The 118,230-nt window shown below is 44.2% G+C and overlaps 1 protein-coding gene across 1 annotated transcript; it reads right to left on the bottom strand.

Moving 5' to 3' along the window:
* Positions 1–55,424: 55,424 nt before the first annotated feature.
* Positions 55,425–105,629, bottom strand: FNDC1 (fibronectin type III domain containing 1). The gene is made up of 20 exons (XM_037391826.1): positions 105,509–105,629; positions 102,426–102,635; positions 100,697–100,795; positions 98,724–98,838; positions 97,318–97,505; positions 96,561–96,668; positions 93,188–93,376; positions 90,015–92,387; positions 88,122–88,243; positions 86,280–86,391; positions 84,970–85,347; positions 79,867–79,932; positions 77,794–77,955; positions 75,574–75,804; positions 74,093–74,201; positions 64,996–65,075; positions 62,257–62,286; positions 59,871–60,032; positions 58,704–58,826; positions 55,425–57,233 (listed from the first exon to the last, which is right to left on the bottom strand). The coding sequence occupies exons 1-20, from the start codon at positions 105,627–105,629 to the stop codon at positions 57,118–57,120; spliced, it is 5,094 nt and encodes a 1,697-aa protein (XP_037247723.1). The 3' UTR covers positions 55,425–57,117.
* Positions 105,630–118,230: the final 12,601 nt, after the last annotated feature.

The following is a 118,230-nucleotide window of genomic DNA, read 5'->3' as shown; positions in this document are numbered from 1 at the left end:
ACAGGTTTCTCAAGGGTGAGACAGTGAATGTAGTTAAGACACAAAAGCTGATTTGAGCAATGTTACACTCGCACATAAGTGCTGTTTTGATAAGGTGCTGGAGATTTATTTAAAGCCTAATGCTATTAAAATCCTAAGTGACCACATACATCATAGCCTGACAACTACATATCATTTATCAGTAGACTTTCAAGGACCTGTACTATTCCCTGTCTTCCTGACATATATCAAAACTAATGCTTGCCTTGCAGACCAAAGCATGTGTTCAAAGCAGACTATTGAACTTGCATAGTGGTGAAAATGCTCTTTGTCCCCATCCCCTCAATACTCCGAAAGGGTCACAGAGAATTTGCTCTTATCTGAGCTCAGGACTGTAAAGCTTTTCTCCCAGAAGATAACTTTGGAAAGTTAGAGGTCACCAAAGATAATGTCTCAAGAGTGGAAAAGCTTAGACAACCTTAGACAGCCCATATCATCAAAGCAAGCGTTCAGAGATCAGCCAGCACTGCAAGGGACGGGCATGCCCTGCTCCCTGCTGTCCCCTGCATTGTCAAGCCTCCACCACCTTGCACACCGCAGCCCCCTCCCTGCTGACAGGCCGAGGTCTCCTGCAGACATCCCGGGGCTGGCTGGGTGGCGGGGCTGGGGCACCCCCAGCCCTTGCTGGGTGGCAAGCAAGGAGGTGGGCAGGGCGTACTCGCTGGGCCAAAGCAATGGGCTGCACCACTACCCACCAGCCTTCCAGTCCTACCAGTGCTGCCCCTAATCCCACCTTCCCAGGCCTGTGGGCTCTTTGCCTTGCCAAGTCTGCTGTCTTCGGTTTCACAAGCTTCTCAATCCTAAACCTGCAGCTATCTTGCACCTTATCTACCACACTTCAGCTTGGATAATTGGTTTTGCCCCTGTTTTGGTCATTGTTTTATTGCCCCCAGAAGAACATAAAACAAAGCTGAAAAGGCATTTCCATAAAACCATTGGGGTGCGTGTGTGTGTGCCAAAATCCTCTCAACCCCAGGTGTCTGATCTGTCTGTCAGCGCCCCAGGAAAGCCGAGACCCTTGTGCCCGACCAGTCTGTCAGCGTCCCGTTACAGGGACCCTTCACTGAACAGTCCCGCTGGGTCGGAGGGCAACTCGACTGCCTTGTTCAGGGAAACACCCCAGCTGCATCAGGGGGACCCTCAGCGGGTCCTCCCGCTTTACCTGAATGTGTTACCCACCGCTGGCAGCTGCTAGCGCCCGCAAAGGGCTAACGGTAACAGGTTACGGAATAACACTCTTTATTAATATAAAATCATGACAAATTAAGGTTAGTGATCACCGGTGACAGGGACTGTCTGCAAAAACAAGCTTGAAATCGTATACAACCAAACTACATACAACTAAATTATAATCATTAATAACAGCTAGTGTGAGTTAGTTATTCAGCATGCACAAAACAAAATTCTTACCCAGTAAGCATCCTTATGGGGGAGCAGACAGGTTCAGCCCGTCAGCTTGTTCCCAGAAGTTACGATGGAGTCTTCCCTAACTTCTCCCCTCATCTGTCCACTTATACTCCATTGCATATTCATTTTTCATACACAGGATTGGTTACAAGTTTTTCGCTTCTGATGCAACTCAGTACGCATCCTCAGATAGCACTGCTGAAGTTCTCTGCTAACTGCGCATGCTGCTCAAGTGGGGTTTTGCCCTCTTCTGGGGGGGCTATTTGAGCTGGAGGTTATGATCTCTCAATACCACAATTATTTTCGTCTTATTTTCAATTAATTTTCTGTTGATGTCAGTGGATTGCAACACCTTATCATCTTGTCTTCTCTCACAACCAGAACTTGCTTCACTTGAAGGCTTCTTTCTGTGTAACTTAGGTAATGGTGTCCTTTCCACCATCTGTCCTTTGTTTCTCATCCTCCCCAAGGCTGACTACCTTGATTAGAAGTCCCTTCATAACAACTTTAGAGAGTGAGTCAGCTTGACCTAACTTTGTGAACACTGAATCAGCTGGGAATTTAGACAACAATTTCCCCACTTTGGACTTATTTCAGACCAGGACTAACCCATTTCCATCACATTCAGGTGGAGCTGGAGTGGCTCTAGTCACACATATTGTTGTTACCAACTGGTATCACGTGCCCAGTGAGGTGTGGTAGTGCCTTGGAGGCAGGTAACTTTGGGGTGGAGGTGTGCGTTGCTATTACAGTGAGATCATTTCATCTGAGGAAAGTAATTCTGCCACAATGGCTGGCTCAGCAGTGGACATCTCATGGATTCTGCATGTGACAGCTGCTATGCAGTTTCAGCTGTGGGTGCCATCAGGTTCCCACCCCTGCAGGGAGCACAGCAGAGCCTGGCCGTGGGGTCTCCACTCCGCTCCACCCTCCGTCACTCCCACCAGCATGTGCTGAGCTGGCAGGGTGTGTTGCTTAGGGAGCTGTGGCGATGCAGATTCTGTGCATGCCAGCCATCCCGAAGGTGATAGCTGTATTTTACCCTAAAAAGCTTTCTGTAATACTACGCTTCTGTTAGGATCCAATTTTCTCTAATTCCCCCCTCCTCAAGGTGATTTTCCCACACCACGTATCCACGCACTTTGCTCAGGGCAGGATGAGCTCCATCTACTTTCTGGCCTCTAATCAGGGTGGAGATTTCACAGCCCTCCTAGAGAATCTGTTTCAGTAGCTGCTGGCCTTGCTTTGAGAAAATATTTCTTAATATATAACTAACCTCAAACTTCTTGTCCTTCAGTTTCCTCCAGTACTCCCTATCTTACTTAGAGGGGGCACAGAAAAGAGCCAATTCTATTTCTCTGTGCAGTTTTACATATCTGAATACTGCTAGGGCATCTCCTTTCAGTCTTCTGGCAAGGCTCTCACTTTTCTTTCAACCTTGCCTAATTTTGCATGCCTTGCAACTATTCTACCTACACATCCCGGTAAAATATATGGGTTTTTTCTGCAGCAATCTGATGCTGTTGATTCAGGCAACCTGATACCGCGTGTAATCCCCAGGTCTTCTTCTACGTGCCTACTATCTTATCAGCTTATCCTGTCCTGTACTGAACCAGACAATTTTTTCTACCCAAACATGGCATTTTACATTTTCCTTCCCAAATTATCCCCCTGTTCCATCAGTTCAGACCTCTGCTCCAACTTGTCAAGATCATTTTGAACTCTCATCCTATCTTCCAGCATTTTGAGAACTTGGCAGCAGATCTGAATTTAATAAGCACGCTCTTTCTTTCATCTTTCCAGTCATTGAGGAAAACCAAATACTGCTGTCCCGAGGAGAGCTTTGTTCAGTACCTGACTTCCAATGCAATACTGCACCACTGACAGCTGCTCTTTGTATATGGCTTTGCAACCAGTTTTGGACCCACTTATTTCCTGTTTCCCAAGCTGTCTTATAAGGGTATCTTGCAAAACACTGGGGCAAAGCCTTATAAAGTCAGGATGTATCACATCTCTGCTTCACCTTGCTCTCAAGACCTCTTACTCTGTTCTTGAAGGGATGAGGAGAGATTTGAAATGACTTGATATTGAGTTATCTGTGTCAATTGCTTTTCATCTACTTTTCACCTTCTAGGAGCCTGAAAATAAATAATTTGATAATTTCTTTCATATTCCCCTGGTTAACTAAAATAGTATTTGTTAGTTTATAATTCTCTGTCTCTCTTATCTCTTCCTTTAAAGGAAGGGCACCATGTTTGCTCTTCCTCGGTCTCCAGGAATATAGTCTGTCTCCCTCAGGCTCTGTTAGTTTGGTGTGTCTCTGTCTTGCTTCCTGGGTTGCTCCAGACTGAGTCTGTGGCCTTGTGCACAATATGACCACCATGTCTGGGATTTGTCTTCTTGTCATTTGGAAGCCTATCTATGGGGCTAGATTTATTTTCTTTCATCCTGAAGGCTGGAATCCCACTCCTACATATGATCCTGCTTTGATAATTCAAAATATGCATGGGTATGATAGCTAAAGTATAATGATAATTTCTGAATTCTTGATCTCTCTCTGTTTCTTGCTTTAAGGTTTAAAAAGAAATGTGTTTTAGAATAGTCTGATTGCATCTCTGAATTCTGTTTCAAGTCACAACACTCCAGTGCTTCTATCTGCTCTTTCAAGGTGTTCCAAGCGTTTCTGCAAGCATCAATGCTTCATTCACTTCCCTGTCTTGATCATCCCATATAGGAGATAGAAAAGCGCTTTCCTTGCATTTTCTTTACCGGGCCCCGCAAAGTAAGTTCAATAAATAGACCCAAGCCTTGCTTTCAGTGTGGTCATGCTTCAGTATTTTTTTATCTGGGCAAACACCTTTCTTGGTGGTCCGTGTATCTCATGCTGTCTGTTCCCATCTGTCGCTTTGTCCATTAATCATACCCACATCCCTGCGGTGGGGCTCACCAGGCTGGTGGTTACCAGCATGTTCCATACACTGTGGCAGATAGTGCAAGGGAATTTTAATCTTGCAACAGTTAAACTGACTTTTCAGTGAGAAGAAAAATTTCCAGAGATGTTATGATCAAGCTATCACTCTGAGCAAGTATACACAAGATGACTTCCTTGTCTCCCAATAAACTAATGCCATCTTGTCCCACCCTTGAACATTTTATCCAAGCTGTTATGTTCAAGAACGGCCCAGAAATGCTTGAGTGCCTTCCAGTCTGCGGTGGCCTCATGTTGATGTCCCTTGATTTGAACCAGCTCCTCTGGTATTTGATTCCATTTTGCACTATCCATCCATGGAGATGGTTGAGAGAGTTTGTGCACAGGAACCTAAGACAGTCCTAAATCATATTATTTGCTATGGAAATACTCGGTGGCTTCAGAGTTATACAGACAGCTACAAAGGAAGACAGTGGGTCTGATGCCTAAATAAATAGCCCTCTTAAATATTTCACTCACTCAGTTCCTTGGGATGGCTCGGGTTCAGCAGTGAGCAGTTTTACAGTCACTTCATAAGGGAGGAGGGAGGGAAATGGTAATTAGACCATCTCCTTTTGGCAGCACAGCCCCTGTCACTCAAACTAATGAGGAAGTTTGGTGCCAGATGGGAAAGCGTACTGGGAGCACAGGGTTTGCCACACTCCCCTGGCACACACAGCCTGCATATACCTTCAAAGGACAGGCTGTACCTGAGCTGAGTTCAGCCCCTCTTCTCCTCCCCTGCTGAGCCCAAGGAAGAAGCAGGTGTTTGGGCTGTGAAGGGGATGAAAGTCTCTAACATCCACACATGCACACTTCCAGCTGTATGGGGAAGAGCTCTGTACAGCTACAGTTGTGGCCTGGCTCTCCAATCTCACAATTATTGTATAAAATTTAGAAGATATCGAGCTTCAGATATTTGCTTTTCTGTCAGAGAGCTACCAACAAGCTGACAAATGTTGATCAGGCTTCCAAGAACCAATGTTTCACTTGTGCTCTTCTAAACCCCTGAGCTAGAAAAGCCCTGCTCCCTTCTTTGGAACCCTGCTTCCAAGTCAGCCTGACCTCTGGCCAGCTCTGGGTTACAGCAGTATTTTGGTGGCTACACAAACCAGTAGATATGGAAATGTTTGACTGGGACACCAGTAGAGCCAAACCTCTGCATGGACAGCCACTGGGGCTCTCTAGGGGCACAGGGCATCACTGCTTGGACAGTATTTGCCTGAAGGGTGTTTGTGTCCGGGCTGTATGGACCTGTGCCTGGAACTGCAACCAGCATCCATCACAGTCATGCCTGACAGCACTCCCACAGGAATTTCCTCTTGGACTTTCCTTCGTTTACTAATTCTGCCTGGAAAGCTTTTGTCTTCACCCAGAATCGCTCACTATGCTCAGGATCACTCTTTCTACTGAAATAAGTCGACACTGTTTACCAGCAGAAGCTCAGTGTGTTTTTTGCTTTCTGTTTGTGTTACCAGCTGAACCAGCACTGCTGCAAATCCAGCAAGGGAAATGAGCACCCATTCCACTCCTCTTTCTCCTACTGCTGTGGCTTGTCCGAGCCTGCTGTGCAAGCCAAGCCCCAGTGCCCAGAAACTGTAAGTCAAGTTAGTTTAGGAAATCATGGGATTTCAAAAATGATGTATGTGGTGGGTTTTTGTGGTTTTGGGTAGGGTTTTTTTGCCTCTAGGTTTTTGAGCCTTCAAGACTGTGTTTTACTAGCCTGCGTTGTTCTGGATCCTTTTTTAATGAAAATCAAGGCCAGCATTTCCTCACTGTCATGGAACAGTGTCTTGAAGAAATGTCATTGGATACTGCACTAAAGTAGTGACTGCTCTTTCTCTTTACTCCATTCATTTTCCACTGTGGAGTTGAGGGACGCATTTGTGGAAGACTACTCACATTTTTCTAGTCACCTGAGACCTCTGATATTTGACATCATTAGCATGGTGGAAACCTGAATAAAGTCAGCAAAAAGGAAAATCTTTGTTCTGAGAGCTGCACCCAGAAAACCAACCTAATTTACTGCGTCTGGCTTTCCTACTAAAACAAAAGAAAAAGACGTTTCCAGCATTTCAGTAACAAGTTTATCCAAAAAGCACCAACTAGTTTTTGCTCTATGATAGATTACCTTGTCTCTGACTATTCCAGCACACCCTATCATTCCAACAGTTTGTGCAGCCCAGTCAGCACCCCTGGTTCCCAAATGATTCTTGTTTTAATCCTTATGGAGTGGGAACACTGGCTTTATTTCTTGGCTGCAGTCACAGGCTCTGTGGTTTTAGAGACATTTGAGTACCAATGTTGGTTTTCTCTTTAGCTGTTGATGCTTTCCAAAGACTGTATATACAGTTAAACTGCCATTAAATGTAATATTTTTCAAATCTGTCTTGCTCATTACACTGTAAGATACAATCTGAAACCATATTCTTAATGAGAAGTCTGTGTGTCTTCTGGTATTGGGTAATGGGCCATGCTGAAGATATTTCCATGTTGCCAAAAACAACAATAAAACTAAGAGACAGTGTGTCGCATTTCCCTTATAGACAGATCCAGCTGTTCTCAAATGCCTGGAAAATCACAAGAGTGAGCAGCCACAATAGTTAGTTCGTCAACACTACTTATTTGGCTGCCAGCACCAGCCTATATGAATCTTTGGTACTTCTGTTTTACAGGCAGGGATCTGAGGAGCAGTAGCCTAAACTGTTTTGGGAGTGCACCATTTATCTCCAAGCCAGCCTGGGTTTCTTTTGCATGAAAACAAGAGCAGGGAGGAACGGGTACCCATTCATTTTGCCCCAGTCTGGCATTTGCCTATGGACAGCCCCACTTGAGAAGAGCTTTTGGACTTCTCTGTGGTGGGTTGAGATTCTTGGGGACTCCTGAGATCCAGGGAACCATACAGTGTGTGCTGACGTGATCCTTGGTTCACATCCCTGGGGAAGGACCAGCAGAGTTTACATTGCATGCTGTTTTCAAGGCATATCCCAGACTGCAACAGCAGTGTTTAGTGTTTGTACCTCTAACCTGATTTTGAGGTTTAACCCATACTCCAAATGCCTTTTCTCTTTGGGGCAGACCTTTCAAGGGCCTTCTCATTCCACAGATTGCCAGGAATTTTGGCAGCATACATGAACTGCAGTGTCCTTCTGCCCTCCTACCCCAAGGCTCTTGTTGTCAGCAATGTATTTGTACTTACAGAGGTTTTGCAGCCAGTGGATTAGTTCTGTTACATAGCTGCAGTGGGACATCAGGTTTCTCCTTCCCAACATGAAGCAGCAACAGATACTGAAGAAATGTGCCAGGGAAAGTAGGGTCTCCCCGGCTGGATGACGGCTATGGTTAGCAGAGTGAGTGGTACAGCCTGCCAAAGAGTCCCACCCAGGCTCCTGTTAGAGCAAAGCGTCCATGGAAAGGCACAAGGTGAGGATGCTCTTTCTTAAACTGGGCATCCACTTTGCAGCAAGCTATGAGTTGCCTTTGTTGGCAGACCTCTATGATATAATCAGCATTATTCGGACATGCTACAATTCCCTGCTCTTATTAATTTCCTTCTTTCTTAAGTTTTAAGAGACACTTCACCAAGGAGCTGTCAACCATCACAGAAGGTCAAGCAGCAGGCTTACCACACCCTTGAGAAAAGACAAAGTTGGACACAGTCATGCATAGTTACCAATATATCAAGAAGAGGCATATGCGTTGGAGCTTTTTAAAAGAAAAGTGCTACAACCCAGATTAGCTAGTTCTTCATTTAGTTTCAATTACAGTTGGAAACCAATTCAGACTAAACATTTTAATTGATGAATATATTGATGAATGGAATTTCATGCCAGAAATTGCCTGTAAACAGACCATGACTTCCCCAGAAATACTTGCTATTAGCTGAATTTTTTCCACAAGTAAACATCTGTCTGTGACTGACTCACGAGTTGTTCACCAGAGCTATTTTTTCACATATCTGAGATCAAATATTTGAGCTATACAATTTGTTATCCGAAGTCATATGTTATTGCATATCTTTTCAGCCACCTCTGAATGCTTACAGAGCAGCTTGAGCAAAATGCTTGTTGAAAATACTGTATTTACATGACTATTCACCACTGCCTTGCAGCAAATATTATAAAAAATAAAAGGTCTCCCCCCTCCTCCCACAGGTCAGTAACTTTGATATTTCCAAACATAATAAAATCAGAACACATTTAGGATTGCCGAAAATCTTTCAAGAATTCTTCACTCAATCTGGTTTCAGCCTAGTTGCCGTACCTTTAGCCTATGTTCATAAAGAACTGAGGTTTCTGTAATCACGGTGTATAGGTGTATATCTTTGCACATATGTCCTTAATAAGTTTTAAATATTCTAACCAGTTGTTCTCATATTTGACAGGAGAGATGCTGATGTTATGTTCCTACCATGTTTCAGGTAAAGAGATGTCTGTACAGAAGCTGCTGAGCCTATTAGTGCTGCCAAGTGAAGGGAAGACTTCAGCACAGCCTTTCTCTTACTAGACATCAGAGCCCAGAAACTCCAAGGTTCAGCCTCAGAAAATTAAAGCAGATTAGGTGTCATGGTTTAAGCCTAGCTGGCAACAAAGCACTATGCAGCTACTCGCCCACTCCCCCCACGGTGTGATGGGGGAGAGGATCAAAAGAGTAAAAGTGAGAAAACTCGTGGGTTGAGATAAAGACAGTTTAACAGGTAAAGCAAAAGCCGCGCACGCAAGCAAAGCAAACCCAGGAATTCATTCAGCGCTTCCCATGGGCAGGCAGGGGTTCAGCCATCCCCGGGAAAGCCAGGCTCCATCACCCGTAACCGTTACTTGGGAAGACAAACACCATAATGCTGAATGTCCCCCCGCCCCCTTCCTTCCTCTTCCCCAGTTTATATACTCAGCATGATGTCCCATGGTATGGAATATCCCTTTGGCCAGCTGGGGTCAGCTGTCCTGGCCATGTCCCCTCCCAATTCCCTGTGCCCCTCCAGCCCTCTCGCTGGCAGGGCCCTAGAACCTGGAAAGTCCTTGACTGAGTATAAACACGACCCAGCAACAGCCAAACCCATCAGTGTGCCACCAACAGCGTCCTCACACCAAATCCAAAACACAGCGCTGCACCAGCCACTAAGAGGATAAGTATCCCAGCTGAAACCAGGACATTAGGTTTCATTGGCACTATTACCCACCAAAGCATGAATCATCTAGATTTGCAGCATACAAACTAGGTGGGAACTTAGTGGACTTAATTTAGAAGGGGAAAAAATGTTCAGTTTCAGATTTTTTTGTTTGAGTATGCTGCAGTCTTTACATAATTTTTTCACGTACCCTCTCATTTACAGACTTTCAGCAATGTATCTTGCAACAATCTTGTAATTTGTCTTTCTGGTCCTTTCAAGTGCCATAAGCAGAAGTTGAAGGAATACAGGTATGAACCTATGTGGTCTTGAAGTATGGGTGGACCAACCTATGTTTCAGAAATTATGCTACAGGTTTGGAGTAAAATGTTGAGTAATTATCAACTTTTTGAGGGTCTTTTCCATGCAGATGTCATCTGTTTTTGTCATTAGGAGGTGCAAGTCAGTCTTTATTGTCAGACTAACTACACTTGTTTTCAATCTTAATGATTGAAATACACAATTTTATAGTCTGAAGGTAAGAAAGTCTATTATTTTCCTACATGGGAACCCTGAAACTGAATGCTGGAGAAAGTATGAAGGGCTTTTCAAAAGCCTTGTCTGGCTCCAATTCATTTTGCGTCAAGATGCAATGCAATACAGGAAGGAACTATGTTAGATCCAGTTCAAGTAATTTTGAAAACCTCACCCAGATTTTTATAGCATTACTTTATATCACTCCAGTTTACCCACAAACATGAAACAACTTTTTGGTAATTACACAAGTCTCAGGACCTAATGACCTACGAAACAAACATTTGAGCATTCTTCATTGTTAAAAAATTGCCTTTAAGGACTTCTTAAGTTTCATGTTGAAATCTGATTTCCCAGTTTCCCAGTCGTCTTTAAATATTACCATGCTTTTTATACATGCTTAGGGTGCTAATAAGGCATAAGATATTCAGACAGGATTTTTGAGTGGTTTTCCTGAACTTCCTGGAACTGCCAGTACCACAGGCTTGGATTTCTCTGTCCTTGCAGTCTATGTCCCGAAAACAAGAGTTTAATTTGGTTTACAGGGGACAGAACTGTGCCCCTTCCAACCCATTAAAGCTAATAGGACAGTTAATGATATCAGAGAAGAACTCTGCCCAGAATTTGCTTATTCAGCAAACTGTTTCAGAAAGAAGGTAGCTCATATGTTTAAGACATTGTTACCCAAATTATATGGAGGCAGCACCTTCTAGGAATATTCTACTACAGTTGTGCAAGAAAATGTATATGCTGATGTTAGCATTTGAGGGGAAAGGTATTGCAACACTTCCAGGGCAATGGTTTTAAAAATCTGAGTACAAATTGGACCTCCAGCTTCCTCATGACTAAGTAATTAGGAGTGACCGTTAGTAAAGCTACTGTTTGAAACATAGCAGTTTTATTTGGGAAATTTTCCTCATTTTAGTATTCACCTCTGAAAGACACTGCGTCAATTGCATTTACATTTGAGGATGTATAAATCTGGAACAAATCTTGGAGAACTCTGCAGAGACATGTCTCCAGAAGCCCACAGTAGCAGGACTTGACACTTCCCCTAGAGGCATACTTTTTTGTTTTGTTTTGTTTTCATTTTTTCTAGGTCCCCTTCCCATTCCTTCCATACCCGTGAGGGTAGTTGTCTCTGAGTCATTTTGAGAAGTCTGGTTTTCAGTTGTTAAAAGTTTCTGTTCTTTATCCTCTGAGGGCTTTGCCAAGATGCTGGCAGCCTGAAAGCCAGCCATGTAACTCCACAATTCTGTTCAGGTTCAGTGTCAAGAGTATTTTCCACCTATAAGGCTATGGAAGTCCAAACCACTCAGGGTATGGAGCCCGCTGAACTTAAGAGCACAAAAGCAGGGAAATTGTGAGGACATGTGAGGACCAAGACAGTTTTCGTTGCATGGCATAAAAAGGTGTTACAGATGGCTCACATCTTTTGTTGACTTGAGTGTGAGAGCAGTCCCCTCTAGCCTGGGGTGTCCCCAAGGGGCATCTACAAACCCATTATTCACTGTTTCTGCTCTCCTTGGTCTGAGAAGGGCGCAGGCAGCAACACATGCTCTCACAGCCCCATTCACATGTATTCAGTAGCTCCTGCTGCAGGAAACATCCCCCCACTGCCCTGCCAGCTGCTCCAGGAACCCCAATGCGATGGGAAGTGAAAGTCACCTGAGGGACAGCATGCCTGCCTAGCTTGAGTGGGCAGAGGGCAGCGGCCTGGCCCCAGCCCTGCTGCTCCTCACCTTCCCTCTCACTGCGGGGGCCATAAGCGTGCCCAGCCATCCCCACAGATCGGAATGTACAGTGCACTGAGTTTTGCGGTGAGCTGGGTAAATACACTGTACTCGGGTGACTCAGAGCACATGTCATCTGTGGCACCAAAAATTGTGTTTACTGAGAGACACTGTCCAAACCAGCATCCTTCTGGAGAGAACTCCCTGGTTTGGAAAGACACTTGCAGTAAGCCTGGGATGCCACACAAGAATGTGTTAAGGTCCTCTCTGATCTCCATTTAAGCTGTGGCTTTCTGTTGAAGTGATGAAACAGTCAGGCTCTGGGGTTTATTAATTTTCTGGTGCTGGATACCACCACATGCATCATTCCATCCCCTCCTGCTTTTTGGCAGGTGTTTCACTAGCATCTGTTGTCTTAGCCCCAGAGGACCCAGACCCCTTCATCAAAAGAGAGCAGCGGGAAGCAGACAGTCATATGCTCTTTTAATGACTCAGACATCAGCATGATGTCCATGGGACCATGGCTGTTAACAAAACAATTAATAAGGATTGAAAGAGAATGAGGGGATAAAAAAACATCAGCATGATCTTGTCAAGAACTGACTGCCTCGGAGCAATCTAGTTTCTTTCTCTGAAGGGATAATTCACCTGGAGAATAATGGGGAAGCAAGCAAGATTATCTTGACTTGAGTCTCTTACACTCTCCACTCTGGTTTTCTTTTGTGAAGCAAAGTGAAATAGTCTCTGTGGAACCACTGTGCACAACTGGTTGCATAACCATGTGCGAGGAGCAGTTCTCTGTGTGTCATGCTCTCCAGCCCAGCAGATTTATCCAACAAGGAAATCCAAAGATCTGCTCCATATCTTTTTTTATTTACAATTTGGACCTGGGCATAGGCAGAACTCCTGTAAAATTTATTGAAAAGACAGACAAGAGCAGGCACCAAATCTAAAATTATTTTAATAAAACAGAGACAGTACCAAAATTGCATTATTGCCTCATTTTTATTTTTAATTTTGTATAGCTATTTGACCTTTGTCTGTAACATTCCTGTCTGGCTGACTGTTTTCCTCTTTATATCTGTGAGTTTGACGTCTGCCTTGTAGCACTTGTCATTTCTCTTTCACCAGTTCCCCTACATAGCTTAAAGTGGAGGACAAGAATTAAACCACTTTGCAGCAAAGGAGGTTTCAGATCAATATGAGGGAAGATTGTGATGGAGAGATGGTGGGCCCTTGTCTACTGGAAGCTCTGAAGAGCAGATGTGATGAACATCTGTCAGGTCTGATCTCCCAGCACTGAACTAGTCCCATGTTGCTATGGTTAACTTTAAGACAGCAGCTGTGGATCCCACAGCTGCACCAAGGACATCTGTTTCTTGAAGACCCAGAGCTATTGACTATTTTATAAAATCTACACCTGGATTTGATTTTAAAAGACAATATTTCCAATCTCTCCCTGCACAGAGGCAAACAAGTCATGCTGTGTCTCTGCTTTGGTCAAAGAAAAACGTTCTTGTATTCACTTAGAAACTCTTCAAAGGCATGTCCATGTGTGTATCTTTGCTCCTGGCACCTCTGGTTGCCATGTCAAGAGCAATGAAGTGGACATTTTGCGTGCCCCATTGATCTTCTCACACAGGAGAGCTGTAGAGCCAGAGCAAATCAGCTCAGCCAGCATTTTCACTAGCTGAACTAGTCATGCCAAAGCTTGTGAAGGGCTTCACAAAAGTGGAGGAAAATTGAAGGTGGCTGCCCCAAGGAGGGACAGGTCTGAGTCCATAAGGCCTATCATGCCTGTCCCAGTAGAGAAAAAGGGAGGAAGAATGGCAAATGACAATCCCCACAGCTGTCACCTTCCCATCCCTCCTGTCCCATCCCTCCAGAGGTGGCAGACCCAGCACAGAAAAAATTCACAGTGGAGCCATGCCCACTTGGTTGTAATCAGGTGTCTGTTGCTCTCCATAACTATCTCTGGAGCAAGACCAGAGTCTTATTTGTCCTACTTTGCTTCGTTGGTGAATTATGATTTATTTCAATTACACGTTGTTAAAATCCTCCTGGAACATTTGTATGAGCAGAGCTCAACTGCAGGTTACAGTGTTGAGTGCTGGCTCTTGGGAGAGCCCTGCTGGGATGCCCCAGCCCACACCAGCTGTAGGAGCTGGGAACTAACTCACCCAAAAGAAGTGCTGCAAATAGCATGATTCCCTGCATGTGATGTGGTGCCTGGCTGAGTAGCTTTCCTACACTGTCTCACGCTCTGGAGGAATGGTGTTTCTGCACCGGAGTGTCAAGCCTGTGCCTTACTGATAGGGTGAGGTGGCCTCAAATGGGAAATCCTGGAAGCAGCACATTATCAGTGACCTGTGTCCTGGGGGGCGGCAAGAGCTCTGCCATGCAGGAAAAACTCCTTTTTGTCACTGTGGAAACAAAGAATTCTTTTATTTCCTGACATGGGTCCTACTCTGCCTGTCGAAGCGTCTGTCAGGGCTGTTTCAGAAGGCGTGAATACAGATCACTGTCATTTTACCACTCATAATGGCAAACCATTCCCATGCTGCTAGGAGTGACAGGGTATAAAATCCCATAAAACTGAGTCATTGCAACAACACTGATAAGGCTGTGAAAACCATGTTCAAGTGTCTAGTTAAGTCTATAGTGCAAGAAAACAGCCTTTAGAAGTATGAATCCCTGTATTCCTACAATTAACAAAGGCTTCATTTATGGCTTGGACTTTTATGGATCTGGCACTCTTGTAGTATTAATCCTTCCCGGTTTTTCTACATGAGCAAAATTCTCAAGAGGCTTTTTAGAAATGAGAGCAAACTGACTGAAGGAAAGCACATCAGGCCAATCTCACTTCTTAAAAATAAGTTTTCCCTAGAACTTGAAAATCTCAAATACTCCTATACAATCCATTTTGGTATCTGAAGATGTTTGTTCATTCACTCAGATCTAAGCTTTTCAACTTAATAGCAAGTTTGGCAGCACCCTAAAATGATCTAATTTTATGGCATGTCATTCCTGGTCTGCCAGCACGAAATTTAAAGAGGCTGGCGTCTCCGTGGCTGTGCCTGTGGGTGACTGAATGTCTCAAGGGTCTTGTCAGCAGGTGACAAAAAAATCATTGTATTTGGATGTCAGCTCATCGCTGAGGCTGGAGTTAGGGGAGGACCATTCCATAGCTGTCACAGCCTGGAGGAGCGCCAAAGATGATGAAGGAATGGTTTGCAGGAGATTGTGTGGGATTTGGCAATCTTTTATTCACTGTAAGATAAGCTACCAGGAGACACGCTAACTGCTGTTTATGCAGCTTCTTGGCAAACTTGGCAGCTCACCCTGCACCAGTCCTGCGAGCCGACAGCCCCTGACAGAGGCAGGATAAGGTCAGCCTCAGTCAGTCATGGTGCTGCATGCATCCCCTCCCTTTGAGACCATGGTGGTGGCCCTGCTCCTGCCTAGCCAAGAGCCACCACCAACAGAGACGGTGGTGGCTGTGCACTGCTTGTCATCCACTGCTTCAGGTTTTGGAGCCCCACATGCTTGTCTCTCTCAGTCTCTGAGGTTTTTGCAAGCTGAGGCCAAAAGAGACACTTGGAGGGAAAGCTGTACCCTGCAAGCCCTAGATAGGGGAACAAATTGCACAGCTTTCTTCTGAAACAACTGTCTTTTGCCTTTTCCTTTCACTCTGTGGTCCTTCACATATGGTTTGCAGGAGCTTATTACCACAAGGAAGGCATTTCTCATATCCAGCTAAGCCACCTTCAGCACATCCTTACACTCCACCCCAGCCGCATGTTTCCCCTCCATTATTCCTCTGGTATCAGCAACTGGAAAGGTTTATAGAGGGCTGTGGCTGGACCTGACACACAAGCCGTCTTATTTTAGTGGGCTGCTATAATTCTGTGGTTCAATACTGGCAGCCAGACATGGAGACAAAAATTGAGTATTATTATTTCCAAATCAATTCCCAGGGGTGCATTCAATTAGTGAGGTTGGGTTTTGATCTTTCACAGGCTTTATTAAAGTCCCTATCACTTTTTCAGAAAAAACAATTTTGAAAACAGATGGGAGTAGATGAAAAATTTATGCCTGCAATGCCACACAGACCAAAATGAGCAGTCTTGAATGATCTCTGCTGAGTACCAGTGTGCGATTAAAAGGATGTTTATGAAGCCTTCATACTGTGAAGTAAATATACATTTATTGCCTACAGCCTACTGGGAACTGACTCATGAGGGAAAAAACATACGCTCTATTAACTCAGCTGGTATGGAGTTTTGCATGTAAACTATAGAGTGTCTTAAAAAAAGGAGTTTATGGAGGCTGATATTAATCACTATGTGATGATACAAAGCAGGAAATACAGGAAAAAAATATTCCTTAGAAACAGCTTTATAAATACATAGGAAAACTCAGAAAAAATAGGAAATAGATTTGGGAAAGACCTGAAAATCTATTTCAGGGGCCTAAAATCTGAGAAGTGCTGGAGGAATAAAACAGCTGCTGTCAGTTCAGTAGTGCAGGACAGTATTCAGAAGAGGTTCCATTACTTACAAACATTAAATACTCCTTAATAGGCACATGTGATCCTGTATTATTTTTTAACCCAGGTGTGACTGCCTAAACTCCTTTTGGGTTTGGCCTCAAGGCCCTTCTGATATCTGGAAGAGTTGTTTTCCAGCTCATAGAGATGGAATGTTTTCTTGGAAGCACTATGCATCCCACCTAGGTGGTGCTGTGTGCTGTGCCTGTTACACACTCACGACTGAGCAATGCTCTCCTGAGTGTATGTCATGACAAGCTGCTGTCACTGAAAGTGAGCTGCGACCCACCTCCATTTCCTCACTTTGAGACGAGCCTAAACCAAGCAGTCTAGACAGGGAATAAATTTAGGCTAGGTTCCTTTAACCCATTTTATCTCTTTTCCTATCATACACTCTAATTAATACCTTGTTTATGTAATAAACTGTGGCAGAAAGAATTAATGTCATTTGGACCAGCTCTGCTGATAAAACTTGCTCTAAGGTACTTGAAATGTGAAAGTGAAAATGGTCACAGTCTGCTGCATTTCAGGTAACTACAAAAGAGCTTTCAGATGTCAGAGCAGGACCAAAATGTGGCTTTATTCCATGTGGAAATCAGGTAAATCATGTAAAACCAGGTGAGTACTGTGCAGTCAGGTCTCAACGAGCAAGTTCAGAAGTTCAGTGCTGCATCGCACAGTTCTTTCTTGTGCTGGTACTTGATTGTCCACCTATTCTTACACAAAATACTTTGACCTTTGGCCACAAAAGGAGCATACATCTCTGCAGCAGCTTCACATACAGAGAGTGGATGATGCTGATGCTTTTGTCATTAAGGCCGCTTGCTGTAGACTCTCTGCCAGTGAGCCTTGCCATTTAGTGTTAGTACACAGGCAAGATGTGTCTGAGTCTTCCGCACTGCAATAATCATGATTCAATATTTTCTTTTCAAACCACAGTCTCTGAAGTTACTCCTATTCCCCCCTCTTTCTGAAATACTTGTAAATGGCCATCTCCCCACACCACACTGGAGAAGTGAGTACCGGTTATCAACAACACAGGTGGTGACTCTGCTTTACTGCAGGTGATAGGGGTCTGTACCACAATGCCGCAGGCTGGGAGCTCCCAGGCAGGGCATGACTCTCTGTGCCTTCCATGGTAAGGCACTGCCCAAGGCAGGCCCCCTGGGAGTCTTGCTCAGATGAATTAATCTGTGGCTGACTACTGCACTGAAACTATCTACCAGAGGCTGGAGCAAAGGCTGTGCATTTTGCTTGTATAGTCTTTGAGTCTGTGAAGAGTGCATATGTTTAATTGTCTGGAGAACATATGAATCAATTTCCTTGTACCCAGCTGCTTGCTTTGTTTCTTTGCAAGTATTCTTTTGGAGTCATTAGTGCCCATATGATGGAAGGCTCAGCTAACAATATGACTAAACTGAACTTCATCTGGAATGAGATTAAAAGCAGTTATTTTATTATGCCAGTTGCAGTCTATTTCTGCTGGGTGAGAAGCATGATTCTTCTGTCACGACCAGCATTAGATCACACAGTCCTATAACTCTTGACATTTTCAGCTGTGTACAATTCTAAATGTCAATTCCAACTATAAATAAATAAATAAGCCCAAGACCATGTCTTCCTATGGAAAAAGACACTTCTTAACATTTGGATTTTAAAGATCTTCAGTTTATTTAATGTGTGAGCATGTGAAAATCATTCCCTGATCTATGACTTTCCCTGGGTACTATTACAAATAGTTCTTAAGTGAATTTTAACAGTAACATTTTTAGAGAAGTTAAGAGAACAGGCTCTAGCACGTTCTTCTGTGGCCATTCACACCAAACGGACACATGTTCATCTGTATATAAAAAGTCACCTCTTCCTGAAGGGCAATCAATGACAGGGAAGAAGGAAGGAGGAATATTTGAACCTGTTTGTGCCAGGCTGGCACTTGCAAAAGGAGTCTTCTTAAGCTTATAATGATTTCCTACTGCTTCTTAATATCACCCTTTATCTTTTAAAAGAAAACAAACAACAATAACAAACATAAGCTTACAATTGACAACATTAGTGAAATCTGCTCCTCTGGAGACACCACAGGCATTCACTTCCTCCCTCAGCTCTGCAAGTGCTCAGAGACTTTCTGCCTTCTTATGTGGTCGCATGTTGCTGATACAGGGCTGCCCAGGTGCACAGCGCACTACAGCCACAGATGCTTTGTGTTGTACCCCAAATTAAATTCCCAAGACCTTTCTCAACATGTGTGTCTCTGGTCCCATAGATTTACCCCAAGGAGAAAAATCTGCAGCTGGGTAAAGCAGCCCTGGGAGAATACCCTTGCTGTCCTCAATGGATCCATCTCTAGCCTTGGCACTTCTCTTCAAAACTTTTTTCAGCATATTCATTGTTAGGCCTTTGTGTGTCAAAAAACATCCAGCAGGCAGGAGATTTGAAGAGAGGCATTAAAAGATGCACCTAAGGGTTTAGAGGGTACCAGGTCAATATTAAAATTTGAATTACTAAATTACTTCCTATGCCATCCCCATTTCTTTTCAGAGCAGCATGTGTTACAGTTTAAGAAGGGACACCAGCCACAGCAGAGCAAGAAAAGAAAGTTGCTTGTTGTTAGCTGAAATTAGCAATTAAAACTGGGAGAAGATGGAAGGGATTTCTAGAAGAAACATGAATTGCCTCTGGTGAGACCCAATCCCCCAGCTGCAGGCGGGTTCTCACTGAGGTAGGCAATGTACCCTTGCCCATGGCTGAAGTTAATTGCTGTGATGATTACTACTGCAGGCTTTAGAAACTTTAGCACAGTGTCTTCTCTTTGAGGAAAGCACGTGTAGCAAGTAGAGATCCAAAGTTATTTAAAGGAACACTATAAAGAGGAGGAAAACATTTACATCTGTACATACAGCCATTCAGCTGCTTCTGTTTACGTTAGCCAAGACTTTGGGGAAACACCTAAAAATGGAGGTTTATAACTGCATTAAGTCCAAGAGTGTATCAGTGAACAGCATAAAGTTATTAACACTTCATACCAGTGTTTTCCCTCCTTTGCATGCTTCTTCCATGCGATCCAGAAGCTTTGGGACAATCACTATAATTCAGTTTTTCAAAGAGATGACAGGTTATATGGCAATGATATTATACTTTTTATTAAATCTCTGAAACTGCCACATTACTTGCTGTTGACTCATTTAGTAACTCTTGTCTTGAACTAAACTCAAACAGATGGAATTAGCACAAATATGGTGTTGTTAAGTTTCAGCACTTGGCAAACAAAGGTGCTTTGTTGCTAGGAAAGCAATTTCTAACAGCACATTTTTAAAACAGAAATTAATGTTTTACCCTTTACATGTTCTGATCCAATGTCATGTGTCTCTAGTAATACACTTCTCAGAGCAAAAAATTCCACTTCTGGAGTCCAAACTTTCCTGTCTGTTCAGGAGCTATGAGAATACAGCATGCAGGAAAAAGTGAGGCTCATCCAGAAACCAGCCATTCCCCAATGTTAAGAGCTGGATATTGATTGTCTCCATGCTGAAACACCTCTGCAAAAACAAGCATCCTTTGTTAGTGAGGAATCCAAGCCCTGTGTCTCTGATCCATGGGTGTGTTGCTGGGATAACTATTAGCCCATTATCAAATGTGGCCAACAAATTGTACTTGTGAGAAGAACTGGAAGAAGTCATAATACTCCATTCTGGACCATTTGGAAAATGACCATGAAAAATGCACAGGTCAAATCTGATTATGCTCTACAGAGCTCAGTACAGCAAAGCTGCTGACAAGACATGACAGAGGCAGGAAAGTGCTCACGATGCACCAGCTCTGTTGAGAAGGAATCAGGTTAAACAGACATACCCATGCATGAGATTTATCTCAGAAACTGGGGATCTGACTCCAAAACTGCCACCAGAGGCACTGCTTCGTGATAAATTACTGTCACTAAGAGGCAAAGCTAGTCACTCAAATGCTTTCTGAAACAAGTCCTGCTGACAGGTAGCAACATACCTGTCAGCAAATTAAAAACAGAAGGAAAGATCATCTCCCATAACACTCATGCAATGATGCCCAAGTTGTGGTGCAAGCCTGCAGAGCTGAGGTGTTCACTCACTGACCATGGCAGGCTGATGTGCAGAGCACCTCACTGAATGAGGTTTCAGCATCAGCTACAGCTCAGCACAGGGACCCCCCACTGCCTAGCTCACCGGAGCTGGCTTTGCTCCCCTGCACAGCCCTGCCCCAGGGGCACCTCAGCAGCCAGCAAACTGAAACTGGGGGCAACCTTCTGCTGCCCCTCAAAGTAAATCCCCCATCTCTGTTTTCTGGTGGTAAGGTACCTGTTGAGATGGAGAACTGCAAAAAAAATTAAAAAAGCTTACAGGGACTGGCAAAACCAGTGCATAGGGGGTTGCTCCAACCCTGTCTGTCACGGAGCAGCTCCAGCCCACAGTGCCACCACTGTGCATGCAAAGAGCACACTCACGGTTTTAGCATGTGGATAGAGGTTTTTGCCTTATCCACCAAAGTGGAACAGGACAGGTGTGGAAAGGGCTTATTTCAAGAAGAAACATGGTCTGTTCCTGGTCTGTGGGATGGCTGGTACTTGAAAACTGAGGCACTTCTGTGCATGGCCAAGAGTGCCAGCCTGGGGACCCCCGCAAACCTCAGGAGCACCAACAGGACATCCCAGAAACAACCACCCTGTCACTTGTGCAAGTTCTGCATGGGACAGCAGTGAAATCCTGGCTGCTTCATACCATCAGGCTTGTGTGTGACACTGCCTGTAAAATGCCTTGCCAAGTGAGACAGATAGTAAGCCCCTTTCCACATCCCCTCTTTCTCCCTGACTCCTGGTTCATCTCTGTTCTTTGAAGTCCCAGGGGCTTGAGCAGCTGCACCTGGCAGCTCAGCCATCACTTTTCATCTCAAAGTGCCCATGGATCCACTTACTCCAAAAGTGCAGAAGCTGTAATGCAAAAAGCCTGCCGGGGGCTTAGACTCCACAGGGGTATTTCCATTACACTGTCATGATACAAAAGTCCCAGAAGAAAAAAACCAGAATTAAGCACGCTGCATGAGCCCAGTAGACATGCTGGAGTCTCTGCAGGCCTGTGGCGAGCAGCAGCCTTTTAATGCATTTGCGTTGTTATTGCTGAGTTCAGAGTGCCTGAGCAAACCAACCAACAACAGGTCTCAGCACTGAGATTGCCAGGGCTTAATTTAACAAAGAAATCTGCAGAATGCCTTAAAACATCATGCCCAGCAAAACTTAACACTAGTCCCATAGGCAAGGAGCAGAAACCAGCACCAACCAAATTAAAACAAGCAATAAAACCAGTAGCCCACAGACACACCATGAAAGCTGCAGGTGCTTGCAGCCTCTGACTGCAGAGCAGACCCTGCCTGCTCAGCTCTGCCTACAGCCCCATGCCTCGGCACTGCCCCGGTTGTTTTCTGATGCAAGGCAGCCACAAATTTGACACAGACCTGCTTCATTTTGCCACCCCAGAGCAGAATAAAGCACAGCTTTACAGTGGGCCCTGCGTGTGAAATTACCTTTTCTGCTCTGATCACCTGCTCCAAACAGTTCAAAACTTGTCTTTCCTGTCAGGAGTTCTCATTTACCAAATTCATCTCAAGGCAAGCAATCCCCATGAGGGGATGTGCTCGACACGGAAACACATTGATAGCAACAGGAAGTCATACATGCCCTGATACTTTGCAGCTTCTCTCTGAGACTGTATCCAAGATGTCACAAGTTTTGTAAAAGAAAGTTGGCTCCATTTTGCTGAGACCTCTTTCTTTGCTCTCATGAAGTTGCACAGTTTGAAGCCCTGAAGCAGCAGAATACTTAATAACTTCCCTAACACAAAATACCTGTGTAGTGCTGTACTGAGCCTTGGTAGGTGGCTTCATTCAGCTGAAACCATTTTCTGCACTTGGAAAGGTTTCTGGCCTTCCTTGGCTGTTGCTTGCTTAACAGTATGAGTCTTCCCTGCTGTGGAGCTGTGCCCGTGTGATTCAGTCAGATTTAAAAAATGAAGGCAATTTGAAAGTGTACTCAGACCGATATCTCTCATTCGACTGACCCGGCCCTGCAGGCCATGGTACAACCAGCACCCTGCCACTGCTGCATGTCCTGGCCTGGGGCTGTGCTGCGAGAAGAATGGACTAGGACTGGGTGGAGATGCTGTCTGGCACCACCTGGGAAAGGGACTAGGGGAAAGGATTATGGCAAGATAGGGGAAGAAAGCACCATGTGGACCTCCACGGTAGGACAAGGAGGTACCTGGAGCCAGTGAGGAGAGAAGAAATTGAAGAAAATCATAACTGAGACACTGGGAGGTGTCTGAGAAAGGGAGGTCAGTTTGGCAGGCAATATAAAGACCCTTTCTTTTCCTATCCAATTACTGGCTGCTTCTACAGTCCAAAATTAACTACTGTAGTCCAAGACAATTACAGGCTTCATTAAAGCCATGTGAAAATGAGCTGTCAGACTGAAGAGCTGTCAAGCCTTTTCATCTAAAGAAAAGAGTGAGAGGCTCAGGCCTGGTGCAAACCACGCTGCAAGCAGCCTCAGCAAACAGGTAGGGTTTTGCTCTAGTGATGGGCTGGGAATGTGTATTGGAAAGGCAAAGCCAGGAGTATTTGTGCCTAACATGGGTGGTAGCTCAAGCTTGACAAGCTGCTGGGCTGGTAGATTTGGGAACAGCAACTTCCCTAGGGTTGCATGGCAAGGTCATGTGAGACAGCCTCCGTTTGTATAACTGGTTCTCACTTTAATGGAAACTGTCCTCCAAATTACTACCTCCAGTCACACCAGCTGGACAGCGCGGCTGGTTGGGCAATTCAAGGCAATGCCTTTCAGAGGCATTTCAGCCTACAAGAATAGCTTTATGTACCTTGGGTGGGGAGGGGAAGGCAGGACCGATCACATATGTCATGCCAAGAATAACTGAGATGTGCAAATAGGTAGCTCTGCGTGTTGGCATGAACACGCTCCGGTTCAGCCAGTCTCACATCAGCCAGAAGCTGGTCCCATGGCCTGCACCTGCCAGATAAGATGCTCAACAGTGTGTACTCAACATCATATCTCTGATTGCCTAGGGTGCAGAGGTCTCCTTGCAACCAGACTGCAAGTCACCCGTTCCATCTTCTCCCTTTTCCCAGTGTTTGGCCTGTGTATACTTCCTCTTCTCCAGGACATGGAATGGGATTTGAAGACTATTTAATGCTTAAAAAATCTGTGCAACCATGTTCTGTTTAACAGAGAAGGTTTACATGGAAAATGTGTTGTTTTTTCCATTATGTTAACTTCTCACAGCTCTGCCTGCCAGTTGTAGCTCCTTGATTTCAAGCTACTGATGAGCCTCAGCATCTGTTCTTCTGGGCATCCAGGCCATCTGCAGATTCTTTAAAAGCAAAACCCATGAAATGTTCTTTTTGTAAAATGACTGGATGTCTTCCAGGGTTGGAGTCAATTAGTGAAATGGGCCCTCAATGTATTGGTGACATGATGTTGCAAGAAAAGTAGGTTGAAGGCTTGTCCATTCACTCTAAGGCTACCACAGCCTTCTCCTGTGCTAACGCTGTAGAGAAGTCAGCCCTTCTAGTAAATGGCAAGTCGGAAAAATCGTTTTGAATACTGCTGACAGCCTAGCTGCTCTTTAAATCTGTGTTAGAAAAAGTCTTCTGACGTGGAAAACAAATCAAACTTTTAACAAGACAAAACTGCAAGCAAAATCTCTGGATAAAACCCTGATGGTTTTCCAGCTTGTAACACTAGAACCTTATGTTTTATGGCCGGAAAGAAAAGTATTCAACAGCTGTCTGGGAACTAAGCCAAAATTTTGTGACAATGATTGTCACTGCTTCATTATCCAGCCAAGTTTTGCCTGTGGAGCGTTTCAGTGGTATTGTTTTCAGTCTTTAGTGACTCTTACACAGGGAAAAGCACACCTTATCCATTGCTGTTAATATCCAGGTAGGCAGGAGAGCCCACCATAAGAGATAATCTATTGATAAGCTTCTCTAAATGAAGGCTCAGCATTTCTTTTGGACAGTGGAGCTGAAGGTTTTCCCAAGCAATGCTCAGAGCTCTGCACTTCCATTGCTGCTGAGGTATTGTTGGGCGTCCCATTTTTTCATACTAATGATAACTCTGGGAAAGGCACAATATCATGCCTAAATGTGACTGTGAAGCAGTTTCCAGTGACTACAAAGCAGTTTTCATTTCATCATTTGCTGTGGCAGTGTTGTCTGTTCATCCTGGGTCACAGTCACTTCAGGGACACAAGGAACTGGGAACAAGAATGTCGGGAATGGGGACATAACACTAAGGTTTACCAGGGCCCTCTTCCCATCCCTGTGCAGATCCCTCTTGTGAAAGCCATGGGAGGACAGATGGCAGGGCAATATGTATCTGTGTAACCACCTTACTGTCACTGCTGGCACAGCAGCAGTGTGCACACGGCATAAAGTAGTTAAGCCCTTCCTTGATGAACTGAATGTGCATCAAAATGGGAAGTGAAGAGGAATGAATCAAAACACTTCTCAGTGTATCTATCCCTTGGCTTGGATATGAGTCCATTAATCAAGCTCTTTTTTCTTCTTTTTTTCCCTTTTCATCAAGTTAGTCTTCAACAGACATTTTGTTCCTCTCCATTTTCCCCCTTTTAATCACAGTAGTGACAACAGCACTAAGATGTGTTTACAGACTGGAACCGGGCTGGTATCTCAGATTCCTCTCTGCTGCAGACAATTGCATGACTTCACCCACTGGCCACACAGCAGAAGGCGGAGGGGTGCCAGCAATGTCAGGCAGTGTGCAGGCAGCAGCAGCTCCCACTTCACTTCTGGCACCTGGAGAGCTCGAATGCAAGGGACACAGATGCGGCATGCCTCTGGCAAGAAGAAAACCATGGGGAGCAGGCTGGGGATGGCCTGTGCCTGTGTGTATCTCCACCCTGCAGTTCATCTGGCTGGGGGCAGGTTCAGGTGCACATGGCAAATCTGCACCGTATCTTGCTTGTGGGTAGCCACAGCCTGGCATGTGTGCACACAGTGTGTGTGTCATACCCTGCCCCGGGGCATTTTAGTGTGGAGTAAAGTCTTGCTCCTGATCGCTGCAGGACAGCCCTGCCAACTATTTCTGACCTCTGAAGTGAAGCAAAGGAAACAATCCCCCTTCTGAACAGACTGATGTGGCAGGCAGCTCAGCGAGCACTGGTAACGCAGATTTGCTTCCTCCAGGTTTCAAACTTAGAAATGGCAGAAGAGCAACTCCAGCTGTTTTACAGTTTCCTTGCAACTCTGGAGCAAGGTGAAATGCCCATATCTATTTTAACTTCACAAATTCTCTGCTGTTGCATGGACTGAGGACACTGACAGTACCTTTGCCTTTGCCTTCTGCTTTCCTGAGGCATATGGTCATTTTTCTGGCTTCTGGCTTCACCTGCCGAAGGTCTGGAGTGTGCTGTAAGGTCTTGGGCAGTATGCTATGGCTGCTGGTCTGCAGCACATGTGGCCTGCCAGCCCTTCCAGTGCAAGCATCTCCCTGGCCATCGGCCAGCCCCAAGGACAGGGCCCAGCAGCTCAGGTGATCTTTTCAGCCCAATGTTGCCTAATTGTCCAAGCTAATAGCAGATGTGGGATTCACTAATAATTCGGGCTGCCCCAGAGACTTAAGCAAGGCAAATCAAGTTGCTTGTTGCCATCCCCATTTGGGAAAAAGAAGACAATTTTATAAAGGGCATTGTTTTTCTCCCACAGCTTTCTTTAGAAATGTCCTCTAAAGCAATTTCTCATTTCAAGTAGTTTAGAAACAACCTAGATTTCATCTTTTGTTTTCAGACTCTTCTGCCTGCCTGGGAGAATATGATGAAAATTGGTTTGCATTGAGTCAAACTCAAACACCTGAAGCAGGGATTTTTGCTGCCTCTAGTAGATTTCCCCTTTTGCTTTCCTACCTATTTCTAAGAAAATCTCAATGAAACATGATCTTGAGACAATTTTTTGCTTGGCTTTTCCCTGCTGATTTTGTGATCATTCATAGTTGTGGCAGATCTGTGTACTGGTAGTGTATTTCACCTCCTTCATTTAGTGTGACGTGCCGCCTTGGAAGCATGTCACTCACTGATAGCCGGTCCCCTCACATACCTGACTTTTTGAAACTCTGTCTCTTCCTAAAGCTGAGTCATGACTCTTGCAGTGCCCACTGCTTGGACAGTGCTAGGCCAAATGCATGTTTCAATGGATATCACACAAATGTAGAAGTTAAACCATACTAAATTATCAAATGGGGTGCTGTCTACTCCTTCCAGTACTAGATTTAATGCTGAATGTGGTGTGTGAAAACATGAAACAACCACAAAGAGCAGAAACCAACAGCTTCCTGCAGATGTGTACTAATAAAAAGGCCAAATCTGAGATGCAGCTTTGCACATCTCTCTCTCAACTTCTCTTACAGTCTTTTAAAGAATGAGAAACACCAGTGGTTTCACTTGATAAACTTCTGCTTGTCCTAGGGATTTAAAGTGGTCACAGAGTGTGTTGTAGAGGGACAGAACAGAACACAATTAAATGAGATATTTTGAAAGAGGTTTTTTTCTACCCTGATTTTTCCCCACAGGAAAGCCAGTGCAAATGGGGAAGTAATGAAAAACTGAAATTTTGCACAAATAGATGAAGAAATAAATCTAAGGGAGAGAGATGCCTGGAGTCAAAGAGCTACAGGGCTATGTGGCTTTTCATAGAACTTCCACCCACTGAAGTGCAGAATCATCAGCTCCACCCACAAGGGCAGCTAAAAGTGTTTACAAACCGTTTCAGTACTAGGGAACACAGAGCTCTCATGCAGAAGAGGTCAGATCCCAGCATGAAAATCCTTGATAGCACATTGTGATCAAAGTAAGTATCTATATAAAAATGTGCATAATTCCAAATTGTTGTACATGTCAACAAATGATAGACACCCTGCTGATAATGTCTTTCCGGTGCCCCTGTAACAAAATGTAATTTGTCATTTGAAAGAGCACTGCCATTTCCAATCCAATTTCCTCCAAGTTTTCCTTTCATATTCAAAGTGTAAAGTGAGAAGGATTCAAATCTGGGAAAGCAGTTTCTTTTGTTTTGTGTACTTAACTTTCTCATCTTTGCTTTAGAGACCCAAATCCTAACTGCTTTGCAAATGGAGATTCTTACATCTTTAAAACAAGTCAGATCCATAACTTAGTGAACTACATGATGCTGTTTTGACTGTGAATGCCACAAAAATGAGAGATGATGACCAATATTCAAATGTGCTTAAGTGACTTAGTGATGTCAGCTTCTCAGGAAAAAATCTTTAAGTTACTGTTGACAAATGTTTCTTGATGGCAGAAAACATTTTTGATGGTTATGACCATGGCGTACGTTTGAGTAAGACCTTTCCTTGCTCTGCATTTAAAAGTAAAGGACAGATGTAAGTAATATACTGCACAGACCCAGCAGCTTGTGCCTAATATTCTAGGAGTAGCGGTCTGATTTGTCAATGGCTTTGAGTACTAACCAGGTTAGAAAGAGATTAAGCCTCAGATGTCTGGAGAAAAGAACTGAAATGTTGCAGTCTGCTCTGTAGGCTCAATCAGCACACTAAGGTGCTCCATTTAGACTAAATGGGGCAAAGACTGTAGTTTCCAGCTCAGTCTCTACCATTGGTTTAAACCTGGTTTGTGTCAGTTTGAGTCCAGTAAAATCCCTGGCATCCATATAATGAAATATCCATAAAAACACTGTGTGGATTTACCTAAACTTGATTGATATCACTGGCCTGTTTTACAACAGTTTTTTTGTAGTCAATTGACAACTCTTCACATCAGACATCTATAGAGTATGGACTTGGACTTATTGAAAGGTACCATATTTTGTAAGGGATGACTCTTCCCCCAAGATTGACCAAATAATAACAAAATTCCAGCTTGTCATTACTGTCCTATTCTCTGTATTACTTCCTTGGCACTGGCATGTACTTTACAGTTATGTCAGCAGGTGACAGCAGCTTTGGCAGCAGGTTTGACAGCAGGTGAACATTCAGAAGGATCCAGCCTAGTCAATGAAAGGCCCCTAAATAATACAGAGCTCTGGAGGGGGATGAACAGTTCAGGGTAGTTGGAGTTCAGTGCAGATGAGCTGGTCCGAAGAGCACTCCTAGCAGTAAGGAACTTGCCTGGTCTGTCATTGCATCCTGTAATTACAACACTTTTCAGGAACTTCAATGTAAGGTCCCCAGGGATGTTTACACAGAAAGGACTGATGTCTGCATACTGGCCTCTGCTGTTGAGGAAAAGGCTGATGGGACTGAAGCGGAGTAGGTTTGCCCCACAGCCTATGGGGAAGAGGAAGACATCTCAGTTAGCTTCACCTCAGCCAAGCCAGGCATCTGCAAAGCAATCAATGTGGAACATCGTGCTGCAATGGCTGCACTATTTCTGGTACTCAGGTCACCTTGTTCAAGGCAAGTTTATGTATCTCTGCACCATATTGTGGCCCACGTAGATGTTCCCCTGGAAATCTAATTTCCTGACTTAGGAGAACAAAAATGGAAGCCAGACTAAAACTTTCTTGCAATTTACTCCCTGGCTATATTTAGTTCTGCATTAGCTTTGCAAAAACTCAGTTGAAACTTCAGTTACACCCCACCATCCCCCTCAAGGAAAAGAAGCCAATCCAGAACCTTAAATTATTCTTCAAAATTTCTGTCCCCTTCAAGGGTTTGGCAGGGCTAGGCTTGCTTGTGAAATGTAACAGTATCCCAGTGGGGGACAGCTTACTCATTACTACCTTCTCCTCTGGGATTGTGAAATGTTTAAAAGGATCAGGAAAGTCCAATCAAGATCAAGAAATTTTTGTTTTTCCAGTGTTAATTTCCTGTTCTTTCATGTGAAAAGCTACCTGGACAAAGCACAGTGCATGACTTGCCTGGTGTGCCTTTCCACATTATTGTAGAATATAATCAGACCACAAGATATTCAGGGAAGTTTAATACCAACCAAAAAGTAAGGTTTACTGTGGAGAGCATCCAGTAGAAATTTCCTTTTTCTCACCACAATTTTATATGGGATTAAAATCATATTCATCAGCACTTTTGCAAATGTTTTTCACTGACATTGCAGCTGATGTTTTCTTGTGCTATTTTAAACAGCTTGATTGATTACCAAGCACAATTAAGTTCCCCGTAATTCCATCTGTGTTATAAGAAGGAAGGTGTTTTACCAAGGTTTGGAAGTCTCTGTTTACAGCAGCCATCTGTTCAACAAAACCCTCCCAACTTTTGGAGCCACAGTGGTTCATTTTCTCCATCCCTGGCAGGCTGCCTGGTCAGATTTGTGAAAAATCAAGGTTTGGAGAATGAGGCTCTGTCTAAGGGTGTAGTATGGTTTGTGCCCTCCGCAGCCCTCCTACACCAGGCAGTTGACATGCAAAGAGGCTTCCTTGCCTGGGTCATCCTGGGCAGTGCTATTCTCTGCAGATCATCCCTTCAGCATGGGCACGAGCATGTTGCTTATGGTGAAAAGAATGCCAGAATTGATCCTGCAATGTGCAAAGCTCAACATGTATCTGCTTTGCGAGGTCTGGAGCACAGTAGCTAACTTTAAATTCTAACTGGTGATTGGGTACTATAAAATGGAGTGAACAGCAAATACATTCCCACTGTATAACACTGGCCCTCTCACCCTTTGTCTTTGGCTTTCACCCATCTGTCTAGCACCCCTGAGCTCTCCTGGGCATTTGCACTTGCACACTGGTCTCATACACCCTGTGGAGGATCTAGCCAGTCCAGTCTGCCAGTTTTTTACACCATCTCCCAAATCCACACATGGTTGGTCACTGTAGAGCTTCTCCATACTTAACAGAAAAGAAAACAACTCTTAGATAAAAGGGTTTACCTTATGCAAGTTACAACCCATGCTGAGTTCAGAATGCTCTGCCTTCGCCCAGGTAAAAAGTGGTGCCAAAGGGTGAATGATACTACTGGGGTCCAGAATTTCCTTTACTTACTCTGATCCTTTATTGCACAGATAATTCCCACGCCAGTGACATAGCTTTAAAGATATGTTCTGTGAGGACAGATGGTGGTATTAAGTGAGGCATCAAAGTAGTCTTCATTGTCTTCTGGGAACTTTGTCAGGAAACTCCTGTCTCTTTTCTGGGTCAGATGCCCAAGGTTTGATGGAATGAACACCCTCACCTCTCCCTTGCCCAAGAAACCCTGAGTTCCACTCCTGAAATATTCCTGTGTAATTCCTCTGCCAGATGCTGTTGGCTGCAGTTAAGGCTTGGCTAAAATCTGTCTTTAAATTAAGCTGTGACTTTAAGTCCTGACCCAGTATTCACAGCCTCACTATATACAATCTCAACTTGTTCTTTCTACACATTAAGGTCCTGTAAAAGCTAAATCCTGACATGAAAGGACTTTGCAATGTAGAAAAGAAAGCATGGATGGACCTAGTAAAATGAAGCACCAGTCTTAATGAATAATGGCTTAAACAGCCTTCCAGAGTAACTTTGAGTTTGTTCTCCATATACTGGACTGGATGTGCATAAATCCACATCAGTTGCCAGCACACCACCTCCTACTGCCACATCCACTGCAATTCCTGTTCCTAGTTTTGTGCCAACAGGTAACATAATTGCTGTATTGTCTCTTCCTGACCTTGGGAAACATTTGTTCATCCTTGAGATTTTGGTAAAATAGCAAGGAGAAGAAAATGTAATGGTAACTGGGATATGACCACCAAATCCATAAGTGGTTTATTGTTTTCTGGTGTTACATATCAAAATATGACCTCAGGTTGTTGACCACTATTTGCAAACCATAAGAACAGGAAAATGCTCAGGGATGTTACAAGAGCTATCCAAAAGCAGTGAAGAAGGTTATCGTGATTAGGTGTGGTCATAAACAGCCCAGGACTAAACAGAACCTCTCTCTGCTAACTACAACCACCTTCTAAAGGAGAAGCAGGTTTGGCTTTTGACTTCTTTTCGGCTGCTTCTAGAGATACTTTTCCCCTTTGCCACCCCACAGCCTTCAGTTGCTTTGGTCAGTTTTCCAAACATTTCTCAAATGAAAATAAGATGTATTTTTGATCTATAAACATGAATCTTGAGAGGCGTGGAGCAAGCAGCTTGATAATATATCATAAACATGGATGTGTATGAGTTCAGGCAGCACGAAGTGGCCAAAGACAGATGTAAATCAGGCCTGGCTTCTGGTTTGGCCTAGGGAACCAAGCTGGATCTAGTATTTGGCATCCAAAGTGCTGTGTGTCTTCAAACCAGCATACTGGACAGCAGGCTGCAAGCTGAGGTCACACCAGTCTGGCTATGACCTCATTTGAAACCATCAAGTGTTATGGCTCTGTGCCCTATGCTGACATCCTGCTATCCAGCAAAACTGGCAAAAACCATAAAATTGAATGGGAAAGGGTTAAAAGGAGATGAATGATCTTTTGTGTCCTTCTCATTCCCATTGATGGTCTGGCTTGATCTAAAACTGGTCTAAACAAGGCAGCTTGCAGATGGTTGTCATTTACCTGCATTTGCCCTTCAGGCTATTCTGCAAGCTGGTGTCAGAGGGCACATGGGCACACCATAGCTTCATGCTCTCTGCCCCCACCATGCCCCACACAGTTGTTAACCTCTGCAGAGCTTGTAAGTTTGTAGCTGCAGCTTTGGATCTGAAGTGATGCAGGAGTAAGCCCTGTGTGGCTTTAGGACAGCTACTGTTCCTTCTTCTGTGCCTCTGAAAGTCAGGGGCAAACCCTGACCCTCCTCAGCTGCTCTTGCTTTGCATTCCCCTTTCTGCCCTGTGAAGATGGGGGACAAGGTGGAGAGCAGTGCAGAATGATGGCTGCAAAGGGGGGCTGGAGATCACCATCTGATTCCCAGCGCAGAAGGGGGCAGAATTTGTGTTCCCCTTTGGAGGCAGACCCAGAGCAGAGGAGTTATCCCTGCATGGGGGTAGCCAGCAAGGCCTGTGAGCAATGGAGGCCTCTGGCTGGCACCGGTTCATTTCTGCCCTGCTCACCAGCACCTCAGCCCCGGTGCACCCCGCGGGGGTGCATTAGTGCTGCTGTTCCTTTGTGCTCAGTATCTGACCAAAACCCTGAGCCCTGCGCTTCAAGCACAGTCAGGGTTTGTTTTTTTGATTCCCTTCTTTTCTTTTTAATCCAAATACCACAGGGTTAGCAAAGTATCGATTTACTGAGCGCGCAAGGGGATGCTGCTGTAAAAACAACCGGATGGTGCCGAGTCTCTGCAGGGCCATTGTCAGAACATTTGGTGCAACACTGTGAAACACCTCAGCCAGATGGGCCTGCACGGCTGCTTGGTGGCCATCTGGGCTGCACCCCGAGCCCTGTCTGTCACCGTGCCCCACTCGCCAGAGAGATGTGGGCCCTGGGCGGTGCAGCCCTGCCGGCCCCCCTCCCCGGCCAGGGCTCCCACCAGAGCCACCCTGCAGGGCCTCGGCTGGGCGGCAGGGCACGGGTGTCGCAGCCCCAGCCCACGAGGCCGGCGCTCCTTTCTCACCCAGACTGATGTGGTGTGAGAGCACTGTTGGTGGCACACTGATGGGTTTGGCTCTGGCTGGGTCATGTTTATACTCAGTCAAGGACTTTCCAGGTTCTGGGGCCCTGCCAGCGAGAGGGCTGGAGGGGCACGGGGAATTGGGAGGGGACATGGCCAGGACAGCTGACCCCAGCTGGCCAAAGGGATATTCCATACCATGGGACATCATGCTGAGTATATAAACTGGGCGGGGGGTTGGCCAGAGTGGGCTGATAGCTGCTCAGGGGCTGGCTGGGTATCAGTCAGCGGGTGGTGAGCAGTTGTATTGTGTGTCACTTGGGTTTTCTCCCTTCCCTTGGGATTTTATTCGTCTCCCCTTCTCCCTCCTTTTCATTACAACTGTTGTTGTTTTTATTATTATTATTGGTTTGAGGTTTTTCCCCTTCTATTTTATTTCATTGTAATTATTAAATTGCTCTTATCTCAACCCTTGAGTTTTACATTCCTTTCTGATTCTCCCCCACACCCCTTTTGGGGGTAGGGGGGAGTGAGCGAGCAGCTGCGTGATACTTTGTTTCTGGGGGTTAACCCACAACAGCAGCTCACTGCCCCTGCCATCACTGTTAAGGCACAACTGCCATGTGTTATGCCACGTGCTCTGTGCAGCCTACCTGTCTCCTGCACATGCAGGAATGGATCCAAAACCTCCTCTGGAGTTGACATGGATGCCAGGGATTTTTTCAACCTTCTTTGAGTCTTCCTTGTGTATCTCTTACTTTTTTTTACTGACTGTATGTTGTGTCCCCCTCTAGCCACACTGCATTCCCCTGCCTCGCCATTAACAGGCAACTCTGCTGCCTCTCCCTTGATATTTCTGCTTGATGTTATACATCTCCGGTAGTCTACCAGTCTCTACAGTTCTGTGGCAAAGAAACAGCAGGAGCAACAGGGGCAATGTTTCCTGGGGGAAAAAAGAGGCCTTTTGTCCTGTGATTGTCCAAAATAACTCACTAAGAAAGACACTTAACTCACAAACGCTCATATGGCTGCACCAGCTTCAGCATAGTCAGGACACTTTACCACAGGTGAAGAAGAACAGTCCTGATAACCAATTGATCTGAGGCCCAAGGTGGATCTGGCTTTCAGACTCCCCATGCATACAGCACATAGTGCGCAGGGGGTCGAGTATCCCAGGAATGGATCGCAGACTGCCAGTAAGTCAAGCAAGGCATCCTCAAGGGCAGTATTTTCAGTGTTCAGTTTCCAGATCTAGACAGCCTTCTACCACTGAGCACTGTAGTAGCTCCTAAGTAGCAGATATTTTCTGTGTGTAGACCGAAGTTGAATGTTAAACCAAAAAAAGCAAGAACAATTGGTTGAACTTAAGTATGCATACATGAAAGACTTCCTGAATAAGGTGAAAAACAAGAAGAGGCAGAAGTGGCTGGATAAATGAGGAGTATAAAGGTTTAGAGGAACACACAGACAAAATAGGAGCTCAGGGCCAAATCACGAGGTCAGAGAAGAAACTCAGATATTTCTGAAAACAAAGATAAGCATAATAAAGAATGTCCGAGCATAAGTTAAGTGAGACAAAGAATATTTTAAAGAGCTATAAAACATACAGAATATCCCTTGATGCATCTTGCGTATTTAACAACCATAAGTGATCAGAAAGGGAGTAAGCTTGGCTATTATTTTAATGCAAAAATGCACTGGCCTTTCACCTGTAGAATTTGTTTCTAAGCATCTGAAGTAGTCTGTTTGGGACAGTTGCTTCTCAGTGGCCATGTCAAGAGAATGTGAAAGTGTGTGGTATGATTTCCACTGCCACCAGCAGCAACAGCCAAATGCCTGGCTTCACTTCTGTTATCCAGAGGGATGTGTGCCAGGTTTACTCTCCATCTCTGTGCGTCAGCCTGTATGGTTAAGGCACACCAGTTACACTGGGTATCTGAAGAAGCAAAGTGGCTGCTCTCCTCCCCTTCTTCCAGCTTGTGTAAGATGATACTCACAGTTGGGTCAGACTTCAGGACAGCTTCAGTGTGAGGCATATTTATGAGAGCAGGTTGGAATGCATGCTGTGCTTCTGGCTTTCCACTACATTCTCCTGGATGTTGAAATATTTATGGGGAAAACAGTCTTATGAGTTGAAAGAAAGATAATGAGCTACAAAACTGCTAATTGCCATAAGGATTCATCCTCCTTTGGCACACTTGAGTTTCTCCCATTAATTTGCAGAGATAGGCTTAGTCTTTCTGGCATGGAAATGACTGCAGTCCAAGATTTCACTTGTTTGATGAAATGGGAATAAACACCTCTAAGGCAGTAGCTCTGGACGAGGTTCACTGTCATCATTGTCCCTCCCAGTTCAGAAGGGTGGGGTACTGAGATAAAGACTGGGTGGGCTCTCCTTAAACCTTTATGCATGGTTTCCAAATCACAAAACTTTACAAATTTGACATGCTATCCCCTCAATATTTTTTTAATTTATTTTTGGGTTTTTTCTGGTGGCAATAAAATAGTCCTCTGATTGACAACAGAAGCTAGGCTCAAGGTTCTAGCCATAAATTCCCTGTGGCAGCCAAAACCACCGAGTAAGGGAGCCCAGTTTAGAAGGATTTAGGGGAGAGAAGTTCTGGGAACTCAGATTTGGGATGCCTGGAAGGTGCTGGGAATGTGGTGCAACTGAGAGCTTTCAAGCTGTCATGAGCTGTGTTTCAAAGGAGGTGAGCTGGAGAATCATTGCTTTTCTGATAGGCAGGTGGGTAAAACCGGCAAAGTTGGTTTAAATATCAGTCTGAGATGCAATCCTAAAGCTAAGGAATCTTATCCTAGGATCAGTTCAGAAAGTCTCTCATACCATTAAAATCCATCAGATGGCTACTTTTCCCCAAGAACCGAGAACCTTTGCACAGCAGCTCCACATGGTCCTGCAGGCTGCCAGACCATCCCTCACTGATTTTCTCTCAAATTACACAGTGGCAGGCAGCATGAGCAAAGATCAGAGAAGCCCCCATCGCTACATGGAGTGAATATGTGGGCCATGGCTGAAAGGAACAGGAGGCAACACTTGTCTTTTAAGAAGGATTGATGTGGTCAGAAGCAAACTGGAACGAAACGGGACTGTTAAGGACCATAAGTACCTCCAGCTGTCCCTGCTGACACCCAGCTACTAGAAGGAGGACAAGTACATATGTGTTACTTCTTTCTACATGCATCTTTGATGTAGTTGTGATTTGTTGAGGTGTGCTTTTCTAGCTGTCATCCAGCTAGCTTCCAGCTGTAACTGCACAGTGCCCCTAAATGGGCTTTAGGTCAAGACCTCACTCACACATACCTTCTGCATGAAGTAGGAGACTGCTCGGGTAGTGGGTGCGGGTCCTTTCAGGCTGGCCTCTGTGGGAGTAGCCAACACCAGCCTGACCACAGGAGCCATGCCATGGGCAAACTCCTGCCACTCCCTGCTTGCAGCCATTCCCATGCCTTGCAGAGCAGCTGTCATTGTGCAAAGCTCTCACACTGCACAGAGTTCTCACACCTATGTATGTCCCAGTGCGAAAAGTTTGGGTATAGTTGAAATATTTGGATGCCTCAGCATTCCAAGGACTCTCTAACATTGAAATGGCATTTCCCTTTGAAAGGTTTGGTAAGTTATTTGAGAAGAAAAAACATTTGGAAACATTTTTAAAAGGTCAAAATCAAAATAAACATTCAGAAAATAGAGAATCTGCTCACCCAGTCTGAAATGTTCATTTCCTTTGGATTTGCTACACATTTTTTTTTTTTCCAGGGCTTCAACGTTTCTTCTTTTCTGTTCAGAAAAGAATGTCAGATCCTGACAGTCCTTGTGGGGCTGGAGGAGCCTCTCCCACTCAGCCCTTCTGTGCATGCATCATTCATATGAGAAATGGGCCCTTGGACCGTAAACCAATTGAGCAATTTGCTTCCAAAAGGAAACCACCACCAGAGTAGAAAAAGATGTCGAGAACAAAAGTTATTGTTTAATGTGATAAAGAAAATCAGTGTTGAAAACAGCTTCCACTGTATCCCATTTCCTACGGCTTTGTCATTTGAAAACAATGAATCTACTCTCTCTCCTTTGTAGGCTCGATCTAAAGCTTATCTTTTTCCCAGCTATGTGTCACTTGAATTCTACCAGTTTTACATTCCCTGCAGTTTCTCTGATTTTGCTTGTCAGGTCCACAGGGCAGGGATACATTTGTTAGCCACTTTCCAAAGCACAGCAGGCTACTGCTCCCTGATGCAGGCACTATACCAATACAGATAATAAACAAAGAGGAACGTGCCAAGCCATACAAGAATTAGAACTTTGAAGATTTATCTCCTTCTGTTTTCCTCATTGCAATTTTAATGTAGTTATTTAGAAGTCAATATATTTCACCCTTGCTGCTCACTAAATATTCTCAGACCAGCAGAGATGTGGAGCTGCTGAACACGCTTAAAGCAAGAAGAAATTGCCAAACAGATGTAGAACATCATCGCTAACTTCTTGTTTTTCATCATTCCTCTCCAGTCAAGAAAAAATCAAATAATTGAAGTTTGAAACTGGTAACAAACCTTACAGCATCTGGATTCTGAAATGAAAGAGAAACCCTGTGTCTGCAGTCATCTGGCAATTTGTCCTTCAGCCTTAATGTGTTTGTTGTCCTTGGCATTATTTTTAAAACATCTCTATCTCAAAAGTTGTCTCTGACAAGCGGGGATTTCTAAGGTATTGGTGGTGACCTCTCTCTGACCCTGTGAAGGCAACAGCCTGAGACAGCTGGGACGTCCCTGGATTTCACTCACGGGGCCATCGGTGAGTACAGGTTCACTTAACCTGCCTTAATTCTCACCATGTGTCTAATATCCTAAATGCAATGAAGCCGTGACAAATGCTTTGCTCCCGCTATAGCACAGGTTTCCAGATTCCCAGCAATGCTCCCTGCACACTAGTGATGCCGCCAGACAGAACTTCAGCTTTCAGATGCCTTATCCTCTTACTTCTGCAATTATTGTAAGAATTTCTAAATCCGTGGCATGTGGCAGGGTTTCAGAGCTGCACCGAATGCCCAGTGTCCCTCCCCAGCAGAAGGTATCCTGTGTCCACCACCCTGACAATGCAAAGGGCCCCACAAGCTATCGGCTTTGCTTGGAATGCACGAACTCTTCTAAAATAATAAACTTGAGTGTCCTTCTGCGTGGCCAGCCTCTGGCAGCCCACACCATTCACTTCAGATTGCCAAGGTCTGATCCCCAAGCATGGAGGCTATGACCTTACCTGATGCTGAAGTGACAGCTAACATTAAAAACGAACTGAAGAGAAGCCAGCTATGGGCTGTGCAGTGATATGGCAGCAGCTGCTAAGAGGAGCCATGCCCAGGTTAGCTTCCAGTTCCCGAGGCTGCATCCAGGGCCTTTCCCCAGCTGTGGAAAGGGGCTGAGGGCAAGGTGCCCCAGAAGAGCTACCTTGTCCATGTAGTCTGCATTGCTCCAGGCCTGGATCAGGACCTGATATAGAAAGAGTTTGACCCTAGGTCTCCTCAAAAGGCACTCATCCCACCTAACTTGAGTCATCTGCTACACTGCTGCCTAAAAGTAACTTGGCACAACATAACCTGCCTGCATAGGGCAATAGAAACCAGCAGGAAACCTTAGGATAAGAGCCGTCTAACCAAGTTAGGCATCTACAGAGGGATTTATCTACAGATATGGGCACCTAAACGTTTGTGTCCCCATGTAAGTGCCTCTGGTAACATTTAAAGCCTTGAGCAAAAAGCTACCCCATGGAGCCAGCAAAGCCTACAGAGCCATGCAGTTCACCTTCATTCCCTTGCTTAAACATAGGTGACTAAGGGTAGGCACCCCATGGGGCTGGCAGGTACAACACAAGACCTGTGGGTGACTCACAGCCTTCCAGGGTCATGTCAAGGGACTGCACAAGGTACATGTCAAGGGACTGCACAAGGTACGCTATTGCATCTCCAGGAGAGAGGTCTGTGTTTAGGCAACTGAGTCCCACCTCTAGAAAGCATGTAGGCACCAACACTCAGGTGTTTGCCTAGAGCTATATCACTCCAATGTTTCAGGATGAGCTGAGTCTTTCCCTAAAAGTGCCTGTTTCTCTTCTCTGACTGTACAGGAAATCTGCCCAGCTCTGCTGGAGACCCCCCACCTAAAGGAATGCAATGATGACCAGCACCACTCCAGGTGAGCATTGAGGGGCTCTTCATGTTTGTATGAAAAAAAGTCCTTCAGAAGTATTGGCTTCTTTTCAAGGAAAAGTTTTAAACTTTTGCGATGGGGAGAAAGGAGGGAAATGGTTTTATTTGTTCTAAAATGAGTATCAGGTTGACGGATTTCTTCAAACTGGCTAGCATGCATTTCTTGCCCATTTCAGGTTTTAACTCTATTGAAACTTTGTGGCTACACATTGATTCCTCAGAGTGATGCTAAAGGCAAGCAGCACTACAGGATGAAATCTTGTCCAGCCAAAAATGATGGAAAGTCTCCTACAAACTTCAGAAAGGGCAAGATTTTACCCCTAATTTTTGTGGTCAAAGTATTTCCATGGGCTTTTGTTCTTCTCCAGCATACGATCCCCAGCTGGGGCAGATCAGACCACCACAAGGAAAAATTCAGACAAGTGGCTCTGAGATCTCAAAGTGGGGCATAAATACTCTCAAATGCAATGCACTTGCCCAGGGATGCTACATGGGATTTGCAAGCAGCTGAGGAATGAAGAGCCAGAGAAGGCTTTCAGGAGTGGAAGTGGTTCTGGAGAAGGTCAGAGGAAGACAAGGTGAAGATTTTTCTCTGAACTGCATGAAAGTACAGCTTGAAACTGGGTGAAAGTTCAGGACTGTGCTGCCTTTATCCAAACCAGACATCATAGCTTTGCTCTCTGTGTGCAGGATTATTTTTTAGTTATTATTTCCTAGCTTTCCTCTTGCTGTATGTAATCACTCCGAGGAATGTTCAGCTATTTTCAGAACTCTGTGCTTCATAATCAAGGTGGATTTTGGAGAAGGCCATGGCTTTGTCTGCACCGACAGGCAGTGCAGCATAGTTGAAATAGGTCTATGGAGTGGGTCCTCCTGGACCTGGGACCTGCCTCACACTACCCACCCTGGGGGCTTCTTCAGCCCAGCTCCAGCCTGGACCAGGTGTCCATGAGGAGGTGGCACACACTACAAGCGCTCCCAGGGGCCACTCTCACTCTGGTTTCACCTGGCAGGAGCCCAGTCTGAGCTCCTTGAGGCCAGTCTGCAGCACAAATTCTTTCAGGTTGTGCATGGAGAAGGCAGATACTCACTTCAGAAATGCGCTCCTGCTCCAACCAAGTGCTGGTATCAGCATAGCCCCAGGTAGCTGGAATACAGGGACAGCAGAATAACTCCCCTCTTTGCCTCGATCAGAGCAGAGTGAACCATGGTGCTCCTAGCTACAGCAATCCCGTTTGGGAAGTGCCATTGTGGCACCAGATGGGAAAAGAGCCTGCAAGGCCAGACATGGCCACTATCAAGATATTAAATACAGGCAGCTCCAACTTTTTTTCTCTCAAGCCACAGCAAACCATGCTGATCCAACCCATCCAGAGCTCCTGGGGGTACAGAAATGGGTGTGTAGGAAGTGGTTAAGGAGTTAAACACTAAGCTGGCATTAAGAAAGGGAGAGAGAGAAGGATCCTTTCCAGCCACCTCTCCCTAACCAGTGCTAACAAGCAGGGCTAAAAGGCACCAGCTCAGCTTGTGCTCAGGTGCCGACAGCTACCTGTTGGGATGTGAGTAACACCTGCCAGGCTGCTTGCAGTTCATCCAGCCTGTGAAAATATAAATTGCTTAATGTCTGGACTGTGCTTGAAGGGGGTCACTAGTTCAGGATCATTTTAGTTGTCCTTTATATGACTATTCCTTCCTGTAGGAGCAGGCAGCAAAGCGGGGAGGCACTGAAACCCCCTCCTCTCTGTGACTGATGACCCGCCTCTAGCCCTACAAAGGGGACATGCAGTTAGAACAGTGCAACACTGAGTGGCTCTGCAAAAGCACAGTACTGCCCAGATGCAGCACTATCAGCTCTTTGAGGGCAAATTTGCCACTCTTTGAGGGCAATTCTTGCACTGCTTGGTGTTCTGCTTCCCCTGTAACTTCTGAAATCAAGGTAGCAGAAAAATACCAGAGGTATTCTATTCCTTGAGCCCAGCTTCCGTGATCTGAGAGGAAACCTTGAGCAAAATGCTCCAACTCAAAAATGGAAATGAATAGAACTCTTAATTTGCAGTTTAAGAAAATACTTAATTGATACAACTATCTTTCAGGTGAGAAGTACAGTGGTACACTTGATGATCTGGTGTGAGCTGCAATAACTGAACAGCACGCTCTAAGGCTGAGGGCTAGCTAAACTCTTTCTAACCTTTTTTCTAAATTAAGTCAGTATCTCCCACGTGCTTGTTGCCTCCTCATCCAGGAATGGTTTCTTATCCCTGACAAGGGTTCAAAATATTAATCTTGAATGACCCAAAACCTTTTCCTGGATCCATGAAGACATAAGTCTTGGGTTTAAGTGAGAAATTTCTTGAATGCAAACCAAATATTTCATGATCTGATCCTGCAAATGCCCATAAGTCAATAAATCTATGGAAGTTGCTCATGCACGTAAGTGTTTGCAGAACTAGTCCCCAGAAAGGATCTATTTAGCAATGATCAGCAAAATCCCTAATGGTTAGGGGTCCAGTGCAGAGATCTGGATGCTTGTTACACTTATGTAAACCTTCTGGATCAGTAACACTTGGCTACAAATACAAGGAGTAAGACAGTGGAAAGAATTGTAGTACTTCTACCATTAGTCAGACCCCCAAAGAGCAGAGAGTATCATGAGGAAGAAAAAACACTGGAAATGATATTAACCAAACTTTGCTGAAATGGCAATAAAAGTCTGTTGCAGATGGAAAGAATATGATACATTACCAGAAGCGGCTAACCTTTCCAGGTCCGTTCCAGTCAACCCTTCAGTGGATTTGTAGCTTGAATTTTCATGTTTCCTGAAATGCAACATGTCACCGCTCCAGGCCCCTGATCGCAGTAATGTTGCTGTCAGTATCCTGCTGGCTGGTGGCATCTGTCCTCCCAGGCCTGCAGGATGCTGTGGGCAGCTGACCTCGAGCCAGTGCAGATATTTCGCAGGCAGTACCATGATCGTAAGTGCAAAGTATGTGAAGGAGGAATCACAGAGATAAACAGGCAGCTCAGCTTAATGAACCATGAAAGTTTCACATGTTGCAATAGTGGATACAGCTTCAGTATGACCAGGACTTTGTACAGGCAGGCATCTGGGGACATGTCCCACTCGTAAGGGAGCACAGGGGCCCCACAAAGCAGCAGTTTTGAGGAAATCTAGAAGGGTTGTACACATCCTGTAAGTCCCAGCAAACTCATGGCTGGTGTTGTGCGCGTTAGTCATATGGGTGTAGGAAAATGGATGAGCAGTTAAAGATTCAGGCTGAGAGCACCGTGGGCTTTGGTCTGGTGCTAGGTGGGAGGAGGTGCCTGGCCAGCAGGGTCTCGGTGCAGGACTGGGAGTTGGATTTAGCTGTATAGATCAGATAAACAGAGGTTTCCTCTACTTTTATCCCTTGATGTTTTAGTAGTTAACAGTTTAAAATTTCATTGAGTTTTGTGGTTCAGTGTATTTTAGTTATTATTTAAATTGTTTTCTGCATTTCTCTGTTGCTCTCCTCAGCTCACGATGGGAGACAAAGCTCAGGTACTGAGGCTGAAAGCTATTTAGTCTGGTCCAGGTTCTCCTCTCATGTCCACCAGGATAAGATTAGTGGCTAATCTAAGTGTGAGCAAAGTCAAGACTGTTCTCTCTGCCCTTTCTGTCCAAAAGCAGCAAAGAAGGCCAGCAGCTCCCTCGGCTGCATGAGCAAGAGCACAGCCCACAGATCAAGGGAAGAGACTGCTCCTTCTACTCAGCACTTGATAGACCACATCCAGAATACTGTGTCAATTTTTGGGTGCTCCAATACTAGGAAGACATCAATAAACTGGAGAAATTTCAGTGGAGGGCCACTAGTATGGTCAGGGCTGAAGCACTTGCCTTGTGAGGAGAGGCTGAGAGAGCTGGGCCTCCTCAGCCTGGAGGAGAGACCATTTTGGTGAGACCTGACAGCAGCCCCTGGTACATACAGGGAGAGCACCCTCCATCAAGGATGGAGCCAGGCTCCTCACAGTGGTGCACAGTGGGAGGATGAGAGACAATGGGCATAAGTTGAAATGAAGAAGGTTCAGATTGAATATAGAGAGAACCTTTTTCACCCTGAGGACAGTCTGGGAAGTAAACAGGCTGCCCAGAGATGCAGTGCAGTCCAAAGCAGGTTGAGGACAGAGTGCATTCCATCAATGGACTGAGAGACCTACAGGCTGACAGACAGGCATGTTGCTAAAGACTTGGACACCAGTAAAGTCCTTCATTCCACATACGTGCAGTGCCTTTACACTGAGGCAACTCGTCTCGGGTACAGCATCAAAATCTTTGAAAAGCCAGCTGTTTCCACTGTTCCTCTAATGCAGGGTAAATAAGCAAACACTGTTCAACTCCGTGTCTACACAGATTTATTTCATGTCTGTGCAACTTCACTTAAGCTTCAGTAGAAGGGGAAAGGAAGGTACCATAAGCCATTTGTATATGATCACGTGCCTACAGCTGACATATGGCACATACATACTTCACATACATCGGTGGTTTTGTTGCTCCTTTTGCAGGTATTTCTCATCTGGTGCTTGCATGATAAATGACTTCTTTCCCAATGGAAACAAAGTCTTCTGACACAGACCTGAGTGCAAAGTAACACAAGCTTTGGGCCAGAAAATAGTTATACAGTAAATAAAATGTTGCCTTCTGTTAATAAAAGGGTTGTTCCCCCCACCTTAATTTAGTATAATTACATATCAGAAAATACTTTATAGATTAAGCTTTTAAAATTAGCCTGGTCCATAGGATGCTGGGAAGCAGGGATAATATTGTTCAGTAGGACAGCAACAGCAGAGTCTTTTGGTCTGATTTGTGGAGAGCATGGGCGACCAGGTTGGCCAGGGGACAGCTACAACCTCTGATATCATTCTTACGGTCCCCAGCCACCTGACTTCCCTCCATGCTCATGTTATTACGTTACTGGAAGCCAAGGTGCTTGGGTCTATTCAGCTCTCAGCAAGGAAAACGTTCCTCACCCCTGCTCTGAAGGAAACATCGTATTTCAAAAGTTTTCAGATAGCTCAGCATTTCCTTGTCAGAAGATGCTGAACTTAGATCACATCTTTGGTAACCAGTGCATTCATAGTGAGACTTAATAGAGACAGGGGTGCTGGGGCTCTACTGGTGGTCGCTGTGCTCTGTGAAGCTCTAAACAGCTTATTATACTACCTTGAAGTGCCAGACAGGGTATTTAATGTGGTCTGCATTTCAATGGCATTCTAGTTTCTGCATTGTATTTATAAAGTGGAAAATGAGCTACAGATGTAGAAACTGCTTACTTCAGAAAACTTAACCTGTGGCTTGCAGGAGTCAAGGGAGACCTGGAGTTAGAATAGAATGTCTCAGTCACAAAGGAAAGCGATTTGGCTTGAAAAGCACAAGGTTAGAGCTGCCCCATGCCAGTCTGTGCTGTATTGGCAGTACAGAGCACACACAAACTCATCCTGGACAGCCATGTCTGGATGCAACATGTAGGTACCTGCCTCATAAATATTCTGGCTCTGCTAGGACTTTGGGCTGCCTACTCTTGGCCCTTTCTTAGACTTTATATATTTCAGAAGAGTCTTTAAAACATGGGTGGGTGAGGGAGTAGTGCTCTGGCAGTGGCGTTAGCAGGAGCTGTGTATTTTGGAATGCCTTCTCAGCCCAGGCCAAATAGTGAAACCGCTGAAACCCCAAACCAAGCTGATGACTTTTCATTTCTTGAGGAATTTCTGTCCCTGTCCCCAGCACCCTGGAAATGGCAGGACTGAGGAATGTAGGTGGGTTTTTTTTCAGTTAAGATTTCCAGGGACTTTTGCAGTGTTCTTTAGAAAAAGATTGTTCTGACACTCCAGTGCTTTGAAAGCTTTATTGGTGGACAGTGCGGGGAAAAGAGCAAATATTGGCATACGAATAATGTGTGAATTATAAAAATGGTAAATATAAATTGGGTTAAATATTTTTTCTTATCTTCAGCTGACTGTACTTTTGTCCTCTATCCAGCTCAGCAGAACTTCTAGCCAGCTCAGATGTTTCCTCAGAGACCCATAAAAGCTCTACAGCCCAGAGCAAGCCCCATAAAATAAGTAAAACCTCCCAGTGTGAAGTTCTGCCTCCCTCCCACTCAGCAATTAACTCTTGTTCCTCCCACTTACATCTAAGTTGGCTTCCCACACGCTGAATGCCAAGTTTTCTGCTACTCCTCTTTCACACCAACCTCAAGAGAAGGGGAAAGGATTTTCAACCATTCTGTCCTGCGGTTCTGCTGGGTTCTTCTCATCTCCAGGTCTCTCACTGGACAGCTGCAGTCTGTTACGGGCCTGTCTCAGTTTTATTAGCTATTGAAGGACACACTAATCTCCTTGCTTTCAACCATTTCTCATATGGGAACATGACTTACCCATACCTGTATGCCTTCATCTCTCTTACTACCATCTGTGATACCAACTTAGAAAGAAACACTCTGGCTTGTAAAAGCAAAGTTGCAATGAAGGTCTTGGAATGTGGCAGCTCTTTTACCTTGTCACAGGAGCATGGAGAGGTTACATTACAAAAAAGCCCCATGGTTTCAGATAACTCCCACATCTCCCTGTGACACAACCCCAGCACTGTCCTAGCTTACATCCCTCCTTCTCTATCGATGGCAGACCTGCAAAAGGTCTCTTTGAACACACACATTAGTCTTCTTAATTTTTTTTTTTGCCCTTTTTATTTTCTGGAGGATGAGAAGTCACTTCTATACCCCATTTCCTTCTCCTGCAACTCTAGATTATAATTACTTACAGTCTGAGCCTGTTTTGTCAGAAACTCTGAAAGTACAGTGCAGTTTGTTTTAAAGACCATTTGCAAGAGCAAAATATCAAATGTTGGTAATGGTGCCAACATTTATTATATGGAGTTCCCCCTGTAGCTAGTTCATATGAAGTATTTATCGTATAACACTGCAAAAAGGATATGACTGATTGACTGACTGTTTTCAGAATCAGCAAAGTCTCGTCTATAGCTGGCTTCCAGGCCCTCTACAGCTGGCTAGCTTCTGCTAGTTTCAGAGGGACAAACTGGATAAGCAAATACATGTGTCTGAATGTGGCCTATTTAAGCTCTATATAAAAAGCTGGAAGCTCTGGAAGACAAGTCTCAGCAAGCAAGATAGGTTCAGATATGGATGCACCATTCCTTGAGATGCTTTCTGGAGTTCAAGAACAGGTTAAGCTGTCCATGTTGACACAGCCACAACTGGAGCATCTGCACAGCTAGGGAGCCAAATGTAAACCTGGCACTGCTCTGTTGCCACCTCTGTCATTATTCCAGATATTAAGATCCCCATTTCCTACCTAAGTAGAAGAATTGCAGTTAATTTGGGGTTTGACTGTCTCTGTCAAACCATGGTCTGAATGTTCGGTCATGTATTATTTCCCATCAGATCTATTCAGATGTTGAAGGAGAACTACTTCCCAGTTCAACATCATAAAACACTAAGAAACACAACAGTAGCCAAATAAACAATTCTCATAAAATAGGGAAATGCAGTGATAACATGCATATAAAGAGAGCTCCGTTTTCTGTGTGACTAGAACAGACTCCTAGAATCAGTTGGAAATGGGGGAATTGCCAAACAAACTCTTAAATGGCACTGTTTACTCTTCCTAAAATATTAAGTTTTCTATAGTCACTTCCAACCTTAAAAGTAATGAGCCTTACATGGAGGACAAGAGAGACATCTCTGCTGATACACTGTGTGGGTATATTGTCATGGCTGCTTTGCCCTCCTGGCAGCACACAGAGGCAGAAACTGCAATGTGACCCCAAACACAAGCATTTAGTTTATTGCTTCTGTAAACAGTTCTCCAATTTTATATACCGATTTATTATTCAAGATCACTAAATACTCTTCTCCTGAGGCTGACAACTGCAGTGAAACCGTAACTTGTCTCCAACCCAGTACTGAGGCAACCAACTACTCCTAATTAATGCTATTTTTTAATAGGAAACCTCAGGTTTCAGAAGGCAGATTTTACATTTTCAGGAAGTTAAAAGGTTTCTATTACAATCTAGGGAAGGACGTGGGGATTAACCCATTGGTCTGGAGCCTCCAGCTCCAGTCTGTTTCCTTGCAGCTGTTAGCAGCTGGCTAACCCACACCCTGAGTAGCCAAATGATGGAGAAACCTGCAATTCTTGCTGTTAGTTGAGGCCCTGAAAAAGGTTTACACACCCATGTGTGTGAAATATGTGGATCCTGTACCAAAGTGGCTTTTTACAAATTTTTTTAGGCTCAGTGATGACAACAGAAACAAAAGGTGGTGGAAAAGACACAGGACTGACAACAAGGCTCCATACCAAGGAGATTTCCCTATAACAGGGCTTACTACACACTGCACAGATCTCCCAGGGACAGTGAAATTTGGAGAAACCCATGGCCAGATTTTGACTCACACTGAGAGATCCCCAAGTTATCTATTTGAGTCCAGCCCTGTGAAGCATCAGGAGTCAGTGCAGATTCCAGAAGGTCCCTTTTATACTTCTGTAACTGCATAAAACAACATTAAGACAAGGATAGTATTTATCAGGGAATTTTCTTATACAGCAAAACTCCAGAGATGGCTTCATCGACAGCCGAACTGACCCCAAGCTGTCTGGGGTCACTGACAGTAGCAAGGGACATCCAGCCTCTTGAGATGGCCACAGTAGGTGGACCAGTGACAAATTTCCAAATTTTTTCAGAATTTTCCAAGTTCTTGCAGCCTGCATGCAGGTTTCACATGCACTATGTCGCTCTCCCACTGTTGACATTTAGTGTGTCTTTCTCTTGTCTAAGGAGGCCATTCTTTCCTCCTGCTGCTGGGATTCTAAAGCAGGCCCAATAACCTTGCAAAGTCTGCAGAAGTGTGTTATGGTGGGTCTTCAGCATGACAGCAAGCCCATGCCCTCACTCTGTCCTGGGACACAAACTCGGTCATGGGCAAAATGTAGAAGCATCATAAGTCTCCTAATACCTACTTATTCCCCTTGTTAGAAACATTAGCATATCACTAAGACTCACTAGGAATTTGCTATATAGCAACGTGTTGTACATCCACTATATGCTTCAATGCCATGTATTTTTCTCCTCAAATGCAACTCAAACCATCCTTACAAAGCTTTTGTTCTCTGTATCTTATAAGATGGCTCTTTGAAACATTCCTGTTTTCAGTCCAGGTTAACTGAATATGATGTGATATATTGATTGATGTATACAATATTATAATACACTCCAGATATACACAAGAATTCACTAACTGTGCAACACGTTTTTTCTTGTTTCTGAACCTTTGGACTTCTAAAGAAAAACATTCCAAGCAGATTTCTCAACACATATGATTTCAGAATAATTTTCAAATGAAAGTTTCAAAAGGAAGAAACCAAAGCAGATTTTTCTGGAACAAAAGATATTAAAGCACATTTCTAGCACTACAGCTGAAAATCCAGAAAAAATAGTATTACCTTAAAACATAAAATGAGAGCTGCAGCAGCAGTGAAGGTAACTGGGAAGAGGCTGGTCATTTATAAGAAGCTCCAACCTAACTTAGACCATTTTTGTGCAAAAAGCAAGTGGCAAAGCTGGGAATCACCAGTTTTCCCACCACAGGAAGATTCCCCATCACCTTGAAAGTTATGCTGTTTGTTGAAAAGATCAGTTTTGAGCCTTTGTAGACTGAGGACTAGTAGAGTACCTGGGAGGAAAGGCGATAGGCTGCAGCATGGCCATGGACACTGTGAAGGAGCCCAGGCTGGCTGATGCAGTACAGTGGACAAGCTTATCAGTGCAATTTTGAAAGGTAAACATTCAGAGTAGGATAGAACCAAAAGATGAACAGTAGAGGTAAAAAAAACCCATAGTGCTACTTGGAATTAATGGGTGAGTCCTCACTCTGGTTAGTTACTTCTCAGTTTTGTTTAGGTTACTTTGCCTAAAGCCAGTGTTGACAATACTCTTCATTTTGTAAGTCTTGGTTTTCCTCACATTCAGGGAGAGGAAACGGTAACATAGTCACAGCTTGGAACCGTTGTCTTTTGTTTGTTCACTGCCGATTAGCAGCATAAGCTAAACATGACCTCAGCTGACTTCTATTTACATTGCTGTTTTGGTAGAGAAGACAAAAATACATAGTGTATTTGCTCTTTGCAGATTCTCATCTGTCTGTTCATGCCTTTAGGCAGCTCTGCCTGTATGGGTCACCATGTCACACAGGTTTGGGCTCTCACCCTGTCCTTCCCTGGGGGCCAGGACTCCCAGCATCTGCCCAAGGAGGTCTGGCGGGATGAGGGGTTCAGCTCTGCAGTTGGCCTCTGCCTTTCTCAAGGCTGTCCCAACCAAAAAAGCAGGGCAGCCAGGACGCTCTGAGGAGCCATTTGGAGCAGCACCTTCCCTCCTCTCCGCAGCTGATCTATGAATACTGACCTTCGAAGACTGGCCAAAATGATCCTCATCAGTGTGATGGCACATGTAACCTAGAAGGAGGAGGTGACTCACTAGTGCCCGAGTCCAGCCCATGAGCTCGCCACAAGCAAGAAACACAATGCCAGCACTCCTGCTCAGTAGGGACACCCATGGGCAGCATAAGAAGGGCTCAGACAGGAGAAGTTTTGCAGCCTGCGCCAGGCAGAACAGGGGCCAGCATGAAGACAGAGATGCCGGGTGAGCCAGAGGAGTGGGGAAGCTTCAGCCCCAGGTTCTCTCCTGTATTTTATTGCCTCCATTTCATTTCCTCATGATGCTACTGACCAGAGAGAAGGGGGAAAAGCTGCTACTGGTGTTTTAGGAGGACTTACAGAGCTGTGGCATTAACATATCCTCTGTTTATGGCAGGAGAGAAATGTGTGGACAAGGCAGGTTAAACATCTGCTAGAAGACATGGAGTGGGACAAGACAGATGATGTTTATGGGTGCCAGGGAGGAATACCAACCTCTGAGTGCTCCATTGTAAGCATTTTTGGACATACCCTAGACTATACTTTCAGGATACAATCAGTGCTTCAGTCAGCTCCAAGAAAGAATCTCCAGTTACAGAGGGGAGAAGGTCAATGAAGGGAACAAATGGAGGTTAGCAATGGAGAATCAGTAAAAGCTTATGGGGATTTTATTAGCAGTTTAAATAAACACAGCCCATATTTTTAATGGATGAAAAGGATCTGTAGCTCACAGAACAAAGACCTTCAGAAAGATGAAGTGTGGAAAGCAATTAGGTAGGAAGAAACACAATTGCAATTACATTCAAAAGGAGTCTGAAAGCCTCCTGGAAATAGTCTGTAAAATGTAAATGTAAAAATACTCCTACTGTGAGATAAAACTGGTTCTTGCTGCCCACAGTACTCTCAGGAAAATCACAGTGCCTTAATTTTAGGAAAAGTATCTCCTGAGAAAGCGCAGCAGAAGCACATTGTGTATTTGCACTCTGTCTGTATCTACTTATAACCTTCCAAAGCTTTAGACATAACAGATGGCAAGTTTTGCCTTGTGAAGGACGGACTCCTTCCTAGAGATTCTCTCTGAGACCTGGGAATGGAGTTTGCTGCTCCTGAACAAAAACTGTGCTCTCATTAAAACAATTTTCTTGCTATGTGTGTGCAACGCTGAATGTACATGTCATCTGCACTCCTGTCACTCATCCCCTGCTGTAGGGGCCTGCTGCAAGGCCTGGCCAAACAGCATCTCCTGCCATCTAGAGGCTTTTTGCATAAACATGAGGGTATCGCCAACGTTCATGTGTGACTTGATCCTCAGATGCAGCTGTGAGCTGCACAAGTCACATTTGGAAAGCATGTGCAGGAACTACTCACAAGAAGAAACCAAGGTCAGAAATTCTTCATGGGAGTCGAGGAGACTACACTCCTTCTCTCGCTTGCCCTCACAGCCTCCCTCACTTCCTCACAAAGGGTCATGCTTTTATCTGAGCGCCAGCTTGAAACTTCCATTTAGGGAAAAGAAAAAAAGAAGAAAAGAGGCATTTTTTTAAAATGAAGGTGTTTATTTCCAAAAAGTTGATCCTTCAGCTGTATTCAGCACCAGTGAGGCCACAGCTAGTGTACTCTGTGTTCAGTTCTGGGCTCTCCAGTACAAGAGAGATATGTACATAATGGAAAAAGTCCAGTAAGGGTCACAAAGATGATGGGCTGAAACATCTCTAATATAAGGAAAGGCTGATAGAGCTGGGACTTTTCAGCCTGAAGAAGAGAAGACTGAAAAGGGATCTTATCTCTGATGCAGGGAGTAAAGAAGATGGAACTAGGCTCTTGGTGTCCAGTGACAGGACAGAAGTCAATGGGCACAAACTGAAATACAGGAAATCTCATCTAAACAAAAGAGAAAAAAATTATTGTGGTATGGTGGTTAAACACTGGCCCAGGTTGCCAGAAAGACTGTGGAGTTTCCATCCTGGGAGGTATTTAAAACACGAGAGGACATGGTCCTGAGTAACCTGCTGTAGCTGACCCTGTTTTCAGCAGAGAGGATTGGACTAGGTGATCCTCAGAGGTCCCTTCCCATCTCAGCCATTCTGTGCATCTATGATCATTTTTGTCAAATAAATAAATAAATCCACTGTGAAAATTTCCTGGAGTTTGCATTTTGCTTCTGTGAAATTTTGGTTCTGGTTTTGTCTGGCTGCATGATGCAGTGATTGATGTTACTCACAGACTTGTATGCTTCTTCAGGTTGGAACAACCTTTGGAAGTCAGGTCCAACACACTGCTCAAAGCAAGGCCCACATCAAAGCTAGATCAGGGTACTCGTGTCCCTCCCCAGGCCAGTTAGGAGCGCTTTCAGGGATGAAGTTTTCCACACCTCTCTGGGCTGCTGTCCCTGTGCTTGATCACCCCCATGATAAAAACGTTTTCTTGATATTTCATTGGAATTTCCTGTGTGGCACTTTGTGTCCATTGCCCTTCATCTTTTCACTGTGAGTGTCTCAGAAAAGTGTGGTTCTGTCTTCTTTACAATCCCATTAGGTTGTTGAAGGTATCAGTCAGATCCACCACTGCAAGCCAAGCCTTCCCTCCCCGAGGCTGAAGAAACTGAGCGCTCGAGTCCTTGTACATCCTGTGCACCAGTCTCCTAACCACTGTGGTCACCCTCTCCTTGATCCACTCCAGCTTGCCTTGTACTTGCCAATAGCACTCCACGTGCAGGCTCACCTGCGATGAAGTGCGAAGTACGTCACTGAGCCCACTGACTGTGCCCTTCCTGATGCAGCTCAGTCTGTGGCTGACCTTCATTGCTGCAGGTATGCGCTTCCTCGGCACCTGCCATGTGGAGGTTCCCCCAGCTCTTCTTCTGCTGGTCAGGTTGCGTTTGGAGCTGGGTGACACAACTGGCACTGAGGAGTTACGGCAGCTGTTAGCACCCCAGGACCCGGCCCCCAGGCTGCTGCCTTTGACACAACTTCCCAATGCTGACACCATGATTATCACACTCAGCTATGATTCTGGCCTTACGCTGCTCTGGGTGCTCATTCCCACCAGGGCCACACTTTTCACTGACTTTGTGGCGCAGCTGGCAGGGTGATTGGCACAAGTCCTGCGGGAGTGCTTCCTGCTTTATGTGACATAGAAGCATGATGAGAATAGGAGCAGCAGTACAAGGCATGGCTTTGTTTTCAAAACCAGCTAAGGGCCCTCAGGCAGACTGGCTGCTCTCCAGGGGTGGGAGTTTTTAGACATCGTGGATGTCAGCTTCGCCTTAGGAAGGAGAACCGGGCTGCTGCAGCATTTACCTCATTCCCTTCTGCATTTACCTCATTCTCTTCTGCTGGAGGGAGGCAGCTCTTCACACGAATAACATCTGCCTGGTGAGAAAAAAGGACATCGGTTTTGGGGACAGAAACCATATAGCTTCTTGTAGGGAGGAACCACAAGAAGCATTTCACATTGTTCAGTGGGTTGGGTTACCTCCCGCAAAGGCCTTCAATTATCTTTCCAAGCAACACCCAGTGCTTCCTTCATCACCAAAGAGCTCTTCTGTTCGCATCCTGGGTCCACATGCTGGGCTTTGGCTGCCCCCGCGAGCCCTTGGCATTTCTCACATGCTGGCAATTGTTCCTGCTGCCTTTGAGGCAGAAATCCCAGTTCTCACAAAAATATGGTACAGTGATCAGAGATTAGCATCTGGAACTGACCAGGGCCAGACAATGCTTCAAGCGACTTCTTCGTCTGTCTTTTCCTCCCCACCCCTTCCCCTGTTGTGTTTTTCTCCCTTTCTTTTTCAGCTCTGTACAATTCCCCACCAGGCAGGACCCTGGCATCCCTCCGCCCTGGAGAGGCTTGGACCAGAAGCAATGCAGGCACAAGCTGTGCAGATTGTCCCTCTGTGGGGATCCGCCCTCTCCTCCATACCATTCCCTCAAGGATCACTCCAACAAGAAAGGAGGGTTGGTGCAACACCCCTCAGTGTCTGAACGGACACAGCATTCTCCAAGCTGGCACCAGGGGCTTGCCAGATGAAGATGTGGCTTTGCCAGCTAGGGGGGCATGGGAGGAGAGCTGACAGGCGGAAAGACCCGTCCCTCTCCCTTTAGCACCATGCAGAGCCACATGATGTCCCCTGGTACACAGCACAGTCACAAAGCTGTACAGCTATTTCAGTGAAGATGGGGTTTACCTCCAAGCAGGCACGCTGCTTCTCCTGTGGTGGCACAGCAGGACCACTGTGTCGTAGGGACAGCAGGGAAAGGGGGAAGGAAAGGAGAGGGTAGCCCATTGGTCAGGGCACTGCCAGGGCCTTGGAGAGAGGATCTCGATGGGAATAGCTTTCCTGACCCACAAGGCCTTAGTTCCCTCTTTAATCCCACCACTCTTAGATAAACAAAGAGCAAAAATAGTATCATCTCTTCAATGAACCACCTATTACCATGATAATGTGTTATCCTGCGCATGGGGCAAAGGACGCAAATGTGTCAATCAGATCACCTCAGACAGCACAGAGGACTTGCCCAGCCCAAGCGAAGGGAACAGACTGCACACCATTGTATTTCATGTGTTCCCCTGTTGTATCCTACTGCTGACTCTGCCCTGGCTCAGTTTAGCCTCAGCGAAGATTTACACTGGAGGAGAACAATGTGCAGTGCCCTCCACCTCTGCCCCCAGCACCCCCTAGCTGAGGCTGCAGAAAAAACGATGTCCTCCGCTCTTCACCCATGGTGACATCCTTGAATGGCACTGTCCCACCCCAAGGGTATTTCCAGCAGGGAACGAAGGAACCACGTCTCTGCAGATGAACAAATCAAAACCCACCTGTGGTGTCTGAACGTGAAAATGCATAATGCATTGGCCGTGGAGAAGGAACACCCATCTTTAAGCAGTAGGCTAAACCATGACTGGTGAAACCAGGCCCTGCTTTACAGCGTCAGTGGCACAAGTTCCACTCACATGTGTTAAATACTGAGCTCTGGACCAAGGCGTGTCTTTGATTCAGTAAAAGAAAAAACCCCATTTTATTATTGGATGCCTCCCCTAGAATCATAAAAAGTCACTGAATAATTTAGGTTGGAATGGATCTCTGGAATGCTCACATTCAATCTGTTGTTCACAAGGATTTCCAAGTCCTCTCATGCAAAGGTGCTCTCTGGACAGTCACCCCAGCCTGCACTGCTGCAAGGGGCTATTCCATCCCATGTGTGGGACTTCTCACCCCTTTGCTGAACTGCATGAGGTTCCTGACAGCTCATTTCTCCTGCCTATAATGCTCTGATGAGCAGCTCTGCCCTCCAGCACATCAACCACTCCCCAGCCCCCATTTAGTATCAGCCACAAGTTTGCTGATGGTGCACTCTATCCATGCACTCAATCCCATCGTCCAAGCCGTTAGATAGTATTGGCCCCAGTACTGGCCCCTGGGGTGGCTTGTAACCAGCTGTCATTTGGACTTTGCACTGTTTTTGATCACAACCATTTGAGCCTCACGACACAGCTGATTTTGCATCCACCTTCAAGTCCAGCCATCCAAGCCATATCCCACCAGTTTCGCTACTGGTTTCACTAGTGGGAGAACACACCAAGAGACTTAACGCAAGGCAAAGTCAATGATATCCACTTTTCTCCCCTGGTGTACAGAGCCATCCATCTCAACAAAGAATGTGATCAGGCTGGTCAGGCATGATTTGCCCTTGTTAATTCCACACTACCTGCTAACCACCTTCAAAAGGGAACAACACACTCACATACTTCCAAACCCTTAGAAAAAGTCGATACCTGCTCCTTTCCCAAGGAAGACTTTTTGAAAGCTAGCAATTAATCACTTTGTCAATTTACTTGACACAGATGACCAGAAAGGATGAAATAGAAATGGCACCATGTATCATAGGTTTATTAGGGAAAAAAGTTATACTTCGAGACCATATATTTGGCACTGTACTGAAGCAAAAGTATGTGAGAACAATTAAAATGTTAAAAACCAAATTACCATGAAAAATAAAATGCTCTTTTAATCACTTTAGTTCCTTTTTTGTCCCCAGACAATTAACAATAACTACAGGAAGCAACTGAAAAGGTATTAGACCTGTACTACACGTGAGCTGGAATGAGAGTGAGAGGATGGAGCAGAGACTGGATCTGTCCCCCAGGTATACTGCTACTCTTCCAGGCCGTCAGAATGGGGGAGTCTTACTAACAGGCGCAAAGGCTGTTGAGATGTTGCCATGAAACAGTAAGACCATGAAAATTACTAAGTAAACATTAACGCTAGATTGCCCAGAAGGACTACTAAAATCCTATGTTATCGTAAGCTTCCAAAAAAGGTTGCTAAAAATTATCATCATACCTTTCACCCATGTCAGCTTTTGCTTTCTGGTCTGGATAGAAGACATTTCGGTAGTATTTTAGAGGAAGTGTATCCCGATTTGTCTTCAGGACGGATCAAAGTCAAATGAGTTTCCTACTAGCTGACTCTTGCATTGGTGGCTTGGGTTTCTTTTTGGAGGGAAAATAAGTTAAAAGCAGTTTCTAATTTGCAAGTTACTTATCCCATGCCTCCACACAGTGAAGTGAAAGATACTGACAAGGAATAAATAACATACCAAATAAGATGTAATGGATTGAAGAAAAGCTCCACTAAAACTTTTAACTAGTAAAGGATAGAAAGTTTAACTGATGCTGATAAACTGCTGAATATGTGTTTTTGCTGGACTTCACAGTGCCACTCTAACATGGATAGAGGGGAAAATTCCCATTGAACGTCCAGTCCAAAGGCTGTCAAGGAAGTGGGACACAGGTCTTTGATCAACAATTCAAATGTTAGACCAACAGTACTCACAAGAAGAATACAGCTCTTTCCTTGGTTAATATATTGTGCATAGCAATATCTCAAAGAATTAACAGCACCTTTTACATAAAAATTCCAAACATATTTATCTAGTGAACAAGAAAATCTCAGCATCCCTAAGCAGTACTTCTGCAGATGTACAGTACTGTATTTATATAGATATAGATATAGATATCTCAAAGTGAATTTACACTGTGACCTGGTGATTAGTCCAGCAGTGGGTGAACCCACAGGGGAAGTCTTCAGGAGAGTATATTGCCTTTGGTGGGCGGCCAGTTACACAGCACAATTGCATAGGGGAGCCCCGGCAGGCAGCAAAGGGCAGTTTAGTATCCCATTAAGCAAGCACAGCATGCTTAGGTCATTCCTGCAAGATATAAGAAACTTCCAAATTTTCATGGCTAGTAACAGTTCTAGTTTTCACAGGTTGTACACACTGCAACTGCCTCTCTGTGCCTTAAGGACCCAGAGGAGGAAGGTAGGACACCAAACTTATACCCTGTCCCTGCTTCCAAGCAGAAATCAAGCAGCACCACAGATCTAGGCTGGTAAAGGAACCATGTTTGGCTTCATGAGGGTTTCTTGAGCAGCTGGTTTCCACTGGTTTGCCTCATTTTTTATTTTTTATTTTCTTTTCCAAATCAGTTGCTCACAGTCCTCTGGTAGGAATCATTTGAAAAGCATGGTCTGCCTAAGACAGGAAAGCAGACTGCTACCATTTCCCTGGGATGGGCACACCGCACTCATACCAGCCCACGTAGTAGTAGGGTGTTGTGTATCCAATGCGCCCAAATGATACAGGCTCCTGACGGTACTGGCGGTAATATCCTGTTGGGAGAAAAACACCCGTTTGCATTTCAAACCAAAGACCTAGTAATTTAACAAAAGTAACAGATGCAGCAAGAGTCAATCCCACAGCCCAAATGAAAATTTAGAAGCTGTCTGGTAGGGAGTTCTTTCAAAAGGGTATTTGCTAGCCATGGTATTTGGCCTAGATCTTTCCTGAATGATTTACTACTGGTTCTTTATATTTCTTATAGTTTTCCTTGGGTTTACTGTTCAAAATCTCTTGAACTATTCTGTAATGTTGTGGTCTGCCAGAGCACTTCTGCATTTCCCTCCAAAAGGTGGGTATATTTCAGCTGTGTTTATGAAGTTTGCACGTCAGTTTAAATATACAGATGACTCCGGAGCAAAAATTGTATTATAGGGCTCAAGAGACTATCAACAAAAAACAGCTTTGCACAAAACAAAAAGGTATCATTTCATGCAGTAAATATGGAGTTAAGCCTTTCTCCCCCTTTTTCTTCATCTGCAGAAAGAATGTGACTGCTTAAAGCATTAGGAGAGGTGCAGCATTCTTCTCTGCATAGCTCGTGCATTGGAATATCTGAAACGCTCACGTCTTATGCCAAGAATACAATTTCTGTGTGCTCTCTATCTCTGTCTCCTAGACCTAGTAATACACATCTGGATTAATCATCCCTCTTTTGAACTGAGAAATGCAGTGCTTCCCAGTGATGTATAAATATTAGTGACTATTTCAGTTTCTTCCTGGTAACGCCACCATGAAATGAATATCAACAAATAATTTGACCTAGAAACCTTTAAAGCTAACTGAATTATTTAAATCAATAGACTTATTGAAAAGATTGGCTGACTTTCATGATTGGGTTCATTTTGCGAAGCAAGCTGTCCCCCTCTTGGCTTATGTGAGCTGAGGAGTTTACTCAAAGGAACTCCTTCAAGGTGAAAATTTTTACTCAGTGAGATATTGACCAGGCCAGAATAAAAGTCCTGCAGTCCGACCTTACATCACTAGACATACTCCTATGTGTTTTTCATTGAATGAACTGGTCAGAAACTGTCCGCAAAAGCCATATGTGCAAAGATGTAGCTGGACCTTTGCGGCATGTGGAAGAGTTTTTGCACCTTGATTCAATGAGGCAGGTCTTATAATTAAGAGAAAGGTTTCATAAACCTATACAATTTTTTTCTTTCTGTTTTTTGCATTTTGTTCCTGTAAATTATTTGTATTATATGCCCCTCTCTTTCATTCTGTCTTCTTCTCTCTATCAACACCCACAAGCCCTTCTGGGACTTTCATAACCTGTTCAGCTAGGCCTGAGCACCACATCACCTCATTGCCTACTGCATCAGCCGGACACCTCAGAGAGCTGCCAGCCGCTGGGACAAAGAGCCCCAGTCTGCGCTCCGCTCCCTACCCCTTAATCCTACAGCTGGGCTGACAGGCACCTGGCCAGCATCCCGCTCCCCCACTGCCGTACCCTGCCGTACCTCGGATAGTGGGCAGGGCTTCAATGTACGACTGAGGTCCTGTTCTTCCATCCAGGTGTGAATCCACAAACTGACAGTGGTCCTCGCCCCTTCCCCAGCTATCCCCAATGCTGTAGAAGGTGTCTGAAAAGTGATACAGACAGATTATGTGACTCAGTATTACTTTTGTTTGGGACGCACTTTACCACCAAGAAAATAGATGTGGGAGAAAGCAGAAGAAATCTTACATTGACAAACACAGTGTTTATTACCAATTAACAAACTGTGGCTGGAAAGAGGGAGAATGCTACCTTGGCAGTATGGAAGGACAAATTATGGAAAACAGAAATGGGTTACAGCTCCGTAAACAAAAATCCCCATTTTGCAAGTCCATGGGCACTGCACCGCAGGTGACAGGCGGAAGGACTTCCAACTACACCAGTCATTTCAATATGTCATGAGAAAGTAAGAAATGCTCTGATTGTCAATACCATTGGTTTGATTGCAGTCTCAAATGAAAACTAAAAACTGTGGAGCTCTCCTTCTCTAACAGAGAAGGTCAGTCCTTGTTTGTTTCTTATTGCATATTCAAACACTATCTTTAAACTATACCAATGCACTGCAATAAGAATTAACAAATCAGCATAATCTGAAAAGCCATTGAGATAATCCCAGTACCACAGATCAACAATATGGAAAATTTTGTTCACTATCTCTCAGCAAATACATCTATATATGAGCTGCTGTTAACTCTTAGGAGTAGTGCTCACCCAGCTGCTGTAATACCAGCCTTCCCTTCACTGTTCCCCACTTCAGCCCACCCTAGGGATCCCTAGGGTGTATTGCTCTGTCTGACCATGCATAGCTGGGGCTCACCAACCCTTGGAGCAAGCGTAGGACTTCCCACAGAGACGTGTGGGGAGCAGCACTCTGTTATCACAGTACAAAGCACACACAGGCTTTTCAAGGGAAACTTCCTCCTGTTCTCTGTCTAAAGAGTTCTGCTTGAAAGCTAATGTCCAGGGTGTGAGCATAACACAAAAGCAGGGCAGTTCAGCTATCACATCAGACTTTCTCGAGAGGACTCCCAGATAGCTGTCACACAATTCTTCCACAGATGAGGTGAAGAAAGAAAGAAGATGGAGATCACAAATAATCATATATCAGGAAATGAATCTTGATGCCTACCTTTCAAGTCATCACTGAGGTAAATCTTGTACCTTAAGGAGTTGCAGAGAACCACTCCTACAAACTTGCGGTACCAAGTCCGTTTCACATACTGCTTGCCACTGCAGTCTGAATAGGTGGGGTCGTATTTAAAAGTGAATGGGATCCAGATAGGCTCACCACCTTGAAGGAAAAAAATAAATCAACATTAAGGACAGACTTCAGCATTTCAGTCTAGAGTTTTGCTAAGGTTAACATCTGAAAATATGTTTTAAAAGATGTGCTGCAGCAGATTAATGCCTGACTTTTTGACACCTGGAAATACTAATTCAAGCACAAATACAAAATAAAAATTAAAAAACAAGGGACTTGATTAAATCCCTTCTAGGCAGTAGACAATAACTGTAAAATTATGATTTCATGTACTGAACCCCAGTTTTAAGTAAACAATCTCACTGGTTTTAGTAAGACATCTTCTCTAACTAGTGACTCAGTTTCTTTTCTCAACAGAGCCTGATCTTAAGTCTGACAGTGACACCACCTAAATACCATCACTTGCATTTTAACACTAAGCACAATACTTAACTCTTTTGCTAAAGAATAGATGTTAAGAATTCTGTGGTGACTAACAGCCTGTAACGTGAAGTGAAGTCTATCCTTGCTATTTGGTTAAAAAGATCAAATAAGAAATGTACTTTTCTGTTCTCTTTTCCCACATCGCATCAAACCAGACAGAGTTTCCAATTGAGACCTTTCCTGGGGAACTCCATCCAGAGCACTACCGCAGAGGAAACTGTTTAATTGTATTGCAAAAGACTAAATGTTCCTACTGGCTAACCTAAATGTTTGCTTTATACTAACCAGGACAATATAATTCCTCTTGAAATTGCTGTTGTAGTAATGCACACAGAATCACGCAAAAAGCTTCCAGTGTGGTAACTGGTGTTTTCCTCTCTAGCTACAGCACAAAGCCCTGTTTTTACTGCGCTCTTTTGAGGTGGTTTACAAACAAGATTGAAAGTTTTTTCTGTTAGTCTTTTTTCCTTCCTCTCACTAGGGACATGGACCAAATCCTACAAACACTTGCACATGAGAAGCAGTCACTTAGCAGCACTCCTCAAAACTCCACCAGTATGGACACAAATGTAACCAGGCTGACTTTACTCAATTTAGTCACATGGTGAAAGGATTGCAGGATTTTGGCCATTGTTTTCTCTTTAGAATAAAACAATAAACTACCTATGTCTTGAATGCAGTTTTACTGCTGTGCATAGTCTGCTTTTGTCCATCACTTTTGCCCACCTCCAAAAGTCCTGAAGGAAAAACTTAGCATGTCCTGTAAGAGGACATGCTGGATGTTCAGAAGCTTTTCATTTCCACAAGTTCCCAGAGCTCTGCCACCTCTCCTTGGTCTATCCTATCGCTGCTACTGCAGCCACACAAAAATAGTTTCTTTTTGTCCATTCAAAGCAGAAACTACAAGCGCAAAAGCTATCACCTTCCAACACCTCCTTTCCATGAACAGACCCACAAAATAACTGACAGCAGAAAACCTGAAGGTGACCGGGGACATGGGAAGGCCACCACCCTGAGAGGCCTCCCACAGTGACTGCCAGAGACACAGTGTGCTCTGCAGTACCTGCATCACCAGAGACATCTGAGGGGACATGGAAAAAAAGACTAACAAGCATAATAAACACAGAAGGGAGGGACATACTGGACGCTGTTTTCATGAACCATGTAGTCAAAAAGCCCCAGAACCAATGATTTGAACTGCTTAGGAAAGCTGACAGAGAGTAATAACCATGAGGTCTTTTTTCCTGCATCTCTTTCAAGAGCACGTACTGCCTGGGGTTGCCCTACCAATGTACATGTCAGCAAGGTTGGTCCCAGCACCAGGAAATCAGCTCTTCTGGTTAGGGGCTGAACTGGTTTATTGCAAATTTGGAAATGCAAAGCAAGCTCAACAGCTTCATGGCATATCATTCAGGTCAATAACAAGTCGTTGATTTTTTTTAGTATTTATAAAGGCGATCATCAATACAGATGAGCTGGAGACAGGAAAGCCTGATCCCACTGTTCAAGCAATGCTCAGGCAACTGAAGGACACAGAGAAGCAATATATAGTGCTTACTACTCAGCAATTAAAGCTGTTGTACCAAGCAAAAGATGGGCCAAAATCAAGTGCTTCTTCTAACATATCTCTACAAGATATATTTTGAAAGACCAGAATAAGGAGTCCTAAGACAGAAAATGTTTTTTGCATTATCACAATTAATTATACTACCTGTTCCTGCTTAGAACTGTTAATTCAAACTGCATGTTACAATGCTTCTAACATCTATATTGTAACTGTTTTGCCCAGGTTTTATGCAATTCACAAAAGGAACAGCAGAATAAGACTTACCAGGTGGTCTGACAATGAGGAGTGGATTGTCTAGAAGAATGAAATAAATAAAAAACTTAGTATTTTGTTCCAAACCTTGTTTTAGCATATGAAACATACAGTGTCACTCGAGAATGCCAGTTGCAGAGTAACTGCCTTTAGTTACATTATGAACACGGGATTTACACGTCTCATCAATTTGCTGAGCTAATGAGTGTTTATTATCTCACTGTTTTTCTCAGTTGATGAAGCTTGCCACAGGATTGTATTCTGATACTGTAAAACTCTGCTGAGATTAGTACCATAGTTCAAAGCGAGCTTTTAAACAGATTTCCTTTTCTCAGAAGGTTTTCAGAGTAGGAGGATAGTTTGACCGTACACTTCCGAATATATAGTGTAAGTTATACCTGCAGGCCTACCTTCCAAAAGGAAACATAGCCTAGCTCTTGTATGCAAATCTCGGTCTCAGACATCCACCATGCTTAGCACAGTTATTTAATGCTATTCATAAATATGTGAGATTTTTGTCATAGTGGCAGAACTTTTGCAGGAGTACCCTGGGCAGCACAAGGAGCACTGCCCACTACCTCAGGAGCTTCTTCTTGTATGAAATACTCTCTTTTTTAATTCAGAAGGATGAAATATGTGTGGAGTAAGGATAACAGAACAACATGATCTAATGCATTAGTTTGTCTGTGTTCATTACACTGCAGTTCCTCTCATCTCTTAGCTAGTCCTTATTGTACACAAAATAACGTGACAACAAAGCATGGTGCTTGTCTACCAATGGGAAAGAAAACTTCCAGGGAGTTTTATAGTTTGATGAAAAAGAACAACCGTTTTCTGTTCTCTTCAGTGAGTTACCAGGGGTAAGATTGAACATTTTCAATAAGCTGCTTGATCCTACAATAGCATTCTTTATTGACATAAGCTCAAACCTTTCAGTTGCACTAGAACGCTCTGAACTGGTAATTTTTATCTTTTCTAACCTATTCCATCACTGTAACTATACAATCTGGCTTCAGATTTAGTAACCGCTTTTGTACTTCTGGTAGCTGGAAGGTCACCTCTGATCACATGACAAACAAAAGATCTGTGCTGAAAATAAAACTCTAAATTTGGTGGATGTAACCTGTAATACAGAGTTCACAAGGCAGCTGATTTTGGATGGGAAAAGTAGGTATTCAGGGCCATATACTGGGAGCCAGCTGATCAGCAAAACTCCCTGCGAGATACAGCGTAGAATCACAGAATAGTTTAGGTTGGAAAAAAACTTGAAGATCACCGAGTCCAACCGTTAACCCAGGCCTGCCAGGTCCACCACTAAACTACGTCCCTAAGTGCCACTTCTACACGGTTTTTTAAATAGCTTCAGGAATGTAAAGTCAACCACTTCCCTGGGCAGCCTGTTCCAATGATTGACAACTCTTCGGGTGAAGAAGTTTTTCCTAGTATCCAATCTGAATCTCCCCTGGCACAACTTGAGGCCATTTCCTCTTGTCCTGTTGCTTGTTACTTGGGAGAAAAGACCGACACGCACTGCGCTACAACGTCCTTTCAGGTAGTTGCAGAAAGCAAGAAGGTGCCCCCTGAGCCTCCTTTTCTCCAGACTAAACACCCCCAGCTCCCTCAGCCGCTCCCCATCAGACTTGTGCTCCAGACCCTTCCCCAGCTCCGTTGCCCGTCTCTGGACACGCTCCAGCACCTCAGTGTCTGCCTTGCAGTGAGGGGCCCCAACCTGAACACAGGGTTCCAGGTGCGGCCTCACCGGTGCCGGGTACAGGGGGGCGATCACTGCCCTCGTCCTGCTGGCCACGCTGGTTTGGATACAGGCCAGGATGCTGTTGGCATTCTTGGCCACCTGGGCACACTGCCATATTTGTCCAATGTTAAATATTATGCTTAGATTTATACTTGAGCTTCTTACTTCTTTAGAAAAAATCTGAGTATGTTATGCAGGACCATTTACTTATCTTGCATTTTTGTCTCCCTTCTGTGAAGACTTATTTCCATGGTTCTTAACAGAGCTGCTGAAGCAAGCACTACAGGGTGAAGTCAAATGAGCAAAGGCAGAGACTGCATAAACCCCATGTCATCAAAAGGGCAAAGTTTCAAGAGACAACGAATCTTCGCTCAAGTAAAGACTGAAAAATTCGTTCTTTATTATTCAGTGGAGTCATTGGCCTCTGGCTCAATGGAACAAGAAGAAGAAGAAGTAGAAGACGACGACATGGGTAAATATAGCTCATTTAACATACTATTTTTAGAAGAGGGTGTTGCTCTTGAATGCACTATTAGCCCTATGAAAGAGCAGCATGCCTTGTCAAAAACGGAACGGAGAACTTTGCCCGTCTGATGGAACAATTGTTTCCTATATTTGTTCCAGAGACAACCGCTTCCAACTGTTCAGCTGTTCACAATTATGAAGCTAATTTACTAACTGTTTGGTCAATCTACCAAAGACATTAAACTTCCCATTGCTTCTGTATTGTTGAACATTAATAGTCTTTTGTACTTCAAATTCAACTTCCTGTTCCCCTGAAGCTCACTTTAATGTCACTTATATTTTCACAGTGGCATTAGGATTGCATATTATTTTCCTACCATTACAGAAAACAAATAATTAACCATAAAAAAAGAAATCTCAAAGCAGCAAGTTCAGGATAATCACCACTATTACTGTGCCGGTTTCAGTCATTGCCCTGCCACATCTATTATTAGGAATTCAGTTTTGAGATGAAAATAAAAAGCAAAGCATACCAGATTCTGTGATAAACGAGACTGAAGAGCTAACAGGTCCATAACCAAAGGGATTCTTTGCTTGAACTTTAAAATAATATCTGAAAAGAAAAAGAGGGGGAAAATAAGATTAAAACATTGATTCCAATGCAATGACTAATTTATAAATAATACTAAGACCAGGTGAGAACCAAACCAGCAGAATTTCGCTGAGTTCAGGTGTCCTTTGCGTTAAATGGAGTTGGATACTGAGCCAGGTATGAGCTGGCTGTTACAGATAAATTTCTTCTTTTTGCAATTGCTCCCATGCATATTTTTGGATCATTCATTTGTATCATCCCTGTCCACAAACCACACACAACTACACCTACTTTATATAAAACAACCAATAGCAATAGACTAAAATAAAAAGTTGCAAGGAAATTAAATTCTGATCTCACAAACTGTTTTAAACCACGTTAACTCCTATGAAAGCAGTGGTGTAAACTGCAAACTAAAAGCGGATCAGATTTATATGAGATCAGAAGCTAAGCTTTTGACCTTTCTAGCAGCATTTGACCTCTAGCAGCATTAATATCACAGTACTTGAGTAGTATGAGAAAGCTTCGCATGTAGCCTTATTGATTCCCCCAAAGTATTTCAATCACAAGCTTAACTCGAAGCACATGACTCATGACTTGCCACTAGAACTCCATTATTTGCTCGACAGAAGCAAAATTATCCTCACCCCTAGAGAAGAATATGTGTAAGCACATATTTTGTTCATTTCAAATACAATGATTTCTAGTTGATGCCTACCCTGACATATTTTTTCCCCAGATTAATGTTTTCTTCTTTCCCTTTCATCTTTGTATCCAGTCCAGCAGAAACCAATTAGAATGGAAGATTACTGTAAAAATTTCCAGCACAGCATTTTTAAAGTGCCTGAGTTTAGGTTTGTTTTGGATTTTTTTGCCTGCTTGCTAAATTCCATTCTTGTAAAGAAATTAATAAAAAAAAAAAATTACTGCGCCTCTGTAATATCAACATAGAATTTAGATCCTGATTGAGCCTCTCATCCCAAAAGCAGATATCTCCAAAACATCCAAATCATCCAACATCTCCATAGACAATTCACATAACAAAGCAAGCGCTTACTTGCAGCGATGGTTGGCACTGGGCACAGAATTACCTCCCACGGCCATGCCCCATCCGAGTGGCAGGCCTGATGCTCCTCAGCTGGTGAAAGTGAGCCTGCCCCATTAAAAACATCAGGCTTCTCTTGGTGGCAAAAGTCTCCCTATCCTGCACAGAAACTTGCCGGTGTTGCTCTGCTTGCATGGCTCATGCTGGGCTGAGAGAGTGTGGTTCATAGCAAAGGTGGTCTGATGTCCCTGGCAGCTATTGTCACCTGGTGCAGTTTTTGCACCAAGTGTGGACACCATCCACATTAAAAACTTCACTCCCCTGTCTTCTCTCTGTCCACAAGAGCTGACAGTGGCCCTTGCAACGTAAGTTGTTGCAAGTGCGTAACGTGGTTTAATGTCACATAAGATGCTCGTGCTTTACAGCCTACCAGGCAGAAGGAAAATTCAATGCAATCCTGTTGCAAGAACTTTGTTGTGGTTTAGTCTGCCACTCAATTTCTATTGTGTCCACTGTCCTGTACCATGAGATGTATCTGTTCCCCAAGGACTTAGCCACAGAGCAGATCCTGGAGGTTGCTCCTGAAAGGACCCTCTTTGGCCTAAGCACACCTAAGCACATACAAAGCTATTCACTACAACAAACCAGAGGGGGGCTGGTCGAACCAGCCCTTTGGCAAAGGTGACTACCTTTTTTCATTAAAAGGAATGCCTTTTTTCCATGCAAAGTGATCTGCTTTGCCTTGAAATCCAACCAATCACTATGAAAAGGCTGAAAAGGCATGCGAATAACATCCATTTCTTCAGCAGGAGGGTGTCAGTCATGTGAACACGAGGTTTTGCTGTGAAGCAAGACTGTTATCTCCAGGGTACATGCCAGGACATCTTCTTGTTCACTCCAAAACAATTACAGACGGGTCCTCTTGGTGAGATCAATGTGGAAACTACAGGAATCGAAATATTCTGGGCTTCATCCATGGCATGAGATTTACCTCCTATCTGTGCCAGACCTGGAGCACTTGCATGCATGGTCAGACCCTCTGTGGGACACATTCCCACCCCTGCAGGGGGAACATGTCCCCTGTCCCTGCTGTGTCCCACAGCTGACACCAGAAACCAGCTTCACTCCTGCTTTCTGCAGCCAATTCTGCCTGTAATTAATGACTACACAACGTTCACAAATGACTCACAGCTTTTTTTAAAAGATACACACTGTGGCAAAAAGAAACCACATTAAGTAGCGCAATTTAGCAAGGCTATGCTTTTTGCTCATGCCTAGCACAATCCTCTTGCTCTTGACCACAGCTTCTGAGTGTTTAGCGTGAGTGGAGAAAGAGGACAGGGGAGGCAAAAAGCCTCCCGTATGCTCCTCTACTTCTGGCCACCTGAGCAGAGCACGGCAGCCTGAGAACTGCTTTAATCCCCTGAGTTGCCAATGCTCTCATGGGACACCTGCATCCATCCACACCTCTGTCACCCACTTGCACCTTCACCTGCATCAAGGCAGGGGCCAGTGGCACAAGCCTGACCACAGGGCAGCGATTCCTCATGCTGGCTCCTGAAACAGCCACAACACAGTACGAAGCTGTACTAACTTAGCCCAGCACTTGGTCTAACTACTTCAGAAGAGCAGGAGAAAAATCTTTACAGCCCACATCTTTTCCATAATGCTTTAAAGCACAGTGAAAACATCCCTATAGATGCCTGTCTTCACACTGCTTCCAAAGAGGTATAATTAAGACACAGTTGCACCTTCTGAAAAACCCTTTCAATGCACTTAATCTGTGTGCATTAATGCTAGCTTCAGAACATTCCCGTGAGATACGTAAGTGCGATGATCCACATCTGAAATAGAAGAGAGCAGCCCAAGAACATCGCGCACCTATTTAAGCGGGGAAAAACATGCAGGTTTTTCTAATGCAAAAAGCAGGAACTGATAACCTATGCAATCAGGTCAACCACGTGTGCAGGTGACCTGATACATACATAGAAGCCCGCCTGGGACACATCTTTGTTCAAGTTGCCTGTCTGAAAAAAACAGGGATGAAGTTATGAGTACATTTTTCTTTGCTAAACTGGAAAATTAATTCCTAAGCTTTTATATACACAAGAAGCTTCTAGCTGTGCCAGAAAGAGAGCCAGGTCTCATGACTTGCTGACCTGTGATTTAAACATAGATGATGCTATGATTGCTGTATTAAGAATGTCAATAAAACAATGCAGTCAGGATATATTTTTTCTCAGACATGACAAACAAAAAAGAAATTGCCAAAGCCTTTCTAGGTCCAAACATCTGACGTTTTCATTAGTCAGAATCCTTCAGCTGATGAATTTGCCAGAAAATCTCAAATCAGTATAACTAAACTGTTCTTCATCACATAAATACATGAACAAAAATGGAAAAAAAAGTAATTTATAAATTCATCATGCTTTGAGTACCCTTTTTTCTGCATTGCAGAATTGCAATGAATTGTTACTGACAGGCACAGAAGGCAACAGATGCAATACTGTTCACTGTTCGTTTTCAATACACACAAGAAAAAAGCTTTTCCACCTAAGAATAAACCTCCTTTGAGATTTTATATACCACTGCTCCTGACATGACAAGAAAGGACATAGTAGACTCTAATGGGGCAATGACTATGTAATATTTTTATTCACTTAGACTTTATGACTAATTGTATCACCATACCTGTCACTTAGAGCAAAATGATTTTATGACTTAATTCAAGTTGTCTCCTTTCTGTTTGAATTAAATAGCTCGTACTCACAGCCACAAATTGAGATAATCACTCAGCATACTAATTAGGGAAGCAGCTGGTTTTTTTAAAAAAAATTAGCTGTAAAATCCTTTTTCCAGCCTCTCCAAAGGCATGCCTGCACGGACCCCCGGCCCCACACCCTGTCCAGTGGCAGGCTGAGATGGTGGCATGCCAGCCAGCTGTGGGACGCACAGCGGCACCATCTGCATGCGCTGCAGGTGGCAGGGCAGGAGCCATAGCACCGCAACCACAAGCCAGCCACGGGAATGGTGCAATGCCTGCTGCTGCACCTCCATCAGCACTGGCTGAGAGCCAGGATGGGTGTGCAGAGGGTACAGGCTGCTGCCTGCAGGAGGGGAACTGGCCTGCCTGACCTGGTGTCTGGGAGGGAGACACACACGCTGTCCAGGAAGGGGAGGAGATGAGCTGATCCAGCAGGATCAGTGGATGAGGGGAATAAAAGGCTGGAAGGGGTTGGGAAGGACAGGCAGGTTTCCTCCCATGAGCACATGGAGAGGGCAGCAGGGGCTGAAACTCTCCTCCTACAACTGCACCATCCCTTCAGAAGAAAAACACGTAATTTAGCTGCCTGCAGATTCACAGGCTAGTGCAAAGTGTCTCCCTCCATCAAAAATGGCTTAGCACTACATCCATCATGAATACTTACAACAAATATAGTAAGACACTAGCGCAGAGCTGGAAAAGGAGCTTCCTCCACAGCTGGTGTGAGGTAGGTATGGACCACACAGGTCTACCACTTGCACAGAACAAAGGTTTCATTGACATCTTACCTCTTTTGTGCTGCTCTGGTGATACACAGCAGCCAGCTGCGGCTGATGCTGCTTGTTGGACAATACGGCAGCTTTGCTTTAATGGAGATACACAAAGGAAATAGAAATTTTCAGTGTATCTGGCCCCCAGAGCTAGAAGATCCAGTCATGAGCCCTGAGCAATTATTTGGGAGCCACCTATGAAATGCTTTTGTCATGGTTTAACCCCGCACAGCAAGTAAGCCCCACACAGCTGCTCGCTCACTCCCCCGCGTCAGGATAGAGGAGAGGATCGGAAAAGGAAAAATGAGAAAATTCATGGAGTTGAGATAAAGACAGTTTAACAGGTAAAGCAAAAGCCACACACACAAACAAAGCAAATCAAGGAATTAATCCACCACTTCCCATGGGCAGGCAGGGGTTCAGCCATCCCCGGGAGAGCCGGGCTCCGTCACCCGTAACCGTTACTTGGGAAAACAAACAGAGTCACTCCAAATATCCCCCCACTTCCTTCCTCTTCCCCCAGGTTATATACTCAGCATGATGTCCCATGGTATGGAATATCCCTCTGGCCAGCTGGGGTCAGCTGTCCTGGCTGTGTCCCCTCCCAATTCCCCATGCCCCTCCAGCCCTCTCGCTGGCAGGGCCTGAGAAACTGAAAAGTTGTTAACTTAGTATAAACACGACCCAGCAACAGCCGAACCCATCAGTGTGCCACCAACAGTGTTCTCACACCAAATCCAAAACGCAGCACTGCACCAGCCACTAAGAAGAAAATTAACTCTGTCCCAGCTGAAACCAGAACGGCTCTGTATAACAATGGAATTGGTAGCAGGCACCGTGGGATCAAAATATCCCTGGAGGGAACAAAACTCAAATGGACAGGGAAGAAGATTTGATGACACATGGAGACATGGTGCTAAAGGACAGGGTTTTTTTAAATTATGAGACTATCCAGGCACTCCCATCAGGCACTGACACAGCTTTCCTGTAAAAAGGCAGGAAAAAGCCTACCCATGCTCAAGAAGGAGACTGAAATATTTACAATTAGGCTTATAATGTTTGTGACTGCAGGAGACTGGATTTAGTGGTTGAGCAGATGCTGTCCAGCTCTTTCCATCAGTTTTCTATGATGGCTGAGAATTAAGGTTAGGGAAGGGACATTGTCAGGTCTGCTGTTTTTAAGATTTAGTAAGGTTCAAGTTAATTTTAGCATTTACATTCACATGTCACAAGGAAGCAGCTCCTGTGCCCATTGAAGCTGACCAGAGTTTTCCAAATGGAAAAACACTTCTCAAATGAGGTTAGACCTGGCCTTGGAAGAAAACTTATGACACGGGTTAAACATAGACTTCCATTTTGTTTGTAAAACCTAAACACCAAGCAGATGTTTTCCAGGATATGTTGACAGCTTCAAATCTTCTCTGGGGCTACTTCTGCCAAGATGCCAACCCATTTCTGATACGCTGTGCATGCCGCAAGATTACACCACCAATAGCCCCTCATGGGACACCCAGAAATCAATAGCATCTGCATACAGTAAATCCAACTTAGAGATTTCTCATAAAATGCACTAACAACTCAAACACACAATTTTTAGACTAACTTCAGATTTCACGCCATATTTTCTTAGTTAGGCATGGGTCTTTTCCCAGTGGTTAGGGAGTTACTTTTAAGACAAAAAATATGCAACCAACTCAGTCTGTGGATTTGGAGAATGTAAATGAGACTGGCCAATAGAAACATTTCCTCTGTTGTAAAGAACCCTCCCTCTCTAATACAGACCCCACATGAAGCTTTTATTGCCTCCACAGAACATACAACAAAGGCCAATGGATTATACCATTCTTCAGTAAATTGCTGGGGAAATAATATGCTTGAAACAGACAGCACTTGCTTGAACTTCCCTGCTTGAAAACAGAACCTTAATATTCAGCATTCGACTTACTAGGTTCGTGGAGATGCATGAACCTATAACCTTACTGTTCCTACAGAAGTCCATTCAAATACAGATAAACTGTGACCTTCTGAAGCCTGGAGTTAATGTACGTCTCAGCAGAGGTATCACAGGTTGGCAGCTCAGTTCCCACCAACTCCCCTGCACCGAGCGTGGCCAGCACAGTGGCAGCAGGGCTCCTGGGGGCTTTCACTGCAATGACCTGGAGCCCTGGAGATGCTGGGCACAAGAAGTGGAGAGCTATCACTATCACCGGCCTTCAACACTGTTCTTGGGGCAGCAGGAGAGGGAGACATGACTGAAAACAGTGAAGAGGTGAGGAGCTTGAAGGTGGAAGTGGCAGAGAAACAAGAGACGGAGGACCTCAGCCAGGGGAAGCTGAGGCATACAGGCAATGCCTTCCCAGCCTGCATGTGGGACAGGGTGAGAGTGGAGGAGCAAAAAGTGGTGTGGGGGAAAAGGGCTGGGGATATACAGGAGTCTGGGATGTGGGGACAGGAACTGGGAGTAGTAGCAGGTGGAGAGAGATTTAAGGAAAGAGTGTCTTCAGGTCACAAGGACATGGACATACAAAGGCAGGAGGGTCTGCACCCGCTTCCCTGACTATCTAGGAACAGAGTTTAGGAAAACTCAGACCTCTTCCATCTTGTTATAACAGGTGAAACTCACAGATATGGTGTCTCATACCTCCCTTCATACATTTGTAACAATGATGTTTTATAACAAGGGCACTAACAGATGCAAAGCATACAACTGCAGTTCTCTACTGTGCAAGTAATATTGCTTTAACATGTCATGAACCACTCTAATGGACTTGCACTGAATTTTAGACTATTAATCTTCAGAACAGGTTGCCTTTTTTATCTCTTGGATATGTAAGAAAAAGCCTCATGAAGTGTGTGACTGACAGCATTGTAGACACAATAGGAGAGGATAAGATGGCACAAAGTTTCTCCTGTAACATCTTATTTCTGGGGGTTTAACTCTTTGGGTGTCCTGTATGTGCTTGCCCTGCCTCTCCATATCCTTTCTGCTTGCTGATTTCCTGTATCTTTGGCACTGCAGGTGTCCTCTGGTGGACACGTCCATGGTGCACCTGCCTAAGGAACTGGTGCTAAAGTTGATCCAGTGCTGGCTCTCCCAAAGAGATGCCATGTCCTCAGAACTCTTTGGCCAGAGGGAAATCTGTGGAGAGGAGACAGGGCAGCAGCATCCCCTTTTCCCTTCTTGGTGCCTGGGTATCTCAGGATATCAGCAGGAGCAGCTGCAGGGGCAAAGTGTGGGTGAGTCTATGCTATAGTCAAGGCTGTGTGGAGAAGCACTGCAATGAAGTCAGAAAAAATAATGTCTGGTTATATTTAAGACCCAAATGCTATCTATACTCACTTTTCACGATTTATTTATCTTGTTTTGTTATTTAATCTGTTAAGATTTTAGATAAAGGTCATACGCAATTGTCTGTTTTCTAGGTTGAGGCTCTCAATCAACTGCTTTTAATCCACAGAACCTTCATTTTTTCTTTAAATCATCTTGGAAAGAAAAGGTACTTTAGGTGGCACCATTTCTCTCTTCTGTGTTGCCCTGGCACAATCCCTATGTGCCTGTCCTAGGAGGGGATGCTCTGATCTGTAGCTTGTCATCAAGTGAGGTATGCTAGTCCCAGCCCAAAACCCTGGTGCACCTCCCGTGTTACCAAATATGTGAGCAACACTTGTCACCAGTGTCTAAGAGACTGTAGTCATGCAAGTGAAGAGCAATCACCCAACCCAAGGCAGCACCAAAAGTATTTTGGACTCAGAATTCGGGAGGAAACTATGAGATGCACTGAGCATCTGTCAAAAGAAGTAATTTAAATGTACTCCCTTTGTGGCCATTTACTTCCCACCCAATTGCCATTAATTATTCTAATATCACGCAAAGCATGCATTCTTGTTCTGCCATTTCAGTGAGATTTTTTGCAAGCTAAAGATCTAAAGCTCCTGCCAAACTGACTTCTGAGCAACTGCCACAGCCTCATCATATACCACCAAGCCTTCTCTTCCAGCACAAGTCATGTGAACACACAGCAAAAACAGACCAGAGAGTGGCACATCTCCCCACCAGCCTTAGGTGTCAAATCTTGGCCACACCATTACGTGGGAATGGCCACATCACATCATACCAAACATACACTTTAGTATATTCTTCCCCTCTAAATTTGATTCAGTTATGCTAAGACTAGAAAAATGCATTTTAAAAATAAGATTTTCTCTGTTACTGATATGTGGTTTAATATACAAAAAGACTGTATGCATGTACACACAGTCATCTGCTCCAGGGTTAATAGGGTAAAGATATAATGTAAGCAAGCTTTGTGGTTTATAAAACAATTTGCTGCCAAACAGAATTAGTAAAATCTAGATCAGATGTAAACATTTATACTAAGGCCAAGAAAAACAACTGACAATTCTCAAAATTTGCTTTAGTTCCCTAACAGAACTGAAGGAGAGCAGATCAAATCTTTACCGTGTGTTTGGTTTCAGGTTCTCAATTGGCAAATGAGTAGACCCTGCAGTCCTGGTTGACCACTTATTCTTCAAAAAGTCATCATAGGAGGCACTGTAAACCAGATAGCCTGCAAACAGGAATAAAAAAATCATTGTGACAATCCTAAATAAATTTTAAATAAATTATATCCCTAGGTATTGTAGTAGATTTTATTAGTTTAAAGGAGTGGAAGCAGCTTTGAATATGAAAGATTTGATGCCTAACTCTCCCAGAAAATCCCATTAGATAATAATGATGAAGCATTACATCAGAGAATGGTACTGAGGTGCAAATTCCGACTTAAAACACAGTGAAGGCAAGAAGATGATAGAGGCAACCCATTCATTGTTTTAAGTGGTACACTGGGCAGAAATTAAAATAGTTAGAAATACCAGGATAATTTTTGGGAAAAAAAAGTAAAGTTATGAACTGTGTTCAGTAAGGTACTGGATCAACAGCTGTGAAGAATCAAATGCTATGGGACAGACATGACATAGCCTGTTCAAGCGCTACCTTCTCCCTTCCCAACCATTATCGCTGCTTTGGCTCCACCATCTCCCCACCCTGCTGCCAAGGCTATCAGCTGCAGAGCTGGGCGAGGCTCCTCAAAAACTGGACGTTAGCACCAAGCAGTGGCCTTTTCCAATGCTTACTTCAGATCTTTCAGGTCCACTGACAAACAGGGGTTGATTAATTTCTAAAATATTTTGGTTATTTACTCCAGTGGTTTTGCAGCAACTTTTGAGATTCATTCTCAAAGTCACTTGGGCTTCTCTCTGGCTCTCAAAAGGTCTAAAGACATTAGAGGAGATCTAATTTAATACATTTGTTCAACATCCTACCCATCCCTGAACCTCGCTTGTCAGACTGATATTTGAGCAAAATTTCAGTTAAAAAAGGTAAGCGTAGCCTGGGCCACAGACTCCACTGGAGATAATGAGCTCATACATTCTTTTCCTACAAAAAAAGTGGACTGCCAAGCCAGAAGCCCCTCTATAGGCAGATAGCTCCTGTAGCCACGCTCACAGCCAGGCGGGACCTAGACCAGGTCCAGCCATGCAGCCGCCTTTGCTCGGAGCAGACTGAAGGTGATGTGACAGATGCTCCAAAGGCAGGCTTTGGAGGTGCCTGTGGTAGAGCTTGGGGTACTACCTGGCAGCAGAAGAGCTGAGTTGAGCAAAGCGCTTTCACAGTTACTACCCAGGCAAGAAGCGGTGCCTTCAGAACCACTGGCACAAAATCAGTGCCAAAATTTTGAGATATCTGGACCAACATGGGCTGGTCAGTCTGGCACTGAGGGATGACAGAGGGACCTTTCTCACTCCCTCAGAAAATTGTAGAAATTGTAGAGGAGTGAGAACTACAGGCACTGTTGGCTCAGTTTAAGGTAAAAAAGGTCATTTAAGAAAACTTCCCCCTTCCCCACTGCCCCATCAGGTGGGCAACCCTCGGGAGAGTACCTGTTACCATGTCTCCTCGAGCAGGTTTGGCCCAGTCCACAATGACAAAGGAGTGACAGCCTTCGACTGCCACAACAGTGATGTTGTGAGGGGCTTTCAGGGGACGCAGATCTTTCTCTCTGAGGTCATTAGGGATGATTTCATCAAGGCTGTCCACTTGGAAGTGCTCCAGGGCCTCTGTCAAGGAGCAGGGGGCTGCTGGATCTTTATTGAGATAGGTCACATAAGGAGCTGGAAAAGACAGGGACGGGTGATGTTTAGTTAGCAGTTTGGAGGTACTGCAGAGTAGCACGCAGGCTGGCAATTTCCTGAAAAGAAGAGTCAAGTTTTGTGATGCATTTTAAAATTCCTCACCTTCCAGCTCAGAGACAGTTCATTGCTGGCAACAAATCATGTAACACTCAATTTGATTGATAAGCAGGGGGAATGGGATACCCCACACTCCCACCTGTACTCAATTATGCAAAGACAGAAGGATCGTCTTTGCTATGAGGGGCAGAAGAGCGTGGTCTGACTGCAGGACCCCCTGCATGCTACCTCCAGCTGCTCTGGAAGGTGGGCTGAAAATGTCACCCAAACTCTGCCTTTCCACATGTGGGAACAGATCCCTGCCAGGGCCTTAGATTGCCTAAGACTTTACAGGTCTAAGTGGTTTGTTCTTACACAAATATCCTGAAACTGGAGTGAAACAACAGAGGGAACAAGAAGAGTAATTCCAAGGTGAAGTCCAAACAGGTTAAACAAAGGGATTATTGCTGTGGTCCCCTGGGTACTAAGGTACCAGGAGTCATGAGTCCCCTACCTTATAGGCATGTGCTCCCAACCTGTAACTTCTATTTTTAAAAGCTTTTACTGACTGGAATTGCACTTCAGTTCAGGAAAAGATTAAACCATCTTTTTATTGCCTTAAAAGTTACTGTAACATTCAAAGGACTATAAAACTTGCTTTGGAAATGTTTATTCAGTTGCAATAATACAATTCATTGAATGGTAATATTATTTCCCTAGTGCCTTGAAATGTTCATAAACCAACATTTCTTGGTTTATCTTATTGGATTTCATGCCCTAAAGGGATTCTTTCCAGATCTTGCAATGAAGTTAATTTTAGCCTTTCCAGCTAAATGAATCAAGGAGCACTGTCAGTGAGAGAGGCGAATAGAAACATCATGAAATTGTTTGGACAGGGAAACTGAAGATGCACTGGAAAGTCTTGGCATATATAAAACCAATTTTTTACTCAGCAGCAGAACTCCACACTAAGCCACGTGAAGCTTGTGGATATTGGAAGGGAAGGCAAGACATGAGTCAAAGCTGACTCTCCATCCCCTGAACTCCCATCTGAAATGCCAGGTGAGCCAGCAGCTGACCTGACCTCGGTTCAAATGCCAGAGGTTTGTAAAGGGCTGCAGGGGAGGCACTAGTCTGGGGTGAAGGCTGGAATGTGTTGCCCTGCCACCTCCAAATCCCTCTGGTCTGGCCCCCAGTTGCTTCTCTGACAAAGAAGCAGAGCAGCAATAAAGTCAGAGCTGCAACACCCACCTACACGCTTGAATGGCTCACATACACAGGGGCCAGCCTCATGGCTCATGTCAATGTATTGGGAATTCCTTCACCAAGCTCCTTCTACAGAGCAAAGATACAGATAGCAAAGTCAAATTTATCTTTATTGGGTTTACCTTTTGGAAAGTTCATACCCAAAATACTATGCATTCCTTGACCTTGAAGCACACCCTTGACATATATACTTGCACAAGGTGGGTAAAACCACTGGGGTTGCAAAGGTCAGTGGAAAAGAATCGAGTCTCCCAGAGGAAGACTCACACCTGCATGGAGACGCACTGATTGAACTACTGGTACAAACTTAAAATGATGCAGTTGAGCCGAACTGAGCACCAGAGCAGATACTCTTACTCTCTTAATGACTTCAACTAAACCAAACACAATGCAGAATACCCAGCAGAACACTTACACTGACAGAGTACACAGAGGTTTGCACTGCTTCAGTAAAATCAGTGTTGGTCCACACACAGAAATGCAAGCACTGGAACCAGAAACAAAGTCCTGCTGTTTGGGTTTCCCAGGTGGCAGCCTTTACAAGGACCACACACTACTCTGTTGGACATATTTGCATAACAGTCTCAGCTTAAGGGCTGACCTTGCTAGAAAAAGAATTCTTTGCAGCACAAGTAGTAAGCTACATAAAACAAAGGACATCCTCACCAGTGAATCGCTTCTTCCCAGCAATATCATATTCTGACACAGGGCCGGTGCCAACAACGCTAGTCTCCGGATAGTCAACTTCCAATTCTGTTGTAGTAGAAGCGGTTGTGGTGGTGACAGTGGTGGTAGTTGGGGGCAAAGTGCTCTCAAAAAATTCGTAGTCTTCAGAGGAAACAGAAGATTAAAATGTTAGCTTGTTTCATGCTATTTTTGCTTAACTATAAGAAGGGAAATATTTCTGTCACCAGCCATAGTCCCAAAGGAGTGCCATGCACCCTGCCCTAGCTGCCACACACTCCTAAGTCAGGGCTGGTCACACCTCAGTCTTGCAAGGGTTTCTACCAAACTGATGGACAGTGAGCACAAAGTCTTTGCCTTAGAATACTAAAGTTGTTGCATAGACCTCACTCACACAGTTAAAAAGGATGGCAATGAACAAATGTATTCATACAGCAATATCCCGAATGGGCTTTATTTGTCACCTCCCCTCACAACCCCCAAGAGAAGACAGCACAGTAACTGACTATTCAGCCATAGCCCTCAGATGCCAAAGGAAGGAGATAAGAGAGTGAAAAAACCACCTTTTTAAGAAATCTCTGTGTTATTATTCAAAAATGTTGGAGCTGGTTCACACTACTGTCAAACTTTCCTGCAACTTAAGAGGCATGGAGTCTTGTACGTGCCACTCATGGTTCCATTAGCACCATGAGGGAAGGAAAACTAGCCCACATAAACCTCCTGATATTCAGTCCTCCTTGACATTCAGTCCTACTAAATCCAGTGCTGTTTGAAAAACTACTGCACTGCCAGACTGACACAAAATTAAGGGAAAGAAGCACTTGACATCCCTGCTGTGTCCTCCTGCAGGTTGTGGGACTCGGCTCATGGCTTTGAGTGTTTTTTTGCTTGAAGTGCTGAAGCATTTGTCTTCTGCAGGTCACCTGCACCTAAGGGGAGGCCTGGGAAAAGATCTGTGCACTAAGGATATTCCGTTTTTATGGAGATGTAGAGAACATGGGATGTAGGACCTGTGCAGTTTTCAGTTCATCCTCTCCTCTCCACATTCTAAATGGTGGCCTTAGTAAGAAGTGATCAGAATAAAAAGCACAGAAGTCTATGATATCTTTCTCTCAGCTGCTGCACTCTCTTTTTAAATGCTTTTCTGTTGTTTGTTTGACTGAAGATCCCAGCACTGTATCCACAAAAAAAATTGCCTTTTATTATTCTAGAGCCATAGATTCTACTAAAAAGCTTTGAGTTTAACAGAGTTCCGTACTTATCCGCTTAATATGCGGGGGCAGGAGTAGGAATCTGAGGATTAAAAGGAGCAGAACATCAGAAGTCACTGATGGCAGAAAGTGAATGCTAGTTCCAGTAACTGAGAATTTGCATTCCCTATGAAAACTTATAATTAAATGCTGGGACTTGAGGCTTCCTCTTCAGCCAAGTTTTGTGTGTCCTGGATTATAATATCAAAATGGCATGAATATAACTCTGCAAAACCCCTTTTTAAATTCCACATGAATTCAGCAGATCATTTATTTTATATGTAGGTGATCTCATTCAGTATGAGCACGTTTTATAGTCTAAATGCAGACTACACATCAAAAAAAAAAAAAAAAAGACAAACAAATACATTCACACTGCTGTAGAGTGCTAAAAATTACAGTATTTCAAGTTTCCAGGGCACAGTTATTATTTGGATTTTCTATTTTAGAAGAGGTCATTGACTTTGACTGGGCTGGAGTTAGAAACTGTGCTGGAGAAAGTAAATCTAGTAAATCTAGGCTTGAAGCAGTGACTGTATGACCAAGCTCTGAATGTAATTTATTTCTGCAGTAGGTTCATGTTAGATTGCAGGACCGATAGAAAGGGACTTTCATGCCCAGAAACAGTTGCATTTGCTCTTCAAATGTGATGCAGGACTCTGGAAAGCTTTTTCAGCTCACCACTGCTTGCTTAAGCTCTCATTCTCCAACCCTACCCCTTGAACCAAATTCCAAGGAAAGAAGACAGGGAAAAAACCAACCCCAAACATGCCACTTGCAATAGACTTTTAAAGTTAAACAGTACCATCATCATATATCACATATGCCTCTGGAGTAGCTGTCACATCTGAATCCAGTCCTGAGAACGTATCTATTGAAGGAGAAAGAAAAAACTGCTATAAGAATTCAATGGTCTCATGTCCACCCTCCCAGTAAAATACTTCTGGAATAAAGCTTAAAATTAAAATCTTTAGCCCGTTGACTTGTAAAGAAATAACTGCCTAGTTTTCAGATAACACAGTGACAGTCCTCTCAACATATTCAGAATAACAGGTGAGTAGCTAACTGCAGTAGTGAGTTTTTCTGGAGGAAAATGGGTTCAGGGCTTGTAGAGGAATGAAGCTGGGTTAATTACCATTGATAATACACAGCTGTGGGCTGGCTTCAGGGGTGGCGGGTTGGCCGATGTAGATAAGGTGCAGCTGAGGCTGGTTAAGTTAAGTGGTTGAGAGGCAATGAAGAGAGAGCAGCTGAGGAAGAAGCAAGAGAAGAGGGAGCGTGCCCTGGCTGGGGTGAGGAGACGTAGCAGAGTGGAAGGTATGAAGAGTGTGCTGGTGTGAGATGTTAAATGACCTTGTTGCAGCTGGCTAGTTTGGAGAGTGCTGTGATAAGGGCTGCTACTCAAAATCAAGAGTAATGCACCTTTCAGGAGCTCCGTCCCAGGCCCGAGCAGCTCTGGAGCAAAAGCAGGCTGCTAGCAACCATGATACACTCAGGTCAGGATTTGACAACTTTATAGTCTCAGGAGCAGCAAATATGAGAAATCTATATGCAAAAAACCAACCAAGCAATTCCAATAAACTAAACACTTCTATTCAAATATTTTTGCAGGGGAATAAAAATCAAACAACCCACAGAGCCATGACATTTACAGACTACATCTATGCTAGCAAGTAATGCAGCCCAAAAGAAATGGATTTAGAGAATGAAGTAACTGGTGCTGGATTTTTTCGGGCTTTTATTTAGCTCTAGTCTGATCCTGAGGACTGAATGCCCATTACAGGTTGGTGCACATACATGTCATCCTGAAGAACTGCTTCTGCTTTAGTTTTATCCAACAGGAATTCAGTTTGTCCACACCGAGATTGCTCTGCGATGCAAACAAAGTATAGCAAGAAGAGATGATTGTGTGGTGCACATCGAAAACACTCTCCTGATTCACCCCAAAAACCAACGCAAATGCATCCACAGACTTCCCAGGTGCCTATCCCTACATATTATCTCAGTATCTCTACAGGTCACACACACAGCACCAGATACATCCACTATCAAGTACCTCATCTTGTGAATCCTGGACTTCCCTGCATGCTCCGAGAAATGCATTTCTCCACATGCTATTCAGAGAAGCCAAAGAGTACACAAAGCTCAGATTAGCCATGAAAAGCAATGCAAACAAAGCAAAAGCATTGTGCTGGAACCCACTGCAGGTACAATCAGAAGTCTTCAATTAAATGCTGGGAGAGAGGCCAGTGTGTGAACAAAAGACAAGAGAAAGACAGCTTTGACCTCAGGATACTAGACGGAAGCTGGGAAGTTCCTGTAACACCTGATATGAATGCAATAACGTTATTTTTACTCAGTCAGTAACAATGCAAAATTTCAATTGCCAATGTCAAACGGTTCACAAATATAATCCGAATGACATTTTCATTTTGGAGGATTTTTTTTGTTTAGAAACAACAATTATTGTACAAGATTGATGTTTTTCTACTACAATAAGTTTCTTTTAAATACACAGTAGTGATTTTAATGGCAAAATAAGCTTTGAAAACACAGGAAATAGGTTAATTCTTCAGACTGTCATATAGCAAAACCTGACATTTTCCCATGGTAGACTTCTGCAGCCACTCTTCAGATGATCCCTTGGAAGCTACTTGACTTATCTGAGGGTAGTCAGTGACAAAGCAGATCCTTTGCTGAATTCTGCAGATCTCACCATAGTTGGCCAGCACCAACTAACATCTATAATGTATGCATTTACCTTGGACTACATACAAGTAAACAAAAGGCTCAGATGCACAGAAATCTCAAGTCTTTCATGGGCAGATATCAGCTCATTCACACCTAATAGCTAGTCAGCCTTTGGCCTACTACGATCTAGCAAAACCAAATTTTATTTTCTGTTTTTGTACTTGTTTCTCCTCTACTTCACTGTCTGTGATTTTTTAGCATCAGCTGTGGCTTGGCGACGATGGGGTACTTCCCAAAAGTTCTCTCACTTTATAATTTTCTGTACGCACACCAGCTGCAGTTCTCCAGCTTGCTCCATCACCCTTTGCTGCAGCTCTTCAGTGAACCCTGCCTGTATCAAATGAGGTTGTCTTGCTATGACTGCTTGCCATAGTCTTTTGACATCTGTAAGGACAGCAGACTGTACAACCATCACTCAATTTTATCACACATAACATGTAGTTAAGACTTCACCTTCTTTTTCCTTGTGAGTTCATGATAAAAGTTTAGCTGATTTCACTGACAAATCATGCTTATGTGGCCAAACTCCTTCTTGAAAGTTAAAGACTGCTGAATCTAGTGAAATGTTGACAATAAATTCTGCTGGGTCGAGCAAAAATCCTGCCAGAGAGTAAGCGAATTTGCCAAAGCCTAAGTAAAACATTTGGCGGTGAGTTTTGGCGCTTGCAGCCCGCAGCTGTTTGTGAGTAAAGCACTTAGCAACAAATATCAAGCTTTGGCAGAAAAACTATTTCATTAAATGATCTGGAGTGTTTTCCAGATTCAGATTAAAGGGAAAGACAACATAAAAATATGATTTGGAAACGGTCAAGGGAAAACTGCATTAAATGCTTTGATAGTTCAAGTAGTAGTTGTTTATTCCTCTTGAAATAGACGCTGCACTTGTCAAACAAAACCAGCCATCATTAAATAAATACCACCAAGATGCTCCCTTTTCAAGCAAGTTCCTCTGTGGAACAGGCAGGTTGTTTTGCTGTGTTTGTCAAATGTTGAGGCCAGTCACCAGGTTGAAAAAAAAAACAAACAAACAAAAAAACGCAATCAAGAAAATCCTAATAATTACTCTTCAGAGAAACTTTCATAATTGCCAGGTAGAGACTAATACTGCTCAAGCTATATAGCAGGTGAGAAGTAGAAATCCAGCCTCATCTTTGTCTTTTCAGTCTTCCACTGTGATGCATTTGCAGACAGTGTCAAAATGTCATACAGTTCAGGAGTGACTTAAGGGCCATTCTCATTGAACACGCAGCCTGTGTAAAAAACTAGTTTTCATTCAAGCCTCAAAGTTCAAGGACTCAGCAAGACCATCTGGTTGAAGGCAAAAAACCCAAGCAGAGAGTTTTTAAATGTCCATAAAATCACATGAAAATTCCCCAGCCCACAGCTCTGCTAAAAATAATACTGCAAAGCTTTTTGCTGTCCAGCTTCTGGAGCCTATGCTCAGATTAACCCCAGCCATATTTCATGAACTCTTACTCTTCTTTTAATATGTATTCTCAGAAGAAAACCTTCAGGCATCAAATCGCACAGGTCAAAGAGGAAACACTACAGGATATAAGCAACATTTAACTGTAACATAAGTTACATTAAGAAGTAACTAAAAGGAACTGGAGTGATTGGAAAGGACTCTTAACTCTACCAAAAATCATGGTCCCTTTTAGGCAACTTTGAAAATACCAGGGTAGCCATATGTAACAATATTTGTAACACTTTTGTAAATACAATTAAGAAACAATGAAAGCACCAAAGGGAAAATAAAAAATCTTCAAAAAAATATTTACCGATGACAGTCATTGTTATATACATATGTTTATGTGTGCATATATCCATGAATATTGTAGATATGCAAGCACGCTTCTATAAATACACACTGTCAAAGATGGGTCTAATTGCTCAGTAAATATTAACACCTGTACAAAAATTCCACCTGGACAAGGCACTGACATCTCTGGTTCGTTACTTACCCAGGGTAGCTGGTAAGGGAATTTTCAGTCTTCTGCTTCTGAGATCCTTTCCAAAGACGCCATCCTTAGACTCCCTGTCAGTTGCTGAAGCCACATCTTTCCATATCTCTGCACTCTTCAAAGTGATAGCTCAGCTTCCTAGGCCATGGTTACATGGCCTACTTGGAAATCTACACTTTGGCTTCAGAGATACAGGTGCATGGGGGGAAAGTAAGGGCGTTTCATTACCCATTAAAACTGGCTACTGCAGTTAGCAGATGTCTCACTGCCAACTTGTTGTTTTAAGTCATGGCCATGCTGCTACTTCCCATTTGTAGACTCACTTGGGAATTACCTACAAATGGAAAGGATAAGGACTACCATGGTGTTCCCTGATCTGGGCTTGCAAAATAAGCAGCTAACTGGTTTCCAATGCAACATTCAAGAGATGAAAGGGTAAAATGTGGTAGGAACAGGCTCAACGCCAAAAGACTCTAGTGCATTTATATTTGTTTACTTTGGATTTCATTTTGGCACCACATCCTAAATTTGTATAACTGCAACAGGGAAATAATGACAGGCACCAACACTGTTTTACATTTTCAGACGAGAAAGAAATTAGTGTACAGCCCTCTGCCCTATCTATGCAGAGCCAGGGTTCTCTTTCCCGAGCTTCATCCGTGCTGTGCTACATTCCTGCTACACAATCTCTGTCTCCGAGGGCTGGCAAGAGAACAAGAATCTCAGTTTGCAAAAGCTGGTTCCACCATGGCTCAAAAGACAGTTTTTTCAGAATTTATTGTGAGAAATGAACACAAAATAGACAAAATATATAGCGCTTTAAGGTCCTTCCCTGGCCTGAACTGCAGTGAAGACTTCCTTATATGTGAGTGCTTTGACCACAAAACCACTGCCTATACTTGTGTTCACATGCGTGAATATATGTGACAAGACTGGATACAATAGAAGGTAAGAATTTTTCTGAAATCAACATATTTCCACAAAAAAAAATTCAGCTTTGGGGAAAGTTGACATTTTCCAATGGAAAAAACATGTAACACCCAAACACTTCTCCAGCTGCTCTAATCTTAGCTCCTACCTTATCACATGGACCAAAATCTTCAGAGGCAGATTCTTTGCTGCTTTATATTTGCATAACCACGCTGTACAAACAGCACAACCAAAGAAGCTCAAACAGCACAAAAGGAAGTTACCTTCTGCATTGCACTCTGGCAGGCCATCGAATCCCAACAGCAGGTTGCCCTCATCATCATACTGTCCATAGGTGCCTGGAGGACAGGTAGGGGGGGGTTTCTCGGTGGGTGGTTCAGTGGTGGTTGGTTCAGGAGTGGTGGTGGTAGTTGTAGCAACAGTTGTTGTAGTGGTTGTAGTAGTTGTGGTAGTTGTTGGTGGTATTGTTGTAGTAGTAGTTGAGGGAGTGGTTGTTTTCTTAATCATTTCAAGACCAATCAGAGGTTTCCCTCCAAGGCTTATTATTGGTTTATCTTGTGCACTTGCTACAGGTTTACTAAATCTGCCATGTCCAAACAAAGGTAATCCATCAGGACTCACCATTGGGGCACCCTTTTCATCTAGAAGAGAAGAACAAAACCAAAAAATCTCACCATTAATCCATTTCAGGCTTTTAGCATCGTATTTATCAACAGTAGATAGATAGAAAGTGTGACTACAGCCTCCTGTAACTAAGCTGAAGGAGAAGAAGGTTGTTATCTAGGAAAGAGCCATGACTAAGGAAGATGGGAAATGCTTCAGAAGAACCTCAGATAAACCACAGCAGTGTTCACTTATCAACTGTTTGATAAACATTTCTTAGGAGGACTTCAGGGAGGTTTCGCTTCAGGGTCACAACATGCAGACAGTACCTGCACTCTGAGTCAGTCTCATAAATGTTGATGAAAGGTATGATGAATCCATATTCTACTCCCTAAAGTCAAACATGTGCAAGGGAAAACTGGGATAAGCTGGTGAGATGCTGTCACTGCAGATAAACTTTTGTGCCAGATTCTGGATACTTCAAATATTCATGGCAACCAGTTTAATTCAAGAGATCTATACAGATGGACTGATACGCAAACAGCAGTGTTTTCACAGATCACACACAGGGGTTTTTACTATTTGTGGTTGGTTTCAGAAAAAAAATAATCACATGTATATGGCTGGTACAGTGCTAGTGGTGAGGAATAATTATTTCTATGTATACAAATACATAAACCAGCATCAATCCTTATTCCGGCTCAGTCCTGCAGCCTGCTCTAATGCTGATACAAGTGAGATGGACACGGGGTGATTCTTGCTGCCTCATACTCCAGAGCCCCACAGGATGCCCCAAAGTCTCCCAAGGTCCTGCAGTGTGCTGACTGGCTGATGGAGACCTGGGGTAGAAGCAGCTCCAGGTGACTTGCATGGAACCTGGGGATGCCTGAAGCATTCAACAGCTCTAAGACTTGTACCATATGCACAAAAACTGACACTTTTTTTCTATAAGAAGGAAGTTGTCACTTACCAACAATTGTACGTCCATCCCCTCCTAATTTCACTCGGAGAGGGTTGCCTTGGGAATCTTGGAGGTATTTTCCTTCAACATTTAACACTAGCCCTCGGTCAAGATCTACAATCTAAAAACAACAGATGGACTCAAGTTCAGCTAACACAAGAGGAGGTGAAATGAAATTTCACAGCAACAGAAATCCTAGGGGAATTCAGAAGCCAAGTGTGATAGAAAGAGCTACAACACCCACAGATTTTTAAAAGTGAGTTACTAACTGTCTAGCAATCACTGAAAAATCACTGCTGCAAAAAGTAAATCCCCAAGAGCTGGGCTCCAGAGTTGCACAACCGTATTGATAATGCCTCCCGTAGCTTTCATATGCAAAGGAGCAGATCCCTTGATTTTCCTGGGCTGTGCAACTCCTAAGGTAGATTCCTGTAATATTGCTTTGAGTGTGACCCTGAGTCCCTTTGAAGACAGGATTTTTTAAAAGTATGTCTACTAACCAAAGGAAAAGGAAAAATTAAACCAGTTAATTTAGATTGAAACAGCAGTGAAAACTAAGTAGCTAGGACTTTAATCGGGGTAGGAGAAAAGACTCGGTCTCATAAAACAAATCTGACAGCTTGGATTGAATTCAAGAGGTAACCGCAGTTAAAATCCAGTTCTCATTGCTATGTCAACCCAAAATGCAATTCAGAATTGCATGCTGTTTTAACCTGAGGTAACAGACAGGAACACTGAATACCGAATGCAAAAGTTGTTAAGTGCCGGGAGGAAACTGGGAAGAGGATGTGAGCATCAGTTCCAGGCTGGCAAGACAGACTTACATTTGGTACTGGGGAAAAGACTGCAGCAGGAGGCCCCAGATGTTGACACAGATCCTCTTGCTTTACAAGGTGTTCATCCTGCTTGCAGCAATGCCCTCCTCTCATGAGGCAGAGAGAGCTGTGCTACAGCCTCACAAGGACCTTTCTAGCCCACTTTCTGGAAGTCTATTGAAAGGGCTTTGGGCATACTTTTCAGAATGGCTGCCTTCAATGTGACATACCTGATGCACCTTTTCATGTTCCCCTAATGCAAATGGTAAGACTGAAGTGGCCATAAAATAAATGTCTTTTATGTGTCACGCCATGTGTGAGCAGCTGTAGTGATTCCTGAGAGGCTGTTCACAGTCTCCTCCAGCTCAGCATTTGGGCAAACATGCAGGAAACACCAGTTCCTTCCCTGCATTGATTGGTTATAAACTCACTGGAAAGGATTTTAAACTACAAGGTCTGGGCATGTAGGCACCTAGTGGGGCTTTCCTATCAATGGCATCTGAGCTCTTCTGAAAATACCAGTAGAAACATGTCTGTACAAATGGCGAAATGCTTAAAGATACCTGTGTATGTGCTTTTAAAGCACTGTGACACCTATGCAGTAACTTTTTATTTTGATACTCTTGCTCATGAGCTTCTCCCTGGAGTGTAAGTCTGGGAGAAGCCCTGCTGAAGACAGCTTTCACAGCAGCTATCCTGAGCAGTCCTCACTCACACTGCACAGCAGAGAAGCCCTGAGTCACTGGGGAGTGTAAGTCCCACTGACTTCGAGGAAAAAATGTTATACTAAGTTTATGGAAGTATTGCTATATTTGAAAATTCAAGCCATCAGGGTTTAAACCAGACATTTAAAACATTCTAATAAGGAAATGCAGAATCTGTCATTAGATTTCAATGGAACAGTGGAAAATAGTTCACTAAGTATGACCTCACTTTTACAGCTTCATTGACTGAGGCTACTGTTCTCTTTCCTTAATGAAAATGTAAGTACAATAAAGGCCACAGCATCTTGAATTTGGAGAGAAGGTCACCCTACCCACTTTGTTCCTTGTGGGCCATTGATTACTCTCTGTCCACTTGGTTTTCCATTATTACCAGGCATTATTTTTCCATTTCCGTTTCCATTTTTCGTTGTAAGATTAGGTCTGCCATTGTAACCTGAACAGAGAAGAAAACACACTATCCTGAAGAAAGCTGTGCAACCTACAAACCACATTTTAAAATGCAAAGAAATGCATTTTCTGACCAATCTGGACATAAATGAGAGCAGAAAAAGCCCTCACCACACTCAGCACACCAGGCATTTTATTTCTGCTTGGAGAAACTGTGGTGACACTGTTAGATCCCCACAGCTGACATAAGCATCTGGAATGGTTTCTTCTGAAGACGTTGAACACTCATGGTTTGTTTCTACCATGTTTGCTTGGTCTCTTTATTCCCTCTTAGTTTTTTTTAAGAAAGCAGGGCAACATTTCTAGATGGTACTACAGCCATTAAGATGTTTGTGACTTTTGTAAACATTCAAAGAGTGGGGTGAGGGAGAAGACCATTATTAAACAAAACCACTTGTTCATTTCTATCCTTAAATAAAGCTGAAGTGACAAACTGAAAGGAGAGGGGATGGGAATTGCCTTCTTTTTATTTTTTTAACCTGTAAAAGGAAGGATTCTCCTTCTCTAGTTGAAAAAAACACTGCTACACAGAGGCAAACTCATCTCAGAAGTAGAGAAGCAGTAGCGCTGAGCTGCAGGCCCCCCAGCTCAGAAAGGGCAGCAATTTTCACATCCTATCTGAGAGACTTGCCTCCAGAAAAACAGATATTAACTTAAAAATAATAATTACATAAATCTATTAACAGAACATTCTTTGGCTATTAACTTCCCAACGGCATGGCTAGCAGTAAGCTGGTATATAAACTCCACAGAGAAACCTAGAGAAACCTGTTATTCTGTCATGCCATGCATCTCATCCTCCATGGTATTATTTAAGGTCCACTCCCATCTTAAAGCTCTGCAAGCTGGTGGACCTCTACACATAGCAAATACAATAGCCCAGCTGCATGGTCCTCACTGTATAACAATGAGACCACACTGAACAAAACATTGTTATCTACATATAGCACAGAAGTTATTTACTAAACCACTCAGGTTACTCAATACTGTTTTGGATGTCCATGCACTGGAGGGAGAAGAAATAATTCTACCTGGCAAAGTCACTGGTACTGTCTGGGATTTTCCATGAGGAATCAATAGGTGACACGCCCTGATGTGTAGCGGACGCTCTCTTCCACTACTTAGGGTCAGCAGACATTCTGCCAGAAAGCAAGCCTCTAATATTTGTGGTAAATCACAGCCACAAAGGAATTAGAGGGCCTGACTGTGATGTGAGCAGTTCCTCAATAGGAACACGCAACCCTGAGCTGTCACTTAGAAAAACGAGGAAAGTGGCTTAAAAACTAATTAAAGAAAACAACGCCAGGACATCATGAGAAAACACCTTACTGCCTAGGCATGGGCAAGGTAGCACTATATAACCTACAAAAGCATTTCAGTAATTGGTACGATGAAAAGCAATATACGTGAGAGGTTGTCATATTCTGAGTACAAATGTGCTTTCATTGAGCTTTCAGTGAAGACACCACTCAGTAAGGAATGTCACCCTTTTTCCAAGTTAGTACCTAACTCTGTCATCTCCTGTGCGCATCATGGGATCCTGTCCGGATCAGGCCACAGGACCAAAGGTCTGGGGCACCACATTGCACTGATTAGGCAACATCCTCAAAAACTGGGCTTCCTGAGAACAACCAAAACAAAAAGTAATGCATGACACTAAAAAACTGAACCTGCATTCTGATGGAGGACTTTTCATCTAACTGCTGATCTTAGAAAAAACACATTTCAGTGAGATCACTACAACAAAGACAAGATACCTTGTCTATAAGGAGGTCTAACAACTTGCCGCTGGGAAGGGCTCCGTAGCCTAGAGTTCAATAGTCGCTGGCGAGGGGACAAAGTGGAGGAAGAAACTGTTGGAGAAACAGTGCGTGCGGTGGTAGATGCAGAAGAATGTGGCCAGACAAAGCTGGGTTTAGATGGGGTATGCTTGTTAGAGGACTGAGTAATCCGTGATACTATGGCAGAGCTTCCTGGCGATTCAGCAGAAGACATTTTTAGTGTTGGAGTTTCTTCCTTCTCTTCCTCTTCAGAGCTTACTTTGTGAGGTAGAATAGTGTCCATAGATTTCCTTTTATTGCCAGTAGTGTCATCATATGTGTTTTTGTTACCTCTAGAAAGAGAAGGGGACCATTTTGCTGCCAAAGATGTGGTTTTCTCTTCCACTTCTTTCTGATCATATTCACTGTAATCATCATCCTCTTCATTAGAAACTGACTGATGAGATTTAGATGAAGAGGAGGAAGAAACTTTTCGGGGAAGTTCGGCTTTGGACATTTTTGAGGGCAACAGGCCATGCTTTTTCTCTGTTTGGGACACTGTTCTTGTAGCAACCCTTGAGCGAGTAGGTAATGAAGGACGAGCTTGTCTTGAAGAAGTGGATGACAACCTTGGATTATACTGCTTGTCTTTTGCTGTATCACTGGCAGAACTGGAGGCTGGTTGAGTAAGTTTTGGTTTGTAGGAAGGTACCTGAGAACCTGGTTGCTGTTGCTTTGATAGAGATGAACTTGAGCTTCCCTGAGAGAAAGATGCAGGTAATCCCCTAGAAGAGAACACTTCTTTAGGAAACACAGAACGGCTGCTTGCTCTGTCATTGCCTTCTGTTACATCCTCATCATCGTCTTCCTGCAATTCTTCGTTACTCTGGGATGAGACAGGAGACGGGAGGCGCCGGCCCCTTGAATGCAGTAAGGAAGGACTTGTTTGTGCCCTCTGTGGAGGATCTGAGTGGGAGGTCTTCTCCAGTGGAAGATGAGAGGGGAATGTCTTTTTAGGCAAAGATGCACTCGGTTTTGATCGAGCAAGCATTTCTTTTACCTCTTGACTGTCCTGCTCTTCAGGCTTATGTTTGGAAAGAGAAGACTGCAAAAGAGAATGCTTTTCTGGAGCCGCCACTCGACTTCGTTGTTCTTCTGAGTCAGAGTGGGGTGACTTTTCGCTATGTGTCCCTCTGAGCTGAGAATCAGAATCGGCATGAGGATTTCTTCTCTTGGAATAAATTGCTGAAGAAGACTGCCTGGAAGAGGGTAGAGAATGAAATAAGGGGTTTGCACCTTGTGAGTCCTCCCTAGAATTTTTATCAACATCCTTTCCATCAGATCTGGCACTGGTGGAGGAATGAGAGTGAGGTGAAGTGTGACCAGAAACAGCAGACCTCGATGAGACGGCCACTGCAGCTAACTTCAAATCCTTCCATGTGCGAGAACTGGAGCCTGGCGGAAGCCTTGTTTGCTGTGACCTAGAACTGGGCTGTCCTGCTCTGTCCTCTGCTTCTTCACTATTAAACTCATTATGACTGTCACGAGCATGGGATTCTGCTGATTTGGAAGATGATTGATGTGAATGACCCAGAGATCCAGACCTACTGGGATGGCTTGGGACAACCTCATGAGAGACAGCAGACTGACGATTTGATGGCAAAGCTAGGTGACTAGGCTCTGAAGTTTTAGAAGACACTTTCACCAGCATGGGGTCTGGCTTTCCTTCCACATTATCCACAAGATCATTATTTTTGGATGGCAGAGGACGGGAAGAGGTTTTAGAAGGCACATTAGCGTTGCTGTGTCTCAGTTGCTTTGTTTCATTATCTGTGTATTTAGGAACAGACGAAGTAGAAGAGTGTTGTGCTGCCGATGGTAACAGTGCTGGTGGCTCACGTTTCTCTGTGCTCATCTGCCGTGACACCTCTGATGTGTGGGTTCGAACAGAGGTCCTTCCTGAGGCAAGGACAGGGTGGACTGGCCGACTAGGGGACAAGGGTCTAACATTCCTCCTCTGATCCTGGGCTTTTGGTGGCGTCGTTGGAGCTTCTTGGGAGGAATCGTGATCATGTGTCACTTCAGTGGATTGGAGATCAGGTTCCAGCTCTCCTGTCTTTCTAGAAGGTAACTGAGATTTACTTAGGACCCCTCGAGTCAATATTTTATTCTTATATTCAGAAAGAAGATTCTTTTTATCACTAACATTAGGTGAACGAACAGACGACTGCTTAGAGGAAAGCGAAGGCTGGACTTTTGAAGAAACAGACAAAGTTTGAGAAGGAGATGAGCCAGCGTTCCCATTTTTTTTAGCCTCTGAATTATCTTGAACATTTGTTTGTTGCTGAGCAACTGAATCCTCATGAGCGGCTGAGGGGAAAAAAACATTGTTTATTCACAACCACAGAAGCACAAAAAACTGACCAAGAGAAGAAAACAGCCAGGTAGCAAGAACAAATCAACTTATGAGAATATGACATAATAATTATTTCTGTATTAACCAGCCTGTGGAGTCCAGCTGAGTAAGTTTTGGTTAGTAGGTAGGTACCTATATGGAATTATTGTAGCTTGGGTAGAAGTTAGAGCAATTAAAATCAAGTATCTAAAAGCAGGAACTGCATCATCCTATCAGTGGAACCAGATCTGCAGCAGAACTTAAGTCATGTTGATGGAATGGCGCTGCATTATCCCATCTGAGGCTGTGGCCCACATTTTTAGTTAACTCAGCAAATCTCTTGTCCTCACAACAGCATCTTTTTGGCAAGAAGCAAATGCAAGTAGTATCTGAGTAAGTCGTTCTAAGTGACTTTCAAGAGCAGGATTTGTCAGGAATAGTGCAATCAAAGACCCAAAGCACTGTATTCTTTGGCCTTTGGATAAAAAAAAGCACATACTGTTTTCATGTAGGAAACAGTACAGTATGTATTTATTTAAGATGTTAAAATGTCTGTAAAATGTTCTTTTGCATGCTGCAGAGTGACAACCACTTATCTACAAGCATCTCTTTGGACAACACAGTGATGAAAAGAGCCAACAGAAACAGTATTAGGGAAGTAAAATCCTACAGGTTAGATGGAGTGCAGAGGAAGTTAAGCCAGTAAGAATTAACACCAATGGGACAAAGGCAAGAATGGGCAGACTATGCAATCAGTGCATGTCTTGGTGCTCACCTGCTGGGATCGCAACGCTGAAGGCTTTGGACTGAGGACCTGGTCCCCTCCTGTTTGCTGCACGAATTTTGAAAATATAGCGCTCCCCGGCCTGCAGACCATCTATTATGGCTGATGTTGTAGCTCCAGAGTAGGTGATGGACTTTGCTCCAAATGGCTTGAGAGCCGGGGCGTATGAAAGAATGTATTCTGAAATGATTTGGCAGACGGTTGGAAGGAGGAAACTGAAAACAGTCCTGTTTCCAGCGGACAGACTGTATGGGTAGGATGAATTAGAACGTGCATTACTAAAATTAATACACTAGCAATGCACACTGAGTCAACAGCTGGAGTATAAAGACACGAGAGAGAGAGAGAGACATATAGAGATATATATATATGAAGGTAAGTGGAACATTTGCTCATCTTAACAGACAAAGCCAAATCACATCAATAACCTAATGACTGAGACAAATTATGTTATCTATACCTTTGTAAAAATACATAAGCAACAATGCCCATCAGAGTGAAGTGTCACCAACAGGAGCTGGACAACAGTTGTGCGCACTTCCAGAGAAGGTGTGAAGGACGTAAGAAAATTACAGCACCAACTACTGTGTGGTTTGGTGTGCTGCACTAGGAGGCCTTTTTTGTTTCTGGACACCAACTAATAAAGGGGAAAAAAATGAGTCCTCTGAAAAAAATTAACCGCCCTAAATCAGAAATAACAGAGGAACCCTACAAAGAGAAAATGCACTGGAGGCAGAAAACATAAATGAACATTGCCAGGAAAACATGTCCTGTCCCACTGCTTGTGGAAACATAGACTGAAAGACTGTGCAAATGTTAGGTAGTGCGGATTGCTACGATCAGAATACCTGTGTTGTTTCAGCTGATGAATCATGAGAAGATTTTACACTTCACAAGAGAAAGAGAGATTTTGAACTTACTGATTAGCTACCAAGATATTTGCAATCGATAACACATGATCCAGAGAATATTCTTCCAAAGCATAACTTGCTCACAATGGTGGACAACACACAGTTGTGTTGCTGACTGTAGCTATGTCCACAGCAAGTAAGAATGTTAAAAAATTTTCTTTCCCACAGAAACTATTTGGAAGAAGAACAAAATGGTGTATTCACATAATCATCATTCAAGACATCAGTATTAAAATCAGGTGACATTATTCAATACTATTATTTACTTACTTATCCTATGTTTCCAACAGAGCCTTGGCATAGCTGTAACTGCACTGTACTTTAAGACCCTAGTCACGCAAAGGCCACTGTGCCAGTCTGCTGTGGTGAAACTCTACCAGCTCCAAAGGCCATATACTCATTCCTCACCAGTGCTGGAGCCTGAGGAGCATCCCCATGAAAACACCAAAGCACTTACTTTAGTCTTGGAAACAATATTACTGCAGTCAAACATGTTTCCAGCTGAGTCTTTGCTTAGAGGGGTTTTAGCTGCAATCTACAGGCCAGTAGGTAAAATTCATGCCTGGATGATTGAGGTTCTTACACAGAAAAGATACTTCTACCAGGAAATATCAGCACTGCATATTGCCAAATGGTAGAAATAGCACATCTGTCCAACAAAATCAAAATCTGACACATTGTGCTTAACTATAGCCAGGGCCAACCACCACTGCAGTGAGCAAAGCAAGGTCTTGCTGCCACTTCAGAAACTCACCCTGCTCTCACCTTTCGGTTTAGGATTACTGTGGCACCTGTGCTCTGCATTAGCCCTCTGTATTGAGAGAAATTTCACCCCTATAGGAGAAGTTGTATGCATGAAGTGGAGCTTCCCACTACGCTCCCAAGGATTGCAGATAAGATCTCAGCCATGGGCAGGCTTCCTTTTCTTTTCAATCCTCTGTAAGAGGCATGGGTATCAGACACAAACAGGGTTTTGAAAATAAATTCCAATTGGGTTAAGAAATAAGCCATGCATAGGTCATCAAAATCAATAAAAAAATATTTCATCAATATTTTATATGCAAATGCATTTAATGCCCAGTGGAAAAAGATTTATTAGAAGGCGTGGTAAGCTTTGGATTGTTTTCTTTTTGTTTTAAGATGCACAGGAGTTGCTTTAATCGCAGTGGCACTGGTGTAACTTCTGGTAGCTCCCAAACAGCTACTGGAGGACATTTTCTCCCATTACTTTAATATGTGGCATAAATATACAAACGGACAGGGTTGAAAAATAGAAGGATCAAAAGACCAAAATTCCTGATTACCATGTGCTATCAAAACAACTGTGAAGTGCTAATTCAGTGATTTCATTTAGCCAGTATAAATATATTTTTTGTCATGTATTTAGTTTAAAAATAAGACCTCTTCTGTACTACTTCATACTCAAGAAAAACAATGATATATTAGACACATGTAAGTGTTCAGCCCTTGAATATCAGGTATCTTTAAAATGCTTGCCTTGGATGAATCATCTAAAGATCAGCAGACAAAAAAGGACAAAGGGCTACAGACTGCTCAAAATTACGAGCAGATTTGAAATTTCTGATAATGTCCCTGCATGACCCTGCTTGAAGAAATAATAATTCTTGGACACAATTGTAGTTCCATTGAAGCAACTGGCAAGACTCCTAGTGACTTCAAAGAGGATGGAATTCCACCAGTGCCCTGAAGAACACATAATGTAGGTCTTGTATGCAAACATGGTATACTTCCCTCCTGGCCAAAGGTTTTTTAAATCCTGAGATGCTATAGTGCTGATAAGGCACCTCCAGAAACTTGTGTAACTTGAGTACACAATCCTGTCAACCACTGGAAAATGGAAGCAGCCCAAAGAATCAGCCTGTTCATTTTGAGATAGAAATAGGAGAAAAAAAAAATCCCAGGAAGATATTTTTCAAAATCTTACGCAAGTAAATAGCCACTGACAAATTAGCTTTATAACCATGTACAGTAACGCTATAGTAGACAAGGCTTCTATGTGGTATCTGTTGCAATCAGAACTTGTGCATGCTTCTTAAGCTGAGGCTTTCCTTCCACAATAAACTAGAAATAAAACACATGATAAACCCACTCACTTTCTTGGCAACTACCTAACTTTTCCTTCTTCACCTAATTGTTACAAATCCTTTGGGAAACTTCCTTCTTGAGCTCTGTTTTGACCTGCTTATTAATGGAAGAAGAGGTAAGCGTGCACTCCGGGAAGCTCTGTGACATCCCAGGCACACGGTGACAATGGCTTCCCAGCGGTGGTGCGGAGATACTGGGCTGGAAACAAGAAAATTTTGCTCAGGTATAAGCCATTAACAAGTGAAAAAATCCTGGCAGTCAGTGGTTCCAGCCTACTGTGGAGCAGCAGTCTGGCTTTGAGAAGACCAGCCCCTTGAGGGGATTAAAAATTGACAGTGATGACTTACCTTTGACTTTTCCTTCACTCTCTGGGAGAGCATCCCAGGATGCTGCTACAGAGGTTGGTTTCCCCTTTAGCGGCCAAACATCCAAATTTTCAGGTGCACTGGCAGGAGCTGTGAGGAGAAGAGGCAGGTAAGAAAAGCTGACCTACATAGCATACACCTTTTGTTCCTTCTTCTCAGAGCAGAAATTCTTCTACAGCCATTTCAAAGATAAATGGGAAGAGCACACATGGCTCAGGTCCGTGCATGCCTGTATTACATGTCTCTATCAGTCTCCTGTGGTGAATTTTTATTCCTCACTTTTAGGAACAGGCTGTCTGCACGAGACTGCTTACTATGGCTTAGCTGGAATGATGTGGTAATTTGGGTTTTATGGACCACTTCCCTGTACCAAAGGGGCCCCACACCTTCTCCATGGTGGATGCAGGATTTAAATTTGCTGCCCACAGAGAGGGACAGCAGCCATGCTGCTGCTCCCAAAGGAAGGGGCACACACAGCTGCAGGGATCCCAGGTGCTGACCAGTCCCCCAGAAATACCCAAACCACCTCCTCCCAGCCTCATTGCACCACAAGAGCAGCCCTGGTGTGCTCTCCAGAGCACTGCTGCAGGGACGCAGGCAGCAGCATGAGGCTTTTCCCAGGTTCCCAACCTTCTGCTGCCTCAGGCAACCACTTATTCTGGCTTTCCCTCAAGTCAGCTCTATTTCACAGCTCAAGCCCTAAGACTTGTGTTACCCTAAGGACCCTTTGAATACATACCTGCCTCTGGGGTCCGTTGGTAAACAGACACGCTCCATTTGCCTTCCTTTTCTCCCTCCAGGATTTGGACGGCAAACTCATACATGGTGTCTGGCACCAGATTCTCCACCAGCGCCCTCCGGTTGGACACCTGCTTGTAATCCCACCTTGCTGATTCCCCCTTTTCCCGATAGCGAACACTGTATTGCCTGAGATCAGAAACACAGGAAAATAAAAATTCACTTGTCAAAACCTAGTATTAGCAGAATCAGAAAGGGACAGGGCTGCTTTCCCCTCAGCTAGCCTGCTGGAGCTTACTGGGAAACCTACCAAACTGTAAACAACAAAGTAGCACCCCATCAAGACCCAGTGTCTTTTAAGCAAGTATTTGTGCCTTCTGCTAATGTCTGATTGCTTTCACCCCAGGGGACAGACTGCCCTTTCCAGCCTCTTACTCAAAACACCGACTGTCCCAAGGGGAAGCTGCAGGGCTTTCCAACCCGAGCCAGGCGCCCCATGCCACCACCTCCCTGCCCCATGGCTGTGAGCATGGCCGGACAGCTGGGAGCCCCTTGCTCCCAGAGCAGCACCAGCAGCTCAGTTCCCATGTGTCTGCCCAGATAACTGCTTCCACAAGGAAACTGAGAAAACTGGAACAGCTAAAATTACCACTTCTCCTGCTGTGCCCCTCGGGGTCTTTCAGCACTGGGTTACAGAGCTTTTTGGTGTTCCCAGGCTGAGCAGCATAATCCATGCTTTCAGACCTTTGGCTGTTTCCAGCCCATTTCTCTGTTTATTTTGGTCTCCAACTGCTGCAGCATGCTGCAAACTCTCCCACTCACAGAAGCCCCTGACCTGCTCAGCCTCAGCTGCAAGGTGTTTCTGGTGGGTCAGTAGATGCAGGGGGCACTGACAGGCATCTTTCCCATTGCAGCAATGCTTCCTTCCGCTGCCATATGGTCGTCTCAAAGTTGTAGTCTGTTCTGACAACCCAACTCAATGTCTCACCTCTGTGGGCTGTGCCCTGTCCCCCGCCCCTTCTTTCTTCATGCACACATGGGGATTTGCTGACTGTAGTGATATACCAGCATTTGAATAGCAAAATATCCCAGTTGGTGCTGACAACATTTCAGAAGGGATGTAAAAAGCTGTAGTCCAGCACTTACACAGACCTCTAAATACTAGAGACCAGGGCACTGGGAGGCAAGGAGGGTACATCACCCCACATCGGGTTTCAAACAGCTGCTCTGAAGCATCCCCTACCAGCCACTGTCATAGGTATGGATATGCAAATTTCTATGCCCTAAGCTAAATAATTCTCATAAGCAACTGTAATTAAATAAATGCAAAAGCAGTAAGTAGTGTGTTGGCAGCAGTTCACCTTCAGTATGCATTCTGAAAAGAAAACATGGCACAGGGGTAACTACCTATTTGCTGCAACCTTCTGTTTTTCATGCAGTGGGTCTGTCCAAGCAACAAGCACAGACTGAGAGGACATAACTCGAACGGTTATGTCTTGTGCCACCTCCACCTCTTCCTCCTCTGAAATGGCGAAACAAAATAGCGTATCATTAACAACATAGAGTTCTCATAAAAAACAGTAACTGTCCAACTGACAGTAAAATAGGCATGCAGCAGAGATGAATAACAAATACAGTAGTAGTGGAAAACCAAGTACATTGGTTACTGATGGTACTCCATGGAAGCATCATTTCTTCTGTTGGTTGTCTGCTTACCAGACCAGAGCACTACTATAGTCTACAGTCCTTCAATATTCTATCAGTCCCCAAACTGTCACTTACAGCAAATGTCTTATTAACGTATTGACATTCACAGTCTCTGGCAAACTCATTGCTAGAGCTGCCTGCAGAGCAGAAGTTTTAACTTATGAAAAAATTTGAGATTCTAAAATTTGTTTCATTTTGTAGGACAATAAAACCAGGGACTGTCAAAAATTCCTCACAAGAATTCCTGCATATTTTACATTTTTGAGTGCTTCAAAGAGGTTGTTTCAGTTCCGCTTTTCATTTTTTATGGTATATAAGGCAAAAATAATTTAAAATTTGAATGAAAAAACCAAAATCATTGAAGTGGGCTGTTTTGACATACCAGAATTTCTTTTGCAAGTAGTTTAAAAATTTACAAATTAAGTGAAACTAACTTGCTCTTTGAGGTTTTTCATTTTGATGATGCTCCTTTTTCTCTGTCCATCAGTTTTTCCAGTCTAGTCTATCTACCACGCCATGAAAGATTTATTACTCTTCCTGTTAGTGACCATTCCCAAGTCTCCCAAAGGCACAGAATGCACGAAGTGCAACCTTCCAGCCCAAGATTTACAGAAGAGTAACACTGGAAAAATATTGATGTGTCAGGAAAGACAAGGGGCCAGTAAAGTCTGGAGTATGATTTCATCCTCTAGGGACCTTACTGATGTATGACTGAAGTCCAGGGAAAGATTGCCCTTCTCTTCAGCAGGTGGCATGTTACACTGAAACCCAGCACTGCCCACACAGAAGGCAGGCAGCAGGAAAGCACATATCACTTCTTCCAATCAAGTTCTTAATGTAGAGGGTTCTCATAAAATTTCAGGTTTTCCAAGGCAAACAGTTACTACGCAAAAGTGGCTGAGAGGACCCATCTACTGCTCACAAGTGGCTTAGTGGACCTATTCACAAAGTTTTGCAATGGGAGCACCTGAAGAGAGAAAGTGAACATGAGAAATGGATGGTATCACCTCCACAGAGAAGGTGTGAGGTGGGATTTCAGTATATCATAGTTCTCAGTTCTGACAAGGGTGTTCTCCATCACCATCAAAATATCCAAACCACTCTGCCACCCCCACGATATTCTGATCACTGTGCAAGGGGATGACAAAGTGGTGCTGGCATGGAGATGACTCAGAATGCTTTTTAATCTTGGCAGCAGTATGTTCCAAAAGAAAGTGAAAACTTCTGCTGACCAGGTTTAGGCTTCTGGAAATCAACCCTTCAGAAAAGGGGGTGAAGATCTGACAAGAACGCATACCATTGTGGAGGTCCTAGCTTTGATTTAATCAAGTCTTCTCATGTGGTTATTGCAGTGGATAACATTTCCCAATAGCTAGAGAGGAGGACATTAAAAAAAACCAACAAACCAACAACAAAAAAAACCCAAAACCAAAGAACAAAACCAAACAAAACAAAACCCCCAAACCCAGAAACCCAACCAATCATGGTGCAGAGCTGTATCATTTTATTAACTTTGCTTGAATTAGAGAAGCAATTGGAGACACCTATCAAGCTCTAACAGAGAGAAAAACCTAACCGTTCCAGCAACAAAAGACTGCAGTCTAAAATCACAAAGCTATCTCACTGCATTCAAATGTCTCCATGAACTGACAGCAGATGTGAAAGAAACATACCTGTGATTTTTCTTTTAGTTAAGGATGACCTGTAGACAGGTTGGCTCCGTCCTTGGGAACTCCTTGATGGCAGCGAAACCACATGAACTGACTCAGAGGCTGTACATGCGGGGGGAAAAACACACTGTAACCTTTTTCACTGAAAAAAAGTTTTGCTCTTTTCTGGTTTATTCTCTTCTGAGATACAAAAGGAGAAGCTTATTTGAAAGTTAATTTACCTAGAGTCAAAGCACTTACATCAGAGGGTTCTATATGCATGCAGTAAGAACAGTAAATTTGATATTTTAGAAACAGGAAAGCAAATTATTAACATGAAAAGACCATTACAGGAGTCCTATATTCTAGGATTGAGTTTTTCTCCTGATAAATTTATTATTTAAACATTTGTTCTCCTTCTTAAAAAAAACATATTATAAAAGTAATGACAACAAGAAGCAGATGCTCCAAATCATGTTTCACAGTATTTCTCATCAAGATTAACTTAATTACTGAACTTCCACAAAGTCTGTGACAAGATTTCCATTGCTTTTTGTACTGCCTGGACAGGCTCTCAACCTGCAGAGCAGTGGTACAAGCTGGGCATCAGACAAGAGTGTTCCCTCTGTGAGCGGTGCACAGAAAGGTGAAAAGGTGAATACCACAGAAGGGATGAGAAGTAAGAGATTCCTTTTAGGAAAAGGGGGAGTAACTGATAAAGGTGACTGAGGAGTTCCCTCTCTTTGGAGAAACAGAGATAAAGATATGCATTTCATACAAAACCTGCAAAGCAGAAGGGGAAACTACATTGCAAAGCTAGGAATTGTGGCAGCTATGTGGAATTTTGCAATCATCACCCATTTTGTAACCCAAGACCAGACTACCTGTGGTACAGGCTTTCAGCCTACAGGAGAGATTTTGAGAGAAAGAAGCCTAACCTCGAGCAAACACACCCAAACAGTACAGGAGCAAAGTAAGACTCAGGAGTGCAGACCTAGTGCCCGCTCAGGCGAGAGGAGCTCAGGCAGCAGGACAGGGACAGGTCAGCCACAACACAGGCAGTGACACAAACAGAGCAAAGGGAAATGCTCAGCCTCTGGGGATATAAAACTGTTGCAAACCCCACTGACACCATTAGATGGGAATTCCTTCAAACCAAGGGCAGGTGATCTAGGGCACGAGTGCAAACCATCACAGCACAGCAGGCCAGCGAGCACAGAAGAGGCCAACCTGATGATCTCAAGAGCCCTTAGTGACCACGACCTCACGAAGGAACTGGAGAGAACATGGATGCATGAGTGTTAACACTCTAGTATGGGGCACATGAAACAGTTTTAATGGTAAGTATGGATAGATTTAATTAAAGCATTATTATTTTTCTCCACTGGCTTGAAATAACATATGGACACAAAGAATAAGAAGGGGACAAGAAACAACAGACTTTAAAGAGGTCCCACCACATGCAAGGAGAATCAGCTATGGCTCTTCTCCCCAGCCCCTCCCTCTGCTGTTAATATGAGTACTTGCACATGGTGTCTTTAACACAGCATCAAGTTCTGCTACACTTTCTACCCTGGTCATCCTATTTTTCTGTTAAGAACATGTTACAGAATGCAATTATAGTGAGCATTTTCATTTATAGAAAGAAGTAATTTTGATGGCTACAACATGTGATCTGTGATCACCTAGCGGCCACAGGGGATTACAGAAGTGTGCTAGACCAGCGAGTTGCTATCAGGGAAATCTGACTCACCTAGTTTTCTCGCTTCCTGGTTTTGTCGCTCCTGCAGCAGCGGAGCATAGCTCATCCTTCGGCTGCTCTCTCCATACCCACGCAGGTAACCTTGGGATCTGCTGCGTGGACCCCTGAAGCCTGCTCCATAAGGTGGCTTCCACCGAAAAGGTAACTTGCCATCTGGAGACTGGGCACGCATTCTCAGAGGTCTGTTTGGCATGTCCTTCTCTTCAAAAAATAAGCAAACACACACAAACCCCATCACAGTTATTATGAAGCACATGACATGTATAGCAGCCCAATATGTCTGTTGCAAGCACATCTATTAAATAACATGAGGATAAAGGGCATAATTTTATAGGCATCTATAGGCATAATTATAAAAATAATTTTGCTATAAAACCCAACCACAGTAACAAGTTTTCTAAGTGGGATATATAACACTCAATAGTGTCTTTTCCCAGGCTCTTCAGACAGACTGGTGCAAGACACCAACAGTGAAAACATATCGTAATACAAGGACTCCTGCCAGAAACTGGGGATGTCTCGTAGCTTTCCTGTTTAATCTTTTCCTTTAAAAAATAAAAATAAAAATCCCCTTTCTCCAATTCAGTCATACCAGTACATTAGTTTGTTGGCAAGTGCTAAAGGTCAGTGTAAAATGAAGCACAGAATAGTTTCACTACATTTAAACTTTCTTTTAGAACCAATCCACATTAAAAGCAGGTTCTTCCCTAAACCCATCATTAACGCTTCTGCTCTTGTATTTAACAGGTCTGTTCTGCACATGCTTCAACTCTTGACTTCCCAAGCTCCCATTATACAATCCCTTGAGCATCCAGCACTCTAACAGGTACCTTACACAAGTCATTCATTTTTACATTTGCTGGCAAGTTGGCAGTGTTCTTTTAAGAAGTGATACTGACGCAACAGATTACTCAAGCAACCAGTCTGGTTGCTCTGAATGGCATTTACAGTTTGTGTGGCATTCTCCATTGCATATGACCTGCCCTCTGCTACTGCACAGTCTGCAAGCAGAGCAGACAGAAGGAAGCAAGGTGCTGGTGGCACCAGACAAGACTGAGATCTCCCACACTTGTAGCAAATTTCGCCTCTCATCTTTTACATTTTGCACTCAAAGCAGGTCTCAGTCTCCTCTAGCAATGTCATGCCACCAAGCACAAGGTTGTGTGAACCTGCCAGCACAGAGGTTACACACTATATTCAAACCCTCTCACTCTCTGGCTAAGCCAGTCATTGCAATCACAGCAATGTCAAGGGAACAAGAGACTGGGACAGCAACAGCTGCCAGACACCTGGAAGGACAGTGAGAGGTTCTTTTCAGCACCAGTTCAGGAGCTCATATTTATTCAGGAAAGCACTTAAACTTGATACTTTAAGTATGTATTGATGTCTGCATGTCCTCATATACACCAAAAGCAGGTCCTTTCCCATTATTTCTGCTCAGTGACACCTTCTTTAACCAAACTGCTCACTGATCCTGATCTGCTGACAAGGTTGCATCTTCTGATGCAGTCCCAACAAGCATTCTTCTGTTAAATTACACTTTGGAAGGGATCACAGTGACTCTCAAAAGCTGTTTGCAGAGCTTCTCTTGAAATCCATATGAGAAATGCAATGTTTCAGTGCTGATGAGCTGTACAACATATGCAGAGAACCACACACTCCCAGGGAATTCTGCTTTTCTACTGAAACACTGGCCAGCAGCTCAGCACAGTAAATCTTGCCTTTTTATTTTGCCTACAGAGAGACAGACCATCAGTTTAATTACATGGACTTCACCAGCTTCTCTCTTCTGGCTGCTCTTCACCACCCCAGCAAAATGAAGCAGCTCTATACCAGATTAATCAGCCAATTAAGCTGGTTTTACAGACACCTTGTGCTGCCAGATCAGTGTATACTAGCTGGATCACAGCAGTAGATCTGGTTCTAAGTGTTTAACAAACAATAAATGCTTTTTGCTATACAATGAATATGGTTGCTTTCATAAGGCTCCATGACCACTTTCCAAGGAACATTCAGTCATGCACTCTATTAAAAAAAAAACACCTGCTCCCCATGGTTTCTTTTTCTTGCTCAACACAGATTTCAAAAGCCTATTAGTTGTTGATCTTGTAGACCAGGGGTCCTCAAACTTTTTAAACAGGGGGCCGGTGCGCAGATGAAGTGGCAGGAGGTCATCTGCGGCTGCTTGGTTTCCCCCCCCAACACCCGGCGGGGGTGTGTGTGTGTGTCTGTAAATACCGGGGGCCGGATTGAGGACCCTGGGGGGACTGTATCCAGCCTGCGGGCGGTAGTTTGAGGACCCCTGATGTAGACACACAGCCTTCATTCACAGCACCACCATGGAGAAATGAAAGAGGGCAAAATTCAAGCTGGATGGGACACCTGGAGGTTTCTTCTCAACTTCTTCCTCAAAGACAAACTATCTCCAACAGTGCATGAGGCCAGCCTTGGTTTTCCCTAACTCAGTCTTCAAAACCTCCCACGACGGACATCACACAGCCTCCCTGTGGACCTACTTCAGTGCTGCACCAGCTGCCCAGGGCAAAAGCTTTTATCACAGAATCATAGAATAGTTTAGATTGGAAAAGAACTTTAGTATCATCTAGTCCAACCATTAAGCTAGCACTGCCAAGTCCACTACTAAACCATGTCTCTAAATGCCACATCTACACAACTGATACTTCCAGGGACAGTGACTCAACCACTTCCCTGGGCAGCCTGTTCCAATGCTTGGCAACCCTTCGGGTGAAGAAGTTTTTCCTAGTATCCAATCTGAATCTCCCCTGGCCCAACTTGAGGCCATTTCCTCTTTTGCTTGTTACTTGGGAGAAGAGACCGACACCCACTGCACTACAACGTCCTTTCAGGTAGTTGCAGAAAGCAAGAAGGTCCCCCCTGAGCCTCCTTTTCTCCAGGTTAGACACCCCCAGCTCCCTCAGCCGCTCCCCATCAGACTTGTGCTCCAGACCCTTCCCCAGCTCCGTTGCCCGTCTCTGGACACGCTCCAGCACCTCAGTGTCTGCCTTGCAGTGAGGGGCCCCAACCTGAACACAGGGTTCCAGGTGCGGCCTCACCGGTGCCGGGTACAGGGGGGCGATCACTGCCCTCGTCCTGCTGGTCACACTGCTTCTGATACATTTTCCTAATGTCCAGTCCAAACCTCCCAGACAGCAACTCGTGGCTGCTGCCCAGCATTACGGCATTACACACGGTGTGCCACCACCAAGAAGTGGCTTCCTTGCAGCCCCCAAGCAAGTAGCCACTGGCTGCTGTGCGATGCTGCCCTCTCCTCCCGTTTGTCAGACTGGGCCAGCCCCGCTGCTGCAGCCTCTCCTTGTAGCCCATGGGCCATAGGTAGCCACCACCTCCCCGGATCTCAGCATCTCTACACAGCAGCCCAGCCCTGGCCGGACGGGAGGAACGCCTCCCCCAGAGCAGCCAGCTCTCCCAGATCTGCGGCTGGCCAGCCGCGGTGCAAGCACACCCTTTGGGATTCCTCCCGATGGCCCATATGCCCACGGGCCCGGGGTGGCCAGGAGGGACAGTGAAGCCCATCAGCTCTGCTCCCCCAATCAAAGCCACAGCTTCCAACTGGAATTAAAATAGACAGTTGTAAGGGACAAAGGATACAAAAGGAACCAGCCCAGCCAGAAAGCCATATGGAAAGTATTCAAGCTAAAACAAATGTGGCTTTAGGCAAGGAGAAGTTGATCGACCCTGATGCTGAATGCAGGGGATTAGCTGAGATTTTAAACCCAGGGCTTTCTAAGGCTTCGATTACTTTCCTCACAGTAGCACTTCATATGAAGTTTGTGCCAGGCTTGACAGAAAGAGATTTCTCATTGAAAACAAAGAGCAGCGGGAGGAGCTGGCCCATCCTGCTGTAGCCCACAGCCCGGGAGCCACCAGCCTGGGCTGGGCTGAGGCTGAAGGCCCTGACCCCCACCACAGAGAGGAAGGAGAAGCTGGGCTCACGCCACCTCGTATGAGCACCCACAGGGCTGCTGTCCTGCCAGGCTCAGCTGCATCGTAAGGCCAGCACTCCCCAATCAGGGCATTTGCCACTCCTCAAGTGTCCCACGGGACAGCAAGTCACTGGCTCCTGCCATCACAGCCCCTGCACCTGGGCACGCTCCTGCCCTGGTCTCCTGCTCACATCTTGGCTCCAGGAAATAGACGGGACTCCCACAGGGAGGATAACCCTGGGGCTGTGGAGGCTGAGCAATGAGAAAAGCTCACTGTGTCCTAAGGACCAGAGTCTGGTCCTGCTGACCAGGCTCATTCATCTTCAAAAAAACCAAAAACATTGTACCAAACAAGCTACGCTCATCAGGGAAGGGGTGGGAGGAGGAACACATAAATCCCATGCATCATTTAAGTTATTCAATTCCCAAAGTAGACCCTTTTTGTGGGGACACTGAACTGTCCAGGAACAACAGTCTTGAATAGCTCACAGCTAACAAGAAAAGAATTGGATGATGCTGTCAGCACAGGTCAAGCAGTAGGAGGACACATCCCATCACCTCCCTACATCACTAGGATCCCCTTCACTGCATATCTAGGTGCTGGATGTGACCCTGGAGATTGCAAGATCTGAAACTGCTCACGAGACTACAAAGTGGATTTTTTTGCCGTGCTGGGCTAAAGAAAGCAAAACCTTTTGAAAAATCAAGGTATCATTTCAACCCTAGACCAAGCGAGACAAGAAAAGGTCCAAGAAAAGGGGTGTGGAAAGGAGAAGTTGAAACAGGGAAGATCAAAGTCAGTGAAAGAGCTACTATAATATTAAAGGTGACAACATGGGAATAGGAACACACAAGGAAATCTCATACAGACAGGGAAGAAACTTAGTACTGAAACTGAGAAAAGGCTAACAGTCAAATAGCATAGGTGGAAATGAGGGACGGATTAGAGACAGCTGGATGCTGTGGCTTCATCCACCTTCAACAGGACCTTGCACATATCCTTCAGCTCTCTCCAAACAGATTAATGCAACAATAAAAATTGCCCCATTTAAGATCAAATATCCACTAGAAATGCAAGTACACCAATCTCAGCAACAGTGGTGCAGAGATCTGTAAATAAAACCTCATCCCCACAGAGGGGGAGTGATGCAAGAATTGGCAGATTTACCAACAGGAGGACCAAGCACAAACAGAAACCTCAGTATCTTGTTCATGACCTGGCATAACACATCCCCATGTCACAGGATGGATACATTGCACTGCTGTTCACTCCCAGCATCCATACCACAGCTCCATCCAGGCCAGCTGAGTCCAACTCAGATAAATGGGCATCCAGGTATGTCCCAGGACACCAATGGGTTTTAGGGTCCCTGAGCAGTAGGGAACATTTCCACCACTTCCCTGGAGTGCAGTCTGATCCTGCCAGGCATCTCTCCCTACCTTGTGCGATGGTCTAAACATAGGCAGTTTGCCTGAATCCTCTGCAGAAGATGGCCCTAACAGGTCCCAAGATAAGATTTTGGGTAAGCATGAAAGCTGCACAGCTGATAGTTACTATAGTGCCTGTGGCTTCTCCTATCAGAGACAGTAGATATGACCTTTATGAAAGCATACAGCACGGCAGCTGTCTGTTCCCTGTTTAACACCTACTCTGGCACACCAGGAACTCAGCTGGATTTCAGCAAACTGGATGAAGTCCCAAATCAGAAGCAATGAAAAAGCTAAGCCTTCAGATGCATCCACTCCCAATCCCTTTTTTCCCAATAAATTTTGGGAACAGCTACCAAGTGGTTGATTGAAATGAAGGTTGATTCTTCCCCATCTCCCCACTATTTACTGCTGTAAATATTACTTCTTTTTTTTTTTCACTTTTGGTTCTAAAACTGATTTAACGGTTCTCTGGACCTTTGCTCTGGCCAAACAAAATCAAGTGGTAAACATCTTCAGACCTCATCTGAAGAGCTACCTGCAATTAAAATAAAACAAAATTCTTTTCTATGTTCTGGAAAATGAGAAAGAGTCACTCCCTTGTGCTTTCTTCAGCTTAGAAATCCAACATTACCTACAGCTACAAGAATTTGTATATATTATCTTGGCCCCCCAAATGCAGGGCTGATTAAAGCCTCGGTATTGACTTTTTGCAGCTGAAACGTACACTAATGTTGCCAAAGTTTCAGGACCGTGGGAGAACATTTTACAAATGATGTAAGGAGAGAGCATGAGGTCTAAGCTGAGGGTAAAACATCCTCTAAACAACCACACAAGGAGGCAACTTGCACTTGCCAAATCACAGATTCTTCAGAGTGCCTCATCAATTATCTAGCAAAGGAAAACACAAAATAGCTCCAGAAGAAAAGGGAAGTACTGACCCCTAGTATATAGCATAACTGCGGGTAAAAATATCCCAAGCAACATAAACCTATTAATACATAAGTGCATAAAGTATTTGAAATATGAGGTCACAAAAAATTAAGCATGTCAATTTACCACCACAAGTCTAGATACAAAATCTCTGCTTTTGCCCTCTCTGGTCAGCAAAAACTTTTCTACATTTTCCTTCTGTGTGCCGTTACTTCAGTACTGGAAAACTGGACCTATAAAACACATTCCGCTGCAGAGAGAACACATACTTGGCAGTCTGTATACAACATTCATATAGTCGATAAAAATCTACGAACCTCTCTTTTCACTTCAGGCAGAAGTCTGGGAGGCTAAGCACAGTGACCCAGCCATGGGCAAAGTCACAGCTTGAAGAGAGAAGCTGTAGCTGCTTAAAGAGAATGAACTCATCAGAAAGTGATGAACTGCCTTCAACAGAAAAGGCCAAAAATGTCAGCTGGCAAATGAAATCCTGCCATGGGCAACCTGACCAAAAATCATCATAGTCTACACTGCAACAGCAAACTGGTGGGATTTTTTGCTCCCCTCCCACCCACCCCCCTTTTTTTTTTCAGGGGGTGTGTGTGTTCTGGGTTTTTTTATTATTTTCATTTTTAAAAATAAGTTCTAAGCATCAAATGCGACTGATTGACTCTACCCTGGATTTGAGGCTACTGTTGCTTTACCAGACAAAACAGAATGGAAGATAAATAAAATGTGCCAAACTGCTCAGTTCATTCACCCTCCTGAAAGAGGAGATCCTTGTCTTAAGAAGCCCTTAACTGCTCTCGAAGCACAACCAATTGTCCTCTGAGATCATAACCTTGCACCACTGTCAATCTGCAATACAGTTTCAGAGCTGAGCAACTGGGTTTACGAACACACTGCAGCATCCCTCCCAAAACCCAACACTAGGGCTAGAAAAGTACCTCAGACAGCTGTGGTTCCTAGATATTCCTTTAGGATGTAACACTCTTGTATACCATGCACTCCCATAAGTGTCCAAGCCCTACCACCATCAAGATATCAGCTGTACTTGTAGCAAAAAATGATAGTGAACAAGTGAACAGAAAAAAAAAGAGGCACTACATTTTGATTCTTCAGCTGGCAACTCTAAAATTAATTCCATTTGTGAGGTAAGACCCTTTGTAAAACATCCACACTCCTAAAACCTACTGTGTCAGCCTCTGCTAAAGGCAACTGCTTAAGTGGTGACACTCAAATCTATAGCATGTGGCAAACAGATCCTAGGGCACCTCTATAATTGCCATTGTTCAACTTGTGAAATTGAGACAGGCCAGGGGTGCAGCAAGACTAAGGGACACCAGCCCCACAGGAGGCACCACGGAAGCCAGGGAGGAAAAGCTCCACACTCAGGAGGCAGTGTTCAGGCACGGTCTGTATCATGGCCAGCCTTTCATCAGGAAAAAGTGTATTGCATTCAAAAATACTTTGCAACGTGATCATGCATCCCTTCTTTATGCCTGCAAAGGGTGTTGTTTTCCACATGGTCTTCTACCATCTTCCAGCAGGTAAATCACTTTGTGCATTGGCTTTAAGGATTGGGACAATTCCGATACATCATTTTATTTGTTCACCTAATTTGAAATAGATTACAAATCAGGGTGTATTTGAAAACGGAGAAAGTAGAGCTTTACTAGCAGAGCGAGGCATCTAAAGCTCTGTAGTCCTTTGTCAACTCCAGGCTTTCGGTTGTTATTCATGAACAGGAAAAGAAAAATGGCATTTTACCATAACTGAGAGGCACAAGAGAAAGAGAATACCCCACCTTTCTCATCCAGCAGTGCACACACGGTGGCTGCTTTGCTCCTTGCCTTCACATACTCTCACCGTTACACATCTCCATACAGCTATATGAAAGTCACATCAGCAGATAAGTAAAGAAGAAAGAGGACAGACAGAATACTACAGGAAGATACTTGTTTTCCACCCCAAAATTGATGCACCGTGTCACTTTGGCAGAGAATTACTGGGTATTAATTTTTTTTCAAGCTGACAGTTTGATCCAAGCTCCGTTGAGAAAATAGGAGCAATTCCACCAGTTTCAATGAGGGCTGGATTGGGGCCATCCTGAGAAGAGTTCACTCTGCAAAGATATTTCCTGCGGTCAGTGAGCCAGCTTAAACAGTGCTGATGTGGCCCTCTGAACCAAGAAGTGCTGACTGCTCCAACTCCAGAAGACTCTGGGCTCAATGATTTACTTCAGACCAGCCATGGCACAAGCATAGCACTGGGGCTACTGTGGATCTTTGTAGCATTGCAGCAGGTAATGTGTAAAAGCATAAGTATACTATCAGAGAAAGCAGGACTGAAATGGGAGAACAAATCCAGCCTCAGGCTTACCGGGTTGGTAGGTCCCCTCGCATTTTAAAATGCACCATCAACCTTGCCCCTACGTGAGCTAACCAACTTGTTTAATGCCACTAATTTATACACCCAGCATCAGATCTTCTCCTGAAAATAAGCCAATCAGTTAAAGCAGTGGAGGCAAACACATAAATCCTTTGTTTCTCACAGAAAAAAAAAGTAATCGCTCAGCACATTTCCCCACACTTCTGCTTGGCACAGAAACTGGGGACTGGAACACTTCAGTTTCTGCAAAGCACAATGGAAAGCGCGCCATAATTCACCGGTTTCTGGCCAGGAGTTTTGGGCAGGGGACCAGTATCCAAGGGTAATGTCTGATTTAAGCAAAGCGATTCATTATACATCTGTAGAGGAGTTACCTGGCATCCGGAGGACATTCTTTAAATTGACAGCATCAACAGAAGTTTCCAGCTCCCTTTGAAAAGCCCTCTGAATGCTACGCACAGTAGGACTAGGGCATTTTCCAAACTCAACAACGTGTTTCTACACCATTAATGCATGTATTATGAATTAAAAACAACCGAGTTATTGAAGGCTTCGCGTTCTCCCACTGACGACCATGCACAGGTTTTCTTCTGCATCAGCACCCTTTGAAGGGAGCCCACCAAGCCTGGGCTACTCTCCTTTCTCATACCTGCTGCCTTTGGACACTTCCCAATACGAGCTTCTCCAGTGACGAAAGCACATAGATGTAAAAACTCCCAGCAACCCCAAAGGGGCTATGAGAGCACACCACAGCTGTGGCCCTGGTCTGCAAGCATCCATCCAGGGTGTTGTCCAACACCTGCCTCTTCACTGAGTTGGAAGAAAGGCGGCACTGGAGTGACATCAGCTTTGCAGCCCAGGCTCCTTGCAGGGACAGAGCAGGCAAAACCAGTTGGCAAATGTGCAGGGTTGCCCTGACCATGGCTGACCTCACCATCTCTATAGGGGCAGGAGGACAAAGGGGCCACAACCAGCTTGTTTCAAAATACTTTCCATCACAGATCCCCTTCTCACACCCTGACCCTGGTCATTACCTCCATTCACCCCATGCATGGCAAAGCAATCATGTTCAAAGTCAAAACTAGTCTGTGACCTCCTTGGTAAGCTTCACATCTCCATTGTCAAACACATGCCCTGAAACAAGATGTTTTCTTACCTCAGTAAGCTTGGAGAACAAGGCAGAAGGCCTGTGAGCAGCACGGCTCTGTGGGATGCCACATCTGTACAGACAACAGTTTCATCCCTGCCTTTCCCAACACATCCAAAATGATAAATGGACATACTTTTACTATGATAGTATCTACCAGCAAAAATAATTCTAAATACTATTCCAGACCATGAAAAAGAGCCTGGTAGTTGGTCCATAAATCACGATAACAATTTAACATTTACCCGCAACTGATTTTTTACTTAACCAACCAACCACACCAACTGGCTTCCATGAGCTCAGCTGCAGAAACAGTGATGGGCTGTTCCCTCTAATGCAGACAGAGGACTTGACGTTCCCAGCCTCTCTGGGACAGACTTCAGCACCGCTGTGGGGACAAGACTCCAATTTTAACTTGGAGTTGCCTAAACTTCTATTGTTGAAGGCTTTTTAACACTAACATTTGTGAAAAATAAGATATGATAATAAAGACATACTAGTAATATGCATATACTTGCAAGCTTAACATTTTCCTATAGTTACATATACATGGATATATAACACAGATATATGACTCACAGATGAAATTTAGAACAGACAACACACATTGGAAAAATCAAGAAAAGGCACCATAAAGAATCAAACATCAAATGGAGAACACCACACAAAGATTTCAAGACAAGGATCTGGTGGCTGTAGCTGCTCACAGATTAACCAAAATAACAATGCGATGTTGTTGAAAAAAATCAATATAATCCTGTCTGGATCAGTTGGAGATTATTCTACTCTACTGTGCAGTGAAAACTCATTGCTGTTAGAACTGTGTCCTATAGGCAGATTTATCAGGTTTGTGGCGTAAGGTTTTGGTAGTTGGTGGGGCTACAGGGGGGGCTTCTGTAAGAACCTGCCAGAAGCTTCCCCTGTGTCCGATGGAGCCCACGCCAGCCAAGCTCCAAGATGGACCAGCCAATGTCCAAGGCTGAGTCCGTGTGTGTGTGTCTGTGTGTCTGTGCATGTGTGTGTGTGTAAAACCCACAACATCTCCAGGAGAAAGGAGTGAGCAAATGTGAGACCCTGCAGACATGCAGGTCAGTGGAGAAGGAGGAGCGGGAGGGGCTCCAGGCCCGGAGCAGGGGTTCCCCCCCAGCCCGCGGTGAAGCCCAGGCTGCGGCAGGCTGTCCCCTCAGCCCCGGGAGCCCACGGTGGAGCAGATCCCCCCCGCAGCCCGTGGGGACCCCACGCCGGAGCAGGGGGATGCCCGCAGGAGGCTGTGACCCCGTGGGCAGCCCGCGCTGGAGCCGGCTCCTGGCAGGGCCTGTGGCCCCGCGGAGGGGTGAGCCCAGGCCGGGGCAGGGCTGCTGGCCGGGCTGTGACCCCGCGGGGACCCGCGCTGGGGCAGGTCATGGGGGACCGTGTCCGTGGGAGGGACCCCGGGCTGGAGCAGGGCAGGGTGTGAGGAGCCTCCCCCTGAGGGGGCAGGAGCGGCAGGGACAGCGTGTGAGGGACTGACCCCAGCCCCATGCCAGTGTCCCTGCACTGCTGGGGGAGCAGGGAGAGAAACCGCCAGGGAAGCTCAGACCGGGAAGAAGGGAGGCAGGGGGGAGAGGTGGTTTTAAGGTTTGGGTTTATTTATCCTACTCTGATTTGATTGGCAATAAATTAAAGTAATTTCCCTGAGTAGAGTCTGTTTTGCCTGTGACAGTAATTGCTGAGTGATCTCTCCCTGCTCTGCCTCAGCCCCTGAGCCTTTCTCTGTATCTTCCCTCCCCTGCCCAGCTGAGGAGGGCAGTGACAGAGCAGCTTTGGTGGGCACCTGGTGTCCAGCCAGGGTCAACCCACCACACCAGTCCCTATGTTTTAAGACATATACAGGCCCACTGACTACAGTCAAGAGGAGAATTATAAAGACAGTAAGAGATCTAGAAAACATTATCTCAGAGCAAGAAAAAAGGAGAAGTATCACCAACACCTGGGGACTGAGGCACTACTGGAAGTGTAATGCTAAATGGATACTTGAGTTCCCAGGAGGAGCACTGGCAAAATCTTTGCAAACACCTCCTACTGAATCCACATATTTTTTGAGGAGTTACCAGCGGTCCTCTGCTCTATATAACACACCCAATTCCTCAGATCTCCCAGGCAATTCAGTGTATTCAGGAAATTACAAAAATATCTTTCCCTTTCAACTGCTCATGTTTTGATTTCATTTTAATATACCAACAATAAGTTCCACAGATACCCTATGTGTTGTATAAAACCCTAAGTCTTCTCATGGGTTCCAAAAATACAATTTTCCAATAAAAAGAGTTGGTCCTCTCCTTTGTGTTGTAGAGGGGTAGTTAAACACAAATTATTTAGTTATGCCCTTTACCATATCTGCTATTGGTGACTCTAAGCCTCTTCATTTATTTCCTCGGTAATTTTTGGAGAGATTTGCCCTTTTTCCTATGGAAATTCTCTGCTTAAAGACTATAGCCTTCCAGGCTTACTGAAGATGGTCTGTATCTCAAGCTGAACATGATTATCTCATAATTAACAACTAGTGCCTCTCTGAGCTATAAGAACCAAGCCGGATTCAAACGGACAGCACAGAAGAGTCACATTGCTTTTCCATACTATGCCCTACAGGGACCTGGAACTGACTTATACACAGTGACAGAGAAGTCACTTCTTTCCATTGATTTATTGGGTTTTAATTGTCTGTCTGTTCTCCCTGAAGACTACACCCTTGGTAACTTGCTTCCAATCATGATGTTGCTCATCTAACTCTGCTCGTGTATTTATACAGCCAAAAACTTTAAACTGCAAGAAGAAATCAGTGACCATGTTGCTCATCAGGTAGGTACGGGCACTACAAAGAACACCAGCATCAAAACAATGAAGTGTGCAGCAACACGAGAGGCAGAGACAACAGGTATTCAGTTTGCACATTCCTTGGCAGGATGTCCTCCTCTTGTCTGTCACCATGAGGACAGAGCTGACCTCTAAACCTGCTGCTGTGTAGATCTGACTGGTTGGCTTGAACTGTCACTGCAGGAGATGGAAAAGCTTAATTTGTATCAGTGTGGCTATCTGGAGCATATCTCTTGGGAAGGGCTTGTCAGCCAAGATTCCCAGACAAAACCAACAATGTACCAAGCACAGAAACACAGGGATGGATTAAAGCCCACCTTCAGATACCTGCGGAATGACAACTACAAAAGGCATTGATAAGCTTTCACAAACAGCCAGCATGACAAAGGGATAAAAACATGACAGTCAGCAGGAGAGAACTGAGACTCGGTAAGCTGTGCTTTGCTGCATGCATAAACCAAGCAACAAAAAATTCATGGAAACAGTTCCTCCACCTGGCCCCAGAGTAGTAACATCAAAACCCATCCTGTTCTGAGCAATACTGTTACAATTTTTAAAAAAGGAAAGCTTTCCCTTTCCACACCCCTCTTGAGATGCTGCAGAGAGGTATGCCTTAAGAAAAGCCCCTTTGCTTTACTTTACGTAATTCTGTCACTACAGTGTGTACTTTTCACTTGTGGTCATCACTTGGAGACTGACATCTGTCTCACAAGCACTTAAAAATATCCCTCACTGCATGCATTTGAGTTCTTTGACTCAAGACTTTATCCAAAGCTCTTTGGTGCACTCCCAGCTGAAACCTTGGTACCACCCTCTGCCTCCAGCTTATTCGAAATCTATTCTCGCTCTGGAGGGAGGGGCATCGAGTCATTGCTCCTTCAGGTCCACCAAGACAACAAAAAAGCCACTCTGACAGTCCAGAAGAATTGAGCAGGAGGGTTGTGAGCTCTCCTGGCTGCACAGCTCTGGCCCCTGGGGCTCCTTGCTACCACCCACACAAAGTGCACAGCCTGGGCTCCAAAACACATGGTTTACATCAGGCCACTGTTTCAGTTTCTGGAGACCTACAGCCCACTGTTCAACTGAGCAGCTACTTCTGAGAGAATAAAACATGAACCCATTCCAGCACCAGACTCCTGAAAACCTCCAAGCGTAAGGCGAGGTGGAGATGGACGGATATTGCATAGACTCTAAAATCAGGTATGGTATGTAGAGCTGTAACCCTTCTACAGTAAAATCTTCAATTGCTAAGAGAAAATGGAGCGACATTCAGTGAAGAATGTACTTTGTATGTCATAAAAACTTTAATTATTCTCCACTCCCTAATAAGAAAAAATAGAAAGAGCTGAACATTTGGCAGACCCATTTCGGAAGTGTTTTTAAAACCACTACTTCAAAAGCAGTATTGGAAAGTGGCTTTTAAACCTGCCACTCAAACTACCCCTTTTTCTAGATACATCTCCTCCACCTGGCTGTCTAATACTAACTCACATTGGTACTACTCTGCTTTTCTTGCTAGAACTGCTCTTTCTGATTTTCCTTTGGGATTCTCTTCAATGCATCTTTCAAGGTCCTGATATTACTAGCTCGCTGACATTTGAAGTATTTAAAGTTCATCTGGCAAAAATGATTTTTTGCTGGTGTATTGTGCCCTTTGACACGGCTCAACTGTATTAGCCAGACGTACTGACAAAATGACTGACAATGTAAGGATTTGTCTTTCCATGCAGGAGAGAGCCACAACTCTGACTACAGCTGTTCCTCGAGAGTCCAGTGAACAGTCACAGTATGAGAGCACAGCTGGATTAGGTGGCACCACCAGCAGAATGAGGCTTACAGCCTTTAAGCTTTTGATAACAAGTAAATGTCAAATCTGTAATATTTGAGTGAGTTTCAAATGTATATGCAGGTATCCTTTTAATGCTTGTCTACTGACTTTAACCTTTTCTGGGCTTAAAAATGGATGTTTATAGCAGAGCCAACCTATTTCTTTTACACAGTCCACACGACAAAGAGGAATAGCATGAGCTGTCAACAGGCCTGATAAAGCCATTTATCAGTCCCTGGTCTTCCAGAAGGAGGGAGTATTAGTGCTTCTCCCCCGTGACACACCTAATGTCTCCCAGTGCTGATACCACACTGCCAGGCAGGATTCCTGGCTGTCTTAGCTGGCGGCTACCATGACGCTCAGACCTTCCCAGTGGGCAAGAAATTCACATTCCTTGGCGTCAGTGGATATTCAATTGCAGGAATAGCACAAATCAACTTACAACATCTTAAACCCTGTTTCTGAGATAAATCAGAGCCTAAGGGTGCTTAAAGTGGTGCAGTCTGAATTTAATCTGACTGCAATCACAAACATGACAAAAGCACGGGATAAAGTTAAATGAACTTGTTTTCCTCTAGACAATCTTTGTATAGGCTGTTCTTTAGCCCAAGTCAGAAGTTCAGTGACAGGAAGGAAACCTGCCTGAGAAAATCAGAATGTGAACCCAGCACCGAGCAACTCATGCCATGGCAAGACATTGTCTGGAACAAAACACACCCCTTCAAAGCTTATGCCTTTCCATGCTCTGTTAATGACTGTAGCCTCTACATTATTTTCACGTCCAATTTGTTCTTGTTTTCATATTCACATTCCTTATTTACTCAAAAGTGAGGTAATTTCTGTGTTTCTGACAGTCTAAAATGAAGCATACCATACCTCAAAACCATGTCAGAAAAGCAAAGAGCAAACATAACATTGCCACAAAGCTAACAGACCTATAGTTTTGGTTAGCCTCCTCTTTAAAATCAGGGTCACCTGACTCATAGTACTTTTTAATGCATATTTTGCTGTCAAATCAAGTATTGAAAATAAATTGTCCATTGAAGAGAAGAGATGGACACCACAGAGGAGAACTCCACCATACAGTGCTGAATACCTGGAAGCCACGTCACTCCTGGGACATCCCTGACTTCCACCTGCATGTGTGCATCATCTTTATGTGCTTCTCACGGCCGCCTCTACGAAGCCTGGGGTCTTTAACTGCATTGGCCCTGGATGCACAGTTTAACAGTTGTTAGAGCAGCCCACTGG

This window comes from Falco rusticolus, chromosome 6 (assembly GCF_015220075.1).
Source record: "Falco rusticolus isolate bFalRus1 chromosome 6, bFalRus1.pri, whole genome shotgun sequence".
NCBI lineage: Eukaryota > Metazoa > Chordata > Aves > Falconiformes > Falconidae > Falco > Falco rusticolus.
This window is presented reverse-complemented; position numbering and strand designations above follow the sequence as displayed.

Coding starts and splice junctions, on each gene's coding strand:
- FNDC1 (XM_037391826.1), bottom strand. CDS start 105,629: ATGCTGGGCAGCAGCCACGAGTTGCTGTCTGGGAGGTTTGGACTGGAC. Junction 65,076..74,092: donor AACCTGAAACCAAACACACG/GTAAAGATTTGA, acceptor TTTTCTTTTCAG/ATATTATTTTAAAGTTCAAG. Junction 57,234..58,703: donor AGCCCTGCCCACTATCCGAG/GTACGGCAGGGT, acceptor TTCTCCCAACAG/GATATTACCGCCAGTACCGT.